The sequence below is a fragment of the Phocoena phocoena genome, chromosome 4 (assembly GCF_963924675.1).
Source record: "Phocoena phocoena chromosome 4, mPhoPho1.1, whole genome shotgun sequence".
NCBI lineage: Eukaryota > Metazoa > Chordata > Mammalia > Artiodactyla > Phocoenidae > Phocoena > Phocoena phocoena.
Genome location: NC_089222.1, coordinates 135692337 through 135836515, shown reverse-complemented (window position 1 = coordinate 135836515; position 144179 = coordinate 135692337). Strand labels below are relative to the sequence as shown.

The 144179-nt window shown below is 41.8% G+C and overlaps 2 protein-coding genes across 2 annotated transcripts; both read right to left on the bottom strand.

Annotated features, from left to right (window-relative positions):
• Positions 1 to 78420: 78420 nt before the first annotated feature.
• Positions 78421 to 142256, bottom strand: MRPS6 (mitochondrial ribosomal protein S6). The gene is made up of 3 exons (XM_065877020.1): positions 142212 to 142256; positions 92697 to 92836; positions 78421 to 78610 (listed from the first exon to the last, which is right to left on the bottom strand). The coding sequence occupies exons 1-3, from the start codon at positions 142254 to 142256 to the stop codon at positions 78421 to 78423; spliced, it is 375 nt and encodes a 124-aa protein (XP_065733092.1).
• SLC5A3 (solute carrier family 5 member 3) lies at positions 117414 to 119570 on the bottom strand. The gene has a single exon (XM_065876600.1). It carries the CDS (start codon positions 119568 to 119570, stop codon positions 117414 to 117416), a length of 2157 nt encoding a protein of 718 aa, XP_065732672.1.
• Positions 142257 to 144179: the final 1923 nt, after the last annotated feature.

Genomic DNA, 144179 nt, shown 5'->3' with positions numbered 1-144179 from the left:
TAGCTCAGCCTCTGGGTTTCAGGACCCTCCGCTGAAATACAACTGCCAGGGAAGAAAAAGATAGACTTGACTGTATGTCAAATCCCTTTTTCAAAAAAATTATCCAGAACTTAACAGGAAAACTGGGAAGGATATTTGCAACACATATGACAAATGTTTGAGACCCTTATTTTATCCTGAACTCTATAATCAATTTTTAAAATTAAGCACACACAACTTATAGCATATAAAAACATATAAAATGCTACCACTCACAGGTAATGAAAAAGGAGTTATAAAATGAGACACTTTTGTTTCTCATTTTGTTGTTGTTATTGCTGTTGTTTTCTTTATAAAATGGTAAAGAAATACCACATAGTGGCAAGGGAAGTGGCTTTGGTACTATAATGCACTGCTAATGACAATATAAATTCAGGCAACATTTCTAGAGGCCAATTAGGCAAAATAGAGCAAAAAAGACTTAAAAATGTATGTACATAACCTTTGAACCAGCAATTCCACATCCAAAAATGTATCCTGAGGAAATAAGTGTGCAAGGCAGTTCTGTACACTCAAGAATATTCAACATAGTGTTTTGACATTAAAATGTTGGAAATTACCAAAATGTCTAATGAAATTTGAATTAGCTAAATGGATGATGGGATATCCATTCCATAATCTGCAGTCACCAGAAAATAATGTAAAAGAATAATTCACCTAAGAGGCAATGTTAAGTTAAAAGAGAGAGTTATGAACCATTAAGATTATTGTAAATTTTGGTAACTATTTGCATGGTATAACTTTGTGTTATCTTTACTTTCAAACTTTCTGAGCACACAGTATATACACAAGAGAGATATTCAAAGTATTTAACAACCGGTTTTCTAGAATGAAGGGTCATATCCTCAGTTACAGGCACTGGAATTATTTTTATTAACTACTTTGTGTATTAACTACCCCCACACAAAATAGTTTTAATTAATTAATTAATTTGCATTATTTAATTATCACTAAATAATTTAACAATTCAAATAATTAGCTTTATTTGATTACCCACACATTAGTAGCTTTATTAACTTCTTTGTGTGTTTTCATATTTCCACTTTTTTTCTAGTGAAAATATTTTACTTATCAAAAAAAAATTTTTTTTAACAATAATACAGTTAAATTAAGAAATAAAAAGTTCGATGCAGAGGTATTTTTCATCCACTGTCCTTTATTCTGCCTTCCCAGTGTCTGATCCATGTCTGGTCTTCATTTGGAATCCCAAAAGCTACTCAAGCAACTACATTTCTCAAAAGCCATCAGAATAATCTGATCTTGATATCAATAACCAGATGTTTATCCTTGACAAGGTGTCAGACGGTAATACCCCTGCACAACCTGGGGATGCCAAGCAGAGTCGACAAATTTGGAAGCCCCTTAAAGTCCTGCCCACTGGGTAGTGTTCCCAGCGTTGGCAGCAGTATAAATTGCTACCATGGTTCTGGAGAGCAGCCCAACCCCGTCCACCAAAGGTTTAATGTACAAATCTTGGACCCAGCATTTTCTCAATAGATCTGCTCACACGCTTACAAAAAGATGTCTGCACAATACACTCCCTAAAGTGTTTTTGGAAATAGCCAAAGTATGGGAAATAAACCTGATGCCTATTAATAGAGGATCATTAATGTATGGGAAACCTACTACAGTTGCTGAAAACATGAGGTAAAACTACATGGGCAGATAGGAAAATATATCCAAACTCTATCGATAAATAAAAATTTAAATCTGCAAAACAAGTATGCTTGATCTCGTTTGTGTTAAAAGGAAAAAAATCAGTGTCTGCACATATAACAGTTCTGGAAAGGTCCATGAGAAGTGCGACTTATGGGAATCGGGAAGGGAGGGGTGGTTGGTTGGGGTTCTTTTTCCTTCCACTCTACAGCCTTTGGTACGGTTTTCACTTTTTGTCATGAGTAATAATAATTTTTAAAGATCTGCCTCCTGACATTTTAGGGCAGCCCTAGATAAACAATAGATACAGACCACTGAGCCAGCCAAGTGCTCTCAAGTTTGGGGCATTAATTTCCATGTCAGGGACTTGCCCACAGAGTGATTTCCATTTTAGCAGTAAAGGTCATTTCAGGGCAGTGCTTCTCAAACTTTTCCACAGAAGTACCCCCCCGATGACAAAATAGAACGAACACATAACCTCAGGGGATGAAGGAAATTGGTCCAAACCTCTACCTCAAGAAAAATTTCTTTAGGGCTCAGACTATCTTAAAATTTCAAGCTAATTTTGATTTTTTAACTCCACAATAGAATCATCTTCGACTTCCTGTAAAACATAATTTTCTCCTCAAATCATATTTGTGGAATTCTGGTCACTATATTTGTAAATCCCTCACTTCCACTTTAAATGAATAAAAATTCTAAATAAAACTTAACAAGAAAAACGTTTATTCGTAAGCTGTAAGGCAAGAAAAGTGAAAATGGTGATGGGAACTCAAGATGAGGGACTTATGGAAAATTAGGACTTGACATAGGCTGGGAGTTGCAAAATCTAACGTTCATGTGGAAGAAAAAGTCTGGGCCTGACTCTAGTGCCCACAGAGTCAGAACTGATCTAAAACACTGGGCTGGGATTTGCAAACACTGCTCCAGACTTGAAATAAGAAAAGGATTGGAAACATTCTACACCAGTCTGAGAAGTGACAAGGAAGCTGATCATCTGCTTGGACTTTGGGGAAGAAAAATACTAAAAATCAGAAATCCAGGCCAGTGCTGTTACAGAAAGTAAATTCATACTATCCAGCACAATGGCTTCAAGCCACATCAGTGTAAAAAGTAGTTCAGCACTCAAGAAATTCATAAGGGCCCTGGTAGAGCAAAAAATAAAACTTTTGTAGAGGTGGTCCTCAAATCCAGGGAACTGGGACCTTACCATAAAAATATGAACCACACTGAAGATAAATAGAAGTAAAAAACTGCATGAGGAAATGAATCGCCATGATGGAGAGTCACAGATGCAATCAATGGGGAGAATTACATATCAAGAACCAAAGATAATAAGACAGTACAAAAGAGATATTTAACACATTTAAAAATGTAAAGGAAGGAACATAAACTGTAGGAACAGAATGAAAATAGAACAGGGATATTGCCAAAGGACCAAATAGAAGTTTAAGAATGGAAACATAAACTTCCCATAGGAAAATGCAGTTGCGGTAACTATAGTCGCCATAGATGAGGAGAGTATTAGTGAACTGGGAGATTAGAGGAAATTACCCAACACACCTCCAAAAATAAAGGGATGGAAAATATGAGAGAGAAGTTAAGAATCATGAACGTTTGAATGGGAAAACCCAACATATATCTAAAGTGAGTCCCAATAAAAAAAAAAGAAAAATTGGGTGATGTTCAAAGAAGTAATGGCTGAGAATTCTTCAATAACAAAGTAAGATACGAACCCACAGTTAAAGAAGTATACCCAAACCTCAAAAGGATAATTAAAATGGATGCATACCCAGATACATCATAGTGAATACCAGAGACAAAGAGAATACAGAATACCAAAGACAAAGAGAAAAATAAATCTTCAAAGGTTTACAGCACAAGTGAGAAAAAAATTTAACAAGGCTAAAGGAGAACTAAAATTATATAATAAATTTTAAAAATAGAGAACATCTTCAACAACCCCCAAATTTCCAAAAAACAAAAACAGAACAGAAAACATTCTTTAATGACAATGTAGAAATTAATCTCAAAAATCCAAAAGCAAAAAGCCCTAACTAGTTGGAAAACTTTAATCACTCTTTCAAACAAATGTTGAGTCAAAGAAAATATACAAACGGATATCAAAGAATAATAGAAGGTGGTAATAAGGAAGACACACCATAAACTGTATTTATGGCAATATAGTTAAAGCAGTGCTTGATGAAAAAGCATAGTCTTATATACTTTTACTAGTAAACAGGAAAAAAAAAAGTATGTGACTGAAGCAACATAATAAACAAGTTAGAAAAAATCAAATAAACTTAAGGATACACCAGCTGAAGGAATAAACTAATGAAGTTAGACTACAATGATCATAAAACAAGACAATAGAGCTATTTAACAAATTCAAAAGCTGTTTCTTTGAAAAACAAAATAACAATAAAATGTATAAACTTATGGCTAATAAAATCAAGAGGAAAGAAGGGCAAATATATAAAATGAGATTAAATGAATCCAAACAGCTGGAAAAACCATGGAAAGTAAGCAAAGAAAACTACTATTCACAGTAGTTTGTTCAATGTTATAAAAATAAAATTTCAAATACATTTGAAAGCATGGATGAAAAAGACAGGGTTCTAGAACTGATCTCTTCAATACAGTAGCTACTAGCCACATGTGGAAATTGAGCATTTAAAGTGTGGCTAGTCCAGAAAGAGAAAAACAAATACCTTATGCTAACACATATATATGGAATCTAAAAAAAATGGTCATGAAGAACCTAGGGGCAAGATGGGAATAAAGACACAGACCTACTGGAGAATGGACCTGAGGACACGGGGAGGGGGAAGGGTAAGCTGGGACAAAGTGAGAGAGTGGTAGTGTATATATGCTACCTAATGTAAAATAGATAGCTAGTGGGAAGCAGTCGCACAGGGAGATCAGCTCAGTGCTTTGTGACCAGCTAGAAGGGTGGGATAGGGAGGATGGGAGGAAGGAAGATGCAAGAAGGAAGAGGAAGAAGGAAGAGATATGGGGATATATGTATATGTATAACTGATTCACTTTGTTATAAAGCAGAAACTAACACACCATTTTAAAGCAATTATACTCCAATAAAAACGTTAAAAAATAAAATAAAATAAAAATAAAGCATGGCTAGTCTAAGCCAAGATGTGTTGTAAGTGTAAAATGCACACTAGACTTTGATGATATAGAGCAAAAAAAGAGTATTTTACTAATATTTTTAACTGATCACTTGTTGATAATATTGATAATGGTAATATTTTAGTTATATATGGTCAAATAAAATATTTCAAATAATTTCACCTTTTTTTTACTTTTTAAATATGGCTACTAGAAAATTTTAGATTATATATGTGGCTTGTGTATTGGACAGTACTGTAAAAGAAAATATAATTTGTTAAAACTGATTCCAGAAGAGATAGAAGTTTAATAAACTGATACCTGCAGAGGAGCAAAGAAATTTGTGCAAAAACTCCCTGCCACCTCTGTCAATAAAAGCTCCAGACCAAGATGACTCCCCATTAAAGAGCAGTAATTCCAATGTTATTTAAACTGTACCTAAGCATTTTTAAGAAATCAATTTTCAAATGTTCTTCATGAAGTAACCATAATACCAAAACCTGAGAAGGATTTTACACAGAGACTCACAAATTAATTTCACTTATGAATTTTGAAGCAACAAGCAAAGGATGATGATAACAACAAAAAAAAAACTAAATAAAATATTGACAAACAGGGTACTTGACCTTCCAGGTAGAATACAATGGACCGGAAAGAGCAATGCTCTCTCAACAATAACAACTAGATAAATTTGAAATATTTGTATTTTAAAGACAGTGGAAAACCATGAGAACAACAAGGACTATATAGACCAAAATTCCAGAGGAGGAAGGACTCATCCTGGATGAGCTGGTAATCACCAGCTGGATGTGGGCTAATGTCAGCTTGGCTCAAACAGAAGGACTCTGTATGCAAAGAGAAACCAGCAGAGCTTTTGGTTAAAGGATTGGAAATTGAAAGAACCCAAAACACAAGGCTAATTTTCTTCATGAGCCATTTGCTAAGTTCCAGTGTGGTCCAGAAGCTTGGTGGCTTGGGTAGAAAGGCAGAGTGGAATATTCTGCAGTCTTTCAGGTGCTTCAGAAACAAAGACCCATCAGAAGCAGAGGCCTGCAAAACACATGACCAGTCTTCCCCTCAAGATATTTGCCAAATTTTAACTTGCTTGGTGTGGTTGCTTAGCTCTGTCAAAAAACAAGGACTTTCAGGGCAAACCAGAGGTGGAACGTATTTGACTAAACTAGAATGCAGCCCCAGCACAACTCGGTCCCTGAGTTGACTGAAGCAATCTGCTCTTCAACTTATCTGCCAAATAGAAGGGAAAGGTAACCTTCACTGGTAAGAAGATATCATCTGGAGCCTCCATGAGTCTTAAAAAATATGATAAATGTGTTAAAGAAAATAATTAGAATCTATGAAGATAATCAAGTGGACATTCTACAACTGAAAATACAATACCTGAAATTAAGAACTTATTGGTTTTGGGGGAATGGTCGAGATGATGGAGTAAGAAGACCCTGAGCTCACCGCCTCCCACAGACACACCAAAATTACAACTATTTACAGAGCAACTATTAATGACAACAACCTGAAGTCTAGCAGAAAGATCTTCTACAACTAAAGATCTAAAGAAGGAACCACAATAAGATGGGTGGGAGAGGCAGAGAAACAGTATAATCAGGACCCATACCCCCAAGTGGGTGACCAAAAAACAGGAAGATATTTACAATTGCAGTGGTTCTCCCCAAGGAGCAAGAGTCCAGAATACTTATATCAGACAAAATAAACTTTAAAATAAAGACTGTAACAAAAGACAAAGAAGGACATTACATAAAGATCAAGGGATCAATCCAACAAGAATTTATAACAATTGTAAATATATATGCACCCAACATAGGAGCATCAAATACCCAAAACAAATATTGACAGATACAAAGGGATAAATTAACAGTAACACAATAATAATAGGGAATTTTAACACCCTACTTACATCAATGGACAGATCATTCAAACAGAAAATTAATAAGAAAACATGGGCTTAAGCAATACATTAGACCAAATGGACTTAATAGATATATATATATATATAAAACATTCCACTTAAAAGCAGCAGAATACCCATTCTTTTCAACTGTACAAGGAATGCTCTCCAGAATAGATCACAGGCTAGGCCACAAAACAAGTCTCAGTAAATTTAAGAAGATTGAAATCATATCAAGCATCTTTTCCAGCTACAATGCTATTAGGCTAGAAAATTAACTACAGGCAAAAAAACTAATCATGTGGAGGCTAAACAATATGCTACTAAACAACCAATGGGTACAGAGGAAATCAAAGATGGAATTCTAGAAAATACCTGGAAACAAATAAAAACAAAAACACAATGATCTAAAATTTATGGGATGCAGCAAAAGCAGTTCTGAGGGAAGTTTACAGTGATATAAGCCTAACTCAGGAAACAAGAAAAATCTCAAATAAGCAACCTAACCTTACACCTAAAGGAATTAGAAAGAGAAGAACACACAAAACCCAAAGTTAATAGAAGGAAAGAAATCATAAAGAACAGAAAGAAATAAATGAAATAGAGACCCCCCCCCAAAAAAAGAAAAGATCAATGAAGATTAAGAGCTGTTCTTTGAAAAGATCAACAAAATTGATAAACCTTTAAGTCAGACTCATCAAGAAGAAAAGAGAGAGGGCTCAAATCAACAAAATCAGAAATGAAAAAGGAGAAGTTATAATCAACACCACAGAAATACAAAATATCATAAGAGACTACTATGAAAAATGGTATGCCAATAAAAGGGACAACCTAGAAGAAATGGACAAATTCTTAGAAAGGCATAATTTCCCAAGACTGAACCAGGAAGAAATAGAAAATATGAACAGAACAATGATCAGTAATGAAATTAAATTAGTAATTTAAAAACTCAACCAACAAAAGTCCAGGACTAGAAAGCTTCATAGGTGAAGTCTACCAAACACTTAAAAAAGAGTCAACACCTATCCTTCTCAAACTATTTCAAAAATTTGCAGGGAAAGGAAAGCATCCAAACTCATTCTATGAGGTACCAAAGCCAGACACAGATATCACAAAAAAAGAAAATTACGGGCCAATATCAATGGTGAACGTAGATGCAAAAATCCTCAACAAAATATTAACAAACTGAATTCAACAATGCATTAAAAGGATCATACACCATGATCAAGTGGGATTTATCCCGGAGATAAAAAAGTGGTTCAGTATCCACAAATCAATCAATATGATACACCACATTAACAAATTGGTCATCTCAATAGATACAGAGAAAGTTTTCGACAAAATTCAACATCCACTTATGATAAAATCTCTCAAAAAAAGTGGGTATAGAGGGAACATACTTCAACATAATAAAGGCCATATATGATAAGCCAACAGCTAACATGATATTCAATGGTGAAAAGATGAAAGCATTTCTCTAAGATCAGGAGCTATGCGAGGATACCCAATCTTGCCACTTTTATTCAACATAGTATTGGAAGTCCTAACCACAGCAGTCAGATAAGAAAAAGAAATAAAAGGAGCCCAAACTGGAAAGAAAGTAGTAAAACTCTCACTGTTTGCAGATGACATGATACTATACATTGAAAATCCTAAAGATGTTACCAAAAAACTACTAGAACTCATCAATGAATTTGGTAAAGTTGCAGGATACAAAATTAATTTACAGAAATCTGTTCTATTTCTATACACTAACAATGAACTATCCAAAAGAGAAATTAGGAAAACAACCCCACTTACAATTGCATCAAAAAGAATAAAATACCTAGGAATAAATCTAACTAAGAAGGTCATAGACCTATACTTGGAAAACTATAAGACACTGATGAAAGAAACTGAAGAAGACACAAACATATAGAAGATATACCATGTGTATGGATTGGAAGAATTAATATTGTTAAAATGACCATATAACCCAAGGCAATCTACAGATTCAATGCAATCCTTATCAATACCTATGGCATTTTTCACAGAACTAGAACAAATAATTTACAATTTTGTATGGAAACACAAAAGAACTCAAATAGCCAAAATAATCTTGAGAAAGAACAGAGCTGGAAGCATCACACTCCCTGACTTTAGACTACAATACTACAGTAATCAAAATAGTATGACACTGGCACAAATATAGACACATAGATCATGGAACAGAATAGAGAGCCCAGAAGTAAACCCACACTTATATGAGCAATTAATCTCTAACAAAAGAGGCAAGAATATACAATGGAGAAAAGACAGTCTCTTTAATAAGTGTGCTGGGAAAACTGGACAGCTACATATAAAAGAATGAAATTAGAACATTCTCTAACACCACACACAAAAATAAATTCCAAATGGACTTTAAATGTAAGACCGGATACCATAAAACTCATAGGGGAAAACATAGGCAGAACACCCTTTGACATAAATCGTAACAATATTTTTGGGGTTTGTCTCCTAAGGCAAAAGACACAAAACAAAAATAAACAAATGGGACCTAATTAAACTTAAGAACTTTTGCACAGCCAAGGAAACCATCGACAAAAAGAAAAGGCTGCCTACTGGATGGGCAAAGATATTTGCAAAGATTTATCCAATAAGGAGTTTATAACCAAAATATACAAAGAACTCGTATAACTCAACATCAAAAAACAAACAACCCAGTTAAAAAACGGGCAGAGGGTCTAAGTAGACATTTTCCCAAAGAAGCCATACAAATGGGCAACAAGCACGTGAAAAGATGCTCAACGTCAGTAATCATCAGGGAAATGCAAATCAAAATCAAAACCGCAATGAGATATTACCTCACAACTGTCAGAATGGCTATTATCAAAAAGACAACAAAGGGCTTCCCTGGTGGCGCAGTGGTTGAGAGTCTGCCTGCCGATGCAGGGGACACGGGTTCGTGCCCCAGTCCGGGAAGATCCCACACAGCTGGGCCTGTGAGCCATGGCCACTGAGCCTGCACGTCCGGAGCCTGTGCTCCGCAACAGGAGAGGCCACAACAGTGAGAGGCCCGCATACTGCAAAATAAAAAAGACAAAAAATTCAAGTGTTGGCAAGGATGTGGAGAGAAGAGAACCCTCATGAACTGTTGGTAGAAATCTAAATTGGTGCAATCACTACGGAAAACAGTACGGAGATTCCTCAAAAACTTAAAAATAGAACTACCATATGACCCAGCAATTTCACTCCTGGATATTTATCCAAAGAAAACAAAAGCACTAATTCAGAAAGATATATGCACCCCCCTGTTCACTGCAGCATTATTTATAATAGCCAAGATGTGGAAGTAACCTAAGAGTCCATTAAGAGCTGAATGTTTAAAAAAGATATGTATCTTCTTCTGAGTCTATAGGTAGATAACTATCTATCTATCTATCTATATCTTCTTTACTTATATTTTCTTCTTAGTCACAAAAAGAATGAAATCTTGCCATTTGTGACAATATGGATGGACTTGGAAGGTATTATGCTAAGTGAAATAAGTTAGACAGATTAAGACATATACTGTATAATTTCACTTACATGTGGAAACTAAAAAACAAGACAAATGAACAAAAATAACAAAAACGAATCAGAGTCATAGATACAGAGAACAAACAGGTGGTTGCCAGATGAGAGGAGAGGAGAGAAATACATGAGGACGATTAAGAGGTACAAACTTTCAGTTACAAATTAAACAAGTCATGGGTATGAAATGCAGAGTGTGGGGAATATTGTCTATAACTATGTAAACTCTTTGTACGGTGATAGATTGTAACTAGACTTATCATGCGATCATTTTGAAATGTATAGAAATTTTGAATCACTATGTGTGTAACAAGAACTAACATAGTGTTGCAGGGCAATTATAGTTCAAAAACAAAGAAACAAACAAATTCAAAGAAAAAGAGGTCAGATTTGTGGCCACCAGAAGCAGTGGGTGGGGGAATTGGATGGAGGTAGTCAAAAGGTACAAACTTCTAGCTATAAGATAAATAAATGCTAGGGATATGATGTACAACATGATAAGTAAATTGAACATTGCTGTATGTTACATATGGAAGCTGTTAAGAGAGTAAATCCTCAGAGTTCTCATCACAACGGAAAATGTTTTTTTCTATTTCTTTAATTTTGCATCTATATGAGATGATGGATGTTCACTAAACTTACTGTTATAATCATTTCATGATGTATGTAAGTCAAACTATTATGCACGCCTTAAACTTATACAGTGCTGTGTATCACTTATATCTCAATAGCTCAATAAAACTCAATAAAAGAAAAAAGAACTTATCACTTTAAAAAGAAAACTCTATACAGCAGGGGACTGGATTAGTAAACTCAAAAATAGATCAATAGAAATACTCAATACAAAACACAGAGAGAAAAATTAATGGAAAGAACAGAATAGAGCATAAGTGATATATTGGACACAGCCAAAAGATTTAAAATATTTATAATTGGAGTCAAGAAAGAGAAGACAAAGAGATAAGAGTGGAAGCAATATTTCAAGAGATAATGGGCAAGAATTTTCCAATACTTATGAAAGATATCAACCCTTTAATCCAGTGTCTCAGTGAACCTCAAGGAAAACAAATAAAAAGAAAAATGCATCAAGGCACAACTTATTGAAACAGTTGAAGATCAAAGACAAAGAGAAAATCTTAAAAGCATCTTTCTAAAAATGTACACAATCTTCAATGAAACAATAGTAAAACTGATTATGGATTTTCTTGTCAAGGAAAAAAAATGTGTGAAAGCCAGAAGACAACAGAGTGATATATTAAAATTCTGAAAGAAAACAAAACCACACTATCAAACTAGAATTCTATATCCAGCAAAAGGTCCTTCAACAATGAAGGCAAAATAAAAAATTTTCAGACAAAACAAACAAACAAAACCTGAAATAATTCATCCCCAGTGGAGAAGCACTACATGAAATACTAAAGCGCATTTTTTCAAGTAAAGGAAAATGTACCCAGATGAAAGCACGGAAATTCAGGAAGGAAAAAAAAGCAATGAGAAGAATAAATATGTGGGAAAAGAGAAAAGAATATTATCTGTTTGAAGCCAAAATAATAATGTCTTGTGAACTTGATAACACACGTAGAAGTAAAACTATACAACAATATCCTAAAGTGTGGGATGGAGTAGATGAACTTAAACTGTTTTAAGGTTATTGCATTATTATTTAAAAGGGAAAAGTACCAATTGAAGGTTGAAGGCAATAAGTGAGAAATGCATAATGAAATCTTTAGGGCAATCACACACAAAAATTGTGTAAGTAAAAAGCTAATAGCTGAGAAAATGGAATAGGAAAATACATGATTCTCAGCTATGATTGTTAATTTATTTCTTCTTTTAATTCGGTTAATTTCAATTTTTAAACAATGTTATTAGGTGCATAAAATTTCAGATTCTTGGGTTTTCTTGTTGAATTGACCCTGTTATCATAATCTCAATAAAACATGTCCTTTTCCCTCTAGTAATATTTCTTGTCTTAAAGTGTAGTCTGATATTAAGGTAGTCAACCAAATTTCTTTTTGCTAGTATTGCATGGTATAACTCATTTCATCTTTTTGCTTTCATCCTAACCTTATCCTTCTTATTTTTTTAAATTTTTAAAAACTTTTATTTATTTTATTTATTTATTTTTGGCTGCATTGGGTCTTCGTCGCTGCACGCAGGCTTTCTCTAGTTGCAGTGAGTGGGGGTTACTCTTTGCTGCAGTGTGAGGGCTTCTCATTGTGGTGGCTTCTCTTGTCATGGAGCATGGGCTCTAGGCATGTGAGCTTCAGTAGTTGTGGTGCACGGGCTCAGTAGTTGTGGCTCACGGGCTCTAGAGCGCAGGCTCAGTAATTGTGGCACATGGGCTTAGTTGCTCCGCGGTATGTGGGATCTTCCCAGACCAGGGCTTGAACCTGTGTCCCCTGCATTGGCAGGCAGATTCTTAACCACTGTACCACCAGGGAAGCCCCTTAACCTTATCCTTATATTTCATATATGCTCACTGTAAAAGTATACCCTTGGGTCTCAATTCTTTTGATTTAGTCAGACTACTTTATTCTTTTTTGTGTGTTTCATATTTATACTTCATATACATATATATATACTATAAATATATATATATACTATATATACTGATACAGTTACATTAAATTCTACCATGCTGCTATTTATTTTCTATTTGTTCCATCTGTTCTATTCCTTTGTTTTCCATTTTCTGCCTTTTTGAGGATTAATCATGCATTCTTCTATTCCACTTTTCTCACCAGTTAGCTTTTTAATTGTATATTTTTTGCATGCAGATTCTAATGTATATATTGCATATACATACATATATAAATTCATCTACTTATACACTTTAGATTTGTGCATTTGTGTACACATAAGTTTTGTGTACTTTTACTATCAATAAAAATGCTAACAAATATATTAGCAGACAGAATTTGTCAGCAGGTAAAAATAATAATGTACATCATGAACAAATGGGACTTGTTCCAAGAATGCAAAGATGATTCAGCATTAGGAAATCCACTTAATTCTAAGGAGAAGATTATGCAGTCACCTCAATACATGTTCAAACAGTATTTGACAATATTTGACAATTTATTCTTGATTTTTCAAAGCCAATAACACAGGAATAGACAGATACATTTAAATCATATATAGAACCTCAAAACCAAATGTGTGCTTAGTTAAGAAATACTAGAGGCTTCTACACTTAAGCCAGAAATGAGACAAATGTTTGCTCACTATTACATCATTTGATTTTGTACCAGAAAAGGAACAAAATAAAAATTGAGCAAAAGAGGTAAAACTATCACTATTTGCAGGTGATTTATTTTATAGTTTGAAACCCCAAGAAAAATGTGTGAAAAATACTGCAATCAGTAACAGAATTTAAGAGGATATGTAAAATTAATATACAGAAATCCATAGCTTTTGTTTATACAAACAAAACCCAATTAGGCAATATAATGGAAGAAAATACCTCATTTACAATAAAAAAGATAAAATAATTAAAATAAGCTTAAAAGATACATACAGGACCTACATAATCTTTTAAACATTCATTAAAAAAAAGAGAGAGAGAGAGAGAGAGAGAGATGAATAAATGAAAAGACATACCATGTTCTTGGATAGGAAAACTTAGCTTTTTGTCAATTTCCTTAACATAAAATGTTAATAAATATTATCCCAATAAAAATAAGAAAAGAAATTTTTATCTATACAAGGTGATTCTAACTTTCCCATGGAAAAACAAGCAATAGCCTGGGTAATTCTGATAAAGAAAAGGAGAAGGAATAGCTATACCATATATTAAAATATACTTAAAATCTTCAATAATTAAAACTTTGTACTAGTAGAATATGATTTGCCAGACTAACAAATGGCACAGAATTGAAAATCCTGAAAAATACCCAAATACTTATGGAAATGACATTTAAGATAAAGGTGGCATCTCAAATACATGGGGAAAAGATGGACTATTCAATAAGTGGTGGTGATATCAAACATTTTTTAGATAGACTTTACATCTACAGTAGAATAAATTTCAGTTGTATCAAAGATTTAAATATAAACAGAAAAAAACATAAAAATACTAAAACAGAAATGGGAGATGAGGAAGGTCTTGCTATGACTCAAAATCTAGAAGCCACAAAATAAATGGTTGACAATTTTGAGTACATGGAAATCAAAAACTTCTGCATGGCTGGAACCAAACTAAGTTTTAAAAACACCCAAAGCAAAGTCAATAAGTAAATGACAAAATGAGAGCTATATGTAACTCATATCACAAAGGGCTAATTTCCCCAATACTATATAAAGAGCTCCTGCAAATTGATGAGATGATGAGACAAAAGACCAAAAACCAATAGAATGATGGGCAGGGGTAAGGACAGTTTGCAGGAAATATACCTGTTTTTTTAAACATATGAAAACATGCTCGATGTCAATCATATTAAGAAATATACAAAATAAAAACACATTGATTTTTAAAAATTTATTAGAAAGGGCAAAAATCCAAAAGTTTGAAAACAAACTCTCTTGGTGGGCTGGGAGACACAGGCATTCTCCCTCCGACATTGCTACTGGAAGCAGAAATTGGCATACCCCCTGCAGAGAGTAATTTGGCAACATCTGTCCATGTTAGAGATGCATTTACCCTTTGACTCTGCAATTTCACTTTTAGGAATTTACCTTCTGCATAAACATAATCATGTGCTGCGTGAAGAACTACGAAGTTATCCATGGCAACACTGTTTGAAAGCAAAACACTGCAACAACTTTAAAAGTCCATCTATAGGAGATTGTTTTGGCACACTTTGGATAGTAACCATCAGTAAAGAGGAATGATGGGGCTTCCCTGGTGGCGCAGTGGTTGAGAGTCTGCCTGCCGATGCAGGGGACACGGGTTCATGCTCCGGTCCAGGAAGATCCCACATGCCGCAGAGCGGCTAGGCCCGTGAGCCATGGCCACTGAGCCTGTGTGTGCGGAGCATGTGCTCCACAAAGGGAGAGGCCAAAACAGTGAGAGGCCTGCATACCGCAAAAAAAAAAAAAAAAAAAAAAGAGGAATGATGACACGACTTACGTACCATGATGGAAAGATGTCTAAGACATACTGTTAACCGAAAACAACAAGGTACAGAATGCTGGATTGTGAACTACCAAGCAAGTGGGAAAAGAGTTGAGAGTTGGGGAAGACTATGTATTCAATTTGCTTGTGTATGCAAAGGGAAGAGAGGAGGAGGGGGAGGGGGAGGGGAGGTGGGGAGGGGAGGTGGGGAGGGAGAGGTGGGGAGGTGGGGAGGGGGAGGTGGGGAGGTGGGGAGGGGGAGGTGGGGAGGTGGGGAGGGGGAGGTGGGGAGGTGGGGACGGGGAGGTGGGGAGGGGAGGTGGGGAGGGGGAGGGGAGGTGGGGAGGGGGAGGGGAGGTGGGGAGGGGGAGGGGAGGTGGGGAGGGGTGGGGGAGGGGGGAGGGGGAGGGGAGGTGGGGAGGGGAGGTGGGCTGGGGGACGGGAGGGGGAGGGGAGGATCTCTAGAAAGGTACACAACAAATTAATAATAGTGGCTACCTTTGTTGGGGGTGAGAGAGATAAGAACAGCAGATGGTAAAGTAGCTTTCTACTGTATAATGTTTTATAACTTGATTTTCTGAACCATATGTTATATTACTTATTCTAAATAAATAAAACGTTTAGCTATGAGGAGATAGAGGACAATAGCCCCCCTCTCTTCCTCTTGCCACCCCAGAGCAGCTGGGCTGCCGCTGAGCTGAGGAATGAGCATATGCATGTTTGTCTTGGTTTCACAAAGCCAGCCCCGGAGGACGCAGCCGAGTCTCTGAAGGTTATACGTAGGACTTGCTCAGGCCTGTCCAGGGAGGTCAAGGGTGATGCTAGAGTTAGAAGCACTGGGCGGGGGCACTCTGCAGTGATGAATCTTGTGACTTAAGAATGGAGCCCCTGACCCCCAGGCGAGGAGGCCAGCGCCTGTGAGGGGCCACCACCACTTCTGGGAGGGGGCACTGGGCCAGTTGGCTGGTTCTGCAAAGAGTGGCAAGGCATTGTGGGATTTTCTGAACTGGCCTCATCAAATTTCTCTATCCCTGATCACCCTCCTTGCCTGGTAAGAGGCTTTGGACAAAATCTCATAAGCAAGGAGGGTCAGAGACCTGGAATGCAAACAGGCCTGTCAGCAGAATGCAGCTGCCCCCAGGCCCCTGGCTCAGGACCCAGGACTGGCCTACTTAAAGACGGGAGGCTGCAGCCTGGACACCTGATTCCGTTTTGTAATTTCCCTGGGGGGATTCCATCCAGTTACCAGCATGGTCATTTACTTCTTCTCGAGGCCTTTTCTCACCCTGTAGTTGGAGGACCATCCAAGCAACCCCGACTGTGGGCTGGCGACACTGGCCCGCGTGTGAGGGGCTGCCAGGGGCTGCCAGGGACTGCAGGCCATCCCGACATGGGAGAGGAGGAGACCTCTCTGTTTCTCAACTTCAGGCACTCCCTCTGTTCACAAACCATCATTGGGCACCTACTGTGATCCCGGCACAATCCCTGGGTGCTCCTGGGGTTCCCAAAGCTCCCAGTTTCCTCCTGTTTCCAGGGTCCCTCCACACAATTTAGCAAGTATGAGAAACTGTCTTGTATTGATCACTAATTGTTTTTTGGGGGGGGGGTTGGTTTGCAGTACGCGGGCCTCTCACTGTTGTGGCCTCTCCCGTTGCGGAGCACAGGCTCCAGACGCGCAGGCTCAGCGGCCATGGCTCATGGGCCCAGCCACTCCGCGGCATGTGGGATCTTCCCGTCCTGGGGCACAAACCCGTGTCCCCTGCATCAGCAGACGGACTCTCAACCACTGCACCACCAGGGAAGCCCACTAGTTGGTTTTTTTTGCAGCTAAACTATATTGCCGACAGGACTGTGGCCTCCTTAAGGCATGCCTCTGCATTCTACTTCCTTGCATTCTCCAGACCCCCAGAGCACACTCAAACACAACAAAGCTTTTGATAAATGCTTGCTGGTGGCTTCTCAGTGTCCAAATTAGAAGTTGCGGGACTTCCCTGGTGGTCCAGTGGGTGAGACTCCGTGCTCCCAATGCAGGGGGCCTGGGTTCAAGCCTTGATTGGGGAACTAGATCCTGCATGCATGCTGCAACTTAGAAGTCCTCATGCTGCAACTAAAGATCCTGCATGCCACAACGAAGGTCCTGTGTGCCACAACAAAGACCCAGCGCAGCCAAAATAAATAAATAGTAAATTAATTAATTAATTTTTTAAAACTTTAAAAAAAGAAATCAAGTTGCATTGCAATCAGTTAAGACCCAAGGTGGCTCCTCAGAAGTGCTGTCCAATGACTGCCCAGAACCTTCATGGTGAAAGGCAGGGCCACCTTCAAAGCCCTAGGAGCCTTTCCTAACCCCACCTCCACCCGGCCAGCCCCTGACCTCAGTCCCATCATTCACTCCCCTCTGGGAACCGTGCCTGTTCCTCCAACAGGGAGGACCACAGTCCCATCTCAGGCCCTTTGCACTCTCTGGCACCCCCCAACCTGGAATGTTCTTCCCCCAGAAATCCATAGAAATCACCCCCTCACCTCCCTGTCAGGTCTCTGCTTATATACCACCTTCTCAGTGAGGCCTTTCCCCCTCACCCTATTCAAAATCACCCCCCTATCCCTCTTACCTGCTGTAGTTTTCTCCATATCACTTATCAGCACCAAAAATACTCTTTTGTTTTCTTATTTATTTTCTTACCTGTCTCCCCCATGACAATGGGAGCTTCCCAAGAGCAGGTTAGTTGTGTTTTCTTCAGTGCTGTATCCCCGGGCACATAGTAGGTGTTCAGTAAGTATTTACCGACTATATTAATACATGTATTGATTGATTTAACCATGACTCTTGATCAAAGTTAATTCAACTAGATAAACATACATATTGTTTATGCATGTGGATAAAAAACACTTGCATAGATTTCTTGACAGTTTTATAGACATCATTTCATTTTCTTTTAGTCTCAGGGATTATTATCCAGATTTTGCAGAGGTAAAAACTAAGACTCAGGGAAGTTAGGAGATTTTCCAGGACCGTCAGCTGGTCACTAGCAGAACTGGGGCGGCCGGTTTCCCATCTCCTGAAGCTCAGGTCGGCTCACCTACCTCAGGCTTTTGGACCCAGGATGGCCCCTTCTTACCTCTCTGTTCTGTGGGTTCTTCCTAAAGTTTCATACTCTCCCTTAAGAAGAAAACCCTGCATTTTCTCCTTTCCTTCTCTTTTCCCCCTCCCAGATCGCTGGGGCCCGTTATCCCCCTCCCCGCTTCCAATCCCAGAAGAAGCCTTTGTGATTGTCTTCTGGCAGAGGCGCTCTTGGGCAAGGTTGCATTCTAATTTTTGGACTCTGTTCACTAGGTTCTTTTACATTGCGAGGAGCCGAAACAGGCCTGGATCCCCTGAAATCATGGGGATTTATTGCAATAATTCACGTGGAGTTAAGGAAGGGATCTCGTAACACAGTCCAGCTGCATGGAAACGCAGAGGCCTGTCCAGCAGCCTCACTCCGGGGGGCTGGAACACAGGCTCCCGGCGCCTCCCCCTTCTCTGTCTGGCTAACTTCTCTCCTTCCAGCTCCGACCTGCATCCCTTCCCCCGCAATGGCAGACTGAGCAAGACGTCCCTCCTTTGTGGCCCTGCAATTTTCTGTGCGTCTCTGTATCAGGGCACTGATCCTGTTGTACTGGGTTCCGTTGCAGCTGGGTCTCCCTCCGCACCTTCATTAAATACACACCTTTGCAGACTCCTAACCCTTCGCTCTCTAGGACCCACCGGCCACTTCTAAAAGGGCACCGTAGTTCACGGGTGGAGAGATCTAGAAAGGAGCCCCGCTCATTCATTCTCCGCACACTTATTGGGTTGCAAAGCCTGGCGGAGGTGGGGGACAAGTGCGGACAGGACTCACTGCTTGGGTGGGCGAGGAGGGTGCTGGGGGCGGTGGTTTATAACACTTACAGGCGCGCGCGCACACACACACACACACACACACACACACACACACACACACACACACACTGGAGGGGAAAATGCCATCAGAGCCCCCTCCCCCCTAACCCCGCAATGATTCCGGCATCGCCAGACTTTCTTTGATTTGCTGAAAGCATCTCTCGCAGGGAGGTGGGGAGAACAAGAGAAAAAACAGCTCCTGGACGGTGACTCGTGTGACAGCACCCTGAAACGCGGCGGCTTTGGGGAGGGTGGGCCCCCACAGCAGCGGGCCGGGCCCGGGCACCTGGGGACCCGGAGCTGCAGGATGCTGAGCGCGCGCCGCCACCAGGGGCCGCCGCAGCCGCCCGCCCGGCGTGTGGAATTTTCCACCGCCCAGCCGAGCTTGCACAATTGCGTCTCATTGGCCGAGCGGGGGTGTCTGTCCCCGCAAGGGGACGGAGATTAGATTAGCCTGGGAGCCCTCCTCAGTGGGCTTGGCAGGGTTCTGATTAATCAGGTCGGCGGGGCCAGGGAGGGGAGCCGAGGGAGGGTAGGAGGCGGGAGGAGTCCGCGTCTGTTTTCAAACCCGGCTAAGCTCCGGCCTTTGGATGTCACCTTTCTACGCAGAAAATGCTCCAGTGAGCCGGGAACAGTCGAGGGTAGATATGAGAATTTGCCTCTTCATAGTAAAATTCCCCTAGAAACCACTGGAAAATGCCCAGATGCCCAAGTCCAGACGCCTCCCCCATCCCTCTCCCCCGCCCCTCTCTTCAGTCTCAGTCTGGCCCCGGCATTTAACCCTTTGAGCAGCAATGCCGTCAAGAGATTCTCTTTGGACAGTGACTTTCACAGACTCCCCCATCCGATAAAAACTTCAGAACCAAATCAGTTTCCACGAACGCCCGCCCTCCCACCCGGGGGGTCAGTCAAGAAATGAAGACAGCGAAAGACGGAAATAGTGAGTGACTCCTTTCTGTCTGCTGGAGAATCAGCATGAACTCCCCACACTGACATTAAAATGTGCTGCAAGACTTGCGACACTGTCGCTGTGCTCAGATTGTTCTCATAATGGGATTTATGTGTGAGGTCCTTGTGTTGATTTATGATTAAAATACTCCCCCGGGGCTTCCCTGGTGGCGCAGTGGTTGGGAGTCCGCCTGCCGATGCGGGGGACACGGGTTCGTGCCCCGGTCCGGGAAGATCCCACATGCCGCGGAGCGGCTGGGCCCGTGAGCCGTGGCCGCTGAGCCTGCGCGTCCGGAGCCTGTGCTCCGCAACGGGAGAGGCCACAGCAGTGAGAGGCCCACACACCGCAGAAGAAAAAAAAAAATACTCCCCTTGTTTTCTCCTGAAGTCTGGCATTAGGAAGCTTCTTTCTGAGAGTTATTGTTAAATCTGCCACAAAGGCCAGCTCTGGCCCTCAATGGTTGTTTGGCGAGTGAATGAATGATGTTCCCTGCAGTCCTGGTCCTTAGAATGACAGCAGTATGAGCTTCTGGGTCCTAGTGCGGGTTGTGTTATTTACCAGTCGTGTGACCTCAGGCAGCTCAATTTCTTTGAGCCTCAGATTCCTTGCTTTTAAAATGGTGCTAATAGGTTCCTCAAAAAGTTAGGTAGAGAAATACCATTTGCCCCAGCTATTCCACTTCTAGGTATATACTGAAAAGAATTGAAAACGGGTACTCAAAACAGGTGCTTGTACAGGAATGTTTATTGGAGTATTAGTCACACAATGGCCAAAAAGTGGAAACAACCCAAGTGTTTCCATCGATGGATGAAACAGATAAAATGTGGAGGACTGTCCAAACAATTAAATAGTACCCCACCATAAAAAGGAGTGAAGTACTGATACACCCTACCACGTGGATGAACCTTGAAAACTTTATGCTAAGTGAAAGAAGACAGACATGAAAGGCCGCCTACTATACGATTCCGTGTATATGACATGTTCAGAATAGATCAATCCAGAGACAGAAAGCAGTTAGTGGTTGCCAGGGGCTGGGGAGCAAGGGATAGGGTATAACTGCTTAATGTAAGTATGGGATTTTCCGTTGGGGGTGATGAAAATGTTCTGGAACTAGGTAAAGGTGGTGGTTGTATGGACAAAAAAAAAAAAAATGTTGCCTGCCATTTCAGTAAACAAAGAATGTTGCCTGCTATTCTGGTAAAGGAGTGATGCCAGCCATCAAGCCATCAGCCATTGCAGTCACCCCAGTGGTGCACCCTGAGGGGCATTCAGCTTGGAGAAAAACAGGATACTGGCCCTAGTTAACATGCATATCAAAGGAGTAATTTCAATGAGCCCAGACTCTTGCATCTCCCATATATAGAAATGCACTAAAAGCATTAACTTGAGATGTCTGGTTTGGGTCATTAGCAGTAATCTTTTGATGTTCCACTACATGGGTTTTTTTCAGCAACAACTCCTATGTATCCTGGCTTCTCCCTTGCCTCTTCAGAACAGCTGCTCAGAGCCATCTGAGAGGCTGTCTTCCGTTCTTCGGAAGGTCCTGGAATAAATCAAAACTCACAACTCTTAGCTTGTGTGGGTTTTTTTGTTTTTTCAGTCGACAGTTGCACGACATTGTGAATGTACTGAATGCCACTGAAATGTTCACTTTCAAATGGTTAGTTTTATGTTATATGAATTTCACTTCGATACAAAAAATGTAATGGGGCTAGTGTAAGAAAACCTGACTGAGGATTAAGCGTGACATCTATGGAGAGATGTTAGAGCAAGTTAAACACCTTATTCTTTGATTCCCTCTACCTTATGCCCTAGGTCACATGGATCCATGAGAACAGGGGGCTTCATGGTGTTGATCTAAGCCCCAGCGCCGGAGGTTCCACAATGGCCTGTCCTGCAGTCAGGAAAGCCTCAAGGGGCCATGAAAACCACCGAAAAAGTGATAAGTGCTGGAGAGGGTGTGGAGAAAAGGGAACCTGCACTGTTGGTGGGAATGTAAACTGGTGCAGCCACTATGGAGAACGGTATGGAGGTTCCTTAAAAAACTAAACATAGAGTTGCCATGTGATCCCACTCAGAAAACTATAATTCAATAAGATACATGCACCCCAGTGTTCATAGCAGCACTATTTACAATAGCCAAGACATGGAAGCAGCCTAAATGTCCATTGACAGATGAATGGATAAAGGATGTGGTGCATATATGCAGTGGAATATACACTGGAATATTATGCAGCCATAAAAAAGAATGAAATAATGCCATCTGCAGCGACGTGGTTGGACCTAGAGACTGTCATACTGAGTGAAGTAAGTCAGACAGAGAAAGCCAAATATCCTATGATATCACTTACATGTGGAACCTAAAAAATGATACAAATGAACTTATTATTTACAAAACAGAAACAGACTCACAGACAAAACAAACTTACCAAAGGGGAAAGGGAGGGGAGGGATAAATTAGGAGTTGCGATTAATAGATACACACTACTGTATATAAAATAATCAACAAGGTCCTACTGCACATATACGGGGAACCATATTCAATATCTTGTAATAACCTATAATGGAAAAGAACCTGAAAAAGAATATATATAACTGAATCACTTTGCTGTACACCTGAAACTAGCATGACTATACTTCAGAAAACAAATACAAAAACAAACAAACAAACAAAAAACACTGAGAATGCTGAATGATAGGATAGGAGTCTTTAAAATTTTTCATACACGTGCCTCAGAGGAACAACCACAGAACCGGGGCTGTCTCACCACTGAAGCTGGGAGCCTAGTGGCCTGGGCTGCCAGCCCTCTCATTGCCCATGCGTGGGACCCCCAGCTAAGGAAGGCTTCTGCCAAGATTCAGTTTCCTCATCTGAACAGTGGGGCTCATTGATGTACCTTCAGCATAGGGCTGCTGTCAGAAGTCAGCGAATTAACACATGTGCTGGAAATAGAGTATATGCTCAACAAATGTTAGCAAGGAAAAGGTAAGCAATGACCAAGAAACACTGGGCGTGTGGGCTCTGTTGGGGGGCTGGTGGGATGAGGCAGGCAAGGGGTTACTTTGAGCACTTAAAGCAAAAGGGGGCGTTTTGAAGTTGTTTTTGAAGTTGCTTTAAGCAATCTGCAGCACTGCCGGGTGGAAGGGGGTAGGGGAAATTGGGGGACAGAGGACAATGTCAAGAAGGGAGAGAAGTCGACCATCAAAGGGATTATTCTGAAAATCAAGGAAGGAGGAGCTGTCGGTACTGCGAGTGGCTCAGAAGTGGGGATGACACAGAAATTCAGGCGTCTCCACAGGGCAGGGGACTGGCTATTCCGTTTTAACAGTGAGAGGGGGACTGGAATTTTGTCCCTTGCGACAGGGCACTGGGAAAGTGCAGCTCTCCAAGCAGAATCATCTGTGCCAAACGGGCTCCCTCAGAGGAAAACCACTAATGAACTCAACTCAGTAGAGTCCCGCCATGCAGGCGTCCCTGAACTCATCTTGTTTCCACCAGAGTTGAAAGTCTCCTCGTGAGAGTGAATCTTTCTGCAAATCAACCTTCAGCAGCAAAAGGGAGGGCTGCATGGAGCAGGATTTAATGGGAATTAGAACATTTTTTGGTTTTCTATGGTGCCCCTGACTTAGCATCTGTAATACCAGCCATGGTCCTCATGTCCTGCTTCCCTCACTGTCACTGGAGGCCTCCTGGCCTGGCCCACCCGTCAGTGATGTGTCAGTGTGAGAATCCAGGGGTGCCCCAAAGAAAGCACTGGCCTGTAATACAGCATGGTCAGCCTGTGTCCCCAAAGCCCAGTTCCCCCCAGTGGTAGGACAGGGCACCCAGTGAATCGGCGCTCCAGAGAAAACAGGTCACCAAGCCCCCAAAGTATGTGACGTTTGGGTTTTGTTGGAAAGCATTGTCTTCAGACTTTCTTCAGCCTTTCATGTGTCAACTGAAAAGAAAAAATAAACCACACAACCTAAAAGTTGGGAGTTGTGGTTTATTCGGGGTGCTTACTGAGAACTATAGCCCATGAGACAGCCTCTCAGATGGCTCTGAGGAACCGTTCTGAAGAAGTAAGGGAGGAGCCAGGATATACAGTTTTTATATCCTTGGAGAAAACAAGTAGTCAAACATCAAAAGATTACAGCTAATCGCAAACAGACATCCAAGTTAATAATTTTGGTGCTTTTCTATGTATGGGAAGATGCAAGAGTCTGGGCTCATCAAAACTATTCCTTTGATATGCATGTTAACTACCTAGGGCCAGTATCCTGTTCTCCAACCTGAATGCCCCTCAGCGTGCACCACTGGGCTGACTGCAGTGGCTGATGGCTTGATGGCTGGCAATAGTCGTTGTTTACTGAAATGGCAAGCAACTTTTTTTTTTTTTGTCCACACATGGATAAAAAGATAAGAGATAGAGATAACAAGTGTATCGATGCCATACATGTGCACACCTTAAACTTAAACAATGTTGTATGTCAATTATATCTCAATAAAGCCAGAAAAAAGATATAGGTACACAATACAGTTAACTGTTAACAGTATATAGATACTGAGAGCCTATGAAAGACTGAATGTAAAAAAGTGGAGGCATCTGCTACTAGGAGTAACTTGAAATCACAGTTCTACATGATTCTTTTATGCCCATTGTATATATGCCCTCGCGCCACCCTGCCACCCCCTGCCACCCCCCCCTTCCCTCCCCAATCCTACCCCATCCTGGGATGGCAGGAAACTCACAGTTAAATATACAAAGCAATTAAGAGGATTCCGTGATTTGGAGTCATAACTGATTTCAGGTGCATCTTAATTCTTTCAATATAAGGAATACATGCTTATTGCAGAAATTCAAAAAACACAAGTAAGCAAGAAAAAAACTTTTTAAACATTTAAGCACCCTGCTCTTGCCATTCGGGAATTATTACCATTAAAATTTTAAATTCTAATTTACACTGCTTTAATAATACTCGCGTGCATGTACATGTACTTTCACGCTTATGGGGGACCAACAGAGAAGGATGAGCTTGGGCGCCCCCATGAGCTCACCTGGGCGTGGAGAGAGCTATGAGGTTGGTGCTAGATGCATGGGGGCATGGGGTCAGCCAGCATGTAGAAAATGAGGCCAGCGTGACTGCTGGCATGGCCACTGGTCCCCAGCCTGCCCAGAACCACAGCCCAGCCCTGTGGAACAGCCCCTGTTCATCTGTCTCCTTCTCTGCAGAACGCAGCTGACCCACACTGCACAGGACCAAGGCAAGTGCGTGTAGCAGAGTGAGGCATGCGCCTGTGGCAGACCTCTCTGAGGCGCCAGCTGCAAGAGTGAGGGCTGGGACTGTCCTCGTGCACCTCTGCCCATGATGGAAACCAAGAGGCCAGAGAGAGAATTTTAGGGCTTATGGTCCTACTAGGTAGGAAACGCCCCTAAGCCCGCTCAGAGAGAACTGGGGAAGACTGAGGAGGAAAGTACTACCATTATGCAAATGAGGTCACCAGCCAGGGGAATCTGAGTAATTATGATTAATGTGACTCCATTTATTCCAAAGACCGGGGAAGCCTGGGAAAATTAGTGTATATATATATATACTATATATATAGTATATATAATATATATGTGTGTGTGTGTTTATATAGTATATAAATATAAAGTATATTTTAAATATGAAATTGGATCATACCATGATTTGATTGGTAAACTGTTTTCTTTGTTTAACAAGACCTCGTATTTTTTTCATGTAGATAAAGAGATAACTATAACAATGGTTTTCAAATGCTAGAGACTAGTGAAGGTGCTTCAGGGCCGCACAGAAGGGAGAGTAGACTTTGCAGGTGGAAGAGAAGATATGAGTTCCCACCCTCGGTTCACCCAGAATAGTCTACTTTTCACAGTTCTGTATAGTAGGATCCTATGAAAGACTGAATATTAAAAGGAGGAGGTGTCCACTACTAGAAATAATTTGAAACCGCAGTTCAACCTGATTCTGTCACATGGCACTTCATTGCGTGGATAAATGATAACGTATTACCCAAAGCTCTCTTTTTGGACAGTTAGGTTGCACGTAAGTTAGGAGTTGTGTTCAGATGCAAATATCACATTCCTGAGCCACCACAACTTAAACAAACTAGGATTTTTTTTTCCTCATATAACGACAAATCTGGAAGGAGGAAGTGCTGACATTAGGTTAGTGGCTAACGGGTCTCCAAAATCCCATCAAGATAAAAGGGGGGCGGGGGGCAGAGTCATAGGTCAGAAGGGGGCTGGCAACTGAGCTGATTCCCCTCATAAAGAGCTTTCCTGGAGATGCCTCTGAATGATGTCTGCCTGCACTTCATCGTCCACCTCTATTTGCAAAGAGTCCAGAAAACATTTTTAGCTAAGCACCTCACGCCTCCCCCAAAAAACTGGGGTTCTGTTACTAAGGAAGAAGATGAGAACAACTAAACCGTTGTCTGAAAATCCTTTTTGCTATATCCTTGAAGCTACATCACAACCTAAATTTTAACAAGATCAAGTCCCAGAAATGAAATTGTTCCCTTAAAGAACAATTCTGCGGATTGTCCTAAAACTTCCCAGGGAAGGTATTGGTAACAAAAGTGACAAAGATATTGGTATAATTTCTTTCTATTTTGAATCTTTGCTACTTTAATAAGCAAAATTTCTTCATGATTGTTTTTCCTAATTGTGAAAAATGTTTCTAAACAATGGAAGCATCTTGTTTCCATTCTTATGGAGGGGACCTGAATGCTCTGGGGCAGTGCTTCTTACATTTTAATGTGTGTACAAACTACCCGGGATCTTATGAAGATGCAGGTCCTTATGCGACAAGGTTGGGGTCAGCTGAGAATCTGCATCACTAAGAAGCTGTCAGATGACGCAGTGCTGTTGGCCCACAGAACTCACTTGGAGTAGGGTTCCTAGTCGCCCCAGCATCACAATTGCATCATAAGACAGCACACATCTATATTGTTGAGTAAGAGCAGCTGTCTTCCCTTAGCAGAGAAGGGTCAGGACCAAACATCTCCAGTGGGGATTTGGTCCCCAAGTCAAATCTACACCCATACACTGCTGCAGAGGGAATAACTCAGTTCTGCTCAATTCAACAGAAGGTTTCTGAGTGAGCTGGGAGGTCCCTGGGAAAAGTGAGGGCTGCCTTAAACAGGTTAGTCTGAGTGGGCTGGGGGCAGGGTGGGAGGGGGCAGGGCGGATAAGAAACTCAATCACCTCTGCAGTTCTTGTCCAAACAAACAGAGACCCAGAGACTGGAACAGCCCAGAGCAGAAGCCATGAGCGCCGCTGGTGGGCACCTGGGGATCGTGGCACGACATTACGGCAGGATCGGCTGTTAAAATACGAATTTGAGCCTGAACCTTCTTCCCCACCCACACTCATTTCCAGCTGGTAGCCAAGCTTCACACTTCCTGGCTTAGGGGATACGGGCCAGCTGCAAAGATTCTTCCCTGCTTTTGTAAAAGCTAAACCCCTGGATGAGATGATGCCAAGGGCCTGGAGGATGAGAGGAGGGAGAAAAAGCGGGAGAAGGAATCCAGCGTGGCGGGGCCGTGCAAGCAGGAGCTGCGGGGTCTGGAGAGGCGATGGCACGTCAGAGGTCCTGGGGGGCGCGGTCAGAGGGGTGGCCCCAGGCACCGCTACCGAGATCCCTGTCCCTGTGGATGCAGCTGAACCGCAGGGTCTGAAGGATCCAGTGCCAAAGCAGTGAGGGTGGGGAGGGGTGGGTGAAGGGGGATGGGAAGGGAGCTTCGGGGAGCCTTACCTCTGGCTATACTCCTTATCCTGAAGCCTGCTTTGCTGGATCCTAAGATAGCCACACGAGCTCTGTATGTATGCTTTGAGTTTGTGGAGTACATAAGTACCCTTTTCATCAATGAGAAACCAGAATATGGGTGAGAAACATTCCCTAGATTACAGGTTGAGGTCACAAGAGTGCAGTTCCCATGGTTACTGGATAACCTGCATTTCCAGCCAGGTGACCAATGTGGGACCTTTCAACCTGGGAAGAGTGTGTGTGTGTGTGTGTGTGTGTGTCCCCTGCCAGGTGGGCTTAGCCCTCACAATGCCTGTTTCCCTAACAGGACCTGAAAACAGTGAAGCCTCATCCCAGGGACATGAGCACCCTTTAGTGGCCCTTATGCCACACCGACGAATATCACAGCACCACCTGCAGAGACAACAGACTCAGGATCCCAGGAAACACAGTCTAGAGACAGCTTCCGTGTCTCAAGCTCAGGAGTTCTTGGCCCTGGCACCTTACAAGCCTCCACCTGAGAAGATTTTTGAAATGCTCACGCCCAGGCCCCATTCCCAAGTGATTCTATTCCGTGGATCTGAGGTGGGGCTAGGCATCTGAATTTTCTTTTAGTGATTTCAATTTGAATCAATATTTTTAAAGGCCAGCTAGGTTCATCTAGTGTGCAATCAGACCCCTTTGCTGCAAATATTCCAGAAGGGAACCAGGTAGAAAGCCACCAGTTTTATACAGCCAGGTATATGTTATTCTGTGCTGTTCCCAATGACACCAGGGCTGGCTGGCTAGAAGGACAACTCTGCCGAGATGGAATGAGACCAGGCAGTGCCAGGACCGTCCCGGCCGGCTTGGGAACAGCATCTGACATTGAGGCTCCCCGTGGGAGAGGATCACAACTATCACACATGGAACAGGAGCTCTGCTTGCCCCTCAGCAAATAATTAGTGCGGAACAACAGCATTACTTGATATCTATCTCCAAGGTCAATGTGAATGAATAGATCTCTTTGCTTGGTTTCTTCCCTCAAAGCAAATGTTTCAGTCGTCTCCATTTCCCCCTCGATTCAGAGTACATTGTCCAGCACATTTGAGTCACTCTGAAAACAAGCTTGTATGTAGGTATCATGGAAATAAAACCACTTCCATGAGACAGCGTTTCTTGTTCAACCCCCCTTACGAGAGCTTACTAAACTGGCAGAGAAAAAAGCAGTGATTTTCAAAGTATGAAAAACTACCCATTATTCATTAGAGGGAAGCTGGTGGAAGTCAGAAGCTTTGGGCTTCAGGCAGAACTAGAGTTTGAGGCTTATTTTCTAAATGGAAAATGCTCTTTTCTTCTTCACTGCTCACAGTAACTAGTTCCCGGTATGAAGCCCAAACCAGACATTTTGAAAATGATACTGTTCTAGGACTAAGGGATTGGGAGAGACAGAGGTTTTCAAAGGATGAGAACTTTCTTCTGTCCTCTTGGCCAAACTGAATCCCATCCACTTATTCAGTCCAGGGATTCCTGCATTCATTGTCCCCAGGTGCGAACTTGCCAGATGTCATGAATTCAAACCAAAGCTCCCTGCTTGCAGGCACCGGGTCCCACCTGCTCTCCCATCTTTGCAGTATCGGTCCCAGCCCTTCCTTCCCAGCCATCCTTCTCTGCCACCAGCCTCTCGGCTCCTGCAGAACCAGAGGTAGGTGTGTGAGGGGAGTTGCACGCCTCACGGGGGTGCACCATTCCCCCATCCATTTCCTGCAGAAGTGTCAACACAAACATGCTTGGGATGGGAGGCTGGAGAAAGGGGGAGGGTGAGAGGATTGTGCGGGGATCTTGTGGCTGCTGAAGCCCAGAACAGAATTCTCCTCTGCTACTTAGAAACAGCAGTCAAAGGCCACAGCTGCCGCCTCCTGAACGTTTGACCGCTTGATAAGAGCAGTTGAAGATGTTTAAACACTCCTTCACCAATCTCCCCTTCAATGAAGAGTCAGGATACATCTTCTAAGTTTAACAGCTCAACCACCAGCATGGACATTGCAAAGGCAAGAGGGGGCGGGGGCAGAACCCGAGTTCTCCTTCACTCTGAGACAAGGGTGGCTTGATAAAACAGAAAGCCTTGAGAGAGAACGGACTGAGTACTCACCAAGTGCCAGTGGCATCAAGGCTGTGATACGTTGAACGGCCTCAGAGATTACATCCACTAACAAAGACAATGAGAGTTTGTCCTCGCCTACACAGAAGTTCTACTAGTCAGATATCCATGTCCCACTTGGGACTCAGTTTTTCAGAGAGTAATTTTATTCTCCAGCATCCCTTCCCTGTATTTACTGTGTGTGTCCAGGTGGGAACTTGGGAAGTATGATTCCTCCCCCGTTGCACTGCTTTCTGTAGCGGGAATTTACAATGTGGAATTTGAAGAACAAAATAGTTGCAGTGGCTCCTTTGTAGGGCCAGTACTCAGAGGCAGATCTTTCTGCATAAAAGAGGACTTGATGTCACAAGTCTGGAGATAAATGACTCTAAGTGACCCAGCTTTGCCATCCATGGCTGCTAGGTGGATGCCTTGGGGATGAAGCACTGAAAAGGCATGAGCAGACCTGGATTCTGATCTGTGTCCCAAAGTACGTGTGAAGTGTGTTGTGTACGTGTGTGTGCGTGTACGTGTGAACATGCATGCACTCATGTTCACCTTCCAGGTGACAGTACCTGACCCACGCACCTCACAGGATTGTTTGGTAGATCAAATAAGAAATGAGTAGATTCGGGTCCTCCAGAAAAATAGAACCAAGATGATATAGAGATAGAGATGGAGATGGAGAGAGAGACTTATTATAAGGAATTGACTCCTGTGATTATAGAGGCTGACAAGTCCCAAGATCTGTAGGCTGAGTTGGCAAGCTGGAGACCCAAGAATGCCCATGGTGTAGCTCTAGTGTAAGTCCAAGGGCCTAAGAACCAGAGAGCCACTGGTGAAGTTCCAGCCTAAAGGCCGGTGGGGTCAATACCCAGGAAGAGTCGATGTTTCAGTTCAAGTCCAAAGGCAGGACAGAGCTGATGTCCCAGCTCAAGCAGTCGGGCAGGAGGGGTTCTCTCTTACTCAGGGGAGGATCAGCCTCTTTGTTCTATTCAGGCCTTCAACTGATTGGATGAGGCCCATTCCTACCGGAGAGGGCAATCTTCTTACTCAGTCTACCGATATAAATGTTGATCTCATGCAAAAACACCCTCTCAGAAACACTCAGAATAGTGTTTGACCAAATGTCTGGGCACCCTGTGGGCCAGTCACGTTGACGCATAAAATGAACCATCACAATGGAGTAAAAGGCAGCATGAGTACTGAAAGAATGCCTGTTTCTGGAGCCCAACAGCCCAAGGCCAAGCTCTAGCTTTGTTACTTGCTGGCTGTGTGATTTGCAGGTTACTCGAGTCTCTCTGGGGCTGCCGCCAATGCCTCTCTGGGAAGACGGGGGTAACGAAAGAGTCAGCATATGTACGTACATGACACATAGCAGGCACCAAAGCGTTAGTTGTTTTGGATGCAAAAAGGTACTTTTTAAAGGTTAGATTTGTCTCTTACATTTAACGTTTATTATTATTTTAGGCAAAATAGACTGTTGGACATAGATAGGAGGAAAAAGAGAGGCATTAATATCAAGAAAGAAAAATAACACAGACCTTGTCAGCACATCTTCACTGTTAAATTAGTAGGCCAGGATCTGGGGGTTTCAGGGAGACATCAGACCTACTGGACTGTGGGGCTCCTCTCCCTGAAGGGAAAATTCTTTATTTCCCCAGGAGGTTTGTGGGCTTATATTTACCATGGAGCCTAATGTTAGGATGGCTGTGGTCTTTGCAGGGTATGTACATGTTTTACATGATATATGTAAGTGTTGGTTGATAGGGAAACCTAATACATTTGGGACCTGATACCATCATCCTCCATAAAAGCAAAATATTTTCCCATCCAGAAAACCAAGCTGGAAAACCTCTCTCACAGTTGGTTTGGAGTTTAAAATTACAGTAATGGCTGCAAAGATGGCCTGTTGGTCCAGATAAGACCAAAGCCAACCTGACACCTCATTGCAGGATTGGTCCCTCTTCCAAAGTCCTGTTAAGCATGTGGGTGGTGTTAACAGCATCCTTCTGGCAGCTAAAATGAACCAAGAGAGCAGCCTGATGGTTAGAGAAAACCTAGATGGTACAGGAGAAATGCAGTGGCTGGACCGGCCAGATGAGATTGCTGGGGGCCAGCAGGATGGCTGTCACAGAGTGTGAGATGTTTGGGTTTTGGCAAACCCTAAGAAGCTGGCTGCCAAGCTCCACCACCCCTTGTCCCCCTGGTGTATTTCAAGGGAAATTAAATCCACATGTTTCTGATTTTTGACACTTAAAGCTCATCCAAAGGTGGTTTTGCAAGAGTGGTTTGGACACGAGAAGCCTAGAGAAACTTTAATTATTATTGTTTTTTTCATTTTGAAATGCAGACCTGTATGCTTACATAATAAATGCCATGCCTACAGAATGGGAGCCCTGTTCTGCCTTACCCAAACTTTTTGTCCTGGGCCCACCAGACACAGATAATTGGAGTCAACTAGAGAAGATAAACGGTGCCTCTAATATCCAATCTAGAAATCCACCTTGAAAATGGCACTCTCAATGACCCCTTTTGATTGGACTGCACTAGAACTGCCAAAGCTAAGAGCTCAAACATACAGGCACAGCATGGACTGAGTCTATAGATTCAATTACTTCCTCAGACTCTGGCCAAGGGGACGAAAACCTAAATTCAAGATGGCATCCATCATACATCCTGGGAATCCGGGTCCAAGGATGTGGGGCATGAGGCCTCAGGGACAAGGAACCATCGCAAAGGTGTTCTGTGGAATGTTCTGAAATGTCCTGCCATGTACCTGAATGTAACCTAGACAAGCAGCGACCCAGATTCTACACTCAGAAAGAATTAGTGTTTCTGGACGTGACATGTGACCTCTCCAAGCTCAGTCACCTGAAAACTACTGGCCAGAGAGATCCAGGACCAAAGGGTCCTCCTCTTCTTAACCCGGGATTAACATTTTCGGTTTCTCCCATCTCTTTTTCTAGCCACTGCATGAAGCTTTTCCTGAAGATTCATCTCAGAGGCAGCCTCCTCCACTGCTCTGACCTCTCCGGACCGAAGTCATGGCTTCGTTCTCTCCGGCTGTTCCCACATCTTCCCCAGCCCTGGGCCGTCCACTGCTTGGTTGGCCGTTCACATGTTGGGCTCTGCCATTGGAACCCCCCAGCCCCTAGCTCGGGGTCTGGTACAGGTAAGTGTGCCTTAAATCTGTGATGGATGAGGTGGTGAATGCTGAGATGAATAACAGCTTAGGCCTCCCCCGGGTCCTCTCTCTGCTGCTGGTGGTGGATTTCTCTGGACATGCGTGGTACATTTCTTGCTCCCTCTTGCCCAAGAGCCTTCACGTGTACTCCCCTCTCCCTATTTTTTTATCCAAGTAACCTTGCTTCGCAGGTCAGCTCAGATGTCCCTTTCTCAGGGAGCGTTTTTCTTTCCAGCCCAGGTTGGGGTGCCACCCCCAGGGACGTGCCTTCTCCCCACCTCAGCACACTCGATAGAAATTCATAGTTAACTAATCAAGTACAAGGTCATCCGCGCTGCCTTCCTTCCCACCAGACTGCTGGCTCCCAGAGGCCAGGAACCAGGTCTGTCTCCCTCACCGTCTCCCCAGCACCTCGCCCTGAGAAATCGGTGCTTGTTCACTGACCAACTCCTCAGCCTAGAGCTGCATCCAGGCTTTGCCACCAAGACGGCTCATGTCTATGGACTGTAAACACTAAGAACAATGAGAGGGTTTTCAGATGCTTTGAAACCAGTACCCACTTGAATTCGTTTGCAAGAGCTGCCATAACAACATACCACAGATGGATGGCTTAGAACAGCAGAAATGGATTGGCTCGGAGCTCTGGAGGCCAGAAGTCCGAGATCAAGGTGTCCCCAGGGTTGGTTCCTTCTGAGGCTGTGAGGGAGAATCTGTCCCTGGCTCTTCCTTAGCTTCTGGAGGTTTGCCGGCCATCTTTGGCACCCCTTGCTTGTAGAAGATCACCCCAATCTCTGCCTCTGTCGTCACATGGCATTCTCCCAGCGTGCACGTCTGTCTCTGTCCCAGTTTCCCCATTTTATAAGGACACCAGTCATATTGGATGTGGGTCCACCCAGATGACCTCATCTTAAGCTGGTCATCTACAAAGACCTTAATTCCCCAATAAGGTCACTTTCACAGGTACAAGGGTTAGGACTTCAACATCTTTTGGGGGAACACAATTCAACCTATAACATCACTCTTCGGGTAGAGAAATAAAAGGCAGCTTAAAACTGACATTGAAGTATGGTAACTATTTATTTATAGTCCAAACTGGGATGTTTTATAAGAATGAAAGGGGGGTACCATTAATAATTTTGCAACCAGGACTGTCCTAGTCTGAGACTTATGGCCTCCGTCTGTGGCGAGGTTCATTGTCCGGCCTTTCCCAGGCCAGGATGCACTGTACCTTCACTTCAAATCCCTCTTTGTTTGTGTTCCCAGCAAGTCCAGTCTGTTTTATACACAGACACAGCAATACTGAGGGATTAGCTGTATTCCAGCTGTAGTTAATTCACTGTTTCCAGTTACCAAATGCAAGCCCAATCTCAGCAATTAATTTGGCCAGATTAAATCAGGCCCTCTTACACCTGTTCCCCTGTTTAATTAGGCTCTAATCTTCCCAGGGGATTGGAGGCACCAGGGACATTGACCTAAGCCTTAGATTAGGAGGGCAGCGTCAGACACCCCACCGTCACCATAATGGGACACCCCTGAAACAGCTCCAGCCCTCCAGTCCAGAAATTCGCCTTGACACCTGTGATCCCCCCAGTATGGCCGGGGAAGGATCCCTTCCTTTGTTACAGACCTCCTTTCATATCCTCCCAAGGGAAGGAAACGCTCCCGGTGGTGCCTCTCTCTGAGGTAATTGCTGGACAGGAGTCAGCCAGTTAAAGCTGCCCATTTAATTAACAGAGTCTGTTATGATCTATCGGGATAATGAGGTGGGGAAAAAAGACATCGATTTTTCTTTCCCTCCCTGATATTTTGGCCTCTTTTCTTCCTTTTGGAAGATGACCCAGCGTTAATGAGAAACGAGTCACTTATTGTTGGGGTGCAAATAGAGAGATAAATGACACCAGCAGTTAAGTCTCAATCCCTCTTTGGTATACAGAGTCATTTGTCAGGCAATATTATTCAATTAATTAATTCTATTAGGGCTACCACACTTCCCCAAATCCAGCCATTCAACCATCAGCAAGGATAATTTGTATGGCACAAAAATAGAATGGTTAATAAATGGATATTGAACCCCCAAAGAAAGTATTTTAGCCACCACAGGAAACCTAGCTAGAAGCATTTGATTTGAGAACATGTAAAGTGCTCACAGCCAGCCATGTACTTCTTTCCATCAAGGATTGGACAAACATTCTGGCTATTTCTGAGTTCGAATGCCCAGAAGGAAAAAGGGGGACATCGGATTGGTCCAGCTCATCTTCTTGCACCATATCAGTAGTCATTGTCAAGGCCTCTGGTCAGCCGCCCATCTGTGGCCAGAGACGGAACAAGATGACATGAAATGTGACTATTAAGGGCCAATTCTAAGGACAATATGACGGGAGGGAACACTTCCAGAACAGGAGCTCACAAACTGTGTGGTCAGCTGGCCTGCTTTCTGTCTTCTCTCTGCCCATCCATCTCTCACTGCTCACAAGTTAATTTTGTCTCCGTTGACGCTCGTGTTAATAAAAAGCAAGCCCACATTCTCTTTGATTCCCTTACTCTTTCCCCTCTCCTTTTCAACTCTTGCCAACTTGTCTCAGCATTCTTTACCTCCCTCCTAGTGAGAAATTTGACTTCAGAAAAAGATAAATTAACAGTCCAGAACCACGTGTAAGACAAATCTAACAAAAGGAATTAGTCTCATGACATTCTAAAGAGAAAGGCCAGCCACTCCGTCATAATCTTGACAAATCCCCATTTACCTCTTCATCCGCCTCCAAATCAACCTTTCCTTCCACCACCAATATTAGCATAAAGAAAATACTATCCCTGTTTCATTTATTGCCCTATTCTGTTTTGACTGGTTTCTAATGCTACAGGTGCATCGCGATCTGCCCTATTTCGTTGTGATGCCGCAATATTTCAGCTGGATTCAGGATTAAATACGCTGGCATGGGAACATATCTATCACTCCCAGGAAGGCAGCTCATATTCCAAGCAGCTGACTTCCAAAGTCCAGAGCATAATCTGTGCATTGGGTAGCTGCCTACACAGTCCTAGCCCCTTTCTGATCTCTTGGCTAATCAAGTAATCTTTTGTTGCCTAAGCCCATTCTCCGGGAAGGAGTGTGAAATCAATATTGAAGACCACCAAAGCTCGAAAGCCAGGGTGTGAAGGGAAAGCCCCGGGGCCATGGTTTTCAAACTTGAGCCGGCAACAGAATCACTTGGAAGGCTTATCAGAACAGATTCCTCAAGATCTGGGGTGGGATCCAAGAAGTGGAATTTTTAACCTCCCCCATGTGGAAATGTGCCTTCAGAAAAAGAGGGTCTCATCCAGGGGTCGGAAGTACTGTATTAGATCATACAGGTGCAGGGAGGCAACTAGATTTTCAGAATCCCGAGTGTCCAGCCAACAACCTGGCTGATGCAAAGGCCACGCTTCCCTGGAATGGATCATGACAGAAGCAAAGAAGCCCTCCCTGACTGGGTCTCCTCCACTTTTACTTGTAGACAGACACCATGCCTAGAGTGAGATCAACAACTTCCTTCTAATAGGCCAGCATCACTTGCAGTTTTATAATTAGATCTAGTAACGGTGCAGAAGTCTCCCAGGGTAGTGGGATTTCTGAATGTTTCTGCACTGTTTGGTTTTGTTCTCTGCTTCTCCTCGATGTCACACGTACTCACATCTGTTCAACAGGCTTGACAAGGCTTGGGGATCTTCTCCTACTGTTCTTCGTGTAAGACTCAGGCACTCATGAACCTGTTAGAGCTGGATGGGGACCTGACAATTCTAATTTTACATGCCATGATTCCAATGGCCATCTGGTCCAGGGCTTCCCAGACTTCTCTTTGAACCCCATTCACAGACATAGAGAACCCAACCAATCCCTTAGCAATTCGTCTTCTGTCTTCATTCTAGTGTATCCTAGCATCTTACTGTACCCTGGGTTCCCTACAGAAAGCAGAGCTTTTGTAAAGGAAGGTTATTTTGGAGAGTGGTCCCAGCAGACAGGAGTCAAGGGCAGGAGGGAGTGAAGGGGGGAAGGGGGGAGATAAGGTGGCCATGTGGTCTATCACGTCTCTGGCAAGGACCCTCTAAGAAGCTGTGTAGAATGCACATCAGAATCTTCAGCCTGATGGAAGAAAAAGAGAAGCATTAACCCATAGACTCCTATTCCCTTTCGGAGCGTTGTCACATGAAGTGCTGACACCCTCACAACTTCCAGGTTGCACACACATGCATATCAGCATACGGTCCCAGAGGAGGCCAGGGCTGAAAGGGAGACACAGAGTGCAGCTGCAACAAGGCACCATCGGGTTGCACCTGCACAAAGCTGGTTCCCCAGCAACAGCTGGCATCAGAGGTGGGCCAGAAGGTGAGAGACATGCACAGAAGATGTCCAAGATGGTGTACTATCAAAAAGAAGAAACTAGGAGTAAAAAAACATGTTTATATTTTATCCACATATATTATAAATCTCATATTAGTATAATCTTTAATATTCAGCATATTTAAACATTTAATTAAATGTGAGGATTAACATTGGATTTCAGGAGTGTCTCTAAAACCCAGAAACCTTCCAGTGTGCCTACATGCCCTATTTCTAGAAACTTGTACCATTTCTGCACCCAGTGTCACTAGGAAACACTGACTAAACAGTACGTTTTATGATCACCACCATCAAGGCCATCAGATACAAGGAGGAAGTGAATAAAAGAGTTACTTTGTGTTAGCTGTTTGGCACTCACATTAAAATATAGGTTTGGAGCATCAAAACTTGCTTTCATGACCTCATGTCTGAAATTCTTATATTTTGTGCATAAAAAATCAACTAGTCGCTATTTATAGTCACTTCTGTATGATCGTTTGTTCTTGATTAAGTGAAAACCAAATTTAGACATAATTGTCACTGTCTTTTCTTTCTGTAACACTGTTGCTGAGGTCCAGGGGCCTCTTCAGAGGGACAGATTTTGACGCAGAAAAGACCACATTTAGATAAAGTGAACATTATCGTCAGGCAATTTACTGAATTATTAACATGAATTTCAGCATCTGTGTTGCTAATGCTTCTAGTCTTTAACAAATGATCCATTCAGGATATGGACCAAAGAACATATGGCGAAGAATAAAGGCCATTGGAAACCGTATCAATACCTCCGTTAGAAGCCTTGTGGTGGGAGCGGGGGATTCAGCTCCCCGTGAAATCGGCCGAGGCCACTCCAGAGCGAGCATGCTCAGTCGAGCCCCCCTCCCTGCCGCGCATGTGTACATGATACCCACCCGCGGGCTCTGAGATCGTTCTGAGATGAAAAATAGAAGTATTTACATACTTTCTAAAAACTTTCTCTCACTGAAATTTTCAAAAATATACAAAGTATTAGAATAATGGGCCCTCAAATACCTCACCCACCTCGATTATGGGCAACCTTAAATACGTTTTCTTTTTTAAAAAATTTTAACAGGCATCATTTTTGCTTCTAAAGACAGGAAACCCGGGAAGATTTTCATGACCCCCTGAGGGTTTGTGACCTGCTGGTTCTTTGGTTCACTGACCTCGTTCAATCCTCTCTTTATACAAGGGAACGCTCTGCGTCTCCCATTCTCTCTGGCTATCTCTCATGCTTGCAGCCAATTAAGTGGACTCTGTCTATGATTTCAGCAATGGTGACATATAATCCCAGTGTTAAAGCATGGAATTTTCCAATGCAAGAAGCAGCAGAAAACGAAGCGAGGAAACGTTGCCATGAGCAAAGGCTTCTCAACACAGTATCTCCAACTGCGCTACAAAGCAACCCAGCGTTTGGATGAAGAGTGAGAAAGAAAAAAAAAAATCTGACAATGGAGTGATTGTTCTCCCTCCACAAGCAATCCTACTATTTCTAACCCCTCCATGAGCTGTGCTGGCAAAGGCAGACATCGCTTAGGTCTTCCTCAAGTGGCCGGTAACCCCAAAAGCAAAGGGGAAGGGACCCATTGTTTCCAGGAAACCAAAAGCCCACGGCAGGATCGGAGCCACCACGACCTTTCCTCTCCAAACAAAGAGGGGGGACGAGCAAGGCGCTACTCACCTGTCTCATTTGTTCAAAGAACCCAAAGCCAGCAACATGGATCCGTTTCTTGCTTTTTGTCCAACCACTTGCCTACTACTAGAAAAACAACCGAGGTCTGCCAAGAATCTGCAATCTTCTGAATCTCAAAATAATGACTAGCCTATCCAGCGTTTCCATCCAAGGAATTGTTGGTTCCTATACAAGAAAACCCTTTGGGGTGAGAGTCAGGAGTCCAAGAAGGCATGTGGTTATTTTTTGCCACACTCTGGAAAGAAAGGGAAATCTATTTTTGACATCAGCTTTCGGATTTCAAATAACATCAGCCTGTAAAGCATACCTAATTTAAATGTTGCTTCCAAATTTTACTTTAAGGTTTTTTGGTCTCCTCTAAGCTATTGCTTCAAGCGCACACACACACTCTCACACTTACATTCTCTTTTCTTGGCATATCTGAGCAAAAGTTTTAGAATAGGATAAGGAATTAACACCCCCATTTCCATCTGACAACTTTCATCTTTAAAAAAATAACAATAAACAGGAGTGGAGAGTTTGATTGCTTCATTCAGACTACAACGCTTCTAAGTCTGGTCATGGCATTCGAGGCAATGAGTCGTTAAAGAGTATGTTTACGAGCTATGATGGGAAAACGAGCTGCAGAGGGGTAAGAGGGAAGCAAAGGACTCATACGGTAGTTTTGGAATATTCCAGCAGGTGTGTGAGTCATTACGTGTCAACCCTGAACTGAAGGCAGAGATCACACATGAAGTTCACTGAGGGTTTGTGAAAACTAATAAGGATTGTAATATCGCTGACAACCTAATCACCCCATTTGTATACAGACACGAAAATGACTTCTCCATGTGAGGGCCCCTTGCTGGAAGGAAAAGCCAAGAATATACGTTTCATTGTTTTATAAAGAAAAAAAATTATATATATATATATATATATATATATATATATATATATTTCCAATACTCATGAAAGCATTTGCAATCCAGAGTTCAGCTAGCCTTTTAATTGAAAAACAGAAAGCTACACCAAAATGATTCCTAACATGAAAGAATGGAGTTGTTTTTGCCATTAACTCATTTCAAAGGCAAAGAAAATTACTTTTCTTCAGAGATGTTGGTTTTTATTGTTTATCCAAAGTAAAATAAAATTACAAAATGAAAGCAGCTTTCCCTGTCCTCCTTGTCTCTGCTCTACCAGCCACCCACCTTCTCTGAACCTCTGGAGACTGTGGTGGATGCTCTCTTAGGCTACCACCTTATCTTCCTCTAGCCATTTGTGGACAGGTCTTCTCACCCCTGGCAGCCACCTTGACCTATCATTGTAGCCCCCTACAGGGCTTTAAGTAGGAACTTAATCAGTGTTGTTGAGTGACTGAATGGAATGGATTTAGTAACTATACGATTTAAGTCATGTTTGTCAAATTAACCTCTTTCTATGAAAATAGGAGAGATGGAAGTGAAAGAAAATAAAAGCCACAGTTGAAGGTTTAGTATCAAAGTTAGACATGGAAATAGTAACGCAAATATTAAACTAAAAGGAAACAGAGTTAGAACCCCTATTGGGTTCTATCGGGTGAGCAGCCTTGCCAGTGTGCCTGGGAATGCTCGCTCTAGGACTGAAATTCCCACATCCCAGGAGACCACTCAGTCCCAGGCAAACCTCGAAACAGTTGATCACCCTGCAGGCTATCAATGACTCTCAGAGACCAAAATTCAAATGTTGACTTAGTTGGAACTCAGCAAGATCTCAGAGAGCTCATCACAAATGCACGATACACCCTACCCACACCCCACTGTGAGTCTCCATCTCAACCCACCCCCGTTTACTTCCTTCGTTGCACTTTAAAAATGTGATTATTTTTGTTTATTCATTTATTGTCTGCTCTCCCTACTTAATGTGAGCTCCATGTGGTCAAGGGAGTCCTCTAGCCTGTCTTCCACTGTAGCCCTAGAACATTTCCTGGCAGAGGACATTCAAGAAATGTGTCTTACATGGAAACAACCTAAATGTCCATCGACAGATGAATGGATAAAGAAGATGTGGTATATATATATATATATATATATATATAAAATGGAATATTACTCAGTCATAAAAAGAATGAAATAACGTCATTTGCAGCAATATGAATGGACCTAGACATTATCTTACTAAGTCAGTCAGAAAGAGAAAGATAAATATCATATGATCTCACTTATATGTGGAATCTAAAATATGACACAAATGAACTTATCTGCAAAACAGAAACAATCTCACAGACATAGAAAATAAACTTGTGGTTGCCAAGGGGGAGGGAGGGTGGGGGAGGGATGGATTGGGAGGTTGGGATTAGCAGATGCAAACTATTATATACAGAATGGATAAACAACAAGGTCCTACTGTATAGCACAGGGAACTATGTTCAATATCCTGTGATAAACCATAATGGAAAAGAATATGAAAAAGAATATATATATGTATATATATATATATATATATATATATATATAACTGAATCACTTTGTTGTACAGTAGAAATTAACACAGCATTGTAAATCAACTGTACTTCAATAAAATAAATTTATAAAAAAGAAACATGTCTTAGGGGCAGAACTCTCCCAAATCATGGAATCTCAAAATTGCCATATTCTACTGATTCTAAGATATACAGTTTTGCAAAACTTAACATCTCTGGAATCCGGTGCACCTGAGTCAATGGTGCCTTTCAAAAGCCATCAGCCACCTGGCGGTCATGACATGGAGGCCATGGCCTTTGTGTATGCATTCACTTGGTCATAGCTGTTTACACTGTCCTCACTTCAGCTGAGGTATGTGCATCTGTTAACTTGTGCACTTAACTGTCATTCAGAATGTCGTCAAAAAAATTTTCACTATGATTCAGCATTGAAATGACAAGCTATTTTGTACTCAGAAAGGCACAGAAGCCAAGCAGTAGGATGTCAATGTGATATTAGTGAAGAGCACTTGTCATAGAGGAATGATCATAAGTCCACATTTTCTTGTAAAGGAACAACCATGTGCCTTAGAAACCGCAGGAAGGAAGATACCCACAAAGTCAGGGAAGCTGTGTTACTTTCTATTATCAAAATATTTGCTTCATTGCCAAATCCTTCAGAAGAGATGAAAATTAATTTCAAAGGAATCTGATATGATTGATTCATATGTCTCTCGGGACTGTTGTTAAAGGCACCTGTCATAGTCTATTGGAAGTGATTTTCCTTTCTTATTGGTGCATAAAATAATGGTAGAGCTTACAATCAAGGGCATCTTAGACCTGACTTAATGAAATGAGGTATTAGCCTCTCCCAATCTTTTATTCAGGTCTATGGATCACCAAGGAGAGTGTTGGTACATGATAGGGTCAGTGAAGTGTAACAACTCATCCAGTCTGTGCAACTTTTCCAGAACCTTCTGGTGATTGAGTTCTCTACCAGCCCCTGCTACTGGCTGAGCAGAAGGGCTCTCCAGTTCCAATTCCAACTTTAGCTTTCAGGTCTCCATAAATTTCCTATTGGAACCCCTCATGCAAAGTACCATGTGTGCTTGCCCAGTTCTGCCCCTCACCCGAGACTCCCTGTTAAGCCTGAATGATTCCCGTTTGCATTATTGTCTCAACACTGCACCTACCAAGTCTTGCCCTACAGGTCATGAGAAATCTCAAACACCAATTCCCATGTGTACTTTTTAAAAAATTAACTAATTTATTTACTTATTTTTGGCGGTGTTGGGTCTTCGTTGCTGCACGTGGGCTTTCTCTAGTTGCAGCGAGCGGGGGCTACTCTCCGTTGCGGTGTGTGGGCTTCTCATTGCAGTGGCTTCTCTTGTTGCAGAGCACGGGCTCTAGGCACACGGGCTTCAGTAGTTGTGGCTCACGGGCTCTACAGCGCAGGGTCAGTAGTTGTGGCGCATGGGCTTAGTTGCTCCGTGGTATGTGGGATCTTCCTGGACCAGGGCTCGAACCCGTGTCCCCTGAATTGGCAGGCGGATTCTTAACCACTGCGCCACCAGGGACGTTCCCATGTGTACCTTTTTTGGACAGTTATTTACCATTTTGATGACAATAGCTGCATAATTCTGGAGAAACGATTTGTATATTTAACTGTGGTCCCTCTACAGGATGGAAGAAGGAGATGCTCAGAAACAATGCAGGTACCACAACACAAGACAGGAGAGTCAGTGGAGAGGGTCCAGGGCATAGTTATCAAAAGTGAGCATATGTTGGGTTAAACAAAATGTGTCCATTTTTCTTAAAGTCTTTAGAGTCTCTCAATGCATCGTTTTATGTTTAATAAGTCATTTCGTAGTTCGTTCATTCATTTATTCTTTTATTCTCCAAATAACTGAATGCCTACTGTATGCCAGTCCACTCTACTAGGCTCAGGGCATAGAAGGATAAACAAAAAAGAGACACTTTTCTACACAGTATATAGCACAGAATGGTTTTTAACCTAGAGCCCACAGACCCTCTCCCAAAGTGGTTCATGAACTTGGATGGGAAAAAAGTTACAACATTGTCTTCACTAACCTCTGACTGCTGTAAAACACTGATTTGTCTCCATCACTATCATTTTAATTTTTCAAATAAAATTCTTCATAGAATTTCATTTAAATGGAATCATGCAGTATGTAGAACTTTTGAGATTGGCTTCTTTCACTCGTCATAAAAACTTCAAGATTCATCCAAGTTGTTGGGTGTCCGTAGCTCATTCTTTTTTATTGCTAAGTTGAGTAGTATTCCATAGGGATGTACCACAGTTTATTTACCCATTTATCCATTGAAAGACATTTGGATTGTTTCTAGGTATTTATGATTATGAGTAGAGCTGCTATAAACATTCACGTACAGGCTTTTGTGTGAACATACATTTTCCGTTCACTTGGGTAATTCCCTAGAAGTATGATTGTTGGGTCATAAGCTAAGTGTGTGTTTAGCTTTATAAGAAACTGCCAAGTGGTTTCGCAGAGTAGTTGTGCAATTTGGCCTTCCAAACTGGCGACATGTGAGAGTCTCAATTGTTTTGCGTCGTCCTGAGCACTTGGTATTGCCTGTAGTTTTTAATTTTCACCATTCTATTTTGCCATTCTAGGTATGTAGTTATATCTCTTCAGGATTTCATTTGCATTTCTCTAATGGTCAATGATACTGAGCATCTCTTCATGTGCTTATGTACTGCTGGATATTTGCCAATATTTTGTTGAGAATTTTTGCATCTGTGTTCATGAGAGATATTGTTCCACATGCTTTCTTTTATTGTACCATATTTCTCTGGTTTTGGCATCAAAGTAATGCTGGCCTCATAAAATGAGTTGGGGAGTGTTCCCTCCTATTCTATTTTCTAGAAGAGACGGTATAGAATGCATTGTATTTCCTCTTTAAATATTTGATAGAATTTGCTAGTGAAATCGTCTGGGTCCAGGGATTTCTTTTACAGAAGGTTTTAAATTACAAATTCAGTCTTCAAAATAATTTTAGGGCTATTCAACTGACCTATATTTCACCTTGAGTGAGTTTTGGTAGTTTGTGTTTTTGGCAGAATTTGTCCATTTTATCTAAATTGTCAAGTTTATGACCAGGGTCTGTAGTGATAACTCCTCTTTCATTCCTAATACTGGTAATTTTTGCACTCTCTTTCTCTGCAGTCTCTGTATAGATTTATCAATAATATTGAACTTCTCAAAGAACCAAGTTTTAATTTCACTGATTTTTCTCTATTGTGTTTTAAATTTTATTGTTTCATTGCTTTATACTCTTACTTCTATTATTCCCTTCCTTTTGCTTGTTTTGGGTTTATTTTACTCTTCTTTTTCTAATTTCTTAAGGTAGCAGCTTAGGCTGCTGGTTTGATACCTTTCTTTATTCTAATATGAGCATTTTAATTGTATAACTTTCCCTCTAAGCACTGCTTTCCTGCATCCTACAAATTTTGATGTTATATTTGGATATTCATTCAGTTCAAAATATTTTTCTAATTTCCCTGAGACTTCCTCTTTGACTCATGGATTATTTAGAAGTGTGTTGTTTAATTTCCAAGGGTTTGGAATTTTCCCAGTCATTCTGTTATTGGTTTCTAGTCTAATTCCGTTATAGTCAGAGAACATACTTTGTATGATTCCAACTTTTTAAATTTTTAAAAAAATTATCTTATGACACAAGATATGGTTTATATTGGTAAAGGTTCCATGTACACTTGAGAAGAATGTATGTACTGCTGTTTTGGGCTGGAGTGTTCTATAAATGTCAATTAGAACCAGTTGTTTATAGTATTGCTCAGTTTTGTATACTATATACTTGCTGGTTTTCTGTCTGCCAGTTCCATTGATTACTGAGAGAGGAATGTTGAAGTCTCCAGTTATTATTGTAGATTTGTCTGTTTCTTGTTTCAGCTCGGTTAGTTTTTGTTTCATACATTTTCAAGCTCGTTTACTTGGTACATATCCATTTAGGATTGCGTGACTTCTTGTGTGAATTTACCCCTTTATCACCATGTATTGTCCCTTTTCATCCCTGGTAATTATCTTTGCTCTGAAATCTGATTTCTCCGATATTACTCTAGCCACTCCAGATTTCTTCGGAAGAGTGAAATATATATATTTCCATTTTTTACTTGTAACCTAGCTATGTCATTATATTTGAAATGAGTTTCTAATAAACAGTATATAATTGAGTCATTTTTGAAATCTGTTCTGACAACACGTCTTTTAATTAGTGTGTTCAGTTCATTTACATTTTATGTCATTACTGGTATTTAGGATTTAGGTCTACCGTTTTATTATTCGTTTCCTCTGCGTCTCTCTATTTTTAGTTTCTGTATTTCCCTTTTTCTTCCTTTCTTTTAGGTTATTTAAACATTGTTTAGTTTTCTATTTTAATTTACCTGTTGCATTTTTACTATTTTGTGTAATTTTTTTCATTTTAATTTTTATATTTTTTATTTTTTTAAAACATCTTTATTGGAGTATAATTGCTTTACACTGTTGTGTTAGTTTCTGCTGTACAACAAAATAAATCAGCTATATGTATTCATATATCCCCATATACCCTCCCTCTTGTGTCTCCCTCCCACCCTCCCTATCCCACCCCTCTAGGTGATCACAAAGCACTAACCTGATCTCATTGTGCTATGCGGCTACTTCCCACTAGCTATCTGTCTTACATTTGGTAGTGTATATATGTCAATGCCACTCTCTCACCTCGTCCCAGCTTACCCTTCCCCCTCCCCATGGCCTCAACTCCATTCTCTACATCTGTGTCTTTATTCCTGTCCTGCCCCTCGGTTTTCAGAACCATCTTTTTTTTTTAGAATCCATACATATGTGTTAGCATATGGTATTTGTTTTTCTCTTCCTGACTTACTTCACTTGTATGACAGAATCTAGCTACATCCATCTCACTACAAATAACTCAATTTCGTTTCTTTCGAAGGCTGAGTAATATTCCATTGTATATATGTACCACCTCTTCTTTATCCATTCATCTGTCGATGGACACTTAGGTTGTTTCCATGTCCTGGCTATTGTAAATAGAGCTGCAGTGAACATTGTGCTACGTGACTCTTTTTGAATTATGGTTTTCTCAGGGTATATGCCCAGTAATGGGATTGCTGGGTCATATGGTAGTTGTATTTTTAGTTTTTTGAGGAACCTCCAAACTGTTCTCCATAGTGGCTGTATCAATTTATATTCCCACCAAGAGTTCAAGAGGGTTCCCTTTTCTCCACACCCTCTCCAGCATTTATTGTTTGTAGAGTTTTTGATGATGGCCATTCTGACCAGTGTGAGGTGATACCACATAGTAGTTTTGATTTGCATTTCTCTAATGATTAGTGATGTTGAGCATCCTTTCATGTGTTTGTTGGCAATCTGTGTATCTTCTTTGGAGAAATGTCTATTTAGGTCTTCTGCCCATTTTTGGATTGGGTTTTTTATTTTGATATTGAGCTGCATGAGCTGTTTGTATATTTTGGAGATTAATCCTTTGTCAGTTGCTTCATTTGCAAAGATTTTCTCCCATTCTGAGGGTTGTCTTTTCATCTTGTTTATGGCTTCCTTTGCTGTGCAAAAGCTTTTAAGTTTCATTAGGTCCCATTTGTTTATATTTGTTTTTATTTCCATTTCTCTAGGAGGTGGGTCTAAAAGGATCTTGCTGTGATTTATGTCATAGAGTGTTCTGCCTATGTTTTCCTCTAAGAGTTTTATAGTGTCTGGCCTTACATTTAGGTCTTCAAAACGTTCTGAGTTTATTTTTGTGTATGGCGTTAGGGAGTTCTAATTTCATTCTTTTATGTGTAGCTGTCCAGTTTTCCCAGCACCACTTATTGAAGAGGCTGTCTTTTCTCCATTGTATATTCTTGTCTCCTTTATCAAAGATAAGGTGACCATATGTGCATGGTTTATCTCTGGGCTTTCTATTCTGTTCCATTGATCTATATTTCTGTTTCTGTGCCAGTACCATACTGTCTTGATTATTGTAGCTTTGTAGTACAGTCTGAAGTCAGGGAGCCTGATTCCTCCAGATCCCTTTTTCTTCCTCAAGATTGCTTTGGCTATTTGGGATCTTTTGTGTTTCCATACAAATTTTGAAATGTTTTGTTCTAGCTCTGTGAAAAATGCCATTGGTAGTTTGATAGGGATTGCATTGAATCTGTAGATTGCTTTGCGTAGTATAGTCATTTTCACAATCTTGATTCTTCCAATCCAAGAACATGGTATATCTCTCCATCTGTTTGTATCATCTTTAATTTCTTTCATCAGTGTCTTATAATTTTCTGCATACAGGTCTTTTGTCTCCTTAGGTAGGTTTATTCCTATGATTTTTATTTTTTTGTTGCAGTGGTAAATGGAAGTGTTCCCTTAATTTCACTTTCAGATTTTTCATCATTAGTATATAGGAATGCAAGACATTTCTGTGCATTAATTTTGTATCCTGCTACTTTACCAAATTTATTGATTAGCTCTAATCGTTTTCTGGTAGCATCTTTAGGATTCTCTATGTATAGTGTCATGTCATCTGCAAACAGTGACGGTTTTACATCTTCTTTTCTGATTTGTATTCCTTTTATTTCTTTTTTGTCTCTGATTGCTGTGGCTAAAACTTCCAAAACTATGTTGAATAACAGTGGTGAGACTGGACAACCTTGTCTTGTTCCTTATCTTGGTGGAAATGGTTTCAGTTTTTCACCATTGAGAACGATGTTGGCTGTGGGTTTGTCATATATGGCCTTTATTGTGTTGAGGTAAGTTCCCTCTATGCCTATTTTCTGGAGAGCTTTTGTCATAAATGGATGTTGAATTTTGTCAAAAGCTTTTCCTGCATCTATTGAGATGATCATATGGTTTTTCTCCTTCAGTTTATTAATATGGTGTATCACATTGATTGATTTGCATATATTGAAGAATCCTTGCATTCCTGGGATAAACCCCACTTGATCATGGTGTATGACCCTTTTAATGTGCTGTTGGATTCTGTTTGTTAGTATTTTGTTGAGGATTTTTGCCTCTATGGTCATCAGTGATATTGGCTTGTAGTGTTTTTTTGTGACATCTTTGTCTGGTTTTGTTATCAGGGTGACAGTGGCCTCATAGAATGAGCTTGGGAATGTTCATCCCTCTGCTTTACTTTGGAAGAGTTTGAGAAGGATAGGTGTTAGCTCTTCTCTATATGTTTGATAGAATTCGCCTGTGAATCCATCTGGTCCTGGGCTTTTGTTTGTTGGAAGATTTTTAATCACAGTCTCACTTTCAGTGCTTGTGATTGGTCTCTTTATATTTTCTATTTCTTCCTGGTTCAGTCTCGGGAAGTTGTGCTTTTCTAAGAATTTGTCCATTTCTTCCAGGTTGTCCATTTTATTGGCATATTGTTGCTTGTAGTAATCTCTCATGATCCTTTGTATTTCTGCAGTGTCAGTTGTTACTTCTCCTTTTTCATTTCTAATTCTATTGATTTGAGTCTTCTCTCTTTTTTTCTTGATGAGTCTGGCTAATGGTTTATCATTTCTGTTTATCTTCTCAAAGAACCAGCTTTTAGTTTTATTGATCTTTGCTACTGTTTCCTTCATTTCTTTTTCATTTATTTCTGATCTGATCTTTATGATTTCTTTCCTTCTGTTCACTTTGGGGTTTTTTTGTTCTTCTTTCTCTAATTGCTTTAGGTGTAAGGTTACATTGTTTATTTGCGATGTTTCTTGTTTCTTGAGGTAGGATTGCATTGCTGTAAACTTCCCTCTTAGAAATGCTTTTGCTGCATCTCATAGGTTTTGGGCCGTCATGTTTTCATTGTCATTTGTTTCTAGGTATTCTTTTATTTCCTCTTTGATTTCTTCAGTGATATCTTGGTTATTTATTAGCGTATTGTTTAGCCTCCTTGTGTTTGTATTTTTTTATGGTTTTTTTCCTGTAATTGATATCTATTCTCATAGTGTTGTGCTCGGAAAAGATACTTGATATTATTTTAATTTTCTTAAATTTACCAAGGCTTGATTTGTGCCCCAATATATGAACTATCCTGGAGAATATTCCATGAGCACTTGAGAAGAAAGTGTATTCTGTTGTTTTGGATGGAATGTCCTATAAATATCAATCAAGTCCATCTTGTTTAATGTATCATTTAAAGCTCGTGTTTCCTTATTTATTTTCATTTTGGTTGATCTGTCCACTGGTGAAAGTAGGGTGTTAAAGTCCCCTACTATGATTGTGTTACTGTCGATTTCCCCTTTTATGGCTGTTAGCATTTGCCTTATGTATTGAGGTGCTCCTACATTGGGTGCATAAATATTTACAATTGTTATATCTTCTTCCTGGATTGACCCCTTGTTCATTATGTAGTATCCTTCTTTGTCCCTTGTAATAGTCTTTATTTTAAAGTCTATTTTGTCTGATATGAGAATTGCTACTCCAGCTTTCTTTTGATTTCCTTTTTGCATGGAATATCTTTTTCCATCCCTTCATTTTCAGTCTTTATGGATCTTTCTGGTTTTTGAGTGGAGCTGGGTCATAGCATTGAGATGGAGATCTCTGGGAAAGCTCTCGCCAATTGATATTATGTGGGTCCTGGAGGTCTCTGGTGGTCCAATGTTCTGAACTCGGCTCTCCCACCTCAGAGGCTCAGGCCTGACACCCGGCCAGAGCACCTGGCCACACGGCCAGGTATGTGGGGAGTTTCCTGCCTTCTGGGGTGTATGAGTTCTGTCAGCATTCAGTAGGTGTTCTGTAGGAGTTGTTCCACATTTAGATGTAGTTTTGATGTATTTGTGGGAAGGAAGGTGATCTCCACGTCTTACTCCTCCGCCATCTTGAAGGTCCTCCTGAGTTAGTGTGCTGATGGGTAAACTGGTACTTTGGCTGCCGGCAGCCAATGAGAGCTCAGCAACTGACTTGTTGTAGCACCAGATACTGTAGTACCACAGACAGAAGAAGGGAACACCAGCAGGAAGAAGGGAACATGAGTTCCTTTTTTTTCTTCTCAATTGCGTTTAGTCCAATTTCACTTGCTCATAGGGTACCGCATACAGAGGTCTTGCCCTCAGCTTCAAACCAAAGATCCCTGAGCGAAAAGCTATGCCCAATACCTCAGCTCACAGAAGTGCTGTGGAGACACTGCAATTCAAGATGGCTGGGGCCATGTACCACTCTTTTGTGTAAGTTTTAAGCTGCTGTTCTAGGGATTAAAATATACATACTCAACTTTTCATAATCTTTGTAGAATCAATATTTAGCACTTCAAGTGATATATTACCACTGTGTAGGCACCATTACCCTCCCTCCTTTATGTTGCCATTGTCGTATTTGTTACCTCAACATACACTGAAATCCTACTAGACAATGTTATAATTTTGTTTTTTAACCATCAAACACATTTAAAGAACTCAAGAGAAGAACCGTCTGTCATACTTACCCAGGTATGTGCCACTTCTGTTGTTCTTCCTTCATTTTTGATGTTCCAGCTTCCGTCTGGTGTCATTTCTCATCCTGAAGCAATAGAGCTGGTGACAATGAAGTCTCTCTTCCGTGTCTTTCACCTAAGAATGTCTTTATTTCATCTTCATTTCTGAAGGATATTTTTACTGCATATAGAATTGTTGGTTGACAGTTCTTTTAAAATATTCTTTTAAAATGTCCCATTTCCTTCTGGAGAAATCTATGGCTATTTGAATCATGTTATTCTATAAGTGAAGTGTTGTTTTTTTTCTGGTTGCTTTACATGTTGTTTTTTCTTCTTTAGTTTTCAACAGTTTGGTAATGATATATCTGGGCATGGATTTCTTTGGGTTTATCTTCTTTGGGGTTTCTTAGACTTCTTGAGTCTTTAGATTTATGCCTTTCTACAAATTTGGCAAGCAGATTTATGCCTTTCTACAAATTTGGCAAGTTTTTAGCCATTGTTTCTTCATACATTTTCTATGCACCATATCCTTTCTTCCTAGGACTCCTAGGATAAGATTGTTAGAATATTTGACACTTTCCCACCAGTTGATGGGAAAGTGTCAAATGTTCTTTTTTACTTTTAATCTTTTTTCTCTGTATTGTTCAGATTTTATAATTTCTATTGATTTACATTAAAGTTCACTGACTCTTTCTTCTGTCATCTCCATTCTGCTATTGAGCCCTATCCAGGGAGGTTTTTATATTGGTTGTAGTATTTTTCCATCCTAAAGTTTCCTTTTGGTTCTTCTTTATATGTTTTTTTTCTTTTCTGAGACTTTTAATCCCTCATTCATTTAAAAAATGTTTGTTCTTACATGTTGGAGTGTTTTTATAATAGTTGCTTTAAATTCTGTGTCATCTAAGTATTGGCTTCTGTTGACTGTCTTTTCCCATACAAATTGAGATTTTCCCAATTCTTCACATGTGCTGAGTAATTTTTAATTGTTTCCTGGACATTTGGATGATTATGTTACAAGACTCTAGCTTTTATCTAAATCCTATGGAGAATGTTGATTTTTTTTTTTTTTTTCATCAGAGTCTACCAGGTTGAGTTCCAACCAGTCTTCCATGGGTTATGATTCTAATACGTCTTGTTTTACAAGATTTCAGGTCTGAAATATTTTACAAGATTTCAGCCTGTGTACACTATTCAGTAGCCAGTCTGAAACCTAGGCAGTGGTCTCTTTTGTAGTTCTGTTCTCAAAATGTATGGTGTGCTATTTGAGGTCAGGTCTATTCTTGTGCATCTCAGGGGTGAGCCCAGAAGTTCATCAACAACTTTCTGGGGTTGCTTTCCCTACCTCTTCCTTCCCTATGGTAGTTTCCAGTTCCCAGGGGCTCAACTTTTTGGTCCCCTGGCCAAAAAGCTGGGGCTTTACTTAGCCTGCTCTTCTATGCATTTTCCACAACTGCATCTGTGTCCAGGGACAGTAGTGGTAGCAGAAAGGGGAAAAAAAGAAAAAAAGCATTGGGAATTTGCCCTATGCTCTTGGGACCACAGCTCTTCTGATCAGAGGGATGATTCTCCTCCCTCAGTTTTAGGATCCTATAAGCTCTCATGCCCCTGACACCACAGGATGGCTTGGAGTCTGGGGCACAAGAGAATGGAGAAAAGGAAAACAAAACAGGGGATTTCTCCACCACTTCTCAGTATTAGGAGACCTCCTTCCTGCTCCCTATGGCAGGATCTGAGTGGGACTCTCTCTATAGGCACCAGTGCCCATTTCTGGGTTTAGAGCTGCACTTACTTTAGGCTGGGGGGTTCTGGAGAGGAAAAAATGGTAACTCACCACAAGTTTGGGGATTCTTCAGATTCTGTCTTCTTCACCAGTTTGCAAATTACCGTTTGCTTTTCAGACAGGTTGGAATGTGCTTACTCCATCTTGCCCTGAATCAGAACCCAATGTGTTTTATTTCATGCACTTAAAACATAATTTTGAGGTAAGATCCATAGGCCACATCAGCTTCCAAAGTGGTGCCTGGCATAGTAAGGATTTTTAGTCAAAAGGGAGAGACAGACATGTCAGCAACGACTTTCAAATCAGCATTATATATGCTCAGGAGGAGTGGCTAGGACCTTTGGGAGCCCTTGGAGAGCACGTAGGCTAGTTTGGGATCAGGAAAGGCTGCCCAGTGAGCAGGGCAGGAAGAGTGTTCTCAGCAAATGGAAAGTCATGCTCATGAGCCAGAAAAGAACCAGAGTGTGGAAAGTGTGGATCATAGCGAGTAGTTTAGAATGGCCAGGACATGAACTCTTCTTGGCTTTTGAGACCATGGCAGAAGAAAATCACATTGCTTCATTAGACAGCATTGGTAGACTATTAAATTCAATGAAATTCTAAGCCCATTGGAAGCTGTCATCCTGATGATATCCATGGTAGAATCCAATTCCAAATCTCCATCTCAGTTCTATACATAGACTCTGCTGTGTAGGCATTTCACATTTCAATAAGGAATCCATTCATTTTGTATGCTTGGCAACAACCTCTGTTGTGGATACATATACCATTGGATGGCTATTTTAAATTGCTCTTTCAGAGATCAAAAATTCAGTAAGGAGACTGAAAGCAAAATACAAAAATTAAGAATGCAAAAGAATAAAATAGCCAAAGGAAAAAATTTAAATTCCATCTTTTCATTATTATAAACTCGAAGAACAACCACAAATAACTGACACAATCAGTATAATACATTTCTCTGTGCTTTTTGAAAAATTCAGATTTGTCAGAGCTGGGGGCAGAGAATGGAAATAAATACGATGAAACAGATATAGTATGCCAAGAAATAAAAAAGGAACTAAATTCCCAAGGTAGGTAAATCCAGCATGCAATAACACAGATTCAAATCCCCACAGACAAACACACGTCTGTTGTGAGAAATTCGGTGGCTTTGCCACAGAGACTATGGGCTGAATCTGACCTCAGGCATAGAGCTCATTTCATTACCATGCAACAGCAGGATATTTTGGGGGAAAGAAAAATAAAAAAAGAAAGGACTGTATATTCACGCCACTATAGAGTTTTTTTTTTATGTAAAATATGACTGCCTACGGATAAAATAGACAATAAAGAGGTAGTTCATTTATCTTAAGAAAGCATTTGCCATCTCATGCGTAACAACCTGCTTGAAAATCAAAACAGGGAAAGAGAACACACTGGGAGACTTTCATTTAAGCAATAAACAAAACTTTACTGAGCATCTACTACAGACTGAGCCTGCACTAAGGTCCAGGGGTGTGTTAAGGACTGAATTGTGTCCCCCAAACTTATATGTTGTAGCCTTAATATTTAATACCTCAGAATGGGACTGTGTTTGGGCCTTTAAAAAGGTAAATAAGGTTAAATGAGGTCATTAGGGTGGGCCCTAATCCAATCTGACTGGTTCCTTAAAAGAAGAGGAAATTTGGACACAAAAAGAGACACCAGGAACACGCACACATAGAGGAAAGACCATGTGAGGAGGAAAGACCCTGTGAGGACACAACAAGAACATAGCCATCTGCAAGCCAAGAAGAGAGGCCCGCCAAACCCCAACCCTGCCAACACCTGACCTTGGACTTCCAGGCTCCAGAACTGTGAGATATAAATTTCTTTTGTTTAAGCCACCCAGTTTGTGGTACTTTGTCGTGGCAGCTTAAGCTAATACAGGTGGGAGGTGAACAGAGGACATAGGCTCAGGAGGAAGCTGACACAGGAACAAAGGATAACAATACTCAGAACCCAGGGTGGGGTGATAGGCAAGCTTGTGGGCCCATAAACAGAGCACAGAGGGAGAAATGACTTGATTCCAGGAAATAATTAAGAAGATCTAAGGATAAACTAAACTTCAAAACTGTCAACACTGATACTTTCTCTAGAAACTGGATTCATCCTGGGTTTGCTCAGACTGAAAACATCTGAATCTGAAGCTGCCCCCTTGCTGATGTAGTCTCCCCATCAAGGGGTTTTGGATCCTCCTGCCTTCCAGGTATAAACCATCCCAAGCAATTCGTATAAAAAGTGCTAACAGGGCTTCCTTGGCGGCGCAGCGGTTGAGAGTCTGCCTGCCGATGCAAGGGACACGGGTTCGTGCCCCAGTCCGGGAAGATCCCACATGACGCAGAGCAGCTGGGCCCGTGAGGCCTGGCCTGCGCGACCAGAGCCTGAGCTCCGCAGCGGGAGAAGCCACAACAGTGAGAGGCCTGTATACCGCAAAAAAAAAAAAAAAAAAAGTGCTAACAGTTTCTATCCATCCCTCAGCCTTCCACTTTCTCATGATGGTGCCAGTAAACAACTTGATCTGAATGATCAATGATATGATTGACCCCAGAACATACAGTACAAGTTCAATAAAATGAAAATCATGAATAAAATAGGAGAGCTGGCGAGTACGTCTTCAATAATATTGCAAACTGGGAGAATATTGGCTATTGAATATTGGGAGTTTCAGAAAAGGAAAGAAGAATGATATGAAGAAGCTAACTTGAAAAGTAAATAGAAGAAAACACCCCTTAACTGAATAAAGACCAATTTTTGGACTGAATGTAAATACACTCTAAGCACCAAGCAAGATAAATAAGAATAATTTGAAAAAAAAAAAACTCACACCGGGACAAAATCTGGTGAATTCCCAAACTCCAGCTGCTAGAGAACAAAAGCAAATGTTTACATAGGGAAGGAAATTTGAATGGCACCAGATCCTCACTGAAAGTAGCTAGAGTCCCCAAGCAATGGAGCCAGACTTACAGCTTTTGAGAGATAAGGCTCTGGTCCAAGATTCCTCTGCCTGGCTAATATCATGCATACAGGAGGCCAGGGAAAGACACTTTGGCACTTTGCAAGGACTTAAAAAATTTCTACCCATGTTCCATTTTTAAGGAAAGACTAGGAGTACATGGGATCAGGAAAAATCAAATCATAAAAGAAGATACACAATTGAACTTCCAATTACCAATAAGCATGACGACAAGATGGGTAGGAAGAATTAAAAAATAAAAACAAAAACCTTGACTACTCCAGGAGAAATAAGGAAAGTAAAAATAAGACACAAGAAGAAACTTTAATAAATCGTTAAAAAAAGAGGTAAGATGAAAAAATGACCAAAGATATTAGACATCTCAATAAATGTGACTAGATTAAATTCCTCCATTGAATGAAAAATATTCTGAAATAGAGTTTTTTTTTTTTTTTTTGCGTTACGCGGGCCTCTCAATGCTGTGGCCTCTCCCGCCGCGGAGCACAGGCTCCGGACGCGCAGGCCCAGCGGCCATGGCTCACGGGCCCAGCCGCTCCGCGGCATGTGGGATCTTCCCGGACCGGGGCACGAACCCGCGTCCCCTGCATTGGCAGGCGGACTCTCAACCACTGCGCCACCAGGGAAGCCCTGAAATAGAGTTTTAAAGCACTATTGGTTATATGCTATTTATGAGAAAGAGCCAAACAAAATTCTAAAGAAAACTTGAAAAGAAAGAGATAGGAAAATATACTGGGCAAGAGTAAACAAAAGAACGGAGGCAACATGAAGATCAGATGAAGTGAAATTTAAGACCAACAGCTTTAAATAGGACAAAAAGCAATATTTCATAATGATAATAGGTACAACTCCAAATAGAAAGAGTCATGAACCATTATATATTCTGTATGACATTATTTCTAAATACATAGGGCAAAACTTTTCCAAGATAGAAGAAACGGATGAATCCGCAGTCCTTGTAGGGTAACAGCTCTCTTTGAAATTACCAGATCAAGTTGTCAAACAAGAAGTGAAGACGTGGAGACACTGAATACCCAATAAGCCAAATGCCATCTGCGTAGAACTTCAGACTAAATTTAGAAAACAAATTCTCTTCAAACACTCATAAATGATTTCAGGCTGCTCTAACAGAATACCACAAACTGGGCAGCTTAAACAACAAGCATTCATTTCTCACAGTCCTAGAGGCTGAAGTCCAAGATCAAGTGCCAGACAGTCAGGTTCTTGGTGAGGGCTGTCTTCTCATTGTAGGAGAGGAAGAAAGAGAGAAAGAGAGACAGAGGTCTTCTGTCTCTTCTTATAAGGGCACAAATTCCATTCAAGAAGGCTCTGTCCTTATGGTCTAATCACCTCCCAAAGGCCCCACCTCCTAATACCATCACACCGGGGATTAGGGCTTCAATATATGAACTTTAGGGGGAAAAAAACATTCAGTTCATAACAATTAGGCCACAAAGGAAAAGGTAAAAATAGATATTAACATTCTGTTCAACGTGGAAGCCTGAGATGATGAGAAAGAATGTCCTGCTCCAAACGGATGGAAATATAACAGAATTTTGTTACAATGCTGAGCTCGAAACCAAACAGAGAGAGACCAGAAAAAAGGGGGTGACATAAAGCAGTGAGCGATAGCAAAAGTATTGAAAACAGTCCAACGCCTCCCAGAGTCAAACATCTGGGACATCTGGGGTGGGATTGGGGGACCATAATGGATGAGGAGCCCAGGCTGCCGGGTCAGGAGAGATGGGGAGCTGAATGAGCCGCCAGCATGAAGCCAGGAGTTACCAAGAGTGACTTGTCTCCAGAAACCAAATGAGAGAACTCTCTACCCATGAATCCAGGAAGCTTGCCTCAGAGCCAGACCAAGCCAGGGATGGGAAAACAGTGACCCATGGGTAATTGGAGTGAATGAATGAATATGCTACAAAGTTTCCTCCTGTCCATGAATTCAGAGCTGCTCCCACATTCATTATTGGGGTGCAGGTGCAAAACTACCTCCTGGTGCCTGAGTCTTTTACCTAATTACCAGCTGGAACTGTGCCCATCAGAACTACAGAAACTGCATGTGTCTGTGTGTCTTGCTTCTTCACCCCAAGAAATACTTGTTGGAAAACATGAAACCCGAGGTCAAGTGCATCCTTCAGGAGATGTCACATTTCTGAAAATGCCACCATTGGTGCCAGTTCTGTGGCAGGTGACAGACATTTCAGAAACTCTAAGAAGGGTAGGCTTTGGAGATGAAAGTGCTGGGGGCTGCAGAAAGTATTCTTGGAACCTCAGTTTCCTCGTCTGAAAATGGGAATGATAATATGTATTTTTGAAGGTTATCAGGAGAATCAAATGAGATATGTAGAATAGTAAGTATAGTAAACAAATGAGTATTATTATTATCATTAGTATTGTTAGGTGTTTAGATATAAATAGGTTCCTTGATCTGAAGTAAAAAAAATTGCCCCAATGATTTAGTTTTGGTTTACATAGCTTGCAAAAATTCTTTTTTATTGCCAAATAATATTCCATTGTATGGATGTGTTATTTATTCATTCATCAGTTGAAGGACATTTGGGTTGTTTCTACTTTTCGGCTATTATGAATAATGCTGCTATAATATCTGTGTACAAGTGTTTGTGTGGATGTAAGTTTTTCAGTTCTCTTGGGTAGAATCCTATGACTAGGATTGCTGAGTTATATGGTAATTGTATGTCTAACTTTTTGAGGAACTGCGACTGTTTTCCAAAGCAGCTGCACCAGTTTACATTCCCACCAGCAGTATACGAGGGTTCCAATTTCTCCATGTCAGTAGGATGCTTTTTAAAGTAACCAGAGAGCAAATGAACTACAGAAAAATGGGATATTCAGCATCCCCACCTCTTTCCTGGAGAGCATCACAAGTTGGTAAAGATCTGCTTCCCTTTTATTTGTATAAATTGAAACAGAAATAGTAAAGTTCAAAGTCTTTCTCCTAAATTGTGGGGATTCCAGGCAAGGCAAGCACTCTCCCCTGTGATTCCATTTTCTCTTCTAGAAATGAAGACAGAGGCAGAAGCATCTCATGAAGGTACCTATTTAGTCCAAAATAGGTAGAAAACATGGTAGGATTGAAACCTAAGATTTAGAACATGTAACAAGGCTTCACGTGACATACAAACAGATCTTTTGCAAGCCTGCTTGAGCAATGAAGGAACCTCCTTGATTCCAAGGAGAGAGGTTTTTCTTATCCTCCTTCCAGGCCTAAGAAAGCAAAGACCAGGGTGATGGAGAAGTGACCTGGAGAGCCAAGGTGGCTATAAGCAAAGGGCAGTAGCAAAATGCTTAGTGAAGTAATGTCTTCAACAGGTTTGAATAGAAAAAAAAAAGGAATAGCATGCCCAGACTTCTCTGCAGAAGCCTAAACCTTCATGCTCTACAGCGCACTGCATCCTTGGAGGCATCATCAGCCACAGAAGAGGAACTTCCCTGGTGGTCCAGTGGTTAAAAATCTGCCTTCCAATGAAGGGGATGCGGGTTCAATCCCTGGTTGGGGAACTCAGATCCCACATGCCGCGGGCGACTAAGCCCGTGCACCATGAGTACTGAGCCCGTGCCTCTGGAGCCCAAGCACCACAACTAGAGAGAAGCCTGTGCGCCACAACTAAGACCCAAGGCAGACTAATTAATTAATTTTTTTTAAAAAAATTGTTTTTAAACCATAGAAGAAATGGACTTTGGGTGTGATGCATGGGGTTGGCCATACTTTGAATCTTATCTCCTCCCATGTTGAATCGAAAAGGTTCCTACAGAGAATTCTTTTGAGTGTAAAATGTAATTCTGCTGGTCGGGGCAAAAAACCATCATGGTACAGGATGACTAATTGGATGCTACACTTTTTTCCACTATCAACTACAGGAGGAAACACACACACAATGGAGTATTCTTTGATGTGTTTCTTTCCCCATGCAATTCAAAACATAAGGTGGTAGAGTAATAAAAGTACATATGCCATAATGGAAAAAATAATCCCACTATAAATAAGCTGTGTTATTCCATCCAAGAAAGAAAACAGGGAGCTGGAGAGTGTGTGCCTCTTCCCTTTCAAACCCGAATCGTAGTCAAAAGCAAACAGGTTCAAAAACAGAACAGAGATAAACCTGGAATTTGCAGCTGTGAAGAGAGACGCCCATGGGGTGAAACAGGCCACACACAATGAATGCGCAGAAGTGTGGTGTTTTGTTTTATTCGGGAGATGCCTATGAGGGGCTCCGATCCCTGGAGCCAGGGCCCCAGACACTCCACAGTTGAGACCCGCTGTGTGATGTGGCATCTGAGCCTCAGGCAGGGACCAGATGAGCAGCCCCAGTATGGGGGGGCGGGGCACAGAGTCTAGAAACAGCCAGCCCAGAGTGAAACCCAGCCCTGCAGGTCCAAAGCTTTCAGCTGCTGTGTGCTGCCTTCTAGGGCCTGAAAGGGTGGGCCAGCGCCTCCTCAGCTTTCCCCAGCCCCACGTGGACCCTTGTGAGACGAAGGAGGCTGTTTTCTGAAAAAGGCCTGGAAGGAGATGTCAACACTGTACAAAGGTGGTGTCTGAGGTTTACCTGTGTCTGTGCCTTGGGGCAGGGCCGGCAGCGACCTCACTCGGACACTCAGCCCCGCTGTGTCACCCACACGGTTTTTATGATGCTTGGGCTGCTCATGGCGGACTTCCTCCCCTCCCGCCCTCACCCCAGGAGCTGCTGGTACGGCCCGAATTGTTATTCCCCGGTCGCCAGTTCTCTACTGGCCCCTCGATCCCCCTACACAGCTCTGCAGCATCCCCGCCCCCATTCTGTTTAAAGAGGCCTTTCCTTGTCATCCTCGGCCCCCCTGAGTCCCTCCACCTTCTGGCCATGGCTGAGGTCTGGCCCTCCTCCCTTCCAGCACCCCAGGGTCAGTGCTCCTGTTGCCACTGCCAGGGTCTGTCACCATCAGAGAGGAGTTCAACATCCCCACAGGTGGCTCCTTTGGCTCCAGGCCACCTTCCGCCTGAACTCCTTGATTCCGGTGAATTTCAGCCCCCACTTCAGCCACCTTCTCCCACACTCACATCAGGACCTTGACCTCCCCTGAATCCCTCTGCCTTTGAAATCTTATTCTCCAGTTTGACGTCTGCATCCACCAGGGTTTTCATTTCAGACCCCTAGCCGTTCTACTGCGCAGAATCCCCCACACCCAGTCCTGCAGAGCGCATTCTCAGTTAGCTGTCAAGGCTGGAAAAAATCCAGTCACCTCTTGCTCACCAAGGGCTGTCTCATCATGGATTACACGGAACTGACGAATCCTTTTCCTTCCAAGAATGACCATAGAAACATCTATACAGATGAGAATCAGTGTCATGCTCTTAAAGCTATTCTCCTAATGTTACCTCTCCTCCTTCCTATCCAAGTATTGATTTTCAAAAAGTTAAGCCCATGACTTCCATAAAGACATAGAATGAACACGTGTCCAAGATTTATTTAACTCGTGAAAATGAGCCAACCAGTAGGACAGGAAAGATGGTTCAAAGAGCATTTGTGGAACTTACTGACCTTTAAAAACAGAATGTCAGGATGATGGCTGGATCACTTGTTAGATACAAAACTGGTTAATGCCCTATGTGAGAATAAAACCATAACCTTCGTGGTTATCTTTTCTAAGGGACAGAAACTGACAAGTTAACATGCAACTTTACTGTGTCTGGGCTTGTCAACTAGTAAATAGTAAAGTCAAACACAGGTACATTCTCAAGAATTAAGTAATCCTTGGGTGAGCCTGTTCAACAATGCCTCTGTGTGACATGGAGAGGACATGCCCTTTTGCCTTATTTCTAGGCAAATAGTTTGGGATAATTTTTCTTAACAATCCCTAAAAGAAATTCTAAACTAGTTATCTCAAAATCTCCACATTTATTCCTTCTTGAACCTAAGAATAGAAACAAAGAAAACCCTAAGTGCATCACTCACACTCCATTGGGCTCTTGATGACCAAAGAATGATTGTCACCTGGTAGAACTTCAGACAGCATGACTCAGTGGGAGGACTGGTATTCTGGCAGCCTTCTCATTACACAGATGAGATCGCCACCAGCTCTCCCAAGACCAGTCCTAGCCAAGAACACAGACACGTCGAGTTCCAGGATAGGATGTTCAAGAACGGATTGGGTGAGCTTCTACCTTCACTGAGACATCATAGGATTGGAACTTTAAGGAACCTTCTGGAAAGTCTCCCTGGATTTTCTAGGACAGATGGTGTTTCCTATATTTAGTCCTCCCAGGACTGAGAAAGCCCACGGTCAGGTCAGCCCATGCCAGGCTCTCAACAGCCTCCCTAGCAAGGATCTCTTCTTCAAGCTCTCTCTTAATCAATTTAAGGCCATTTCCTCTTCTGTCCTCTGTGAAAATGATTCATAATTGATCAGTGTCTTCATCTAAAACCTCTTTACTCACAATTTTTAAGCCCCAATTTCTTTTATGCTAAATAATCCAAACCGTTATCATCTTCTTAATTCTATTATTAGTTGTGTTTGCTGAGCCCTCTTGAGTCTCTCCTAAGACCAGGAAGAGCTTAATAAAGCCCCCAGAGACGATGACTTCACAAACCAGTTCTACTATCCTCCATGCCATATGAGCTTTCTCTGAATCATATTTGCAGAGGAGGAAAGTTGCTGTGATGACCCTTCAGGTTGTTTCTTGTGCTGTTTTGCTTGCTCAGTATTTCTTCGTTGTTCTTGCAAATATTTCTACCGTGTTCTTCAGCACATAGCCATCGTTTTTTAAAAATTAGCAATGATAGTTAACAAAAAAAAGAAAATCAAAAACACCATCATGACAGTTCTCAGAGACTACTGTTGGTAGGGTGGTACTCAGCACTTCGGTCTTTTATCCTGAGTTTTTTCTTTTTTTAAGAAGAGATCAGGCTGGACTGGACTGCTCTCAAGCTACTTTTTTCATCCAATAACAGACGGGGTCCCACGCTGTCCCCCTGCTCAGAGCCATCTCACTCTTTCCCGGCTGTTGGGTCACCATCACTACAACCCGCTTCAACACAAAAGCAGCTCCTAGTCTCAGAATCAGTTCTAGCAGCAGTCCAGATTGGCTTAGGAGGCAAAATAAAATGAATCTACCAACACTGATTTATTTAACCTGAAGAGGAACCAGCCCAGTACATGGAGGGAAACACCAACAAGCACTCGAGAAGACTTGGGCTGAGATATTTATTCAAACCAAAACCTCTCCTTTGTTCCATCTTCTGAGTCCACCCAGGTTTACACGAGGGACCTTCTCCGGAGCACTCTGGTCCCCACAGTGGGTTTACCGGGCTGCTACATAAGGGCCCTCGCATGAGCGCCAGTGGATCCTTGCTGCTGAAGGGCTGGCTGTCGTCCTAGACTAGCTTGCTGAATGCCTACCCAGTCCTTCCTTGTGGGTGACCCTCAGGCTGGTTGCTTCTCTTCCAGTTTGGTTGCCAACCTCATGCTGTTTCTGTGCTCAAAATTATACCAGACACCGATTTTCTACTATATCCGTGAGCTCTCATTGATATTATATTGACCCATCTATGTATTTTTTCCTATCTTTGTAAATCTGGTTCTCTTTTTTGGGGCAAATCTGTTTTATTTTCATATTAAGTTTATGTATCTAAGATACCATTTCACTTTACTCCCATGGATATGTCGTAAGTATTTTCTCATGCTGTTATATGTTGATTTTTTTAATGGTGACACAGTATGTCCATACACAATTTATTTCAATAGTCGCCTACTGCAGAACATTTAGGTGATTTTCAACTTTTTGATTTTATCAAAGAACGATGTGGTGACCATCCTCATACCTTAACTCTGTGCGCCAATCACGATTCAAGGCAAATGCCCACAAGTGGAATTGCTGGGCCACAGGCCATGCATTTTTTGGTGGTTTCTGTTACCTACTGCCAACTTACTCTTGGTAGTTTGTGATTTTACATCCACAGGTATTTTGCTGTACTCATCCTTATTCATCTTTATCCAGTTTTTGACCAATCCATTCTGCCCCTTGGGACATATGGAAGACAGGGCCACTGACGTTGGCTCTCTTAGGACGGGAGGTTTCAAAGTCTAGGACACTAACTTTAGATCTATCATGTTCTCTTGGAAAATTCCTCTTCGTTCATCCAACAGCAATGTGCCCGGCACCACTTCAGGCACTATTCATGCATCCATGAACCAGCCAGATAAAATTCATACCCCAACAGGGCTTACATTCCACCTGGGAGGAGACAGACACTATAGATACAAGTAAATAACACATGTATCAGATGGCAAAACACGTGCAGTGGCGAAACATACAGCAGAGGAAGGAGGTGGGCTGCATTCCCAAGCAGGGGTGTGGGCTGCATTTCAAAGCAGGGTGGTCAGGAAAGCCCCGCTGGGAAGGTGATACTGGCCAACCCCTCAAAGAGAGGTGGTGCTGTGCCCCCATCAGGATCATGCACTCTGATGGTTCACACAAGCTGTGTGGCCTTGAGAGAGCAGTTTAACTCCTCTGTACCCGGGTTTCCTCCACTGTAAAACGAGGGGTGTCAGGCCCCACGGCAGAGGGATGTTCAGAGAACAAGAAGAATTAACTAAGTTAATGTTCATAAAATAGTTATAACTGGGCCTGGCCTATAATAAATGTTACATGCGTGTCTGCTAAATAGGAAGATTCGAGGAAGGGCCAGGCAGGCAGAGGGCACTGCCGGAAGCAAAAGCCTGGGAGCGGGTGTAGCTAAAGCGGAGTGGGGGAGGGGGAGAAAAGGAGGTTGGGTTTTAGACCATTAGAAGGACACTGGCCTTTACTCGGGTGAAACAGGAGCCTCTGGAGGGTTTAAGCCGAGGAGCCATGTGCCCAGGCTGTGGGCTGCAAGTCAGAGCAGGAGGTGCTGAGTAGGACGAGGGCACCTGAGACGAGGTGGAGTGGATTGAACAGTGTCTCCCCAAATTCATGTCCCCTGGAACCTCAGAATGTGGCCTTATTTGGAAATCGTCTTTGCAGATGTAGTTAAGGATCTTTAGGTGTGATCACCCTAGACTAAATGATGGGCTCTATATCAAAATGCGGTATCCTAAGAGGAGGGGAGGGGACACAGACACACACAGGGAAGGAGGCCCCGTGAAGACAGAGGCAGGGATGGGAGACATGCAACTACAGACAAGGGATGTCAGGAACCACTTGACGCTGGGAGCATCGAGGAAGGATCCTCCTCTAGAGCCTTTGGAGGGAGTCACATTTTAAGCAATCATATTTTCAATTTATATATTGAAATCAATATATAATTTCTTAACAATATTTCTTAATATTATTTCTTAATAACATTATGACCAAGAATTTTATCGCATTCATTTTCAGGGCAGTTTGTTGTTTAAAATAATGTAATCATCAAAATGATACATATTGCTACACAGTTATTAATTAGGCTTCCATTATTTCCTTGTGCTAAATGTATACTTGTCAATAAAATAGCTGCAAACCTTGATTTCATACTTCCAGCCTCTAGAACTGTGAGAGACTAAATTTCCATTGTTTTAAGTCACCCAGATTGTGGTACTTTGTTACAGCAGCCCCAGGAAAAGAATAAAGGAATTGCTTGCTGTGGTCTAGCGGGGAGATGATGTGGTCTGGACCCTGGAGGCGGCTGTGGAGGACATGAGAACTGGTTGGACTCCATATACGTTTTGAAGGTGAGAAAACAGGATGGGGACTGGATAGGGGATGTGGAGGAAAGTGAGGAGTACAGGATGTTTCCAAGGTATAGAGATGAATATATATTTAAAACCAGAAGCGTGGGTGACATCACCCTGGAAGTGTGGGCGTGAGAGCAGCTGGAGGAGAGGTCTGGCCTGAACCTGGAACAGCCTGAGGCTGAGTCAGGGAAGTTGAGGAGGAACCAGCAAAGTGCCCTCGGAGGAGACCAGAGTCAGGAGAAGTGGAGTCTGTGATGCCTTAGAAACCAAGAGAGGAAGGCTTTTCAAGGGGGAGGGAGTGAGCAACTGTGCCAGTGCCTCTGATGAGAGAGTGAAATGAGGGCTGAGGGGAGCAGTGAGTGAGGCAGGTGGCAAAAGCGAGTTCAAGGGGTTGGCGGCGGGGGGATGCACTTGAATACAAAAGGCTGGGCTTCTTTTTGCTCCTTTCGCCATTATCTTCATTGAGACTGAGAAGAAAGGATGAACGTGGATAACTCTTTTGAGAAGTTTTTTTTCAGAGAGAATTAACAGCATGTTTTTACTGATGGGAATGACCAGAAGACCGAGAAATCTGATGATGCAGGAGGGAGGGGGGAAATTTGCGGGGTGATGCCTCGGCAGGTGCGAGAGGACAGAACTCTGGGCACAGGGAAGGTGTGAGTCCTCTGTAGCATCACGGGCCGTCCACGCGGGACAGGGGTTGGAGGATGTGGTTACAGATGCCGGGAGGACAGTAGGTGTGGTTTGAGCATTTGTGGAACTTTTCTTCTAACTGCCTTAATTTTTTCAGTAAAATAGGGAGTGAGGTCATCAGCTGAGAGTGAAATTGGGCCAAAAGGATACTGGAAGTTTGACAAGGGAAGGAAGGAAATATCTGCCTGGGGGTGCAGAGTCAATGGACTAGGGGTGTGGCGCTGTGCCAGGTCTCTGAGACCGGTCAGCAGAGATGGGTTTTTCTCCAGCCACATTCAGCTGCCCAGGTGCAGGCACAGAATGGGTGAAGCATTTGACTGTAATCAGCAAGAGAGGATCTAGAGAGTTGAGGGGTGACCACAGCGATGGAATTTCAGCTGGAGTAGGGAGGAAAGTGATGGCGTGAGGGAGACGAGACACAAAGAAAAGATGGTAGGATCGGTAGGTCCCGGTGGGGTTGACAGAATGGATTGTGGGAGCTGGGGTTCAAGAGGGAATGACCTAGAAAGATAAGAAAGGGAAATTGAGATGTTGGGTGATGTAGCTATTGGTAATGACAAGGTCTAAGGTATAACCAGGGAGCAGGTGACAAAGGGAAGATGGATGGTATGACCACTGGAGCAGAGGAGATGATCAGGTAACGGAGAGGCCAGCGTATTAGAGAGGATCACCTAAGTGGATACTGAAATCACCCAGAATCATATGAAATTGGGTGGAAAGAGTAACAGTGAGCCAGGAGCTGAAGTCATCAAGGAACAAGAGGGTGTGGCCTGGGGTCCTCAGATGACAGAAGTCTAGGGAGTTTAGGACAGGACGGGCAATGGTCTGGATGGGGCAGAGAGCCAAGGAGGATGGCTGCTCTGCCTCTAGGCCAAGTGGGAAAGGGGTGATGGGAGAGAAAACAGTCACAATTGAGAGGGCTCCAGGGGAAGCAGGGGCTCAGGGGCGATCCCAGTTTCAGCTGGGGCAACAAGAAGAAAGAGATGTTTTACAACAAGCTGAAGAGACGAGAGATCTGACTGATGACTGTGAGTCCCAGGGGCACAGAGAATAGGTTTTGAGAGTGGAGAGAGAGAGGTGAAAGACAGTACGTCCTGAGCTAAATGTGGATTGGGTTGCCGAGAGTGAGGGACGATCTGGAAATCCTAGCCTGCTCGTGGGTGACTCTCATAAACCAGAATAAAGCATCGTAATATTAGTCCCCAATTCTCAAGGCAGTAGCAGAGCCAGGCTGGGGGGAGGGGAGGAAGGGGGAAGGCAAGAATGAATGCGGGTGTTGCCAGAAGCATGTAGAATCTGGGATCTGGGACGCCCTTCTTCATTCCTGCCAGTGGTGGGGTGAAGCCAGGGTGGGGTCTTAGGCCTTCTTTTGAACTGCACTTGTATAGAAAGCATTGCCTTTGGTTTCTTAGGTTAGAAAAATGACGAAAAATCCAGGAAGGAAATTAACGAAGTATATGAGAAGGCAATTAACAAGGGAAAAAAACAGAATGACCATCAGCGTGAAAATAAGCTCATGCTTATTAATAATAGGGAAAAATGTAAGTTTAAAAGAGAGACAGGGGCTTCCCTGGTGGCGCAGTGGTCGAGAGTCCGCCTGCCGATGCAGGGGACGCGGGTTCGTGTCCCGGTCCGGGAGGATCCCACATGCCGCGGAGCGGCTGGGCCCGTGAGCCACAACTACTGAGCCTGCGCGTCTGGAGCCTGTGCTCCACAACAAGAGAGGCTGCGATAGTGAGAGGCCTGCGCACCGCGATGAAGAGTGGCCCCCGCTTGCCACAACTAGAGAAAGCCCTGGCAGAGAAACGAAGACCCAACAGAGCCCTAAATAAATAAATAAATAAATATTTAAAAAAAAAAAAAAAAGAGAGACAGCTCTCGACACTTGATTGGTAAAGTTTTTTTGGTTTTTGTGGGTTTTTTTTAAATAACATGATTAATACCATGTATTGGGGGATGTTAGAAAACAGGGTCTCTTCAGGAATAAAGACACAGACCTACTAGAGAATGGACTTGAGGATATGGGGAGGGGGAAGGGTAAGCTGTGACAAAGTGAGAGAGTGGCATGGACATATATACACTACCAAACGTAAAATAGATAGCTAGTGGGAAGCAGCTGCATAGCACAGGGAGATCAGCTGGGTACTCTGTGACCTCCTGGAGGGGTGGGATAAGGAGAGTGGGAGGGAGGGAGACGCAAGAGGGAAGAGATATGGGAACATATGTATACGTATAACTGATTCACTTTGTTGTAAAGCAGAAACTAACACACCATTGTAAAGCAATTATACTCCAATAAAGATGTAAAAAAATAATAATGATTAAAAAAAAGAAAGAAAAAGTTAAAACAAAAACAAAAAAAGAAAACAGGGTCTCTCAAATCTGGCTGTTGGGTGTGTCAACTGGTACAATGACTTTGGAGAGAAATTTTTCAATAACTAGTAAGGATGAAAATGGAAATACCCAATGAGTCAGCAATTCAATGTCTAGTGAAATACTCACATGTATGCCCTAGGAGATATCTGCCAGCAAGTTCACTAGAGCTTTCCTTGAAACACTGTAAACTTAGACATGCCCATTAAGAGGCAAGTGGCTGGACTTCCCTGGTAGCGCAGTGGTTAAGAGTCCACCTGCCAATGCAGGGGATGCGAGTTCGATCCCTGGTCAGGGAAGATCCCACATGCCGCAGAGCAAATAAGCCCGTGCGCCACAACTACTGAGCCCGTGCTTTAAAGCCTGCAAGCCACAACTACTGAGTCTGCGTGCCGCAACTACTGAAGCCCGCACGCCTAGAGCCCATGCTCTGCAACAAGAGAAGCCACTACAATGAGAAGCCTCAGCACTTCAACAAAGAGTAGCCCCTGCTTGCCACAACTAGAGAAAGCCCGCAAGCAGCAATGAAGACCCAAAGTAGCCAAAAAACAAACAAAAAGAAGAGGCAAGTGACCAAAGTGTGTTGTAGTCACACATGCACCTTATAGAACATCAGAGATCAATGAACTAGATCTACATGATAGATCTCAAGGTGATAGTGTTGAATGAAAAAAAGCACATTGCTGAAGCCTCCACATCCAGTTAGTTCATTAAAAATCCAGTTACTTCATTAAAAATCCACAAAGCAGGGCTTCCCTGGTGGCGCAGTGGTTGAGAGTCCGCCTGCCGATGCAGGGGATACGGGTTCGTGCCCCGGTCCGGGAGGATCCCACATGCCGCAGGGCGGCTGGGCCTGTGGGCCGTGGCCGCTGGGCCTGCGCGACTGGAGCCTGTGCTCCGCAGCGGGAGAGGCCACAACAGTGAGAGGCCCGCGTACCGGAAAAAAAAAAAAAATCCACAAAGCAGTATCATGAATTATGACCAAATATGTACATAATAAAACATAAAAGATGGATATAAATGATGCACACTGACTTGAGAATGATGGCTACCTCTTGGGAAGGAAGGAATAGATGAGGAGATACAAAAAAAGGACTTCAACTATATCTAACATTTCATTTCTTTAAAATAACTGAAAGAAATACAGCAAAAATACAATATCTGTTCAATCTGAGTGATAAGGACCTCAAGTTGGTTATAGTATCTTCTGTTCTTTTAGGGATGTTTGAGTTCTTTTTAAAGTAGGATGTTTCTAGTGTATCAATCCATGTGAAGGTTTTAAGAAAGCAAGCAGAGTGTGAATAGCGCTGTAAGGTGAGGACCACAGTTGTTAGAGCAATCACGTTTCATCACAATAGAGATTTAACGGAGAACCATTTCAGGATTAGGAAGGATAAGGGAGTGTTGAGCAAACAGAGATTCCTTTAACATTTTGCTTAACCATGCTAAGTAACTTATTCCATATTATTATATTTAGATCTGGTAAGAGATAAATGGAAGAGGAACAAGCTTTCAAAACATTGGCCATAACTGCCTACTTCATAAAATCAGCATCTTTAAAATTCCTTGTGATTCTGCATTGTGAACAACTTTTTGCTGTTGTTTTAAAGGTAATTAAAACGTATTTGATTGGGACTTCCCTGGCGGTCCAGTGGTTAAGACTCTCTGCTTCCAATGCAGGGGGCACGGGTTTGATCCCTGGTCAGGGAACAAAGATCCTACATGCCGGGGACTTTCCTGGTGGTGCAGTAGTTAAGAATCCGCCTGCCAATGCAGGGGACACGATTTCAGGACCCTGGTCCAGGAAGATCCCACATGCTGCGGAGCAACTGAGCCCATGCGCCACAACTACTGAGCCTGCACTCTAGAGCTTGCGAACCACAACTGCTGAGCCCACGTGCCACAACTACTGAAGCCTGCGTGCCTAGAGCCCGTGCTCCGCAACAAGAGAAGCCACAGCAATGAGAAGCCCGCGCACTGCAACGAAGAGTAGCCCCTGCTCGCCACAACTAGAGAAAGCCCGCGTGCAGCAATGAAGACCCAACACAGCCAAAAATAAATAAATAAATTTATAAAAACAAAAAAAAGATGCCACATAGCCAATAAGTAAATAATTTTTAAAATGCTATCTTTAAAAAAAAAGTATTTGATTTGAAGAGTGTTATGAAAACCCTTGAGATATCACAGAGTCCTGGGAAGGGGTTGCTCCACTGTTAATCTAGTTATCCCTTAACTAAACCCACTGAATCGCCTGCTTCTAAGGCTGGGAGACAAGTGGACAGTGTCCAGGCTCTTTCTGGCCACATCACCAAACCTTTCTGTCAAGGTTCTTCGTGCTCCCCACAAAGAGAAGGCCCCTGGCTCATGCAGACATGTGGCTCTCTAGTGGATGGGAGCTGGTGGAGGAGAATGAAAGTGATGACAGAGGGGGAGGCAGGATGGTGAAAGACAAACTGGACAAGCAGAATAAGAACAGTGGTGGGAATAAAAATCTCTGTTGCAAATGAAAGTTGGAGAATTATTGGAAGATGTCAAAGAGGCGCTCAGCAGAAAAACAAAGCACAAAACCCACGTCAAGTACAGTCAGTTCTCGTCATGCCTGATACTTCTGTCATACGCAGTTGCTGCAAATGCTGATTTAGAGAACAATAAAACCACTGCTCCTAGAGGAAATACAGGGTTAGGCTCCTGCGAGCGCCTGGGCACAACATCTGTGTCAACCCGTCAATACATAATCTTGCTTCATCTGTGTGTTTCTTTCTAATGACCCCTTACTTAATATACACTGTGGATCCATTAACATTGAACAAGGCCTACAGCACCATAACTTGGGTCAAAACAAAGCTAACCTAACACATGTATTTTTTACGTAAGACACATCGCAGCCTTTTTGTGCTTAGGGACAACAGACAGCATTTCAGCATTACACGGTGGGCGGGGCACACGGGTAGGGGCATTTTAAGCAGTAAAATCGCCAACAAAAAGCACGCAAATGCAAAACACACGACACTAAATTGACGGAGAAAAAGACACTTGTCTACAGTGTTAAGACCTGTTCATCCTTGGCTGCGAACAGATTCACCGGAGACTCAAAATTTTGCCACTGTATCTGTGAATGACCACAAAGACACCGTATGGATTTGGGGGCTACAGATAAATTTTTGCGAGTAGGCAAATTCACAAAATCAGAATCTTTGAATAATGAGAATTGGCTGTACCAGTTAACAGTACCAGTTAATCTCTGTCCAGAAAGCAAAATCTAATCTTCCACAAGTGCTCACATTTGGGGATCCACATGGACAAACAGTGCTACATCCAAGTCACATCATTTAGCTCAATACAAGTTTATGGAAACAACGGAGTCACCCACTTATTTGGAAAGGAGAGGTCAAGAGCCCATTTTGCACAATCCTGACTTCTGGCATTATCCACTGAACAATGTATCCTTGTCTTCACTCACAATGCAACCATCTCGGGGCAAATCTCTGGGAAATGAAGTGAAATCACATTTCCTTCCCCCAGAGGAGACACAGCTTAGCCCCAGGTGTTCTGGAGAAAAGGGTTCAGTTGCAGTACACAGACAATTCTGCCCCTTTGCAGCAACCCAGAGGTCTTGAGCACTTTGGACACTCGGTGTGGCTTCAGGAGTTTGACTTTTGTTAATCTCCCTGTTGGGTTGCGGGTAGCTGCTGGGAGTGTGCAAGGTTATCTAGGTATTGCTGCTGTTACTATAAACTTAGGGGCTGATTTTCGGGGTCATGGCGCAGCTCTCCAAAAACCAGACCTCACCACCACCCAAGAACTTCCTGGTCACCACACCGTTTTCCTCCTGTGGACTCACAGGATGCCTTGTGCCTGTGTTTGGGTCTAAGTCCAGATGCCTTAAAACTTTGTTCTCAGAGCAAAAAGAATGCCGGCAGTTCAAGCCCAGCATATGACCATGCTGGCCTCTGGAGCTCCCTTTGCTGTTTTCTTGTGATCAAGTACAGCGCCTATTCTGTTTAGAATTAGAGTGATAGCCTCACAGAACCCCCTGGCAGGCTGTGGAAACAGCTCTCCTTACCAGAAGATGAAAAGTGTGCAAAGCCTCTGAGAAATTCTCTTAACCCTTCCCCATCTCCTTATCCTGCCAACCAGCAGGATGACTGAATAACCCTCCACCCAAAACCCCACCAAACTGGGGGGACAGTGGACCTGGTCCAGGGCCTGATAGACTTGGAAAGGCTCTCTGAGACCAGCTTGTGCACTGGCGGCTGAGAGAAGATAAGAAACGGTCCATGATCATGTGGTCCATTGAGGAGGTCTCTGACCCAAAGTTCTACGCTCATCCCACGGCTACGCTTTTTTCAAGGTGACTGAGAATCTCACAAATTGCCCTGGAAACTCCCCACTATCAGCACCACACTGGCCTGTTTCCGGGTGCAGAAAACAGGGCAGGGGGTGGAAGGTGGCCTTCCAGGTGGATGCCAGGTGCAGTCATCTCTCGCTGAGCCCTCCAGACCACAAGGAGAGGATGCTGCATACTTTCCAAATGCTCCCTCACGCCATTTCAGAGCACCCCCAGGTCAGGTAGGGGCCACGGGGCAAGCACTACACTGTCTAGTCCACTCTGTCTACTGCTGGGGGACATCTGAAAACCTGGCCTCAGCCCTCTTTGTACTTCTCCATGATGAGTCTGTATAATCATTTCGTTCTCACGAACATGTGGGCAGCATGGGGGGTTGGTCAATTAGGAGGCACCTTTCAGAACAAGTTAATATGCATAGCACTCATTCTTGGTTCTTCAAAATGGTCCCTTCACTTCAAGAAACCCTTAGCAGCCACAAAATGTCTCTGCACCAACAGATGGCAACTTGGACCCTCCCTGAATTTCCAGGCTCTCCTGCACCCCAAGCCCTTTCCCGCCATCACACCATACCTGCCCGTTCCCAGGTGTTTCCAAAACACACCTTAGCCACCTCCCATCTCCCACCACCCATGCTCCACACTACTTGCTCCCATGCCAGCTTAAATGCCATCTCTGCTGGAAAACTCCCCACCTCCCCCCACTCCAATAGTAACGAATCCGGTTCTCCGTTTCCACAGCACTTGGTATGAACCTCAGTGAATGTTTTTATTATGGCCTGTCTTCAGATGGCTGAATATTTCCACCTCCCCCATCTGTGAGAGGCTTGGGGTCAGGGACACAGCCCATTCGTCTTTGTATCCTGCCCAGGGCAGCACCTGCCATGTGTGTGCCCTATAAACACACCCCTGGGGAAACGTGGAGAGAAAAAATCTCTGTGGGAAATTATGGAACAGTTTGGAAAAACATGACAAAAGGAGGCCTGATCTCCAGGGTACACTAACTTTTCTTCCAGTGTTCTCAGGACTTCTCTTTGAAGACCTGAGATTAAAAGCACTCCCAAGGAGTCCCAGATCCACTGTCTCCCCTCCTATAGTGATGAAGCCCGGGGTCTTGGTCCAGGTGTGGGACAGGAAGGGCACAGGGTACCAGGTCAGTCAGTGTGGCCCAGGCTGCAGGGACTGGCAGAGGCCTCCTCTAGAAGGGCGCAGCGTGCCCAAAGTGGACATTCAAATCCCCAATCCCAACTCCTCCCTTGGTAGCTTTGGAGGAGTCACTCATTTTCTCTTAGCACTTGGGTGCCCCATTTGTAAAACGGGTATAACTGGCCTCAGGGAGTTGTGAGGAGGGGAAAGGTATAATGTCCATGTTGAGCTTTTGCTGAAGGTGTGTGTGGTATCCCTCAGGTGTGTCAGGGTGGATAACTCCTCTTCTAGACTCAACCAGAAGCATGGACACGCAGCTCATGCTTTCAGTGCTCCTCTATCTTTTAATTGGTATTTCATCTCAATCAACACAAACCTGGTCTTTCAGCAAAAGGCTCACTTGGGCCTAGTGGTCCTTCCTTGTGGACATTCCACGGGACAGGACTTCATCGTCTTGGGTTCAGATGCTTCTGTGACCTGACAACGTCTCCAGGAAGCAGCTTCCAAGGCACCCCTGGGACTAGCTTCTTGGGTCCACAGCCTCCATCTTTCTCCACCTTCCTGAGCCCACCTTATGCAGGGGAAAAAAAAAAAAAAAAAAAAAGGATTTCTGGAAGCTCAACCCTGTTCCAAGTGGACCACAAATAGGGTAACAAATCTGAGGAAGAGGCCCCCAAAGGGAGCACTCTGGAGTTGCTGCTTCACCACGACACCTGGCCTCTTATGCTTCTGTGTCTCCTTTCACTTCAGCAGACTCCTATCCCTTCGTGTTTATTCTCGGGAGTTTCTATCCAGTCTCCCAGATCTGGCCCCCCAATTCCTCATCCTGCCCGCTCCACCCTCTGGTCTCCAGCTCAGGACCTCGAGGCATCTGTACGTGCTGTGCCATCTGCCGACACCATCACATCATGGGACTGGCTCCGCATCCTGTAGGTCTCGCCTTCCCTGTCCCCTCCCGACCACGTCCTCTGCTCTTGCCCTTTGCAGCACCCCCCATGTGGCAACACCCACACCGCTCTGCCTTCCCAGCTATCAGCCCCGCAGGACTGTCTCTGCCCATGCTCTACTCCCAGAACTTCACTGATAACCGTCCACTGAAGGGGCAAACCACCCAAACAGTACCTCTGCCTGCCGCCAACCTGGGCAAGAGGACCCAGGGCAAAGAAGCAGCCCGGAGATGACCTGCACATAGGCCCTCCTCAAACCCTGGCATCCCAACAGGCTGTAAGGGGGCAAGGGCCCCTTAGTGGCTGAAGGTCCAGCTATGAATCAGCGCCTCGGGGGGAAGGGACAGTGGCTTCATTTTGGAGCTTCCTTTTGGAGGGGAACTGGCACACAGCACAGCTGTCCTACTTAGCCAGCCTCCTTCCTAAGCCGCTCTAAACTGTGCCACAGGATTCCGAACACTCGATGACCTGGAATGCCCAACGGAGCCCGTCGATTTCCTAAGGGCTAGCAAGTGCAGGAAAAGAAAGTGTCAGCACCACACTCAGGACACGAGGACAACTGCTACTATCTGAGTGACACTAACTCACCCCTGACACCCAGGTGCCTGGTTTAACCAGAGAGAACGATGACAACCTCAGTGCTACCGGATGGAAAAGACTCCATGGCGTCAGGGTCCCCAGCTCAAGATCCCAGCTGTCACTTGGTACTTGTGGGGTCAAGTTCAAATCTCTTGGAGTCTGTTTTCTCATCCAGAAAACAGGGATAACACCACTCCCTCACAGAGCCGCTCAAAGGGCTAAATGAGGCAACAGATTAAGCGTGCGCAGCAGCACGGGACATGGCACGCGGCGCGCACATAATACACTGTAAGGAAAACGCAAGACGCACCTCAGATAGCACCTGAGTGACAGTACATGGAGCCCCAAGCCATTTGGTGGAGGAGCTTGTGATCCCTCGAGCCCTGGCTGAGAGCCTGCGCTTTCAGGAAATCCCTAATGAACAGGAAGAAGCATATTTTCCCCGATAATCTCCACTTTATCCCTTTTATTTCCAGTGTACAGTTCTTAACGACCCTCTTGACTGAACTATTGCTCTTCAGAGAGACTTTTTAATAGTTTTGCTTCTGGAGGAAGTTGAAGCTGGATGCTGCCCGGGCTCTTAAGAATAAGCAAAGGGCGGAATCTGATCGTCCAGGGCAGAGACACAGGCAGCATCCCGGAGAGAGGAAGCCTCGGACTAGTTTGGAGCTGGGCTCCTCCTGGCTCTCGGGGCACCTCTCTTGCACATCTGTCTGTGCTTCAGTCTCACCATTAAAAAGAGGCAGAGGCCAGATCTCTGGGCTCCCTCTGGCTTCAATATGATCTGACTGTGTAATTAGTACAAGCAGAGATTCGACTTAGTAACTGGCACTTCCCCCAACAACTTGTGTGCAGAAGCTTTGTCATTTGGGCTGCTGATGGATGCCCTGTGCAGGGGCCCGCTGTGGGAACATGGAAAGGCTGGTCAATTTCTTCCAATTCACCAGCTCTGAGGAGACTGAGGAGGAGATGCCAGTGACTGTTCCAGCAAAAAGCCTCATCCTCACCCACCACAGAAGCCAGCCCACTGCCAGGGACCCCAGGTCCTCAGCGTCCCAGGCCTGGGGCAGAGACCACATATGGAACTTTTTAAAGGAGAATTCTCAGACTGTGGTGTAAATTCAGGCTCACAGAACAGATTATCTGGCACTGACCAGAAATGAAATTTCAGTTGGTTTCTAGATCAGTTTTCCGGTAGGTTGAGGGCACAAGGGTTTGGGGCACATTAAGGCACACCCACCGGGTTCTCTTCCGTAACTTGTCTCGTTGCCAGTGTAGTCAGCTGAAGCCAGGATGCTGGATGTTGACTTTATTTTCTTCTCAGCTTTGCTGTCTCTGGCTTGGTATTGATTATTCCTTTATGTGAGTTATACCAAGGTTACCACATAAAATACAGGACACCCACATAAATCTGAATGTCAAATAGACAATGCATCATTTTTTGCTATAAGTGTACTCCTTGCAATATTTGGAGCATACTTATGTGGAAGCTGACTCGTTATTTATCCGAAATTCAAATTTAATTGGCCATCCTGCATTTTTATTTGCTAAATATGATAACCCTAATTAAATCAATTTTAAGACTAGCTGCTTCTTAGTCTCAAAGTACAACAACATTTCAAACCCAACTTTTCCCCTGCTAACAAAAATCTCTCAAAGCAAAACCTGTCTTTTTATTTCCAGGACATGTTTTTTAAAATATGTCTATGAGTATCAAATAAAAACAACAACAAAAAAGATGGATCTTCTTACAAGTCCCCCTAACTTAAGAGCTCAGCATGCCACTAGCCACAGGCATGGCGCCAGCTAGCTCTTTGGGCATCCCCAACTCAACAGCAATTGGCTTCCGACTCATCAGGGTAACGGGCAGAAGGGAGGAGGTGCAGAGTTCAAAGGTGGCCACTTCCCCAAAGAGGTCTGCAGGCCCGAGGGACAGTGAGGAAGCAGTGCTACTGGCAGAGGAATGACAGGAAGCAGTGCCACCACCAACTGCCACAGAACACACACGCCCCTCTACCAAGAGCAGCACCCACCACAAGGACAAGTTAATTGTGAGAGGAAAGGAAAAGTGACTGCCCAGGAGTCAAGGGACAGACACATCCCACCTGCCCTCACCGTGGCTTCTCCCAGTCTTGAACCTGCGCTGGTAACCGGGAGCCCCGCCCACACGCTGCCAGCATTCTGGGCAGACTGGAGCTGTGAGGCTTTGGATGGGGCACAGTGCTGGGGGAGGTGACGAGGCAAAAGTTCTTTAAAATCACAGACTTTCACTCTGATCAAAAGTTACTCATATAATACGATGGTCTTAAATTTTTATTTTGCATGGTGGTATACAGTCTGAATGACTAGCGTGTAATCCAAAGTGGTTTTTATAATCTTTGCTCTTCAAAGCAGTGTTAGTGCTGCTGTAGGGCAAAGTCCTCACTGACAAATTACATTCGTGAAACACAATCGAGCAGGGAGCGCTGATGCCATATATTACAAAGTGGCTCTAAGGAGGCCACTGCCCGACTTTTCACAGCAAAGGGGATCAAGAACTAAAAGTACCTTAGAAAAATCAAAGGGCACTGAAAGCACCCTCTTACATAAAGATCAGGCTGGTCAGTTATTAATCCATGGTGCTCAAAAGTGAGAGAATTAAATAGAAGGCTAAAATCTGGTGAATCTTCTCACTTCCTCTTCTTGGTGGAATACAGCTTTTCTTCAAGTGGGACTGGGACAATCCCTTCACACTCTTTCACTTCCTGGGTCAGAGGGTGTTTTACAATATTTGGTCTAATCACATCAATGTCTCGAGACAAATGCTCCATTATGCCTTCAACAGTTGTTGTCGGTGCGTAAAAATCCACCAAGAAATACCTGCAATAAAATAAAAATTTGTGAATGTGCTGCCTTCTGAAATACAGCAATCCCACTATTTTGGTCTATGTTTTTGTTTTACTCCTCTCCACATACAGACATCAACTACCTACAAACACACATACACATCTTTGTCAAAACAGAAACTGCCAGCTGACCAGCTGAACCTAAGTGTAGTGCTGTGCCCGACCCCCCTTTCCTACGGCCTTTCCCATGACACTCCACTGAATTCTTCAAACCATTAGTTGATGCTTTCTGTGAAAACATCTATGAGTCTTCTAATTTTCCAAAGGATTTTACAAGTGACTTAACGCACCTAAGAGACAGTAAGTATCAGCCATACTTCACAAACTAGAAAAAGGTTAAGAAAGGCCTGGGACTCATCTAAGACTATCCAGCACATTCAAGAACTGACAAGGAACAAAAGAAAACTGCTTGAATCTTGGGTGACAGAAAGAATTTAACATTCATCTCCTCAGACCAGACTAATACAGACAGACATCTCATACAGCTCACTGGTCTTCAGTCTTAATAACTTTATCAGTAGTTTGCTGTATGCCGATGCAAAGGAATAAGTGTCTCTATTCCCTGCCCACCCCACCCATGCTCTATTGCAAAAGTTGAAGCCTCACTTGTACTGTTTGGTTTGGACCATGGTGCTGTTAAAGGACAGTTTTCAGCACAGTATTTCAGAATTCTACAATGTTCCAGCTGGTTCAGATGACCTTTGACACCACTTATTTGGTTCCAGCCACACTCTTCTCCCAAGTATATTCCCATCCTAGGTCTTTGCACTCTTTGTGCCTCTACCAGAAATATTCTTCACCCTAGTTCCACACAGTTCATCCCTCACTTCCATCACGTCTTGTCCAAAAGTCACCTTGTCAGACAGCCCTTCTGCCCCACCCACCCAGCCTCATCCCTCTTACCTCCCTTTCTTAATGCTTTATTTTTTTCCCCATAGCACTTTATCACCACTAACACAGTGTATATTTGTTTACAGTCTGTCTCACTCCACTGAAACATAACTGCCCTAGGAAGAAGGACTTTGTTGCTACATCCCCAGCACCTTGAACACAGGCTAACATACATCAGGTCCACAGTAAATATTTCACAGTGGTGTGTTGGCATGAAAGGTGGAATTCTCACAGAAAGCAGGAAAGACCAAAGTAGAAATGAACAAATTCAGCAAGGAAGAACGTTATTAGAAAAAGTATGGCATTTTGTGTAGTTCTACACAAGGAGAGGGTTCAAAACTCATATGAAAAATTCCCAACTTCCCATGTGACCATTCACAAGCCTAGTGGGAAAGTTATTCAAGTAAAAATAATTAAAAGTTAAACACAGAAAAATATATATCATGCAAAAACACTAACCAAAAGAGAGTTGAAGTGGCTACAGTAATATCAGACAAAGGAGACTTCTGAGCAAAACAAAATTATCAGGGGAAAAAAGAGACAATACTTAACGATGGGTTCACCAAGAAGACACAAAATTCCTAAATGTGTACTTACAGATAACAGAGCCACAACATCCAGAAAGTAAAAACTAACAGAACTGAAAAGAGAAAGAGACAAATCCACAATTATAGGTGGAAACTCTTAACATTCCTCTCAGTAATCAACAGACCTAGTATACAGAAAACCAGCAAGGTTAGAGAAGAAGCAAACACCACCCTCAACCAACTGGATCTGACATTTATAGACCCCTCCACCCAACAACAGCAAGATACATATTGGTTCTCAAGGGCATACAAAACATTTACCAAGGACGACCATATTCTGGCCATAAAATGAGCCCAGAATATGGGTTCATTTTCAATACATCTAAAGGGATTCGAGTCATACAGAAAAATCTTGAGAAAATCTCCAAATACTTGGAAACTAAACATACATCTAAATAACCTATGGGTCAAAGAAGAAATCAAAAGGGAAATTACAAAATACTTTGAATTGAATGAAAATGAAAACAACACATCAAATTTGGAGAATGCCACTAAAGCAGTACTTAGCAGTAAACTTACAGCACTAAACATCTATGTAAGACCAGAAGAAGGGCCTCAAATCAATGACCTCAGCTTCCACCTTAAGAAACTAGGAAAAGAAGAGCAAATTAAATGCAAAGTAAGACCAAAAAAGAAAATAATAAAAATCAGAGCACAAATCCCTGAAGCAGGAAAAACAATAGAGAACATCAGTGAAACCAAATACTAGTTCACTGAGATCAATAAAACTGATACAATTCCAATCGGATTGATCAGTAAAAAGAGATAAGATACAAATTACCGGTACTTAGGAATGAGAAAGGTGAAACGACTACAAAGTTTACAGATATTAAAAGAATGGTAAGGGAATATCATAAAAAAAACTTTTGCAATAAATTGACAACCTAACTGAAATTCCTTGAAAAATACAAACTATCAAAACTCACTCAAAAAGGAACAGATGACCTGAATAGCTCTATATCTATCAAAGAAATTAAATTTGTAGTTAAAAACCTTCCCACAAGGATAACTGTAGGCACAAATGGTTTCACTGGCAAACTCTACCAAATGTTTAAGAAAAAAATACCAATTCTGATACAAATTGGTCTGGAAAGTAGGACAACACTTTTGAACTTGTCCTGTGAAGTCAGCATTACCCTGGTACCAAGACCACACAAAGACACTACAAGAAAAGAAAAAAACAGACCAACATCCCTCATAAACATAAATGAAAAGATTTTAAACAAAATTGCACAAAGGTGCAAAGGCAATTCAGTAAAGAAAGGACAGTCCTTTCAACAAAAGGTGCTGGAACAATTTGATATCCACAGGCAAAAAAATGAGCTCTTTGATCCATGCTTGTACCATATACAAAAATTAACTCAAACTAGAACCCAAATCTAAACATAAAACACAAAGCTAGAAAACTAGAAGAAAACACAGGAGAAAATCCTTGTGACCTTGGGTTAAGCAAAGATTCCTTAGACATGACACCAAAAGCACAATCCATAAAAGAAAAATTTGATATTTTAGACTTCATCAAAATTAAAAACTGCTCTTTGAAAGATACTCTTAAGATAATAAGAAGACAAGCCATGCACTGGGACTTGCAAACTCATATTTGATAAAGGACTTATTTCTAGAATATTAAAAACTCTCAAAGTTTAATTAAAAAAACAATTTTTAAAAATGGACATAAAATTTGAAAAGGCATTTCACTGAAGATATACAATGGCGAAGAAGCATATGAAAAGATGCTTAATACCACTAGTCGTTAGAGAAATGCAAACTAAAACCACAAAGAGTTACCTACTAGAATGGCTAAAAAATGACCATACCAAGTGTGGTGAGCATGTAGAGGAACTGACACTCTCATACACTGCTGGTGGGAATGCAGAATGATACAACCAACTTTGGAAACCAGTGTGGCAGTCTCTTAAAAAGTTAAACATACACCTGCCATTAAGATCAAGCCATTCCATTCCTAGGTTTACCCAAGAAAATTAAAGCATGTGCCCACAGAACAACTTCTACATCGATGTTCATAGCAGCTTTACTTGTAACAACCCGAAACTGGAAATAACACAAATATCCATTAACATGTAAACTGATAAGCAAACTGTAGTATATCCATAAAATGGCATACTACTCAGCAATAAAAAGGAATAAACTATTAATACATACCACTGATGAATCTCATAATAATTTCGCTGAGTAAAAGAAACTAGAGTAAAAAAGAGTACATACTGCCTGATTCTATCTAAATAAGATTTTAGAAAATATAAGCTAATCTATAGTGAAAGAAAGGAGATCAGATGGCGGATAAGTGGAAGGAAGGATCACAGGAGGCAGGAGGAAACTTTAGGGGTGACCAGTTTATCATCCTGATTGTGGTGATTTCATGGGTTTACATATATGTGCAGTTTGTGTGTCATTTATACCTCTACAAAGCTGTGGATTTTGAAGTGGTATGTAGAAGTTGAATGAGCAGGACTTGGTGAATGACTCGATATAGAGTGGTGGTGATGAGGAGTAACTACAGCTGATGAAGACGCCGAGGGTTTTTCAAGAAATGAAATAAAGGACTTCCCTGGTGGCGCAGTGGTTGGGAGTCCGCCTGCCGATGCAGGGGACACGGGTTCGTGCCCCGGTCCGGGAGGATCCCACATGCCGCGGAGCGGCTAGGCCCGTGAGCCGTGGCCGCTGAGCCTGCGCGTCCGGAGCCTGTGCTCCGCAACGGGAGAGACCACGACAGTGAGAGGCCTGCGTACCGCAAAAAATAACAACAACGAAGAAATGAAATAAAAATGCCAATTCCTCCACGACCTGGCAAACTTCTTGATCACTGACTTGCACGTGTGCTCAACAATGAGACCACAATTTGGGCTTACTCTGAAAATTACACACCAACCTGGCCAAATCTTCCAAGGTTTAATTCTACTTGTTTATTTCTACTCCACAAAGCAGGCACTACAGTAGCAATCACCCAACTTAAGAACTGCTCATTTGTTCAATGGTTAATTATTGATTACTTACCTTGAGTAAGGATCTGAATTAGAGCCTAAAAAATAAGTGTATGAAGCACCTAGGGGTAAGATGGGAATAAAGACACAGACCTACTAGAGCATGGACTTGAGGATATGGGGAGGGGGAAGGGTAAGCTGTGACAAAGTGAGAGAGTGGCATGGACATATATACACTACCAAAAGTAAAACAGATAGCTAGTGGGAAGCAGCTGCATAGCACAAGGAGATCAGCTCGGTGCTTCGTGACCACCTGGAGCGGTGGGATAGGGAGGGTGGGAGGGAGGGAGACACAGAGGGAAGAGATATGGGAACGTATGTATATGTATAACTGATTCACTTTGTTATAAAGCAGAAAATAACACACCATTGTAAAGCAACTATACTCCAATAAAGATGTTTAAAAAAAAAAGTGTAATCGACCTTAAATTACCTTCTCCTTGTCAACTCTCAGCACTTTTCCCACTCCTCCAACCCCCAATAATTATGGCTGCCTGGTGGCCAGGGCTGGGAATGCTCTCATTCAACATGGCCTCCAGCATCTCTCTTCCCTTTTTTTATCCATTTGTTCTTTCATCCAGTATACATCAAAATGTCTTGCCTAGCTACCATGGACAAGTTATGACCTCACCCTCTGTCTGTTAACATCCCACAATACTTCATTCTATAGCAGCAGTTTTTCTTTAAACACATATATGTCCTCTCTGAGATCCTTCCTCTTTCCTTGCTTTTCGTCTAGTTTCCCTAGAAGTGTCTTCCTCTTTTGCTTTACTCCACTTTAAGCCCTGATAGCCGGAGGCAGTGCACTGTGAAATGCCATCTATTACACAGGGTAACATATGGAGGGAAATGCTTAGCGAGGGCCTGACATGCTCTGGGCACAGTTACCACTGCCAGCCCTGTAAATGCTCCACATTCCCCCCACCAGAGGGTACACAGGTGTCTCTTGCTCTAGTGAGTTAAGCCTGCCCATCTTTACGGTCAAGTATTCAAGTTACTCAGATACCATATCTGGGGTTCAGCAAGCATTGTCTTCTTCCATTTTCCATTCTTCTACACCACAGAGGTATTTTTGTGGGCTAGCCTCTGAGTCTAAACATGTTTCTAAGAGAGAGTGTGTTTACGATAGCCAACAAGCAACTCATCTGCCCACAAATCAGTTATCGTGCAGTCTTCCTGAGCAGTATCCTCCATACACTGGCATTCACCAAATAATGCTAAGAAATAACCCAAAGCTTTTTGGATACCATTTTGTGATAAGGGTAAAAAGAATACCCAAGGATGTAAACTAGAGGCCAGATATTATTTCAGAAATATAAAGGCAAGTGTCTTAGATAGAACTTTCTTTTAAACAGTTCCGGAGGGAGAGGAGGAGGAAGTGGAAGCTCCACTCCATGCGGCAACTCAGGAAGTGCAAGAGGAAGTGGTGCTGGGTGCTGGTGTGGGCCCAGCAGCCTTCTCTCCAGCAACAACTAGCACTGTTCAAAGTGGTTTCCTATACATTATCCCTTTGAATTTTATAATGATTAAGTCGTTAGTTCAAGGTCACTCAGTTACTAAGCTGCCTCAGCCAGGATTCTAAGAGTACATCTTTTGACTCCAGGACATAAGAAGCCACAGAGAACTTTGGGATCACTGGGTTACAGAACCCCAGTGAAGGGGGAGAGGATCGTGAAGACGACGCAGTCCAACCCCTTCTGCTGCTTTCAAGGGAACTGATCTGCACCAGGTCACAAAGGGAGAGGCAGGATCCAGACTCCAGACCCCTCAGCTCCCACTCTGTCAACTACATCTCTTGCTAGCCAGCAATTGGCATTCTGAAGGTTTCTCAAGGATAAAGAAAAGCACTAGAAAAAGGTCTGGGAATCCTAAGCTTGGCTTCAGGAGGCTCTGTTACTACCAAAACCCCTCCAGCCTTTACCTTCTTTTAGCTACTCTGCCTTCCCTCTACCAGTCAGGACACTCATCCAGCAACCAAACCCAAACAAAAGCACTGGCCAAGATGCAAATGGGTTAGTGCCCACAGCCACAGCTGTGACAGTCATTTCATGCTTATCACACTGTTGATCTACGCCTGGGGCGCATGTGGGCAAGACTGCTTCTACTCCCATGCTCCTTATTGCACTGTGGAAATTTCCACAAAAAGGAAACACCACCAAGACAGAGAAGGGGCTAGGAGTGGCTCAGAGATGGGCAGATCTTACTGTATTCAGAGTTGAAAGCTAACCTTACATTCACAGTTAAAAGCTAACCTCTTGGACTTCCCTGGTGGCGCAGTGGTTAAGAATCTAACCGCCAATGCAGGGGACACGGGTTTGAGCCCTGATGCAGGAAGATCCCACATGCCGCTGAGCAACTAAGCCCACAACTACTGAGCCTGTGCTCTAGAGCCCATGAGCCACAACTACTGAGCCCACGAGCCACAACTACTGAGCCCGTGTGCCACAACTACTGAAGCCCACATGCCTAGAGCCTGGGCAAATTAATTTTAAATAATAGCTAACCTCTTACCTCCACATCTCCCTCCAGGGAACCAAGCTGTCCCTCCCCACTGTGAGGGAAACAAGCAGGAGTCCAGGACAATCTCTATCTGCCTTAGCGGCCCAAGCACACAGGTCAATAGTCCTTTAAGGCTTTCCCACACAGAGATGCACTGACCAATTCTTGGTTACTGCCAGGATATATTCTTCTTCTCACTGATTTATCTTGGACAAACTTAACCATCAATGAACATCTACTATGGGCAAACCTCAGGAGACTAAAAAGATGAGGTACACATGGCCTTGACCCCCTGGAACATTAAGTTCAGCTGGGGAGAGAAGTCACAAGGGCCACAGTGCTAGCAGAAACCCAGGCTTCCAAGACCTGCACACATCTCCCAGTCCCGCAGGAGACTGTGGAAATGACGCGGCGGTCATGGACACCTGACTCCTAGCTACTGGGTTTTTCTTTACTTTTTGAATTTTTGAATTTCATTTTATTTATTTTTTTATACAGCAGGTTCTTGTTAGTTACCTATTTTGTACACATTAGTGGGGTTTTCTAACCACAGGTGACCTAAGGAATGACAACGAGAAGTGAAGCCCAGAAACAGCCTACTTGGAGTTGTAGGTCTGGGCAGCTTCTGATGCCTGCAAAGATCCCTTTCCCATGACAACACAGGTCCATAACAGACCTGCAAAAATAGGAATTAGGTTGACAAAACAACCTCAGAACTCCCTACATCCCACTGAAATCTGCCGTGGAGAAGCCATTCTGAAATACAGACGAGCTGCTGTTCAAGGAAGGGGGCCAAAAGAGGGGCTCGGTATCTCCAGAGGAATCTGCTCCACCTTTATCCCACAATGAGATAACAATGTTTGCTTCTTCCCCTAACCTAGCTACGCAGAATCAAAACACAAGACCAAACGTTGTAACACGTCTAACATGTAGACTCGTATCTCCATTCTCGGGATAAGCTCCTCACTCAAGGTAGTTTACAATTATGACTATAATTACAACTGCCTAGACATGCCCAAAAGCTGACATTCAAATAAGGAAAAAAAAAAAAATCAAGTTCTCCAAATAGCCAGTTTTCCATTCTCCACATTTACTCTAATCAGTGATTAAATCAATATATGAACCAATCATTTTGGAAAAATCCAGTTTAGCAATCTCAAATCTAATTACAGTCTACATTCCCAGCACCTCCAACTACATGTTCAGTAGCACCAGTGAAATGGTTCTGCACACCAGGTAGCCAGGGTAGCACTGCTCTCGCCTTCAGCACAAAACCCAGTGATGTTGACATTTCAAGGTGTTTTGTCCCACATGTGGTTCTCATTATAGAATCAATTCATCCGCAAGGTAGACATCAGCTTCTCTCTTTTCTATAGAAAAGCACTTGGATTTTAGGTGACACCAACGCTGCAGAAGTAGAAGCAAGGAAATGATGGATACCGGCAAGGAGAGAAAGGACAAAAAAAGGTTCAGTACACTAGTGCATTTCTCATCACAGTCCCATGTTCAAAAGTTGGAGGAACAGGGAACCATCTCGTAGGCAGAACTGCCCACGTGGTCTTGAAGGTGACAGTTAACCCTTTCTATATTTCTTAAGACACGCACTACAAAACTCTCCACTACATGACTGAAACCCCAAAGAGATCTGAGAAGACCCAGAGAAAGGGCTTGCCCAGGACAGACTGAGCCCAGTGCCACCAAGCATACTCCATCCCCAGCTCAGCTTCTCGAGGGAGCCAGCAGCCCTCGGCGTCCTTTCTGCCCTCCTCTCTAGGCAACAAGACCAGCAAACCACTCAGTGGCCTCCTGACACAAGGCTCTGCAGCCTGCCAGCCCTCACCCACCCGAGTGGCTTCTTGCAATGCACCTAAACGCTAAAGGTTCTATTTGGTTTTTATTTCACTTCCGTCTTCACCCTACAGTTACAAGTTGTCCATAGAAAGTGCCTGCTTGAATGTGAGTTTTCTTTGTCTGTCTCTCTCAGTCACACACTCACTCACAGCCTCGCCCTCCCCCTCGCAGATGAGTGGAAATTTCCACTGAAGCGCTCAGTGGCTCCCCGTGAGTGGGGTGGGGGAGGGAGAGGAGAGGGATTTGTAGCCAGGAAGCCTCTTCAAGCCTTTTGGAACATAGGAAACAGATCCGTTTGAATGCGAGTTCCTAGACTGTATCGGTTAAACCTTGCTGGATTCAGGCTTCACTGAAGCAGTGAATTATTCTCCTTAAAACCAAGACAGCCTCTGCATGGAAAAGCCCCATTCCTTTTTTAAAATCCGTTGGGTCTCATACATTTTAAAAACTACCAAACCTGCTGCAGAATTCTTACAAATCTTGGGACACTGCCACTAAAAGGAAACCTCCAAGGCCACAGCAGCCCTGCCCTGAAACCCCATCGTGAAGCACCTACACACAAGAATGGGGTCAGGATGCGGGCCTGGACTTAATGCTGGCAGGAAAGCACAAGAACATAGAAACGTTAGCTAACGGGAAAACTACAGAGGAGAATCAATCTCCTCTAGAGAGGGTGCCAGCACTCTTGGAGTTAGCTGCAGACACATTTGGAGAGCAAGTCAGTAAAATTCCACTGATTCACCATAGAGCCAGTTATTTTTATCATTCTGCTTACCCGTAAACAGAAGGGTGTCTTATATGTAGGCCCGCAGATCTTTGCTATAAGCACCTATTCACATTTTAAACACATGAGAACAGACAAAGGAGGGACAAAACAGGCAAGAAAAACCTCCTTCACTACTTAAGAGTTCTCATACACACACATTCTGAAGTCAGCCCAATCGCACTGCAGTGAAAGCAGAGGTGGTAAAAACAGTCAAAGCAATCTGGGGCATCCTTTTACAAACAGGCACAAGCCCATCGCTGCATTATAGACTACGGTTTCTTCTAAGGTTCCCTCTCCTGCACCAGAAATCCCTCTTAGTCTCAGTCCAGCCCCATCTAGTGGAAAGAGAGCCTTAAATCAGTCTGTGCAGCCCTGGAGGAAGATGCTAAGGCAGTTCTGGCAGAGGGTGACTGATACTGTGATTCAGTAAAAACCTGCCTCTTCTGAGCAAGGGTCTAAATGAGCACTTACTCCCTTCTGCCTGTGTAACACTGTCCCCTTTTAGACACCAAGGAATACAGAAAGAATTTTCCACAACAACCACCTTGCCTTTCCCAGAGAGTTGATGAGGGTACGAAGGTGAGCATGTGAAAGCACAAAGGAAAGATAATCTGGGGGGGCCCCCAGGAGACCAAAGCAAATCCAGAGCTGAGAATAAATCCCAGCCCCTCTAAGACCATTCCCCACCCCCAACCCCCCACTCTACCCCCAGCTCCTAATCATGCTCCAGTGGTTCACAGACGCTGCCTCGTGAAATGGGTGGTGAGTGAGGCCAGAAGCCTCTGTCGGGAAAAACGGTCCGAAGACCCAAACTTCCCAACCATCCCAACCTGGCCCAAACAGCAAGAGGGCATCCGGTCAACTCTTCCCTGTCACTAGGGGACATAAATGACTCGTCCAATTCTATTGACCCTCAGAGATTATGCGTTTAAGTAAGTTTCTGTGGATCAGCCTGGGAACTTAACCATCAAGTTGTTCCAATGGGAAAACAGGTTCCCAGTTATAAACAATAAACTTACAAATTCCTGGAATGTAACCTGTTCCCAAAGTCAGGACTGACTACGTTAATATTTGGAATATAATGATTATCTTTTTTGGCATAAACTGGTAACAGGCTTGATATAATAATAAACACCAGGTACCATTTTCAAGGTACCACCTCCTCCTTTTGGAAAGCTTCCCAAATAACCCTAAAGTAGCACTATCTCTCCTACCCTAAGCACTCTCTCAGTCCATTCTTCTTTCGGGCAGGCCTGCTTGGCATGTGTGTAGCAGGGGTATGGATTCGGGGGAAGGAGGTGAGATGGGAGGCAGTCACTCAACATGATGGAAGTGCAAGAGAGACGCCTGGCTGTCAGCCTCGGTCAGAGGGACGGTTCTGTGCTGGGCCCCTGCACTTACAGCCCCTTGGCTGGTGCCTAGGTTAGCCATATGCAGTCATGTCTTTAATTCAAGTGAAAACTCCTTGAGATCAAGAACCACAACGATCCTAAGAACCATCCTGAGACCTAGGAATGCCACTAGGATATACCATTTCTTCCCACAAAATGTAAAAGCAACAAACACTTAAAACCAACAGGACCACAATGCAATGTGGATTCATGCAGGGCATCTAGGGCTCACTCGTTAGCCAGTTAAAAAACTGGCTCTCAACATATCAACCTCAGGAGTCAAACCAGTGCCCCACCAAAATTACAGATACGTTTCACGGCCTCCAGGGCTGTTTGAAAAGAGCCCAAGACTTCTGAATGCTAATAAATGCATAACACACAAGTCCACCCTGTTTCTTCTCAACCACTTCATAGAAGTGAACCTTCCCAGCACCTAACACACTGGGGCACATAGTCTCCTTTGTACATGCTTGTAATGCCTTCTGTGGCTATGTCAGTGCACAAAAAGAACTTGACAAGTGAACAAAATGCCTACTACAAACGTCACTGGGGTTAGTGACTATGGGAGGACTGGCTGCAGCTAAGGGAATATCAGACTAACTTAAGCTCCACAATGCAGCCATCTGACACGCCACTCAATTTTAAATCTCCAAACCAGGGAATTCCCAACTACACTAGCCCCTCGTCTCATTTACCAAAAGCCACTGTGAAGAACATTAGTGAGTGTTACAAAAACAAAGTAACATGGTCAAGTAAAATTGACAAACTAGGGCATCTTATGGAAAGGCTTCTCACCATTTATACGCTAAGGTGTGTTGTGAATTTCCAGGATTAGATCATGCAAGGCTTCCCACATCTTTTTTTTTTTTTTTTTTGGCCGCGTTGTGCGGTATGCGCGGCATGTGGGATCTTAGTTCCCCGACCAGGGATCAAACCCGCGCCCCCTGCAGCGGAAGCTCAGAGTCTTAACAGTGGACTGCCAGGAAAGTCACTTTTTTTTTTTTTTTTTTAAGGCTTCCCACATCTGACTGATCACACACACCCTCCATTTTTGGTGGAGCATATCTGTATCACTAGCATTTCAGAGACCACACTCTGGAAAACACTACCTCAAGCAAATAAATACCAGATACTGATTTATCCTCAGAAAAGCAAACTTAAAACATGAACCTCCCCCACTGGGGCTAGGCACCACCTTTTTATGTTGATGTATAATAGACACAGTATGGTATATTTTAAGGATGCTGCTTCTTCTTCTCTGAGGAGTCTGAAAGTAAAAATACAAACCAACAGAAAAACCACCCAGAAGTAAAATCCTTAACTATAAATGAACTAAGTGACGGCAACACAGCCCTTGATGGGGCACCAGCACCTTGTCAGGAATCCGGAATGTAGGTCTGGGGTTGTCAGCAGCTCTGGCTTGATTCCAGGTGAGCTCTTCCCAGATCTGAGCTTATTCTACCCATGAAGGAGAGAGAGTACCACCCGACCCCAGCACTGCACACAGAGGCCTGAAAACCAGATGAATCAATGCGGCAGTTCTCAAAGCGTGGTCCTCACAGTAGCAGCAGCAGCGCTACCCACGCACTGTGAGAAATGCAAATTCCAGGATGCTGGTCACACTAGCCCTCAACAAGGTCAAATCCTCTACTTGGAAAGCGGGCAGAAGAAAGCATTCCTACTGTACATCCCTGAAAGCACATAATGAGGAAACTGACTTCTCTCCCTGTTCAGTGCCTTCCATAACAGAACCTGGCTAATAACTCTTGGCCAAATTTTATATGCTTCTCTTAAAAAAAAAAAAAAAAAAAAGGCAAAAGGATTCATAGCCTTGCTATTAAAACCAAACCCCTTTGTTTGATTTAAGTTTAAAAAAAAGTTATACACACAGTCTCCACTGCTTACTGTTGTTATGATTGCGGAGAGGAATAAGCCACCGAGCATTTCAGGTTGCCTAGCAACGCCGCAGGCACACTCTTCAGAGGTGCTCTCAAGAAGCTGAACGCCAGCACAAAACAAGGTGAAGCAATCAAAAGAAGCGTGCAGTCTGTGCCACGTCTCGGCAGAAGGTTTACAAGCAGTAAGAAAGCCCGGCGTCAGATGTGACTTTACTCGGGCCCATCACGTGTAGCAAACCTGCACAAGGCTGCTCGCCCCACATGACTAAAAGCAGCACCACACAACACCCAGTACTGTCCACAGAACACATCTTCAGAGGTGATTTCATTTGACCACTGTGACAGAGTGGATGGGAGAACGACCACCTGAGTTCAGTATCCAAGGAAGCCAAGTGACTTGGTCTAGGCCACACAGCTGGGAGCCCCAGATGGAGAATCAAGTCTTCTAGTCCTGGACTTTCCCTGCTCCGCTAAAAACTGATTCCCATTTCTCTATCACCTACTTCTAGGAAACCCAACAAAATAAGATTCTTCCTCCAAACCAGAAACCTTGGGCATGAGTTTACAGAAGCGGCAAACCAACCCAACAAACTGACCTTGAAGAATTTCTACAAGGATAGGTATCACTATAAAATCAAATCCTTGACATGTTTGAGGAACTCGCTATATACTATGTGAGAAAAAGGTCCCATTACAGAAAATTGTGATTAAAATTGGCTGGAATAGGTAAAACCATTTTCCTATTGGGGATTTTAGGCTCTGGTTATACACATTAGTAATAAGTACATTTTGCTTGTTATCTGCAACCTTCATATTTACAAAGGATGCACTGAGTAGGTGGACAACACATTGCTCAATGAGGTGTTTTAAAGGCAAAAGTTAAAGAAATGCCAGGGGAAAACAGTGCTTAAGTTGACGAGAAAAGTTTCCCACAATCAAAAGCTTATAAATGTATTACTGCTGGCATGACCTCTTTGGGAGCTCTGATTAGCTTACTGTGGGTCAGCATAAATGCATCCCATCTGCAACACAACATTGCTGGGGAACGTAACTGCACACCACCTGGCACAGTGGGGATCTGACTATGAGCGTCTAATAACTCCTGAGATGAATTACACAGCGCTCTTTACGGAGCCCACCAAAGGCACGTGTCCAGTGACTCACGAAGGACTTACCCTCCCCTGGTGTGCTGCTGACTGTGGGCGGAGATCCTATAAGGAAGCGCACGCTCGCCCAGGTTCTCCAAGTTCCTCACCACAGCCCCTCTGTCCATCAGGGTTTCAAGTGTACGCTTCAAAGCAGCAGCGGTCTCTGGCTGGTTTTTGGTTTTGTTTTTAAAAAGAAGAAAAACACACATCAGAATCAATGTAAGAACTAGAATGATCAAGTGTGCTCAGTTCCAATCATAACAGCTCTATTGGTAGGGATCTTTGGGTAAAAGCAACAGAAACTACTTTTGGCTAACAAAGTTTAAAAAAAAAAAAAAGAGAGAGAAAGACACATTTATCATAAGGATATGAGATAGCTCACAGATACGAAGGAAAATCTGAAGCAGCAGGCCTCGGAGAGTTCAGGGACCAGAGCAGCTCCAGGGATCTGGGAGGCAGGAACTAATGACTGTTGTCTTCAGAGCACCTTGGCCAGGATGAATCAGCGCCAATCACTGTCAGTCCTTGTAGCCCATGATTCAAAATTCAAATTCCAGGGAAAGCATCCTCTTGGCAGGACACTTTGACCATCTCACCAAAACCACAGACAGTCAGTGGGAAAAGGGGTTGTCTCCCAAAGAAAAACTGAGAGATTGTAACCAAAAGGGAGAAAGGATGAGTAAGACCCAATCTCTGCCCGCATGGAGCTTACAATCTAAGAAAGACATGAACTCAAAAACCCATGTAAGAAGGCCAGAAGGCAGAACACCGGAAGTGACATAGGGACCAGAGAGCTCATGAAAAGAGAAAGCACATTCAGTTGGAAGAAGGGTTCCATTAAAGAAAGCGGTCTGGAGGGGAGCCCTGGAAAATGACAATGGGAGATGCAAAGAACAAACAAACCAGGCATTGAGTAAAAGAGCAGAGACAAGAAAGTATTGAGGAAAACAGCTAGGAGTCCCATCTGATGAAGTACAGGACAAGGAGGACTGAGAAGTTAAGATCGTAGGTTGGGTCCAAGTATATAAACAATCAATACCTGTTACTAAAAACCAAAATTGAAACAATATAAAATCCCATCATCCAGAGATAAAAGACTTCAAATATTCTGGTGAATTTCCTTCCAGATAGCCCTCTATGCACATGTATACACCAAAAACTTTTGGAAGAAAAGACAATTTATAGGGGTAAACTTGAGAACACACAACTAACGGAATGTGGAAAATGAGGGAGAGGCGTGGCAAAAGAGGGGCACTAAACGTGGTGGCTGGGAGAATGGGGTTATTATTAACAGCTAAAGGGAAATCTGGGGACAAGTGGCTGGGGACACAAAAGATGACTCTGGTTTAGGACATGCTGAGTCTGAGATGCCCACAGTTCCTCCAGGCTGACCTCTCAAGATGTAAACCTTAAGCTCAAAACAACAGGGCAGGCTAGAATTACACATTTAACAGTCATCTGCAGAGAAGGGCTATCTGAAACCCTGGGAGGAGTGAGGGCACTGAGGGAGGGGGTGGGGAGAGAAGAAAAGAGACCAACAACAGAACGGGGTGCGGGGGGAGTGCAAACATTTGGGGGCTGACAAGAGGACTCAAAGTCAGAGAAGCAAACAGCAAAAGGAAAACCAGACCTGCCTTGTCACAGAAACTAAGGGAAGAGGCAGCCTCCAGAATGACAGGATGGAGATAAAGAAAAAAACCACAGCACAGTGACTGCACGGTCACTTAGCAAGATGGGGCTAAAAGCTAGATTGCAAAGGTAGAGGTGACAGAAAGAGAAAGCTCTAGAGCCTGAGGGGCAAACAAATTTGAGTCAACTTTGAGGAGAGAGAAAACACAAGGAAGTTAGCAGTTAAAGGGGAATGAACCAGTCGAAGGATAAAATGTCGGATGTTTTAAACATCATCATCGATGGCCAACATGATTTGCTGCGTAACTGCTACGTGATCAACACAGATCTAGTGTTTTATTGGTACATATTTAATCTTCACCACACACAAAAAAAGGAGCCAAGAAGGTTGATAGATTTGGAAACTGGGCCTCTGAGAGATGTCATGACTTTGAGATTACATGGCAGTTAACAAGTGGAAGAGCCTGATGCAAAGAAAAGGAACACTGACAAAAGTCAAATCGGGGGAGGAGGCCAGAGGACACCCTGGCAAGGAAAAGAGTACTTCTCCTCAGACATAAGTGAAGAAATGCAAGCAGAGAAATCTTCAATGCAGGAGTGAACTTAAGGAAAGGCTACCTTCCAGTGGCTCATTTTGGATCAAATGAGAAGAAAACTGCAGAACAATTTTAAGTGTACACTCTAGTAACTGAAGAAAATCCACTATATACCTGTATATTTTCTTTCTGACAAATACTGCTAAAATGCTGTGAATGCACTAAGTATTAGTTTAAGGTGTAGAAATAAAATTTCTACTTTTATTTCATATTGTAGCCCACTAGGGATTTTTTAAATTCCTACTGAAAATTATGTGTATTTATATATTTAAGCAGCCTCATGATAAACAGAAACTTCCTGAAAACAAAAATAAGGGCCAAAATCTCTTTGCATTAACACTAACTAGGTAAAAAGTCTATGGCAATTTCTCCTTACGATTGTAAACAAATATTTTTATATAGTTCTAAATCAAACAGCCTAAATTCTTCTCACATTTCATTAGTTCACAGACATTTCAGTATTTTGCAGAAACCTCATTACTAACAGCAGGGTAATATTTCATTTCATTAAAAATGCTATTTCTTGACTCGATATTGCATCAATTAACTTATGATAAGTAGATGAACAGTCTATCCAAATAAAGAATGGGTAAGGGAGAACACAAACACACACACACACACACACACACACACACACACAACACACTTTGATTACAGTCTTCTGATTAGCTACCCAAATCATAAATTTTAATTCAGTGTTGCCCGATTAAAAAGGAATATATCTCAATGCCTCTTGTTTAAATTCCAACTGAAGAGTTTACAGTATGAAACATGGAGCATCCTCTTCTGAAGTAAGAGCTTGTATAATAAGATTTGCTTCTGTCCAAAAAAGGGGAAAGGCCACCTAACAAGAATGTAACTTGGGAAAATATCAAAACACATTTTAACTTCGGCATGTCAAGGTCAAATTGCAGACTGTTTGAATGGCCACATTCATTTCACTGTAATTCAAATGACCCAAAAGTTAAAAAGATGAAGGAGGGGTTAAAAGACTTCCTGTTTATTAAGGGAGCTGCTCAACTAGTCCCATATACCTACCTCATCACTCTTAAGTCACGGGTCAGCAATCCAGGGCCTGTGGGCCAAATCTAGCTCACTACCTCCTTTCGCAAATAAAGTTCTACTGGAACACAGCCAGCTCATGCATTTACATAGTGTCCATGGCTGCTTTCATGCTAAAAGCAGACTTGAAATTACAGCAGAGACTATATGACCCTCAAAGTCTAAACTAGTTACTATCTGGCCAACCTCTGCTCTACGGTGTAATGGACTGAGGGAAGCTGGCAAGGCCTCAATCCACTCACCCTAAAATGTACCACAGATAATACCATGAGCCTGGGCCACTGAGCTACAGACAGTGAGTTCCCCATGGGATGGGTCCGCAGGCAGAAACACAGGGCGCCAATCTAATAAGGAACATCAGCCTGACTGTTCAAATCACCACAGGATTCAGAAGGGATTCTACAAAATCACCATTCCACCCACCAAGCTCCTAATCTAATCAATCCAGGCTTTCAACTTCCCTCATTGGTGAAACTTCTTAGTCTATTAAAATAAAAATTTTAGGCTTCCAAAAGAAAAAAAAAAAGCTCTGCTCAACACAGCACAATGTTCAATTTGTAAAAACATATGGTCTACAGGAAGCACACGATCTTGCTGGCGTAATTCTCATTTACAAGGTCTCTGAACCCTTTAATTCCAACTATTCTAAGAGAGGTTGTGCGCATGTGCTCCTTACGGGCTTCTCTCACCCCATCTGAAAGCAGCTCCTTAAGACTTTCCTCCAACCCACCATATGTCAATGAAACACAATTCTGTTACAGCACAGATTGGAGAGCCAAAAACGTTCACTTGGACAAAAAAAGTATGGAAAAGAAACAGTGAATGAAATGTGAACGGGAACTAGGAAACCTGGACTCCAGTCGCAGCTCCTTCACTAATGCTATGCCACTCTTTAAATTATTACATTTAATAATAGATTATTAAAATGTATCCATTTTAAAGTTGTGCCTCAGTTTCCTCATGTGCTAAATTAGTGGTTCTCAACAAATTTTCTGTCTCTATAAGCCTCTCACAAACAACATTTATGTCACAATTCTCAAAATATCCTGGGGGCACAAAGTTTTTAAAAAGTCTCTCTTTTCTTCTGATATCCTCATCACCCCAGAGTGCCCCACCCACCTCAGGGACTTTTTATGTCATTCTCATTTACTTCTACACAGCAATTTATGAATATCCTTTCATCACAGGAATGTAAGCTTCAGGAGAGCAAGCACTTTTGTCTATCTTGTACACAACTGTACTCCCCAAATCTACAAGAGTCCGGAGCGGGCGCTAGAAATGGTGGTTGAATAAATTAGCGTTATCAAATGTACCTCCCCAAGAGGGTCTCTTGCTTACTTACTCTCATTTTCCCCCCTGAGGGACTGGAAGTTTCCTCGTTTCTCTAATACAATTTGAAGCCACTTTTCATATACAACATACCTCACTATCAGGGTAGTGACCATAATACTGAAGCAACATTACAGTACTAGCGTTTTTCTGTTTATTTCATGTAGTGCCAAAACGCTGTTAATACCAATACTACGGTTTAAAAGAATCCAGAATTCATCTGATAGAAGTGAAACTAAATATTTCATGTATTTCAGAAATATAAAGTACTAACATACATAAGCATAAAGGTTAAACCTGGATTGTTCTAATTATCTGTGATAAGATATAATACTATCCAAAGAATTTACACTAAACAATACTTAAAGAAAGAAAGTTCATCCTAGACAAAATTAAAACCAAATTTTGATATTATTATTATTAATTACTGGACCTACTGGTGTTCAGGCTACAAAAGAAGGCTTTGGGAAAACCCAACAGCTAACTTCAAATATTTTCAGGGCTACTATGTAAAAGATAGGTATGTTTTATTTGGATTGGACACTGAGAAACTGGAATCAAAAGGTAAAAATTACAGAGAAACAGAGCATTGATGTATAAACAAGAACACATTTCTGAAAATTACAGCTATATGAGAGTGAAATAGGCTGCCTTGTAAAGAACTGACCTTCCCATCACTCGAAATGCAAAGATATGGGAAGACCGTCATTTCAATCTTTGCACCAGGTGGGAAGTTAGACTTTTCGACTTCTAAAGGCCCTGCTGAGATTAAATTCCAATACTATTCTGGCACCACTCATCATTCTGAAGGACATTCTGAAGTGCAACCGCCTTTTTACAAACACTACAATTGCATGGTGGTGAGGAATACACTACTAGTAAAGTTTGGTGGTGGTGCCTAGATTTATGTGAAGGCACCAGCTGTTTTACCCACTATTGCTTTTGCAGTGACCCCCTGAAAAGGTCTCTGGGAAGTCCAAGGCTCCTCAGATCACATTTTGCAAACTGCAGTTCTAGGGATTCTAATGGGCAAAGTTTCTATAAAAAAGAATAAAGAGCAAGGAGATGAGGAAAATAAAAGGAAGGACATCTCTACTTGCCCCTCAAATAAAATCCCCATTCAGTAAGGTTATTTATAAGCTAAGAATTCATGGGACTATCATAAACACCATCGGTCAACGACCAGTGTTTAATCTAATTAAACTTATTTTCATCCCAGAAGAGAAGCTTTTCAACAAAATTATCTTGTAAATTAGACTCTCTGGCAAAGACGGTTTTGAACCAGTGGCCCTAGGGTGCACCCAGCTATCACGACAACACCCTCACGGCCCACCAGGAAATGAAAACCACATAGAATCCACAACATTTAATGGCGTGAAGCATCTACCTACCCCTCACCCTTCTCACTCTACAAAGAGTAGTGCAACTCCCAGGAGCAAGCAGGATTTAGGGAAGATGGAGCCAGGTCAGAAAACTGTCAAAACCTGTGAAAATGTAAATGTAAAAGCCTTTCCCAACCGACCCTGCATCTTAACTCCAAGGTTAATCTCCTTAAGAAAATTTCCTTGAAATTTACATTTCCAAATAGAGAGAATGTACCTGGAAATTCCGCATTGAGAGTCTCACAGCAATTTGAAAAAGAAAATCTGTGAGCACAGCTTTCAACAGAAGAACCAGCTTCCAGGGAAAGCTCTGCCACTAGCAGACCTCAGTTGGAAGCAGAGAATGGACACCACCTACCTCAAAATGTGTGAGGTGCCAGCCCTAACATCTACAGAGCCCAACTTTGGGAATGATTCCATGGGAATTGTTTTATCAAATATTTTTATGACTCAGTAGAACCTCTTTGCCCCACAATTTATTGAATCAAGAGCTGCAGTCCTCCCAGTAATTAAGGATAAAAATTACTAAGCACAGAAGCTATTTTAAAAATTAGAATAAAATTCAGTAAGGGCAAGTCTAGAACACTAAAAAAAGTAAAGATACATAAATACATGCTGGAACATGAGTATACTTACCTATGATGAACTATTATACACTATATAACTTGTAGGTTAAGTGACTAGAAAAGTAACTCAAAGATTTTTTAAAGGTCAACGATAGAAAACACTTGAGATCTTCTAACTGCTCTACTACTTTGCCCATGAATCATTAAACCATTTATTTAAAAATATATAAAATAACTATGAACAAAGACTTAACAGACTTTAAAAAGCGGGGGAGAGGACAGGAGAAGAGACGGGAACCAATACACATCAAGTGTACTGGGAAAGTAACAAATACTCTAATGAGGTGAAAACCTGTTTCTTTTTATAAGCCACTGTTGTGTACTCTGCAAACCGAAAATATCTCAAAATTTTAAAATAATGTTAAATACTGCAAATTCACAGTTCAGACATATCAAGTGGTCATTTAACCGTTAAAGCAATAGAGCCCTAGGAGTTGCTGAAGCACGTACTAAGTGAAAAGCACTCATGAATATGATATTCAGTATACACACTCATATTCATGAGAAACAAGTATGTGGGGGCATCTAGAACTCTCCATTGCAGAACAATTTAAAAATAATCTTAATGGCATAAATCAGCTGTAAAAGAGAAGGTGTATACATCCACATCTGGAAATGGAGTGAGTACAAACTGGATGACTTCTTATAAATATATCACACTCTGTGGGTATCAGAAATATAGGTTGAACCTTACGAAACTGCCATTTGGAAGGATCAAGAACAGTCCAAATACTGACCATTTCTTAAGGCTCAACCTAATAGCTATCCACAAACATTCCTCTCAAAGTGCCTCCCTCAAGACAGGTATTTCCAAGTTGCTCACTGTGAAATCCACCTCCAAAAGGATGGCCACGGGGATATGAAACACAAAGTCCCTGCCCTTTAGAAGTCTGTGATGTAGATATGCAGACACACGTAAGTAACTAATAAAGGGAGGGTGAAACACTTCTGACTGGTGGTTTGGAGATGGCAGGCCTCAGCCAGACTCTAAAGGCTGAAGAACACCTCTTCAAGAGGTAGAAGGAGCGTTAGTTAGGGTCCTCTCAGAGCAGGTCTGGATTAAGAAGGTTCTGATGGAATTTATATTTGGGGTAGAATCAATGTGGACACTGTACTCGGTACAGGTAGAAGTCATTGCTTTTTTCCACTCGCGGCAATATTTTTTTTGCCCAGAACGTTAAGATTTAGTTTCTTCAAACACACTTTTAGTAAAAACGTAAACTTTCTGGAGGGCAATTTGGCAATATATATTAGTTTAAAATATGTATGCCTTCAATGCTACAGCCACTTCTAGGAAATTGCTCTATGAAAACTGTCATACCCACGCACAAGGATTTAGCTATGAAAATACCACAAAATTATTAGGATAGTGAATAAATGGAAATGTAGTTCTTCATTAATAGGAGTCTGGTTCAATAAATTATTTTTACTGATTGAACAAGTACTATGCAGCCATTAAAACAAAAGGAATGCTGATCCTTACATACTGACACGAAAATATTATAATAATAAAATAAAGAAAAAAACCCAGCATGTAGGGTCAGTCCAGTTTTTTCCAAAAGAAAAAAAGTACTAAGATACATATATTTTAAAAGTCTGGATGAATATACAGCTAAATGATACCAGTTTTCCTTAGGTAGTAAGATGAGAGGAGTATTCTGTTCTCTTCTTTCTGCACTTTATTATCTGATTTCTCTCACAATGAGCAATGAAAAGGTGATTTTAAAACTTTTGGGGTGGGGGAGGGAGCGAATTCAGTTTTCTGTTTTAAGAATTTCTTCCCCTGAGTCTATGCCAATTGCTATCTTACTAGATGCCACAGTTTGTGAATTCTGTGTCAAAGCCCTGAAACTATGCCTCAACATTTAGAACTCATGCCATATCCATACTGATTCCATATCCATATACGTTTTAAAAAATATAATAATCAGGGAGGTGTAGATGGATAGCTTTTCAGCGGTTACTGAAAGAGCTTTGTAAGCTATACTTCCAGCATCATGAGCTCTTACACCTGGCTGCTCTGTCTCTTGGGAATCAGAGGAAAAACTGGAATCTCGAAGTCAGGAGCCCAGAGATCTCTGATCTCTGATCCTAGAATCAGAGCAGACCAAAGAGATGTGATGGGAAAAGGCCAACTGTGGCCTTGAAAACACAACAGCCAATGAAAGCAAGATGATGTGAAAAATAAGAGGGGCCTGCCCATTCTACTGCCATGCAGCCAAGACTCAGATTCTTGAGATCTGGGAAATCTGACACCAAAATGTATTCTTTGGATGATATGATGAAAATAAAAAGAACCCAGGGAAGAATGGAAGAAAAAAATCAGAGGAATAAGGGTCCAACGACTGCCAGATTCAGCATAGATTAATGCCGTGCCAACAGCAAAGTGCAAATGAAGTAGAGTCACAGTTCGTAGCATGGCTGAATTTGCAAATATAAAAATAATAGGATGGGGCTTTCCTGGGGGCGCAGTGGTTGAGAGTCCACCTGCCGACGCAGGGGACACAGGTTCGTGCCCCGGTCCAGGAAGATCCCACATGCCATGCCGCGGAACGGCTAGGCCCGTGAGCCGCGGCCGCTGAGCCTGCGCGTCTGGAGCCTGTGCTCCGCAATGGGAGAGGCCACAGCAGTGAGAGGCCCGCGTACCGCAAAAAATAAATAAATAAATAAAAAATAATAGGATGATCGGTAAAGTACCTTCAGCTGCAAGGTAGGCAGAATGTCTTTAAATCACAAACTGGACTTACCTTAAATGCAATGGGCATCCAAGGGACCCCTGCAGCTAGTCCACATAGAGACATAAATACCGGCATTGGTATCAAAAGGCTATAAATGAATAAAGTTAAAGAACTAACACAGAGAGCAAGAAGGAAGTCATGATTACATGAGATCCAACTTCACATGAATTTACTAGTTGTCAATTACTTATGTGCCTAGGTTATCAGTAAACATGAGTAGTTCAACCATAATGCAGTTTTGTTCCTTAATAAACCCACTTCTTTCCAAGGTCTCAACTCAAAGAATGTCATTCAGAGGCCATTTAAGGCCAAAAGTGGCGGCTCATTTGCATATAACCAACCATTCCCTTTGTGATTCGGGTAAGTCAAAGGAAAAGGGCAAAATTACCAAGGCATTCCTCTAGAGCACATTAGAATCGTCTGGGGCGCTTTTAAAATAAGATGCCTATGTCTCATCCTCAGATATTTTGATTCTATTGGTCTATTGGGGATTCAAAAATCTTGGGCACTAGGATTTTTCAAAGCTCCCCAGGTGTGGACAAAGGTGAAAACCACATTCTAGTAGGAAGCTGGCTAGCCTCTCACCACTCCAAAGATGAATGATTCTGGCTGAACTGTAGTTTATAAAGGATTTTCAGCAATGATCTCCTTCAACTCTAATTTAAGGAACATAAATGCTCCACTTTTCTCACAGTAATAATGGAGCCCTCCCTGAATGTGAAATGACAATCACAACAGGTGACTACTTGTGGTTAATACTGCCTGAACAGCTGGGAAAATGCCAAAATTAAGGTACCCATGTTTGCTACTCTGAGAACATTCCAAAATCCACAATCCTTTTACTGGGAGATTTCCATTTCTTTCCTCCTCATTCCCCTCCAGATGCACTTACAGATGAATAAAAGATGGGAAACAAGAAGATTGGCAGGAGTCCTGGTTACTATGGCAGCAAGTAAATGAAATGCCACAGCTCATGAAACTGATAGTGAGAGCAGGCATCAGGTAGACATCATGGAGCTGTACCTGTCTTGTTGATTGCTCTCCTTCATGCACAATTCAGTTCACTGCCTCCGCCTTATATTTCATCCTGTTCAGAGAGTAGAAGGGGGACAGCACTGGAATGACAGGGAGACCAAGGAGGTAAGAATCAGCAAAGGATATTGACAGTAGAGACAAAAGCGTTATGAGAAAAGCCAATTTAGATTCTGTGAATCTTCTAAGCATCAGTGTATGGGTTTAGCAAAAATATCAGTCTGACTGGATTAGGAGAAATTTTTTAAAAATATGCCTCGAAATAATCAGAAACTTGGGCTTTGGCAAGACAGTCAGATTTGCATACCTTGCTGAACAACACACCAAAAGTGTCATCACCAACTAAGCCACTGCAGTGGTGTGTATTACTCAAGTGGTGGGAGGAAGGTACTTACGGGACTACACTGCTCCAAAGAGCAGGGAGGAGAAAGGGCATAAAAGCACAGAGGAACTGAAGGGATCAAAACACCCGTCGAGATTCAGCTACTTCCTAGGAAAAGTGTGCCTTTCCTCCCCTAATCCTATCTTGCAAGTGTAATCATTTAGAAGTACATGTCCTTCCCTAACAAAGCCTCTTCAAGGTTGCTTCCTATTCATCTTTACTAGATGCTGGAGATGCAAAGAACCTGGCACACAGGATGCATTCGATAAATGTTTGATGAATATGTACATCAAAGAATAAATGGAAAGATAGATGAGAGATGGAAGTTACTAACTGTACTTAATTCAACTAGGAAGGAAGAAAGGATTAAACCAAAAAATGAAATAAAATTCAAGGAGAAATAAGATCTTCATTGCAAAAACAAAAACAGCATATATATATATATATAAAACGCATATATATAATGTATATATATATATATATATATAAAGGCAGAGATACATAATAAAGTTAAGCATATCGTGTTAGTCAAAAACAGAGATGTATATGGTCAAGGAACTAGGAACAAACAGGTGGAAGGTGGAAATAAAGACATAGTGGGAGGGAATTCCCTGGTGGCACAGTGGTTAAGAATCCACCTGCCAATGCAGACGACCCGGGTTCGAACCCTGGTCCGGGAAGATCCCACGTGCCACGGAACAACTAAGCCCGTGCATCACAACTACTGAGCCTGCGCTCTAGAGCCTATGAGCCACAGCTGCTGAAGCCCACGCACCCAGAGCCCGTGCTCTTTAAACAAGAGAAGCCATCGCAATGAGAAGCCCACGCACCACAACGAAGAGTAGCCCCCGCTCGAAGCAACTAGAGAAAAGCCCGCGCGCAGCAACGAAGACCCAATGCAGCCAAAAATAAATTAATTTTTAAAAAAGGGCTTCCCTGGTGGCGCAGTGGTTGAGAGTCCGCCTGCCGATGCAGGGGACGCGGGTTCGTGCCACGGTACGGGAAGATCCCACATGCCGTGGAGCGGCTGGGCCCGTGAGCCATGGCCGCTGAGCCTGCGCGTCCGGAGCCTGTGCTCCGCAACGAGAGAGGCCACAACAGTGAGAGGCCCGCGTACCGCAAAAAAACCAAAACCAAAAACAAAAACAAAAAACCATAGTGAGAGACACGTAAAGGTGCCTCCAAACTTCTGAAGATTCTTGGGACTAATAAAACCAATGGACATTCGACTCCTAGAGCGTACCAGAGAATATTAAAACAAAACTCAGCCTCCAAAAACCTATGAAATCTGGTAACTGAGTCAGCAAGCCCTATGTAGAGACAATAATATTTTACAGAGAATCTGCCATAGGGCATGACAATAAAATTTCAAATTAGAATTGGAAGGAGAGTAAAACCCAAAGTAACGATAGCCCTCATTTTGTTGTGTTTATTTCTCCTTCCAGTCTAAAATCAGCAGCATCTACCCTGGAGTACTGCATTCAAACTTAGAGGTCACATATAACTCCTAAGATAAGCAGAATTTTTAAACTCCCACTGTGCTTCTGGTTGACAACATGTTCTTTTAGGATAAGGCAGAAACTGGCAACAGGCTCCGAAATTTTAAGCTTCAAATGCTAAGTGAAGAGTGGATACCAGGATTTCCCAGTAAGTTGGAGTATTCAACATAAGCATGCTTAAGTTATGCTCCCTCCTGAAAACCTACTAGAACTACTGTAAAGGAGTGTTTTCTTTGTTTGTTTTTTTAACGTACAACTCTGCAAGAATGAGGGAGAAAGGAGGGGAAAACAGCAATTCAATTTTAGAAAAAAAGCAGATGGAGAAAAGCAGCAATGGGGAAAACCAAGAGTCAACCATATTTACACTGTAGAATTCCCCAAAAGATCTGGGAATTGGCAACACTGAGTACACCTCGGAAAATAGGGGTGAGTGGGGGACTAAAATAAAGTTGGTTGAAAGTTTATGAAAGTTGGTTGGACCTCTAGATGCATGTTCGGAGGCTGATTCTCTGGAGTGAGTAAAACAGAAAAGTACATGGACTGCAGGACACAGGCACAGCTGTAAGAGGAGATATTATACCAAAAAGGAATTAAGAAAAAAAGGCACACTGCATGCTGAAGACCCCTGTGCTCTTCCTCCCAACTGGCTTCCAGAATGATGGCCCAAGGCCTTTTATCATTCAAAGAACCTTCTGTGGGGAATCTGATCTGTTCTAAAGAGACTGCAGTAGTCATTCAACCAACAGCCAGGCCCTGAAGGCCCAACAATGAGGCCGACAAGCTCCACCCACACACTCAGAGCATTTTTTAGTCCACCCCGTTAAACATAAGCAAACCACCAAAGATCAGAACACATTTGTGAAAAGCCTTTAACATGTGAGACCAACACAAACAAAATAAAAACTGGAAGAAACAATGCAGAAGGAGAAAACTTTAGCATCTTCAAAGATGAGAAAATACAGCATACATGAAAAAAGAACAAGGCTATAAAAAAGAAAGATTTGGGGAACAAAGGATCTCTTAAAAATTAAAAACCTGACAGAAATTTTAAAGAAATTCTTTTTTAACATAAGGGTTGGAAGATAAAGTTTAGATACACCTCTAGAAAGACCAAAAAGACAAAGGTGAAAATTAAAAAACTGTATGAAACCAAGTGGACCAGTCCAGAAGATCCAAGACAAGAACAAAAGTTCCAAAAGAAGAGAAAAATTACCCCCAAACTGAAGGACACGGGGTTGACAAATTGAAAGAGGCCACTGAGGGCTAGTACCAGTGAAAGAAAAGCTTTCTTCAAGGAACATGATCATGAAATTTTAAAACACAGGGATTAGAAGCTAGAAAAGAATGGCCTTATGTTTACACATTTCTGAAGGAAACTACTTCCCAATCCAGAATTCTATATTCAGCCAAACTTTCAGACAAATGAGTAGAATAACAACACTTTTAGACTGCAAAAACTTTAATTCTAAGGCACTGTAAAATTGAAAAAAAATAAGTAAATGTGTCAGTATTATCAGATTTCTTGCTGTTGGAGAAGGGAGATACAAACATAGAAAGGGGAGGCTAAAAAGAAACCTCTGGTGCTGGTTTACAACTGGAGGCATCAGGATATGTGTACGCGAACTTCTTAGTTCTGTACACTGACCATGTTTACCTCTGTAAGAATGAGCACACCCAGACCTTAGTTTCTAAATACCATACCCTACTAAATGCCTGATCCTGAATGGGTCAGGGAAAGTACAAGATGAGCCTGTAACACTTTATTGTGCTGGAAAATAAGGAAGTACTCAAAAAACGATAGAACGTGCCACAGGACACAAACTAGCCTGAAGGGAGACCTGCTAGCTAAATCTGGAAACATCTGAGCAAAATAATGACAGTAATGAATTATAACCCACTAAATAATACATGAGTTCAAACTGATAAATAAATGGGGAAAAGGGGAAACTCTTGATTTCAGTATAGTAAAAAAAAAGTTAGAAAAATCACTGTTTCACACCACCACAGTAATAACTTACTGAGGCAAGAATTATCAATGGGGCTTCCCTGGTGGCACAGTGGTTAAGAATCCTCCTGCCAATGCAGGGGACACAGGTTCAAGCCCTGGTCTGGGAAGATCCCACATGCCACAGAGCAACTAAGCCCATGTGCCACAACTACTGAGCCTGTGCTCTAGAGCCCGCGAGCCACAACTACTGAAGCCCATGCGCCTAGAGCCCGTGCTCCACAACGAGAGAAGCCACCGCAATGAGAAGCCTGAACACCTCAACGAAGAGTAGCCCCCGCTCACCACAACTAAAGAAAGCCCGCGCACAGCAACAAAGACCCAACACAGCCAAAAATAAATAATTTAAAAAAAAAAAAAAGAATTATCAATGGATGCCAAAACTAGGGATTCAAGTTTGATGAGGAATAAGTTATTTACATAAACTCTAATTATCTCCCCACAATTTACTTACTACCAAAGGGGAAAACATTAACTAGACAGTGGAGAGACCTGGTAGGTACCACCCCAATCAAGTATCAAAGTTAATGTCAATAATAATGAGACAACACAACACATGCCTCTCAGTGTGAGGCTCTGAGGACATATTATTGTTTACGTTGTAGTCCTGCCAAAAATATAGTGTGAATCAAATCATGAGGAAACAACCCTAAATAGGGGCGGCATTCACAAAATGACTGGCCTCTACACTTCAAAAATATCAATACCACAAAAGACAAAAAGAACAGCTGAGGAACTATTTCAGACTAAAGGAGATAGACATAAGAGCTAAATGCAATGAACTGGTTTCCAAACTTAAAAAAAAAAGTTGCTATAAAAGAACATTATTGAAACAGCAACATTTGAATAAAGACTTTAGATTAAAATATCGTACCAGTTACTTTCCAGATTTTGATTATATTGTGATTATCCTTAAGAAATATATCCCTAAGTACTTAGAAGGTAAAGGGGAATGATGTCTGTGACTTATGTTTTCAAACCGTTCAGGAAAGTGTCTGATGAGAGAATGACAAAGCAACTGTGGCAGAATGTTAACCTCTGTGAATCTGGATGAAAATGATTCCTGGGTTCTTCAACCTATTCTTGCACCTTTCCTATAATTTGGAATTATCTCAAAATTAGAAATGAAAAAACCAAGAATATTTTTATTTATTCAATGTTTTATATACAACTCAATTCTCAGTCAGTATTTGCAAGTCCATGTTTTCCAAGGTAAAGAATGGCAATAATTGGTGGGGGAAACCCACTGGAACTCTTCATGAGCCAAGAGAAAAGGAACTGAGATACAACCTTTTGAGGGTAGACATGCGTTCATACTGAAAATACTTAAGTCACAGAAGTGTAAATTTTTCATTTTATTCAAAGTTGGTACAGAAGTGCTAACATTTCCATAAAATAATTACTATACTTCAGTTACAGGACAAAATACCACAGAAAGGAATATACTTTGCAAGAAATGTAGTTCATCTTAAGTTTCCAAATACTTTTAAAGGCTAATGCAGCAGCTGGCAAAATAACACATAGTACACAAAGAACAGTGTATTTTACAGAGTCAGTAATGAAAACTGACAGCTCTTTAGCAGATTTGCTTCATTTTTTTCATTTTTAAACAGTTAACACTTTTAAAAACACATTAAACCAAGATCATACATGTCTACAATTTAAAAAATAAGATTGTATACAATAGGTTAGAATAAGTCAAGTTAGAATTGTCATGTATGGTTAACAATCCTAAATCTACAATTTTAATTGTATTCCTTTCAATATGGAAGTAACCTGGTTTATATCAAATTCTACTTTCTGCTTGCAACTAAAACATTGTACAGTGAGATGGACCTGATCAGTCAAGCCTTAAAAAAAAAAAAAATGCTGTGGACAATGAAGGTACCCTGGAAATCAGTTTACAATTCAAAAAACTCACCAATAACCCAACAACTTCATTTAAAATCACATTTGGTCTACAATGCATAACTGACAAAACAATCCATGTATACAATACACAACCCCAGTGCACAGACTGGTCTCTCACAGAACATTTGAACAAAGCTTAGGAGGCAGGACACTGGGAAAAACATTTTTCAATGTAGACGTCTTTTAAAAATGCATTAATACTTACATATCAAAATTACTAGATAAAAGCAGCAGTACTCTGCTGACATTTGGCTTAAAAATAAAGGAATGAATGAAGCAATTTCACAGGATATTAGAAAAGGAATTGGTTTTCTTCTTGAAGAAGACTACTAACTTTTGCACAGCAACTATTTTTGATATCCACCTTATCAAAAAAAAAAAAAAAAGGAGAAGAAGCACTGAGAAGCATAACATAGTTCATATGTGATTGCCAACATAGGTCCAGGCAACAGAAAATGGGATGTCCAAGCAAAGAATGGGTAAATCCTCGCTTTATTTTGGAACTCTGTTGGCAATCTATAAACTGAAGCATTATTGGTGGGGGAAAGCAGGGCAACAGATTCCATACCATCATCTGACACTAATGTAATATGTCATTATTTAAAAAATAAAGCTTTTGCATTTTAACAACCCCACAGAAAAGTCCATGAGCAAAAGACCTGTTGATCTGTTTGCCACTCAAAAGTTAGAGATCTCACAGTGAAATTAGAAAATTCTATTTATACATATTTACACCGCTAGGACTACTTTCACCTAGACTAATTAAAGCAATTTTCCATGGAATTACAGATGAAAGATATTCTGCCAAAGGAATCTTCAAAAGCATCCTTTAAGTTCTTAAAAACTATTTTAAATTTAAAAACAAAATTTAAAGGTACAGAACACATTCTACACAGGACTAACAGGTTATTACTGCTTTGCCTTATCACATATTGCTAAGCCAAAGATGTTCCTCAAACCTCTCCTTTCTCCTGCATTTCTGGTACTCCTCTCCAGTAACCCCACTGAAGCCTGAGGTTTTACATTCTTAAAAAATGCTGCAGGTCCACAACCTGGCGACTTTTGGCTAGAGGGCGTAAGTCTCTCCCTCAAAGTGCTCAGGTTAATTCTTCTGAAACATGTTCCATTAGTCTATACCAGCTTTAATCTTCATTCCATATATTATTAAAGATGATTATCCCTAAGAAGATAAACATACAAAATAGAGGAGAGTGGGAACAAAGCTAGCCACTTCTCTCCATCCTGAGAGTCCTTCCATCTTTTGACATACAGGCAAAATCCAAGACACAAATGTATTTATTCATTGTTTACAAACAGGGACTATTCAGGTGTAGAAAGTGAGGAGTAAAATAAGGATAATGTCGAGTTCAAGAAAACACATTATTTTCTTCTTTTGCATGCATATTCACAGATTTCATCTAATCTAGTCTTGAAGCGGGTAATGAGACAGGCAAAAGAATCCTTTAGACTCTTACAACCATTGTGAAAAGCAAAGCACTTCATTTGGCAGATCTGTCTCAGTTAGTTTGATGCTCGTAACACTTGGATCAAATTCTGCTCTATTAAAACGAAGTGCAGTGAAGCATATGAAAAAATAACTTCATTAAGTTTAGATTAAATTTACGCAAAGATTAAAGATTAGTATTTGCCCTATTAAAATGTGAGATTTCTCCATGTTTTCAAGGTACTACTGACGGGAGGTAAAATTTTCTAAAGATTTATGATTAAAAAAAAACAATCCAATGGCTCTACAGCTTAAAGCAGAAGTTTGTCAAAATGTTCCACCCACCAAAAGCCTAGAAGTCTGTCCCTGTTTCTCAAGTTCCAGATTGTAGGAAAGAGCCCACAGACCCCATTTTAGCTAGTAACCCCCCAATACAATTGCAGCATTCTTGACATTGGTATTCTCTCCTCCACCAAAGCAGTACAAACGTACTCAGATTAGAACACTGAATCCCTTATGATTCAGGACCCCTATCTTAGGTACCTCACTGTCTAGGGTTTTCAGTACTGCGGTCCCCATCCTGACAACTCGAGACAAACCCATGGTGGGCTTTTTATGCCTAGCACTTGTGGGACAATGAGAATACTGTTAGTCTTGTGCTTTCTACATGTGGAGTTACAAATATGAGGGAACATGGTTTTGTGCTTTCTATGGACACTTACTTTCAGCTTTTTCCTCATCATGGAATGTGAAACGGTTGTCACATATATGTTCTCAGATATGCCTATCCAACCTACACTGGAAAATGATAAAGTTAAAATATACTCACAGACTAAGTAACCTTAAATTTTTAATTAAGGATATAAAAGAAACAAATACAGATGAATAAATAACATTTAAGCTGCAACACAAACCAGACTTACCTGGTTCCTTGAACTTAAACAGAGGCTGCATATAAAGTATGTAAATATAAATGTATTTTCTTCACTAGCTATAACAATATTTAAAAAGAGGAACTGTAACAAATAAGAGTTATCTATCAAGAAAGGGAAAGGTGTGAACTAGCAGATTCAGTATTGGCAGCCAGAAGGCACTAATCAAAACATAAATTTCAGAAGATGATTATATTATGGAATATACCCTACAGAATGGCCTTTGCCAGTTGGGGGTTTCAATAATATAGATAGCAATGAGCTTAATTTCAGTTTCCAACTAGTGTAACAAAAAAGTGGGTTATTAAGGAACATTCCACTTATAGAGGTATAGGCTACACTGATATATTGGAAAATTATCCAGAGTAGTTTGTCCAGAGGCAGTAAAAAAAGTAAACACTCCTTTATCCAGCAGCACTAGGGTACAAGGTGAATTTCCAATATAAGTCTCCAACAAAGGTGTGGTTATCTACTGTCAACTTGTGCTGTTGCCGAAATCACTGGAAAATGTATTTCCCTCAATGACAGAGTTCACTTACTGTAAACTGTCTTGAACTGGGGTGGGGGGCTCCATTATCCTGGGCAACAGTTATAATACAGGGCTTCTCTGAGGAGAGCAAAGCACTGCTCCTACACTAACAAGAATCTGAGACCACCGTGCTTTGTCTTGACTTACTTAGTCTAGCATCCCTCTCTGCAAACACACTATGTATCCAGGTAACCAAACCAAACTTTTAAAAGTCATTACCTAAATTAAGGTTATTGGTTTAAGTCAAGTCTCAGATTATGGTTCTCCCCGAAAAAGTAAAGTGCATGAGATGAGTAATGATACAGATACATCAAACCTTTTCTGTTTACTTCTGAGTAAAAGACTATATGCCAATGGTTAAGCCTGTTGGTTATCAGATAAATGGGGTGCTTAACCCAAAACAATAAGCTAAATCCTATCTTTTATAAAGGATTTGAGATGGAAACAAACATAAATTATATCAATTCTCTTAACATTCCTTTAAAGGTGAATCAGTAGTTTAAAGCCTTATTCCCAGCACTGGAGAGAAGTTTAAATAAAAACATTTATATGACAACGTGAATAATGGTGTGGGACCCAGTGCTGGCAAAGCCCATCAATTATTTTGAACCCTAGCTAAATTCTGTTCTGGAGTCAAAGTAGTTGAGTATCTATCTACTCTTCCAACAGAGGTGAGAGTTTGACAAAAAGCATACCAAATTAAGAGAAGTTAGCTTAATGGAGGAAAAGGGGTTTGCAGCCCTGAGTTAAGTCAACCAAGAAAACCAAATGTAGTGATCAAAAGATTACTTCTTTTGTAATCCAGCTTCATACCTAACTAGTACAAAAGGGTTTCTCTATATGCCAACTGACTAGTTCCAACTTTTTACCTTTAATTACTGCAAGAACAAGGCTTTTCGGCATCAAAACAAACTCCATTCCTCTCTACATTGTGACACCATCATTTCAAAGGGACTGGTGTGAATTTAACTATTCTTGCCTCCTAATTTTTGAAAAATGAGTTTCGAGAATAAAATACTGATGAATTATTAAGGGCTTTTATTATTAGTGAACACAAAGTCTAAGAAAACAATTCTTGAGAACAGTTTAAGCTAATAGAAATTTAGTATATTTAAACACAACTATATTTAGTGAATCACTATTTGGATCCAGACCTTCAAATATGGGGCAAAGCAGCACTTCTGCACACCATGACAATAAGCCTGAAACAAAGTGAATTAAGCTGACAAAAGATCAAAATAGGAATCTGTTAAGTGTTGAAAGAATAGGTGAATAATTAAAGCAATGTGAGGGAAGACAAAGGGGGAAAACAGTCTCTCTGAATGGTAGGTAGGCATACACACAAACAGGAATATATCCCATTTGTAAAGTCTGCTCAGGCTAATGTCAACATTAAAATGACTTAATTTAACGCCTGGCTAATGATAAATCTTATGAATACTGAAACCTAAAAGCATTTTTTTCTACTAAAGTATCATTATGAAATATCAGTCATTTTAACCTCAAGTATGTTAATAAACTCATACTTTACAATATTTAACATCAAACCAGGGTTTAACAAGCTTGATCTTATTCACTGTACCCTAATCTATATGCGGAGGGGTTTAAACTAGCTGATAGCAAAGATACCTCAAGTTCTAGAGTTCAATGAATATGATTCTACATCTAACACATTTTAAGCTAATTTTGTCTTCTGTTAAGTCTGCATCACCCAGGTACTTCTCAGCATCTCACTTAATAGTGTTTCTGACTTCTTAAGAAAATTTTGTCCTGGCAAGTCTCCATACTCACGTAATTTAACAACAATGGTCTTTATACATCTCTCAACCCAAACTCAGGAAATGCTGAGGTGTCACTACTAGATACCCATGTGGTCATTTTCAGCCATCATACCTCAGATGAAAATGACATATGGGAGTAAAGTATAAGAAAAGCAAGTAAGCTGAATACTGCCAAGTGGGAACATTGATGGGTCTAAGCTTTTAATAGCTAATAATATAGCAGCTCTATAGGGTGGTAAAGAATGAGAATAACCCATAAGCTACACTAAATGATGTCTAGAGAGGGGAAGATCCACACACCCAATATAGGGAAGACAGCAATGGACTGAGAAATGTAGAGACTTAAAGGTTCTAATCACCCTGGACAAGACTTTCAAGCCCCCACTTAGCCTCAGGTTAGAGAACTGAGTAACAACCTTCCCACTCAATTCTTAAAATGTGAAGTTTCATGAAGTGATGGGCCCCCACTAATTACTTGACTTGCCATCCCCAAGAGCTAGGGCTTTGTGACCCAGGCCAGCCTCTTTGCGCAAACAGACAATGGATCCTTTGAGCCAAGTGAAAAAGAAGCCTTGGGAGATCAGATCTGCTGGATCTAGGCCAAAGGACACAGCACCATTGCTACTGCTTGATGCTTCTCTAACCAAAAGATAAGAGTGATAACCTCACCAGGAAAGAAAGGCTGGGGGAAAAGGCTGGCTCAGCTGTTTCAAAAGCTGCTTACTGTCTTGGGTGGGAGGACAAAATATTCTGAGATGAACAGGGAAATTAGAGGTACCACAAAGGAACCAATAATCATTCTGCATGTCAGGGTAATAAGCTCTTCTCATCAGATCTGGAGACTAAGATTGCCTGAGAGGACAAAAATCTAAGAACTGGAGATACCATTAACAGCAGATAAGACAATATTTTTCTCCACCTTTGAACACCAGTGTCCTCGCTTCATTCTGACTCGTAGCTAACTACTGTAGTCAATTACTCTTAGCCAATTCTGAACCTCAGCTTGAGCCAATATGAAAACATATACATGTTAATGTCTAGGTATCAATGTCATCATTTAGGACCCATTTAGTTAGTGTAAAGTATGACTATTTTGCTAGCTTTAAGACAGACCATGTATCATTCCATGAACAATCATTCTAATGAAATACAGACTGAAGAATGGTCCCCTGAAATGAAGTTGCAATCAGGAATTCACATACTTATTCAAGCACATTATCTATTACTGGGAAGCAATAAGAAGGGCAAGCTTCAGGGACTTCAGTCTAAATAAAATGTTTATACTGGCAAGAATAAACAATCCTAATGGATATGCTAATAATCATTCCTTATTTACAAACATTAGTACTCTAAACTTGACTTACTGCTATATACACATGAATAGACACAAGATGATGTATTTTATGTATCATACTAAGACAACAGCAGAGAGAAGGTAGGGGGATGCTAATATCCCAAACTATTAGGAGTCAACATTAAATAAAGGGGGGAAAAATCCACTTAAATACCACCTATTCATTTATGCTTTTAATAGAAGGGGTAAGAAGGCTGCTCAGCCAATATGTCAATCCTCACTGCTGAGTTCCACAGCAAGGTGTTCAGAGTCAAAGAAAAATTGTAATTCCTACAACTTCATGTCAATTTGAAAAATCTAAGATCCTGTTATTTCCCCAAATATCAAAAGGCTGTCTCAAAGGAAGAACAGTTCCTTTGAAAAAAGAAGAGGACAAACCATGAATCCAGATTTGGACACCTGGTTTTCTGTTCTTCCCAACAAACTTTGTAACCTTGGACATGTCACAGCCTCAGCCTCCACACAAGAAAAGGATGGTCCTTATTTTTATTTGGCCCCCAGCTTATAAACCTTAAGAATGAAATTGAGAACAAAATTCCACAAGGCACTCTAATAAGCTCTCAGAAATCATACTATTTGTACATGAATTATTTTTTTCATCTACAGACTCAGTCCTTCAGAAAGCCCCCTGGAGATGGGAAGACATTATGCTACCTGACAATTTCTAAAATCAACTTTGAACTAATCAAATCCATCATAATGAAACTAGTTTATAAATACAAAAAAATTTAAAGTCATTAGGACTGAGTTTTGATTCAAAATCTACAAAAATATCTAAAAAAGTAATAATTTTCCCCTGAAGAATAAAGGTTAATAAAATCATGCAATTTAAAAAATATCAGAGATTACAGAAAAGTCAAAGTACATACACAATTAGTTTCCTTCATCTGTCATGGAGGAAAAAGGACAGGACACACAAAGAACTACCTAATCTGTAGAGCTCTTCTCAAACGTCTTTTGTACCCTGTCCTCATGAAGGGAATCACCCTGTGAAAAATGGATTCTCTTCCAGGAAGGCTGTAACTGGGTACGAAGCCAGGTCAAGATAGAGGGTCCTACAGTTAACGCAAGTCCTGTAATCTCCTCTACAAGACACACTACGAAACCCGTAGAAGTTCTTGTTCATGGCACCTCTTGAACATGCTATCCATTCTACAGAAAAACTATACTGACAATCCACCAATGGCAAAGCATGCACTCTTGAGTTTTCTGTTACTGATGGTCAGTTTGCATCAAAATATCATCACACTCTAAGTCACTGTTAACTTTTTAAACAAAAATGTAGAGGCTGTGTACACATGGCAAGTCTTTTGAAAAAAAAAGTAAATAGGGGAAAAAAGACTTATCAAGGATACAATATGATCTCAGAATTAAATTTTCACTCTAAAAACTCAACTGCAATATCTCACGATCTAATCAAGTAGGGCAACCCAGCACAAAGGCAGAATTAATTCTTCTTCAAATTTCCGGACATATCTTCCAAATGGATCCACTTGGGAAGGTACCTGGCTAATAAAGAATATTACCAAATGACAAGAACAAAGCTAGAGAATTAATGAAGTATGAAAACATGAAAATTCCAAGTGAATACATGGCAAAAAGTCCAATATTTAGTATTAGACTATCACCTGTTCAGCTTAGTCGATCAAATGCTGCTTAGGGGATGCTAATTTCCAAACTATATAAATGATCTTAATTTGGTCAGTAAATCTGGGGATCATCAGCAATGTTTACTTCATTTTCTCCCCCATAATCATGTACAATATAATCATGACATACAACTTTATAAAGACAGACTTGGTGGTCGTTTGAGTATGGTTCACTTAAACTTCAAAGTAGGAAAAAAAGAAAAAAACAACTGGAACAAACTTTTTCCCAACATTCCATATACTGGTGGTACAAGAATAGCTACAGGAAACATTCTTCTTCCTTTCTTTCAGCATTCAGAATCCATAGGCTCATGCTAACAAAACGAACCTGGCAAATGAACTTGCCCTGAAACAAGCACATGTTAGCGATTTTCAGTACATAATTGATTATACAATGTCTACAAATTCAGTTTTTTAAAATGGAAGTAGGGATTACAGAGAGAGAAAAAACTTTAAAATGAGCAAGTCTTCTACTTCAGGGTAAGAAGGCCTACCAAGATTTGGCAGTGCAGACAGTATATCTTATTCGTGATATCTTAGCATATATTCTGCTCTAAGTGCTCTATGAGAATAATTGGTCTCTCCTTACTTTGGTATGGAAAATTTTAAACCACATTTGCACAATTCAGTCTGTTAAACAAGTTTTACTTCATTTAGATTGAAATTTTACTTTCATCCATCTCTGGGAAAATAAAGTCTTGCAAATAGATGATTTTTTCTGCTAAGTAAAATTTGGCTAAAACCTACAGCGTAAACAATGCCTGAGAGATGCAACAGTTACATAAGTGTTTTGTTTTTTGTTTTTTTGTTTTTTTCAAAGACCAGTATTTTCTTAAGTTAGTGTCTCATCATATCCTTAAAAGTTCATAAGGAGAAATAAACAAACATGAAAATTCCAAGTGAACACACAGCAAAAAGTCCAATATTTAGTATTAGTTTTACTTGTGGAGTTTCTTCCAACATTTGTAAACAAACAGCCTCCTCCTCCATCAGGTCTCTGAGACTCCTCTTGCTGAGGCTCTTACTTTTAAAGCCACAGAACCAATCTATGAACTTCCAGTACCGGCCTCCATCCTCTGTTTCCTTCTTTCTCTCTTTCTCACCCATGAGAGCTGCTTGCCCATTGGAATAAGCATCTACAGGTGTTTCTGCCTCTGAATGACCTAAAGAAGCCACTGGGTTGCCCTCCTCTCTGCAGGTCACCAACAGATTAACATCTTCAGGCTGCAGGCCCTTAATGCTATCTTCAGATTTCCCATTGGGAATGACGTGGTTGATGGCCTCACTATTCTCACTGCATCTCAGGATGCTCTTCTCTTGCATTTTGTACGGTTCTTCTTTTGGGGAGCAGCTCTCCTTTACCACCAGGCTCTTCTTAGACCAAAAGGTGGTGGTACGAGTCTGTTCCTTCGTAGGAGGTGGCGTGAGAAGGCTAACAATTACAGTAATGAGTCCTGTGACCCAAAACAACGCTGTGGCCACGTACATGTAATGGATGTCTTTGATGAAGCCTGGCCTGTTATCAGGTTGGTCACATTCTGGGGCACGGTAGGCAAAGGCCAGTGTCAAACGGACTGCTCCAAGAACAAAGCCAGCCATTCCACCATAGAAAGCCCCTTGTTCATTGCAGCGCTTCCAGAAAATTGCCAGAAGGAATAGGGCTGCAACTGGGGGCGTCAGGTAATCTGCTACCTCCTGAATGTAAAGGTACATCTGGCCTCCTTGCATCTCCACGATGATGGGCACCCACGCAATGCTGATCACTACCATAAAAGCCACAAATATCCTCCCCACAATCATTAGCTCCCGGGAGCTTGCGCTCTTGCGGATGAGTTTGTACACATCGAGGGTGAATATGGTACTGGCACTGTTAAAGATAGAGTCCAAGTCACTCATCAGAGCTGCAATCATCACTGCCATCATTAAGCCCCGGAGGCCCACAGGAACCAGCTTCATCACCAGGCGTGGGTACGCAATATTAGAGCACCCAGCTCTGCTTCCACACACTTGCATGCAGTGCTCTGGGTTGATGCAAGCTATATCATCAGCAAACAGTATCCTGGAAATCATTCCTGGGACAACTATGATAAACATTGGCAGAAGCTTCAAGAAGCCAGCCATCAGAGTAGAGCCTTTGGCATGAGCAATGTTTTTAGCCGCTAGGACCCTCTGCACGATGACTTGGTCAGCACACCAGTACCACACCGAAGCTGGGGTCTGCCCAAGAATGAATCCAGGCCAAGGAACATCTTCATCTGTTGGATTCCGCAACATTTTCAGTGCATCTTTCTTAGGGTGGACATTACAAGAATTTGTGTTGGAAAGGTTGTATGTCAACAAGATGGAAGTGACATTGGGTGAGGCCAACATGTACCTTCTCTTAACTTCCTCAAACCCGCCAATCTCCATCATGCTAATAATCATAAGTGTGAGTGCCCCAACGATCATGAGCAGAGCCTGTAGAGTGTCTGTGTAGATCACTGCAACAAGGCCTCCGGTGACAGTCAGCAAAGCAGTCATGCCAATGAGGAGGATGACAGACACATAAAGGTTCCAACCCAAAGACTCCTGGATAAAGAGGGCACCCGAATACAGATCCACTGAGAGCTTGGTGAAGATATAGAGAATCAGAGACAACGCTGCAAAATAGACCTGAATCCTATGGCCACCAAATCGCTTGGACAAGTATTCAGGCATGGTGTATACCCCTGACCGGATGTAAATCGGGATGAAAACCCATCCCAGAAGTTGCAAAAGCAGTAAGGCATTGAATTCCCATGCGCCCACTGCAAATCCACTTGCAGCTCCAGATCCTGCCAGCCCAATGAAGTGCTCACTCCCAATATTGCTCACAAACAGAGAGGCACCAATTGCTACCCAGGTCATAGAGCGCCCCGCCAGGAAGTATCCACTTACAGTGCTTCTATTAGATTTCCACATGGCAAAAAAACCAATGCCCATGACCAGGATAAAATACAGGGCCACTATGGCAATGTCTGCTGTCTCCAGTACAGCCCTCATTTTGGTAACTTTGTGAATAAAAGTGTCCAATGACAGAAGTGTCCAACTTTTTATTTACTCATTAGTAACCCCAGCCAAGTCTGTAAACCGTACGTGAACTGGACTACACAGAGCAACACAGCAGGTCAAAGTCTTTGTCCTTTGGTTTGCTGTCTTGATGGTGGCGGTTGTGATAAACTTTGAAGGAGACAGTTTAAATTTTCCTCCGCTTCTTAATTGGGATTGAGAACTTAGCTCGTACTCTTAATCCACTCTCCACAAGACCATCAGCATTTACTCAGGTGCTGGAGGAGAAATTCTGAGTTGCAGCTAAGTCTAGTGAAGCCTACTGTACCAACCCTGCAAGGCAGCAAAGACAAAAGACAAAGATTGAATTAGAGGAGGGGCTCACCAAGCGATGAGGAAACTTTCAGTCTAGCAAAACGGCGCAACAAGACATTATAAAAAGAAAAAAACTTTTAAAATATATGTACTTTAGTTCCACAGGAAAGAGCGATCCATACTATCACATCTGATACTTAAAGTCGGGGAGAATATTTATCATTTTGAAGTAAGAACAAAAATTAATTGACCTCCTAACTAAGTGGCTTAACTTCTCTGGCAACTAAGAAATGCCCACCATGACACTGCCCTTTCTTGTCTTAGTGTGGTAGTCTCAGATTGGAAAGGCACCAAGGTCTTAAAGCACCTTGGGGGCGGGGGGATGACACTAATTATTCATAATAAATGAGGACACCAAAATGAATCTTCAAATACTGTGAATCCTAAGAGTAATGTATTTTATAGCCAGTTAGGGTCCTGGACAGAACAGGTATTTACTAAGTATTATCATCTACCCCCAAACACAATACCAAGTACTGCTTAGTCTGTGCAGACTACTGTTACAAAATTTTCCTAAATTCCTACTACAAATGTACACCTGTGCTAGTCATCATACATTAACCTAGAAATTGTGACATGACTCCTGCCCTAAGGGGAAACAAAATGTTCCACACAAAAAAACTAGGAACATACAACTTATAAACAACCCTAAAATTTTACTCTGCTAGCTAGAAGGAAGACATTGAAAAAAAGATTTTTTTAATGTTACAGAAAGTCATTTCCTTCCCTTCCATTTCATCAGGCATTATTTCCAAGAGAACCTCTGAGATGATAAAGGCACTGACTCAAGGTTTGATTTTGCTGAATAATTTTTCCTTTTAATGCTTTCTTGTTGAAGGGTATACAGAGCAAGGAGAGGAGGAAGAAATAGAAAATTTTTCTGGAAGACTGAAAAATAACGTCATTATTATTATTATTATATCTTCCAAACCTAAACAAAACAGACATCTATAAACCATTAGATAATAAATTATCTTCAATAAGTCAATCAGATCTTTTCAGTCCTGGATTAAGAAAATCATTGAAAAACAGACATTTAAATTTACCTAAAATTGAGTTTATGAATATGACGGGTTTTCTCCTGGAAAAAGAGACAAATTCTGAATCTTCAAAGTTATTATAATTGGAGCTGAAAGATCAATATGAAAAACATTTTGTTATTCAACCTAATGCCTTCCACATGTTAACTCCTAAAGTGATTTCTCCTTTTGAGATAAGGCAACCTCAGAGTGTAATGTTTTTTTATGCTTGACAAAGCAGATGCTTTTTGATGAATCTAGATACTTTCCTTTAAAAATCATTAAGTCCTATAAATGATACTAAAAGCCACCTCTTTTCCAAATAGACCACAGTACTAAACACTTAACAACAACCCTCTTACTGGTAAGGAAAAGAGCTGGAAATAATGCTTAAAGATAAACATGCTACCGAATTAGGTAATTAGGTCTAATTAATAATGCTGCCACGTAGAAATGTCTTAAACCCATCTTTATGCCTTTTTAAGCATAAAGCACTACAACAATTACACCAAAAAAAAACTGACTAAAAGCCAGTGTCAATAATGACTGGCATGAGTAGAACTGCCACACACAAAAACATAAAATACACTAAAAGTTGGTATTTGTATCACTTCATACTTGCCAAAACCTGAAGCTGCTTGTATTTCTATGACTACTTTCTCTGACCCCCAAATGTTCAAGTTATTAAAAAAAATACTTGGACATTATTTAGGAAGAATTACCTAAATTTTTAATAAAATCTAATCAGGTGACTAATAAATATTAATTATTTAAAAGGGTACCTGTAACATTTCAGTATAAGGGTTAGGTCCTCAATTACAAAGAAAACTGTAGTTGGCAATTAGGAGATCCCTGCCTCCAACAGAGCTCCCACCGCCATCCAACATCCAAGCCATACCCTTGCCATTTTGTTCCAACTTACACACAGATAAGCCTAGCTCACTGGTCAGAACGGCCATTTCAAGTGTCTCTCTTCTCAACAGCAATACTTGACTATCTGTCTCCTCAAGAAGGGACAAACACCCAGAGTGTTTTTATTTTTGTTTGGAGGGAAGGTGGAAGCAGGTATGTGTTGTAGTGGCTGCTGCAGCAGCCTATTTGTTCAAAGAACAGAGTGCTCAGAAACAAAACAAGCCCTTCCTTCTCCAATCACTAGGAAGCACTGCTAAAATAAACAACACTGCTTCCCTTTGTCAAATATGATGCAAGTAAGATATCTAAGCCATATTCTGCTCCCTGATGAATGCTTACACTGGTCTAACCCCTAACTTCCCTAGGACAGCTGGCAGGTAAGCTAGAGAGAAAAAATATTGGGCCCACAGGAGAGGCAGCAGGACGACGCCAAACACTAGCTCAAGGCCGAGTTCTCAACTCTTTCTGCCCCCTCAGATCCTTCAAAAGCCACTGCCAACAGTCCCCATCTCACTGGATACCATATCAGTCTGTGGACAGATTTAAGATTTTTCCAACTTAAACAAAAAACATCCAGAGACCAGCACCTAGTAAAGACTGGAAAAGGAAACAAAAACAAAAACAGATCAAATTAGTTTACAGAAAGATATAAAATACTATAATACAATGCAGCCAAATTTCACATTCTAGTCATTAAGAGAGACTGTCACAGGCTTTCAGGAGATAAACTGTGCAATGCTTAAAAAATGGTTCCAAATAAAATATACAAGTTTTGCATATTTTTTCTCACTCTTTTAAAGAAGTAAACATTTCTACAACAAAAATATAACAAACACTATCCAGAGTTCCTTTATTGTTAGAAAGAATATACATGGAAAAATTTTTTCTCCAGCTAAAACGAAATTTTTTAATTTATGTTTTTATATTTCTAGGACTAAGCTGGTTTACGGTTCAGATAAATCCCGTAAGTGAGAAAGGTGGGACAAGTAATAAAGTAGGTATAGTAATGATAAGTATGTGGGTTGGCTCCTTGGTAGTGCATTTTTAAGAAAATGATTATTCCTATAATGAGAGTAATAGACGTAGAATGTATAAAGAAACGGTCCCCTAGTTATGATGGCCAGTGTAAGAAATTTAGCTGATCTCAATCAAACACAAGGGTGTTGTGAAACTGAGAGACTCTCCCCAACAGGAGGGGGTTTCTGTCTCAGAAAGCAGTGTTTTGTTGATAGTTCCGCACAAAATTAAAATACAATCTTGGTACATGAAAGTACTATTTCATTTACTCGGATGAATGAAATTACAGTTAAAGAATTAATCCAAATAAAGAAGTGTACACAAATATTTGCTGTGTTTGAACTAGAAAGAGTAAAATAGGTAAGACCAAATGTAAATCAGCTATTAAACCCCTTCAGGTAATATAATCAAAACATAATTAGTTATGACCAAATCTAACATCTCTCTTCTGTTATCTAGGAAAAACATATAGTTTATCTTCCAAACTAGGAAGCTATTCTGGGACATTCTGTAAAATCCAGGATGTATGGTCACTCTTAAAAGAAAGTCATCTGCCATAAAAACCAAACAAAGAACAAGAAAAACAAACCTTAAAGCCATCAGGGCTGCAAGTCATAATAAACTCAATGAGGCTAGTGAACTACCAAAGAGTAGAACAAAGTGACCCTCAAAGTGACCAAACCACCTTTTTAGCTTTGGGGTCAATTTAAAAACCAAACATTCAAAAGGACAATCTGAATAGGCACAGCCCACTACTGTCAACAGCAGGCTTGCCAAGTCTTGCTCATTTTGATCCAATGGAAAATATTCCCTTTACTAACTAGTAATTTAAGGGGTACAGAATACACCGACACATCTGAAAACCTACATGTGTAGGTGGCATGGTCAAGCAAGCAGACAAGCTTTGAAGGGCTGGGGGTCCAAGCTCTGTCACTTCCTAACTGCAGTATCTTAGGCAAGTAACAATCTCTATGAGCCTCAACTGTCTCATCTGTAAAATGAAAGCACCACGCAGCTCCTAATGGTTTAATAAGGAATAAGTAACACCTAGAAAGTGTGTTGCCCAGTGCCACAGGCAGGTGCTCAGTAAACGTCACTTCACTGTCTACAACTTGCATAGACTAGAAGTGGTGATATCGGCGCCTTTCAAATTAAACTGTCAACGATACCCCAGGTGTTTTAAAAGCCTCATAAAAGTTTATAGATAAAAAGAACTAAATAAAATAATGTATTAAATACGCAGTTCTCTCACAAATATTTTAAACAGGCTCCCAACCACCTCAACTATTAGCTCCTATCTACATCACTTCATTCAAGTTAAATACAAAAAAACTCACTAAATTTATATAAAATTCTACTTATGGACTTTTCAGACACATTTTCACTTTTGTTATCTTGATTCAAAGTCCAGCAAAGCAAACTCCTCTAGTGGAATAGGTTACTGGCGCTTGGTATATACATACTCATAACAGGGCCTTCCTCAACCCCTGCTTAACTTTAAAATTGTAGAGCTTGGCTATGATAGCAGTTTATCAGTGACACCAAAAGGAAAATGAGTGTTTCTAATACAACAGATATGAATTCCAGCCAATTTTAAATTACAAGTGGAGCTGAAGACATGTAATCATATAACAGTCCCTAAAACATTTAAGGAGCTTGCCCTTAAATTTCTTTGGCAAAACATTTCTACTATACCTACAATCTTGCTATTCAAGTTTTTGGAAGTATGTAAGAAATGTATGAAACCGTGATTGAACTCAAATGGCATTCAAACTATATTCTGAGGGTTCCTAGATGGGACATGGGGGTGTCCCATCACAGGGGTGGGAGGTGAGGCAGAGTGAACAGGGATCTAAGCCCCCCTCCAGCAACCCTCTACCAACCAGAACGGCTCTACTTTTAGCAAATTATTGGGGGTGGGGGCTTAGGAGGGATGGTTTCCCATGTAAGTAAGCCATTTCTTCAAATAAAATCTTATTCACCTAGAAAAGTTCATAAATCACCAAATTTATCATTTCATCCATATACACACATCCCCCAAGATACAGTCATTTTAATTTGCTTCTAAGAATGTAGACGTGTGGCTCACCAGGGGTCTTTTGGGTTTTGTTTATTTTTCAAAAGAAGTCTCAGCAATGAAGACCTTTTGGGTATGGGGGTAAATTTGAAACTACCACTGGTTTCAATATTTATGTAGATGATACCAGAACATGTGTACGGAGCAAACTCCAATAACCTATATTTTTTGAGAGAAATGAAAATGTAAAGTAACGGAGTAGAAGAGCCTATGATACCATATCATGTAATCCCAATGACTAAGCATTTTGTGTTAACTTTTTATGGGAAGAATTCAAGAGGCTCAGCACTATTTGCTTGCAAACGACTAGTTATCATAAATGAGTTATAAATAATGGAGATAAAAAATAACTACCTGGCACTAAGTCCTAACACCTTGTAGGTACTGTGCCTAGAGTGCTGTATGCATTACTTTAATCCTCACAACAATTATGGGATAAGTACAATTATTATGATCATTTTACACACAAAACTGAAGCCAATGAAGCAGTATAACACCCCAGGATAGGAAAGAGGAGGAAGAGAGCAGAGCATGAAGGCTGGACCAAGGCTGGACCTTGGGGTCATTTAGTCCAAGAGACTGCCTGCGATGTAGAGAGGGACATTCAAGGAGATGGTTTCATTTCATTAAAGTTATTAAAAAGTAAACAGCACTACCCAGGGTTGGAACACTGAAAGGAGGTATGGAATGAGTACACCGAGCAGGGCAAAGCTGGGGATAGCTGGCATGAACCAATGGGCAAGAGTCTGTTCAGTTTAGGCTCTTTTTTTCTTCTGCTGCTTTTACATATTAGGAAACTTGCAGCTCTGCCAGGATACAGTTATTTGTGTTTACATCTGGATTTGCCTCCCATCTAGGTTTAAATTGCTTCTTTCCTTAATCACTATGCAATACTATCTTTCATGAAAAGGACATTGATTAATAGAAACAAACAATATCAATCAAAGATCATTCAATATCACCCATGTTCAAAAATTTTGAGTTTGCAGAGAAAACAACTGAGATGTATATATAACAAATGTTAACGAAAGTGACTGCAAAGAGTGTACAGGATAAAATCCAACTGAAGTATTTATGTATGATCATTTGTGATGAATATATGTATGAAGAAAATGAAGAGATTCAAAACAAAAAGTAGTCCTAGGCACAGGCTTCTCATATAAGTAAAAACACACAGGGCAGGAAATTTGGCTAGAAGATCAAGGCTCAACCAGCTTCTCACTCTCCAAGTCCAAGGCTTTTGCCTCCATTCTCTTTTTCAGTGTTAGAAATAAAAAATTAAGTCTCAAAGTCTATTCTACATCCAACCTTGTTACCACAGGCTATATGAATCTCAGCCTTCCTTCATCTGCTAACTCTTACATCCTTAAGACATTAGGTTAAAAGAACTGGCTATATGACCTATAGATATGAGTTCTCATAGCAAAATCTATGGACCACTGTCCTTACTGAATGAAGAGTTTGTAACCACCTACCCTTTTCCTTGGGAGTATGAATAATTCGGCTCACCCCCTTAAAGCTGTTCCACTCTCAATCTTCCCCACCTCAGAAAATGGCGACTCCATCCTTACTATTGCTCAAGCCAAAAATTATCAGTCATCCCTGAAGGTTTGCTCACTTTCTCTCTCAACCCACTCATAATCAATCCATTAGCAAAATCTGTTAGCTTTCTCTCAAAAACTATATCCAGAATCAGACCACTCAGAATCTCAACCACTAGCACCCTGCCCCAAATCACCATTCCATCTCATCCAGTTAACTGCCCTAGCCTCTTGACCTGTCTCCAAGCTCTGGCCCTTGGCCCACTACAGGGCATTAACACAGCAAGCAGTCACCTCTTCACTCACGATGCACAAAGTACCAAACATGCCTCGGGACCTTGACACTAGCTGTTCCCTATGCAGGACACATTCTGCACCCCCAGATTTTCACAAGACTTGCTCTCTTCTCATTGTCTTTGCTTAAAAGTAACTTCCTAACCATCTCAATCTCTCCTTATCCTGCTTTATTTTTTTCCACAGGACTCAACACCTTCTAACATACTATACAACTTCCTCATATTTACTGTCACCTCACTACCAAAATGTAAATTCCATGAGGGTAGAGACCCTAGTCTCTGATGCTCACTGATGTGGGTCTGTGTCTAGAACACCATCTTGCACACTGCAGGTGCTCAAATGTTTAAATAAATGAATCAAATATTAATGACTAAACACCTGATCAAGAGTGTTAAACTGGGCTTCCCTGGTGGCGCAGTGGTTGAGAGTCCACCTGCCGATGCAGGGGACGCGGGTTCGTGCCCCGGTCCGGGAGGATCCCATGTGCCGTGGAGAGGATAGGCCCATGAGCCACGGCCGCTGAGCCTGCGCGTCCGGAGCCTGTGCTCCGCAACGGGAGAGGCCAAACAGTGAGAGGCCCGCGTACCGCAAAAAAAAAAAAAAAAAAGTGTTAAACTTCCAACACTCTGTACAATTATCAACAGTGGGGTTTTTTTAAAGCAGAAAGAGAAGGCAGATTAAAAGGCCAAGAAGAAGTAAAGCATTTCCTCCCCTACCAAAGTATTTGCAATCTCAAACAGTAGAATGACAACAAGACAAATCAGACTAGGCAAGCATGCTGCCCTTTGTTCAGATAAAAATCTCAAAGGGCCGTGACATAGTAAAAACCTGTACCTGGAGCCACCATCTCATCCTACCTACCTACCTACTTCCCTTCATTGTACTAACTCCATTTCAGAATGTGTTCCAGATTTTACCTCTTCGATTGTCAACATCCATTTCACAGTGTGCAGTGATATATGCTTCGTGTATTATGGTTGTTTCCATGCAGTCAAAAAGGACAGCCTGGTGTGGGCAAGCAGCACTTCCCTCAGCTCACTCTATACAAATTCAAGCATCCTGCTGATGTCAACGCATGAAGAACCTCTCCCATCTCTGCCTCTCCATTACACTTGAAGAATTAAATGAAAAAGTTACTTTAATAACTAGCGCTTACCCCAACATGAGTGCCAGGCACCATTTTTAAGCTACATGTACAGGACCATTTAATCCTCACAAAATCCCCAAGAGGTAGGCATAATTACCCCCAAATTTACATATGAGAAAATTGAGGACATATTACAGAATTACTAAGGAAGTCCAGAACCATCCTCTGTAAAGATGAAGAATGTATCCTTTTACAACTCTCCCCAGGAAGGTATACATAAAAAAGTGGAAATAAACACAGGGCAGAAAAAAATCTGCTCACCGATACAGAAGGAATGATGCAATCTGAGAATCACCTTTTGTAATCCCTAATGAAGTAATGTCCCTAGGCAATGATTACAATGGATGCTAGAACCCTTAGGTGAAAGAAAGTTTGATGGGAACTTCAGAATGGGTGCATGAAGCTGTCAACACCTACACCCATCAAGAATTAATCTTATTTCTAAAGGCAGACATGAATGCTATACCCAGGAACACTTGCAAAAACATCAAGTAAATACAACCTGTGGATGCTTGGATTCAGATTCAAGCAAATCAACTGTAGAGAAGCAACTGAGACAATTCAGGGCATCTGAATATGGATATTACATGTTAAGGAATTGTAGTGAGGTAGCATAAAGGCACTGTGGTTTTTTGTTTTTGTTTTTTAAGCCCTTACCTTTTAGATACATGATAAATATTTATAGGAGAAATTTTATATCTGCATTTGCTTTAAAGTACTCCAGCAATAACTGATTCTGAATCATCAATAAATGCTAAATCCAGTGGAAGACTGCTGGAGAAAAGAATATTGAGTCTCAATCAAGTTTGTCACTCCATAAATCACTTAATAATTACTGAAGGAAAAAAGGTACATTTATAATGGAACAATCTGGTGGATATCATCTAAACCAAATAATTGTTTGACATCCCCAACAGTGGGACAAACTGACATCCCTATGTAACATTCCTGCCAACAATGTTTAACCTAATCTCTAATCATGAGAAAGCAGCTAGACAAATTCAAATCGAGGGATTCTCCAGACCAAAGGGCCTGGACTCTTCAAAGTGACACTGTCCTTAATGACAAAGGCTTGAGAACTGCTCTAGATCAAAAAGACTAAACAACAACCAAATACATGAGCCTTGACTGAATAACGGACTGAAGAACTAAAGGATAACACTGGAATAACAAGGTAAATTAGAACACAAATTCAACATTCTATAACTGTATTGTACTGATGTCAAATCTGAGTGTAATGGTCATGCTATGGTTAGGAAGAAAGTCCTTATTCTTAAGAAAGGCATGTCAACAATGCCTGCAGCTCTCAAATGATAAAAAAAGAGCCAATATGGCAAATTAGTGATCTAGGTGAAAAGCATACAGGTGTTAACTGAATGGTTCTTATACTGGTAACTCTTCTAAAGGTTTAAAATTTTAAGATAAATATAAAATACTCCAGCAAAAAAAATAAATAAATAAAGGGAAGGGGTGGTGGAGATAAAGCAAGAGTGGTAAATGGTGACAACTGCTGAAACTGGGTGATGGGTACAACACGGAGATTCGATAAACGAGTCACCTTTACGTATGCTCGAGTCCACATCTTAATTCTCACTTCTATAAAATGGGAAAAACATGTACCTCAAGCCAACTTCATCAAGATAGATTACTAGATAAAAGTCCTGTGGGAAAAAAGTAAGCATTAAACTGTCATATGCTGTCAATTCTTTCAGGAAAGCTTGAAGACGACCTATAAAATAAAAGCCTGCTGAATTGAATGCCATGTTAATATAACCACTCCAAGACCTCTGCACTCATCCCTGCTCTTCTGCCCCCAGTTAATGGCCATGGCTCGCTCCCTCACTTTAGTCTCAGCGTTGCCTGAGCACTATAACAAAAATATAAGGCCACATTTGTCCCCTTATCCTGCTGTTTCTCTTCACAGCATTTGCTAGTTTGTCTCCCTCATTAGAATGTAAGCCCTATGAAAGCTGGAACTTTGTCCTACAGTTTAACCCTCTATTCCCCAAACACATGGTAGTGCTGGCACCTACTAGGCACTCAAAACAGGTATCCTTCAGTCTAAAGGGACTTTATAGCTCTAATACCAGTACAGTGTACACTGTTTTCTACAGATGCAGTGATCAAAAGTATAGCTTCTAGTTTGAGACTGCCTTTAGGATCCTGACTTGGCCCCTTACTGAGCTGTGTGGTCCCGGGTACCTTTCTGCTTCAGTTTTTTCATGTGTAAAATGGAGATCACACTATCTAACCCTTAAGATGGCTGAATATTCAAGGGGCGGAGGGAATACACACACACACACATATGTAACACACACACACACACACACACACACACACACACCCTGCTTAAACCAGCCACTAAGAATTAGGTATTACAAACCATAAGATTTACAGTTCTCGGACATCCAACCAGGTCAACTTGGTGGTTTACCGTCATGTTTTCTGTTCTCATCCTACTTGGCTCCAATTTTATGTTCCTAGAAGAACAGAGGCCAAGAAGTTTCTCATTTTTCCATGAGACTGAGGCCAGAAAATGTAAACACAAGAGTCTTCCTGGTAGACCAGATTCTAATTCTCCCAGGAGGCCAAGTCATAAAATAGAAGATCCTGAAATTGGGATGTTTCCTCAGGCAGATACTTTTGGTTAGAAAATTTTAAAACCTTCTCCAAGGTTTAGGGAATACAGGATTTTCAAGAAGTAAACAATAGGACCATGAACAGGATAACTTTAACAGAATTTGGAAGGACTGGAAGAAATTATGCCCTGAACTGAACCTAAGAAGTGAACATAAAACTGAGGCATGGTTTTGTAGATTACAAATGCAGCTGGATTTTTCTCTTACATTTCAAAGATAGAACTAGTAGACTGGTATAAAAATCCAGAAAAAAAAGATCAGAAGTGCTTTCCTTGGATGTCAGAAGGTAGGAGATGTTGAAATTATAAGTAGCTTCCAATTATTTCATCCTAATCAGATAAAATATTTAATAAAGGAAATGATATTAGAAGGAATTTCTTTTCTCCACTTTAATCTCCTTAAACTGAATTTGCACAAAATCCTGGCCCTCAGTCTATACATAAGAATGGCATTCCTGAGACCAATCATGCTACTAGAGTCTGGCGGACTAAAGATCATCCCTGATGGAAACTCAGTGTCTAAGGTTTTCAAGGTAGTATACTTCACAAAACTGCTTTCTCATGTAACTGCCAATAAAACAGAAGGCAAGCAGTATACCAGCACAAAAGAATGACAATCAAAACAACCTACTACTGGGTCATATATTTACTTAATAATGGCTGAAGCAATTTTTTTAAAAGGACACTTAAGTACACCTTCCCTGCAACATACGCCTGGCAACGACCTTACCCCAAAATTTCGCTTTTTATTCAGCAGCAGAAACTCACCTTGAATCCGAATCAAAACCAGTATTGAACAATGTCTTATATTCATAATTTGCACACAGGACACCTGAGCAACTCTAAACAGGACAGGTACCTGGGACTTTGGTCCTCCATCCTTCTAATACAAACAAAGACTACACATGGGTTCCCACACGAGGACCTTCCCAGCACCTGAAATCCAAGCTCAGCTATGACCTGACCACCACACAGTCAATGTGCTCTCATACTGAAGTACATCCACAGCAATCTGGTTGTTACAGCTGCACGTGGGTTTCTACACCTGACAAAATTAAAGCATTATAATAGGCAAGGTAGGTGTCAAGGAGACACTGAAGTCTAAACAAAGACAAAACCAGGAATTTTTTTTTTTTTTTGGCCACGCCACATGGCTTGTGGGATCTTACTTAGTTCCCTGACCAGGGATCGAACCCTCGCCCTCAGCAGTGAAAGCACGGAGTCCTAACCACTGGACTGCCAGGGAATTCAGAACCAGGAATTCTTGATGCTAGGACAGAAGCAGGGAAATGCCACTTTATGAGCACTGAGAGCTCCAGGTTGAGGTTTTAAGTCCCTACCTTCACTTGCAATTCCATTTTTAAGCTCTCATCCACATCAACCTCTACTGAAATGTTCCCAAAGTGGGTAAGGATTCCCCTAACTAGGGCACTGTAATCATAATAAAAATGATGGGGGAGAGGGATGGGAACAAATCAACTGTATCCTGGACTTGAAAGGTAGGGAAGAACTAACTGGACCTGAGTTTATTTGCACTTTTGCTGTTATGTATCTGGAGTGAGAGTGGGGAAGTAATAAAGACAAAAAGGGCAAGTTAGTCAAGGTAATGACTTGGCTTTCATTCCATGGAAACATGAAGCCTGGCCAAAAATTATAATATTGTATCATCCTCTTGTTCTATCCTCTGACTAGAAGAGCACCTAATTTTTTTCATAGTAATACTATATTCCAAGGATCATGTGTCATATAAGCTAATGTGAATTTCATAGATATACCCTGAGCAAAAAAATGTCACTTTCTAGATAAAGCAGTCTTTTCCAGGAAGCAGTATTTCAAACCTGGAAGGCTTTAGTACAGTGGGTGTAAACCATGCTTAAAATAAGCAATCACCCAGACATCTAAAGAAAAAGTGGACTATGGATACCAATTTCTGACAGTTCACACTAAGTCAACGCCTCAGTCTTTGTACAGCTCTCTGAAGTCTGTACGTACACTTAGCCTAAATGGGCATACATAATCCACGAGTCCAGAACTAGAAACTGATACTACTTTTAAGACATGAACATGTCTGCCATTTACTAATTATTAGTCCTACTGTAAATCAATGACCAATTAACAAGATGGGTTCTGTCAATGTGTGAGCAGCAATTTTTGTAACCTAAATGCTAAAAGAGTTCTAAAGGCAATTAAGGATGTCTTTAAAGAACATCTCAAGCCCATCATCTAAATCAGAGATTACAAGATGGCAGCCATACCTGACCAACAGATACATTTCCTTAGGTCCATGGTGCTTAAATATTTTTAGTTGCGACATCTTAAAAATCAGACTTCCTGTAAAATCTGGATTTCTGGCTAATAGGATAGAAAAGGACAAGCTGGCAAAACCTGGCCCACACTCCCCATGGCAATAATAGACTGTAGTGGTAAGCACCAGCACCACAAGCATGTGTGCACCCACACACACGTACAGACACACACACGTACAGACACACACACGTACAGATACACACACACACACACACACCCCTACCTTCCCCCCACCCCTAGCAGCTCTACCATTTTACCACGGGCCCACCTAACTCCTTTCAGTCTTGAATTACAACACTCCAAACTATGACAAAATAAGGCTGATTCATACTTACCCAGTTTTTAAAACACCGTAGTCAAAAGAATTCAACATATAACCTTTCTATTTCTCAGGCGACTTTGTTGAACAGCTTTCATTAACTCATGAATATATTTACACTTCACACTGCCATCTCCAAACACAATGAAAATGATTTCAAAGTTAGCAGCATTACTATTCGATCTTCTTGGTCACATTCTTGTTTCTTCATCCACTATTATACACTCACACACACACATATTTCTCAACCCTGCTTCATACAGCACCCAATATTTCATTATGCAGCTTCAGAGTAAAATAATCAGGTAGAAAAAAAGTCACAAATTAAGTCTGAAACAAAGTTGGACTTAAAAAACTGACAGTTAAGTACATATCAGTACAATATGTGCATTCTCTTGTAAATGGTCTTATTTTTGACTTGGATCACAGGTACCCCTGGCTTACAAGACAATTATTTAAAAATCAATCAAGCGTGTTAATGAATGTTAACATGTTAATGTTAATGAAACATATACATTCCAGCAACATATGCTATGATGTTTAAAAAATAAAATAATACTGTTGTATTTTAATTCCTTTATCATAAGAAAAAAATCTGTACCAATAGGAGTGGGAAAAAATCTCTCAAAATCAACAATTAAAAGGAAAGATGTAGTTTTATAATACATTGCTCCATCGAAAATGAAAAGTAAAATACTAACTGAAGATATCATGTAGCAGCAGAAATCAATTAGGCTATGATCTATCTGCTCCATGTGTTGATTTTACTGAAAAAGGGTCATCCCTAAAGATTTAGCAATTGGCAATTAGCAATCAAACATTTACTGAAGATTAAAATACTAAGTTTTCCCTCCACCTGCCTCAAATCACCTGGACACTTAGCCTATCTAAAGTAATTCTTCTCTTTAGATTGTTCCCTGTTCTTCACTTTTCCCAACCTTCTCACTTAAAGAACACATTAAACCTAAGTACTAGTTATACAAGGTCAGATGAGAGAGATGAACACAAAGCCCACTTGCAAACAGTTTAGTTGTTGATGAGGAACCCCACTGCACTCAGACTGGGAAAGGCCAGTAGCTACTGAATAAACGCTGCACATCTGTCTGACAGAGAGGCCGTTCCAAGCAGTGGAGTTCATTCATGGGCTCCCTCACACACACATTCTACGTTTCACGGATGCAGAAGCTAGACCCTGCTTAATTAGCATGCAAGCTATTATGCAGTATGGCTCATGTTCACTAATACAAAAATTTCTGAGCAAGTACTATATTCCAGGTTTGATTCAGTCTTGGATTCTGGTAGCTTACACATAACAAAATTTATCTTTTGGAGTCTCTGCATTAAGAAAGTGGGAATAATGGAAAACTACACAATAAAGTTTGATAACTTGCCTGAGATCACAAAGCTACTTTAATGACATACTGAACACCTACTACCTCTAAGGTCGTGTTACCATTTTATCTTCAAAGACTCTCCAACTGAGGGATCACTCCCATCTTACAGACAGAAATGAGGATCCAAGAGGGTTAAGACTCCTAGGATGTAGGTGCCAGGAACCAAAACCAGGTTCATTGTTGCTAAAGCTCTTCCTGCTGTCCCAGTGTCAGTTCTTTGTTTATTCCAACATAACACAACCAGGATCTTCATTTCGGATCTTAATTTCTTCCATTCATTTAGAAAACAAAAATCGGAGCACTTATTGAAGCAAAAGCCTTTGTATCCAAAACAATCATATACAAAAGTAGTAAGTAAAAAAGGGATTAAGGATAAAATAGGAAATCAAAAAATCATACATACATAACATTTTATCTACTTTCACACATAAACGTATTTGCCAATCTTAATATGGGGTCAAGCACTTGGAGAACGGGATTGATGATGTGGAGCTCCTTGCTGACCGAAGTTCCTGCTGCTTGATCTAAACTGTATCTATAAATGCATCATCTACAATCTCCATTCCAGTTTCATTAAAGTGGAAAGCTTTAGGAAATCTTTAAAGCAGTCTACATACAGAATCATCCTGGATTATTGCTATTCTTCCTCCAAAACTTTGTTATTACAGCCATATCTAATTCTACAACCGTTATTTTAGTGACTCACCTTTATCAAGTTTTTCCAAAGAATCCAACTTGGTTTTCAGGAAAAAAAAAAAAGTTTGCATTCATTTCATCAGTTTACATATTTAAATTATTATAAAAGCAAGATTACCTGCCATGAAAGAGTCTTGGAAACCAACACAACTTCTGATAAGCATACAACTCTCTCAGTGCAAAGTGCACTGACTTGAAAGCAACTTACTAGCACAAGAGGTCAGCAGCATGCTATCTCACATTCAAGAACTTTTAGACAGATAGAAGAGGAATCCCCATAAGGCAGCTAAGTGAACATCAACCTTGTGTGCAAAGCAGAGCAGAGGACAGAAATGAAACAGACCTGACCCTCAAGAACATGTAACCTACCAAAGGAGATATGAAACATTCACCAATTAACTGTAATACTAAGTAGAAAGTGGTCCATGTGATAAGACACAGAAACACACCACGCAAGTCCAAAGGAAATATTATACTCATAACAGTGCAGGTCCTCAATATTTGTTTCATGTACCACATGAGTTAAAATGAACTTGAAGCATGTTTTCATGGAGATGATGGGGTAATACAGGAGGGCATTCCAAGAAAAGCAGTGTGACACAGGCACCGAAGGAAATAAAAGGGAATGGTATTTATAGGGATCTACAGCAATTCTCTTTACTTAGTACTATACGAAATGGAGAATGAAAGAAATTGAGAGATGAGGTTAAAAAAAAAGATTGGAGTCATATCACAGGTGGCCTTGGATGCCAGACTTTATTAGGAATATCTTTGAAAAAGAGCACATTTCTGAATGTGCTGTAATTTGGCAATGGTGTTGACACAATCAACTGATATGGGACGGTAATGATGTAATCAAAAAGACATCATTATACAATGCTTTGTGACAATGGTTTGTGTTATTTCCTTAAAAATGCATCCCAATTTAATTCTTTCAAAGTATCTCAAGAACTTATATTCTTGCACTCCAAAAAGCATATTTACAGGCATTGATTATCCTCCCCCCCAGCAATATGTTAGAGAGACCACCTAAGAAACTGCAAGAATCCAAGCAAGAAACATAAGTAGTTCAGCTAGGGCAGAGAAGAGACTATATGGGATTGAGACTGAAGGAACAAAGAGTTGGATTGGTTCAGCCACATGTGATAGAAAACAGAAGCTACAAACAGAAATAAGCTGGACAAGTTTTGGGGTAGGCAACTCATTAAGTTTGAACCACATTGAGTTTGCAGACCCAAGGGAACATCCAGGAGGCTATAACCAGCACAGAAGAGTACAAAATGCCAGAGTTCTTGACTTGTTACCAAAAAAAAAAAAGGCAAACCATATGAAGGTCAAACCACATGAAGGCAAAGGTACAGTATATAAAGAGGAGGGAAAGGAAGGAATCAAAGCAGAAATCTCAGAAAACAGCACCGTAAGAAGCTAAGAGAAATGGTGAACCTAGGAAATTATGTGTCTGTAAATAAGGGATCAGCAATTTTTTTGTAAAGGACCAGATAATAAATATAAACAAATGAATAGGGTTATGTTCCAAAACACCTGCATTTATGGACTCTGATATTTGAACTTCATATAACTTTCATAAAATACTCTGAATTTTTTCCCAACTATTTAAAAATGTAAAATCCTTCCTTAAGCTCACAGACCATACAAATGCAGGTGACAGGTTGGATTTGGCCTGTGAACCATATAGTTTGCCAACTCCTGCTCTAAGTACAACAAGGATAACAGGACTGGATTAACTGTCTTTTTCCGAATTTCTGAGGGTAGTTTTTCCTTTAGATAAATTGAGAACTTACCAAATATTCATTACATTTGAATGATTTCTTTAAATCTGACTAATTCCTTAAATTTGATTCCCCTAAGAGATTAACTACATGTGTTGGTAACATTCCTTGTTGGTTTAGAACTGCCTTCCACTAAAAAGATGTATTCCTCATCTTGAACAGACAAATTCTACCTGAACTACAAATACAGTGAAGATACTAGATGAAAAACATTACTTCAGAATTTCCTCAATGCTTTCACACTTAGTTTTCTTTAAAGTGATTTTATAATCTAAAGGTGAGAAGATTCAATAGCAGTCTGCATCTGAAACATGTAGATTCTAAAAAGCAACAAACATCTGTACTGAATGTGTGAGTCACGAATAACCAAAGAATTTAGTGCAGAATGTCAAACTTCTGACAAGCAGTCTTCATACATACAAACCATGTCTGGTGAGGAAGGATTCCTTACCCCCAAGCCACTCCTTGTACCTTAGCTGTAAGCTCAGGGGCAGGAACAGGACTCCTTCTTCAATCACTTGCTGCGGTAATAAGCTGTAACCCAAGAAAACTTTAGTACCAAGTGAAAGTACAACATTGCCCACAAGGCTCAAGTCTTTCGTTACTGGATAACTATTTTAAGTTGCCTGATTTCAAGTAGACAAAACACAAAGGGTGATTATTAAAGATACAAGCTAAGCTGTTAAGGGAGGGCTCACAGAAGGAAAAAGAGACTAACTTAGCCATCTGACAACTGGAACAAATATTTTTCCATTTGAACTTCTGTCTGCCACCAACTGACAACAAAAGTATCACTAGGTCCTAGTTATCAAATGTTGCCAAGCAAGCCAAGCTACAATGACCTAAGGTTGGCCAGTTCCATACTTGAGTTCATTATTAGACCCTATGCCTACAAAAAGTATCTAAAATGCAAACATTTTGTAGCAATTACTTTCACAAGATCCTAAACTTGGGACACAACTCTAGAGTACACAACTTTTGCCAGGTTTTCTAACCCAAAAGGCTTGACTGAGGAGAAACAGAAGAGACTCTTCACTGCATTATCAGAAAACCTACTGCTTTGCACAGTTTTAGGAATATCACTACACTCCTATTTCTAAACTTATAAACCCAAGTCATAAATTAAACTCAGTACATCGTAAAACTCTTTACTTACAAAGAACTAATTCAATGTTATCGTAAAATTTAAACTATAATCTGATTTTCAATGAAATTAAAAATGAAGGATATTAAACATAAAATAACTTGTGAAATCTCTTTTAATGAAAAAGAATTTGATTTCCAAAGTAGCTATCTACTTTTATTCTTATTTGAAAAACTATGCCAGAGGATATATAAATGCTATTTTATTGTACATACCTATATTCACTTAGAATTAAATTAATTATTATTTAAACCATTAACCTTTAATTCTTCATGTAAAAATTCCTAAGTAGCAATGAGAAGACTTCAGGAAAAAATATTTTCCCAGGGCTTTCACAACTCTAAATATGCCAATTGTGATCATCCTCTGGGCAAACGTGCTAAGACATGATAAAGTGTTCCTAAACTAAGTAACCAAAATATATAAATGTCCTGCATAGATCTTTTTTTAACCTCAAAATTCCTCTTCCTGAGCCTATCCCAAACGTAAAAATTTTCTACGAAGTTCACACAGCTTTTCAACACAGTGTGTGGCTTTAAAATTCAAAAATTGTCTTTCCAATCTATCTTTTACCTAGCTGAAATGAAATACCAATGTGTTAAATCAAATTTCAAAGTGAAATCAAAGGACAAGCCATTTCTCAAACTCTCAGGGGACCTCAGAACTCAGTGTCATGTCTCACCTACCAAATGCATGACCCCTCCTCCTCTATCTACCTAAACATTCCCACTGCAAGAGGTCAGGGTAGAGGTGAAGAGATAACTCACCATCTCACAGGCAATTCGTTACTTTTTCAGTTGTTAGAAAAGGTTTTCCATATGCTGAATTGAGACTGCCTGGAACCCTGCAGCTTGTGATCTTTCTTCTACAGCTATGTCCTTCCATACTACAGCCTTGAAAACCGTGTTTGCCAGAAAGGAATAAAACTCTTACGATGCTGACCAATGACAAGACTTTTCAATACCTTTTTATTCTGGAGACACTTCTACCTAACAATCTACAACTGGTCTAAGCAACCACCTTTTCAAATGGCTTTAGTCACCTTTAAAAGTCTGGTTTCACAACATCCATTACTCTACCGCATCAACTTTCAGAATTAACCACATTTATCTACTTTTCACGCTAAATTAAAAACAGGGGGAATACAGAAAGACAACTTTACATACACACGTTTTAATAAAATTCAAGCTAAATGGTACCTGCAAATCAACTTCTTGGGAGGGCTGGTATCTACATTCGTTAGTACACAAACTTGAAAGCGCAACACAAGCAGCGATTCATTATAATGGACTTCCAATTGCAAACTGAGAAAAAGAACTGAAACTTCTAAGTGACTAACACACAATTGTACGTAGTTCAATAAAGATTCATTCTATATACTACACCCTGAAATCTTCCAGTGGGGACTCCCACAAGAGTCTGTGCTACAATGCAGTGAGTCTTTAACACAAGAAATGCTGTGAGAGCCTCAACACAGTACCTGCATCTAAAATGTTAAATCTCTTCTATGCTCAGTTTTCACCCTAAAGAGAGGAGGAATGCTCTTCAGGCCTACAGAGTACCACAAAAAAGAAACAGGAAAACCTCTCTGGGAATCCAAGAAAAGACTGCAACTTCCACATCTTTTACAAGAGTTGTCTAACATAGAATATTTCCTCAATTCCAAGATACATAAATGATCTGAGGAAGGTGCGAAAGGAAAATAAGTCATCAAGGGGTACACCCTAAGAGGTATACATTTCAGAATCTAAAAATATAAAAGATATGCGTCTTAAAGTTGAGGAGTTACATAGAATAGGCTACCTGCAAGCGGAACTGCAAACCACTGCATATTAGAAGGAAGGCTTCCCCAAAGCCTGTCAGAGATATACAAGCTCATGGTGGCATTTTTCATTCATTTCCCCCAAAGTATGGATCTTATTTTAGGATCCAATTTCCCCAAATGGAAAGCAAGCAAAACTGTTCAAAACCAGTAAGTCTTTGTGTTTGTTACCCATTGACAACCTACTCAAAAACAGGTTTTATGAACAATACAAAAAGAGAAATTTTTTGTTGTTTAATCTTACTTTATTTAGGTCAAGGATCTCTTCAACACAACTTCATCATTGTTACAATGTCCTTATCTGTAGCCATGGAGGCCTCCGCCTCCAGGGAGGAGTTCACCTTGATTATTTGCAAAGGGCCCCTGCCCAACCTCGCCAGGATTTCAAGGAAGGTTAATTGAATTATTATTTTAAATACACTGTACTATGTGGCTTATCTAAACTGGAGTAAAAAATGTATGATCCACACCAAAGACTGTGAATCCTGGTTGTTACAGGATACAAAAAAAAAGGAACACAGAGGAAATACATTTAACTAACATACTTGAAGCTCTGTTAACAAATGTACAGCACTTGGCAGCTATGCTAAAGACAAAGAAGAGTTCTGAATTTTCATTCCAAAGGTTTATGGAATGAACAAATACTATGTCTATACGTTGACTCAAATACATTGACTGTTTAATGATACGTGTTTTCTCCCTAAAACAAGGTGAAACAAAAGAAATTTCAGTATCTCCATTTCCCAGGTTCTGATAGCTCCTAAAACGCATAACTTAAAGGGAGGACTTAAACTGCCACATGATTTTAAATGTTTCCTTTTTAATACTGTGCTTTTCTTTTCTTCATTGTTCCCATTCTCTTTAAGCAGTGTATTTCAGTATAGAGGAAAGACGGCCAAGAAAGGGGCAATACTCAGGAGGCTAAACAATGCAATCTTACCCTCCCCCAAATTCAGGGAGAACAAGCTTGGGGACACAATGGCATGCCTGACCAGACTCTCCAGACCTGATCGAGAGACACTGGTGTCTTTTCCACTTTACAGTGTGCAAAGAACGGAACGATTTTCTAATGCTCTGTGATTGGCAGCGTTTCAAAAGCGCTTGGACCAAGACCCCAGGCTTAACTTCCTAACAGCTCCTTTTCGAAACTGACCCAAAACATGGAATGTGCCCAAGTCTCTGGCGCTGTAGGAAGCTATCTTCCCAAAGTTCGAACATCGAATTATTATCATTTTTATTATTATACCTAGAAGGGAAGGGGGGAGAGGAAAAAAAGCACACACCACACTCTACGTTACCGAATTCACGGAAGAATGGGGATTTCGGCGACGGCTTGAGGAGTACCTGACCCAGAACAGAGAACGAAGAGCTGCCTCCGGGCCGCGGGTCCCTGTCCTCGGCCACAGCGTTACCTGGAGTGAACGGACTGCAGGATCGCTTAACATCCCTCCAAACCTGAAATCCTCTACCTCAAGAGCAATCAAAAGCAGAGGGAGCCAAATTTCTTCCGGAAGGCGCAAAAAAGGCCACAACTTGGATGAATGAAACTGGGCTAAGGGCACCCGGAGCAGGGCTGTCGCTGAAGTCAGAAAACGAGAAGTCAAAGATTTTTTTTTTGACGTGAGAGCCGGTTCTACGCGACCGTGGTCCAGACAATCGCACAAACACGCTTTGGAGAAGGTTTTATTGAGCGCGGACGGTTCCGGGGCGGCCGGCGGAGGCGAGGCGGAGGCGGGTGGGCGGCGGAGCTGGGCCGGAGCGGGCGGCAGCGGCGGGGCCGGCGACGAGGCAGCTTCGCGACGGCGGGCGCGGGACCCGGGCCGGGGCCGGGCGCTGGCGCGTGTCCTCCCGCGGACCTTCCACTGGACTCCCGCGGGCCGCCCCGCCCCCCGTCCCCCGCCCGCCCGCCAGACCGCCCGGCGGCCGCGTGCGAGGCACACCCTCCCGCGGCCGCGCGCACGCGGCCTCGCCGGGCCGGCCGGCCCCACGCGCCCCCTCAGCGCGGACGCCCGCCGCCCGCAGCCCGCGGCCCCGGCCCCCTCCGGCCGCGCGGGGAGGGCGGGGAGGGCGGGGGGCGGCGGCCTAGCGGCTGCGAGGGCGCCCGCGCGGGAAGGCGGGTTCTGAGGGGAAGGTCACTTACCCGCTGCATGGCTTTCAGGATCAAAGCCAGCTCGTAGCGGGGCATGCCCGAACACACAGCTCTCGGCTCCGAACCGAGCCGGCTCCCGGGACGCAGGAGGGCGGGGACCGCGCAGACCGGACAGGATGCTGCGCCGGAAGGCTCCCAGGCGGCGAAAGCACGCTCCGGCCGAGCGAGCCCGGGCTTTAAGGCTCTGGCAGCTGCGCAGACGGGCCGCCACGCCCCCTCAGCGAGCCACGCCCCCGCAGGCCAAGCCACGCCCCCTCTGTGAGGCGGCTGCGCCGCCCCCCTCCGCAGCCGCGGTCCCCGCCGGCACCCCCCCCCCCCCACCCTGGCCCCGCAGGTGCTGCGCCGGGGGAGGCACCGCGGGTTCGCCCGGGAACCTCCAGCGCCAGCCGCACGCCCCCTCCGACCCTGCCGCCGCCGCTGCCGCCGCGCTTGCTACGTACAGTTCTCGAACCAGCTGGAACTTTCCATGCCTTCCGTCTCATCCTGGGCGGCGGGCGAGCCTGCGCCCCCGTGTGCGCGTGCGCTGCGGTGCGGTCTGGCCCGTGCGCGCGCCCCTACCCCGCGACTTATCGGCGTGAGGGGCCTGTTCCGTGGCTGCGCTGCTCCGTGCGGGATCTCGGCCGGACCAGGGGCTCTCTCCGCCCCCGGCCGCGCACCCGGGTTCCGGAACGTTCCCGCTTCTGTCTGCGTCCTCCACCCGCACTCCGCGGGGGATACAGGGGCTGGGGGGCCGGCTACCCCTCGCGCCCTTGCCCACAGCTCTCCGTTCCAGTGCGGCTGCTGGCGCGGCTTTCCGGGGCCCCTTCTGCGGCGAAGTGGGCGCCAGGCGCTGGCAGTGGGCCGCCGGGTTCGGATCGTGCCCGTCCCTCGCCGGCTGCCTGACCTTGGGCAGGCTCCTACAAAAAGGGGATGCGAAGGGCACCTACTTCCCAGGGCTGTGATGCCTCTGAGTGAGTTGATGCTCTTAAGCCGCTGAGAACGATACCTGCACAGACCGGCATTTGTTGTTCTATGAGCACGGCCTGACCCACGTGCTGTTGCTAAGGATAGGCTAAGACTTTGGCTCAAATGTTTACTGGGCGTTCATTTAGAGAACCAGCTGAATGCTTGGAAAGCCACTTAGTAACTGTCCAGGATCGTGCGTGCCCTGGAAGGAGTGGAGCCTCATCCTGTGTACCCCTTACCCCCTCAAGCACGAACGCAGAGGTCACCTCCCTCCAGCCGTTGGCAGTACTCTCCCTGGCAGGAGTTGTACTAAAGGCATTTGTCTCCAGCTGCACTCTTTAGAGTCGGAGTCCCCTGCAACTGTAGCCTCTGCCCATGCTTGCCCCATTAAAATGGTCCGTAGGCGAAATGTTTGTCAACTTTTAAGTGCTTTAATAATAGGTAAAACTTACTGAGCACTAACTATGGGTCAGGCACCACGCTACGATTTTTACATTGCAATGAGGCAAGAACTATTCTTAACCCCACTTTAGGGATTTAGAAATACAGACACGCAAAGGTTATGATAGTAACAGAGACAAAGTTTGCATCCAGACTATGGAGACTGAGCTCATACTCTTATTCAGTAGACGTGCTCTGTGTGAACCAAGAACGAGTCCCTTTGTCACCTTATCCAGACACCTTTCTATTTCTCATCCCCAAACTCCCATCCATCACCAGAGATAAGGATGGTTTGAACACAAACTCTTCTGTGATACCTGGATTTTAACATTTTCCTTTCGTAGACTACTCCACCACACATATTCTTCCAAAGAGAAACCATAGAAGTATTAATACAAATTACCTGGTTAGTGTAATTTCGCCTTTGGATATAAAGAGTAGAATATTGTAAATAAATAAAATAAGGAAGTAAGGAATTTTCTGGACCTTCAGAAGTGAGTTACAGGTTTCCCAGGATGGTCCCTACTTCAACTGTCCCTCGTGTTACCAATCATATGTCCCCGTTTGAATGAG

Excerpts from the sequence above, each read along its gene's own strand:
- SLC5A3 (XM_065876600.1), bottom strand. The coding sequence starts at position 119,570 with ATGAGGGCTGTACTGGAGACAGCAGACATTGCCATAGTGGCCCTGTAT.
- MRPS6 (XM_065877020.1), bottom strand. The coding sequence starts at position 142,256 with ATGCCCCGCTACGAGCTGGCTTTGATCCTGAAAGCCATGCAGCGG. Across the intron at positions 92,837-142,211 it reads TCCTGAAAGCCATGCAGCGG|CCAGAGACCGCTGCTGCTTT; the intron begins GTAAGTGACCTT and ends ACCAAAAACCAG. Across the intron at positions 78,611-92,696 it reads CAGCAGCACACCAGGGGAGG|GTATTTCTTGGTGGATTTTT; the intron begins GTAAGTCCTTCG and ends ATTTTATTGCAG.